At 40.4% G+C, this 135,446-nt stretch overlaps 1 protein-coding gene and 2 long non-coding RNA genes across 3 annotated transcripts; 1 reads left to right on the top strand and 2 right to left on the bottom strand.

The window, feature by feature from the left end:
- Positions 1-22,024: 22,024 nt before the first annotated feature.
- On the top strand, positions 22,025-129,790 carry ZCCHC24 (zinc finger CCHC-type containing 24). The gene is made up of 4 exons (XM_064717301.1): positions 22,025-22,549; positions 38,602-38,802; positions 114,416-114,580; positions 123,092-129,790. The coding sequence occupies exons 1-4, from the start codon at positions 22,310-22,312 to the stop codon at positions 123,203-123,205; spliced, it is 720 nt and encodes a 239-aa protein (XP_064573371.1). The 5' UTR covers positions 22,025-22,309; the 3' UTR covers positions 123,206-129,790.
- On the bottom strand, positions 31,460-34,994 carry LOC135449892 (uncharacterized). The gene is made up of 3 exons (XR_010440876.1): positions 34,895-34,994; positions 34,318-34,412; positions 31,460-33,306 (listed from the first exon to the last, which is right to left on the bottom strand). It is a non-coding gene; the product is annotated as an uncharacterized LOC135449892 (long non-coding RNA).
- LOC135449893 (uncharacterized) lies at positions 97,652-132,809 on the bottom strand. Its single transcript, XR_010440877.1, has 3 exons — positions 132,717-132,809; positions 131,910-132,031; positions 97,652-98,123 (listed from the first exon to the last, which is right to left on the bottom strand). It is a non-coding gene; the product is annotated as an uncharacterized LOC135449893 (long non-coding RNA).
- Positions 132,810-135,446: the final 2,637 nt, after the last annotated feature.

Genomic DNA, 135,446 nt, shown 5'->3' with positions numbered 1-135,446 from the left:
ATGTGTTTGAAGAAAGTTTACATTCAAAATACACTTGGATTTCTAGTCAGGAAAGGCCCACTGAAGTAGGGAAATTCTCCCCTCAAGATCACCCTTTAACAGGCTCTTGCTTAGAAACTGAATATGCAGAGGGATAAGAATAGAGTGGCAGAGAATGCCTTGCTTAGAACAAGAGAAAATAGCAGCTGCTACTATGAGTGCAATGCACTTGTGCTTGCAGGACAGCTTGAAAGTTGCAAGGGACTAGAAAGCACTACTAACTTAAGAAAAATAAAAATAAAACCTCTAATTCAGTGCCTAATTTTGTCTAATTTTAAGTTCTGCTGAATGATCAGCTGAACACAATGAAACAAGGACAGGCTAAAGAGAAGCATAGAAGATTTAGATGGGATTTTGAGCAAGGTTCTAATTCTACTCCCAAAGGCAAGTGAGCTCTTACTAATCCTGTCCTTAATAAATTATCATTTAAATTGACACAACTGACACAACTACTGATCCTATTACTGCTTAAGTACAAAACCCACTTTATATGTGTAATAATTCCACAAGCACTGAGATTTCCATTCAACAGGCCATCTAATGTCTGCAGTTCAAGACTAGGGCACAGCACTTCTGGCAGAAAAAAATAAAATTCAGTCCCCAGTGTAATTACACTAAACTGATAATTAACTGCTTAATGTGATGTGTAAGGAAAGGCCGAGGGTGAGGTGAAAGAGATGACTTTCACCTCTGTGCAGTTTGATAGCAGGAAGATTCCTTTAGAACCTAGAGATACAGTAGGTTGTTGGTTGAAAAGGAAACATTGTGAGGATTTCTATGAGGCTTCTGTGAGCGGCAACAAAAGTTGTCCTTTCTGAGAAATGTATCCAGAATGAGAAAATCTCCTGCTGGACAGCTTGGACAAAGAGCTGGGACTGCCAAAAGCTGTGGAAAGCTGCCAAAGGACAAGGAAGAAAATAAAGCAACAGAGAAGTGCTAACATTTTATCAAAAAAATCTTTAGGCTAGGGAAATGCAAACTTATAAATACCAACAGTCACCGTACATGAACACCCTGAAACAGGAAAGAGCAGAAATTCCAGCTGGGGAGCACAGTAAAAGATTTTGCACAGGAAATGGGGAGATCACATTACCATCAAAATGTTGATTTTCAGAGGGCCCAGATAGACAATAAAACAGTTACAGTCCTATAACTCCTTTTAATACTATGATTAGTAAAAAATGTAACATTTAACCTGCAAGAACCCTTATGGATCACCATCTGCAAACAGCAGGAAATAGTCACACACTTCACTTGCTGAAGTGGGATGCAGGCACATCAGTCTACAGACATTTTCAGGTAACATTTCCCTGATATTCAGCAACATCTGAACCTTTGTTCAATCATTTCCTGGCATGGAATAAAATTTGTATCAATTGTTGCATAAAAATGATAAGGAGAAACAATTAAAACTCCTATGAAGGACTACAAATTTGTAGCCACTTAATTGTCATGATTATCACTTCAAAAGTAAACCATTTTTTTTTTCCTCCATATCCAAAACAAATAGAAAGATCTCAGAAAACCTCCATATCCAAGATAAATAGAAAAACCTCAGAAAACCTCCACCAGCATATTTGCAGAAAATAAGATCAGTGGCATAGTGCTGGTGAAACAAGAGACTATTTAAGTCCTGTCCTCAAATAAACTTATTTTTCTTCATTCAAGCAAGCATTGTCACATACACTTCTACACGAGTTTGGGAAGGAATTTTAAAGGAATATCTTCAGAGTTGTTTCTGCTCTCATGTAGTCAGGCCTGACTTTAAGAAGAAGTTACACCTGACTGTGGAAACTGAGCTGCTGCATTGCTGCCACAGAGAGATTAGATAGTACTAAAATTAAGATCCTGGAGCCACATGTCATGCTTTGCAGCATAGTTCCTTCTCTCATTACAAACTTTAGCAGATACTTCTTCAGTACTATGCAATTCAGTGCAGCTACACAGTAAGTGCCTATGCATTTGTATATGCATATGCATTCTCTGTTCCAAACAAATGTGGCTGTTACCATATATACCTGCTATAATATTTGAGTTACTATTTTAGCATTACTGCACATGACTAATGCTATCCTGCTTTATTGTCTGGAAGCTGCATATAAAATAGTAAGAAAAAGTGGCACTGATTTATTTGCCTGATTAGTGAAAGCAGTCCTGTGTAAGGATCTCTTGATTACCATAGGCTGTATAAATTTCAATAAAAAGCATTCAGTAGCTGGCACTGAACTCTACGTGGCAGTAATGTACCAGCTCAGTCTGTACAGCCAAGGCTTAAAATAGGCAGGGGATTACATGTAGCAGGTGTAAATTAGGAAGATATTAGGACTTGACCCTGTGAAGCACGAGAAAAAGTAACAACCTGTGAAACAAATTTAAAGAATTCAAAATTTACCACAATTTTAGGAAGGCATGTCCCTCCATCTCCTGCACAATTAGCAAAAATTTCATCTTTCTGAAAACATATTCATGCTTGCTAGAGTCTTAAAAATCTACTTATATTTTTGTGGCCATCCTGTCTGGCTTTGTAGAATCTTTTGGAAGAGAGCTCTACAATTTTCCATCCTAAGACATCTGATAGCTACACTAAAAATAGCCCCATGGCAGTTCCTCTGTTGAAGATACACCTACTGGCATGTGTCATGTTGATCATAGTTCAGAATCCTCTTGGACACTCAGACTAGGGCTGATGTCCCAGGGGCTGTAACAGAATGAGTCTCACTGTGCTCTTTAAACAATCATTAATAACTTATGCCCATAATAAACCACATGAGAGTGTAGCTATTTTCTGCACCTCGAGCATCTCAAACTTGGTGTTCTCTGACCATGTGAGGGGAGGAAGGAGATGCAAATCAGCAAGTGAGGAGAGGGCATGAAGAACATCTTAGCATTGTTTGCACAGCTGTGGTGTCATGTTTTCCCCTTGCATTACATTTTTCAGTATTCCTGTCCCACACAGTTAAATACTCCACAAATATCAAAGAGTTTACCTCTCATAATTCATTAAGAACCAAGAGTTATAAGAGCTAGGCAAAGTCCCATTTGTATGGATATTTGCTCATCTTAGAGAAATGTGAGCTGGTCTCTCACTGGGGTTTTTCTGAAAATCACCTCAGCAAGGCTTCTAGGATGTACAGCAGTAACTCAGGTGCCTCAGGAGAGACCTCCAGAGCTTCCCTATGGCTGCAGGAAGCTGCAGTCAATGCTTTTGCAGCAGGAATGCTTCCTGACAAACTCTGCTTTGCAGTTTCTTTTCATATACATCAAATAATTGCATTCTGTGTGTAAGGGGTATCAAATATTACAACAAAAGAATTAAAAAGGCTTCCAAAAGTGCAACTTAAGCTTTAAATCTTAAGTTCTCCTTTAAGGAAGCTCTGTAGCATCTAGGTGTTACTCTGACTAAAACATCTCCTCTGCCAAATTCTGGAGAGTATAGGCCTCCATTTCTGCACTGCTCTATGAGCCAGCACTTTCTAGTTTATTGCTTGAAAAGACATTCCTGTCTTTTTTCAACTATTAAAATGGAATTTCTGGAGCATGTAAACTGAATTTTTAAAAAAAAAAATAAAAAATCAGTCTCCATTATTCTATATTTAAGCATTCAAATTAGTCACTAGAAATCTGCAGTCTTGCTTTTCTTTTCTTTTTTTTTGGCAGCATAATTATTGCATAGATGAACTTTCCAAATGGAAACCTACAGAACAAGGTCTGGAAAAGTCTAGCCCATTTACTTTTTCAAACAGAAGTTTGTAAAAATGTCCTATTGATGAAACAGGGAAACTGAGGCCACCTCAAACATGAGCAAGAACCAAGCTGCTAATGATACTGCTCATGAGCTAAATTGCCATGAAAAGTAATATGCACCAAAGGCAAAGAGAGGAATGGAGTAGGTAGGGTGAGGGGGAAGCATCTTGAAAAGTGAGAACATGTTTGATAGGATCTCCCCCTAAGGGGTAGAATATCACTCCTGTGCCCTGGGAGCCTTTCACTGCTCCTTTCCAACTGCTGGCTTCAGCCTCAGCTCAAGCCCTGTTACCCACATTTGCACAGTTCTGGGCCATTTATACTCCAAGAGTTACCTCGATCCAACTTTTATAAACATGACAATGTTATAAACCTAACAAGCATAACAGTGTCACAAGTTAACAACTGCATGCACTGCAGTACATCATCCACCTGCCTGGAGTTCCAGTCACTTCTTGCAGGTGCAGAATTCCACACTTTATTATCATTATTACCTGGCCTTAGACCAGTAACATGGAGAAGGTCTGTCCTCAGCTTTGGGAGTACAGGTACAGGGAAACAGGAAAGAGAATGAAGTCATTAAAGGATTCTGATTCTAGAGACTTAAACTTCAAGTTCTACTTTGAGGTTTTTTTGAGAAGGCAAATGATAAAAATCTCTCAATTAATTGTAGAAAAAAACCCCACATTCCTGCAAGTCCAAAAAGGTACACAAAATATGATATCCAAAAGCAAGTAATGCAGTTGCAGTTCATATTAGAGTTTGGAACAGCACGATCTTTCCATGCGCTCCAGGCAAAAAAAAAAGTTTCTTAGATATACAAACAAAAGCAGATGTGTTGATTTTTAGTGGCAGAGTGATTTATCTCTATATATGGTATCAGTACTAGAAAACTGTGTACAGATGACATCCACATTTTAATAAGACCAGATGTAGTTTGGAGAGCAGGGTAGCAGGAAGGAAACGCTTAAAAATTTTAAAAAGATATTCTAGAATTGATTTTTTACTTGGTAATAAAGGGCCTCAAACAATTGATTATAGTAAAATGAAAAGGCAATATGATTATGGAACAAAAGAACTTTCAGAGAAATGAAGCACCATGTAATTAGAAAAACGAAAACCTATTAGCCTGGAGAGTGTCAGCAGAAAAAAACTAAACCCCCCCAAAAATCTGATAACTAGCAGCTGAGGACAATTTTAATTTGGAGAGTGATTACCCACTGGAGCTGATGCCCTTTCTGCCGCAGGGCTGTTTTTCAGATCAAGAAGATGATCAAGAAGATATTTTTAGCCGACGATACTAGAAAGATTATCCAATTCTTGGCAAAATTTACTCTCTTGCTTACTGGGGTTGTTCAGAGCAAACATTTCCATAGCCTTTTCCAGCTTTAAACTCTGTGAAGAGTTAGACCTTCTTCAAAACATATTGAGGTGAAGGCTCTTATTCAGTTTTTCACACGAACTCCTGCTATCCACTAAGGTATCTTGTAACAACAACTGTATTTTTAACAAGGTTGCTACTTCACAGCAGTAGAAGAGAAGAAATATGAGCACACACAACAAAGCTGTTAAACCCAGTGCTGAAGTGCAAGCTCAAGCAAAGTGAGCCATGTTCCAGCCGTGTCTGTAGGGCTGAGTGGTCAACTAATTAGGTAAGTCTGTTTGTAAACAGCTGGCAGTGATGTAACAGGGATTCTTCGTCCTATTCCATTCCAAGAAAATGGAATACATTGAATGGGAATAAATCGCACACTGATAAAACACACCAGAAAACACTCATGAGGAAACTCATTATTGAAACCTTCAGCAGCAGGTTTGCTGTGCCTGCACAAAGCTATGTACAACTGCAGACACAGGGCAAAATAAAGGAAATCATTAAGAGTACGTATTTGAGATTGGAACTATGCAGACTTCCATCATGAAGCCTCCTTATAGGCTTAAAAGCTCTTTGCTAAGAAATTGAAGAGACAAATAAGAGGCAAGAAAGATCTATATTGCTGACAGCCACCTCCTGAACACCTACATTTGTCTACCAAAACTCATACATTTCTGTTTTCTTGGTATAACATATAGCATTCATTTTTTCTTTTGCTCACCATAATTTTATAGTAACTATTTCTGACCTCAATTCTTCTACTTTTTGGCTGGGGTATTGGTTTTTATTTGGTTTTGGATCTTTTTCCAAGGAGAAATTTTGACATTTTTGTGCTTTTCATCATACATTTTGTTTTTCAAACACTATGAAATTACTCAGCAACATCTGTCAAGCCAAGGAATTAGCCTGAAAATACTTAAAAGAACATATAATTTTGCCTCCTATTCCTCTACAATACAACCAATATAACAATATAAACCTATTAGGCTGCTTTTCCTACTGGAAAGGGCACATGGGACAGAGCTATGTAGATGTGACCACTCTATCCAGGCAGGCCTTGTGCTGAGCTTGGCAAAAGAGAACAGGGGATAAAATATACCTAGAAAAATGTCCACAAAAATCTAAAAAAATAATAAAAATAAACGAAGTTAACAGAAAGAAGTGAAAGAGTTTTTCTAATGCCATAGAGTAATTCAGTGGCTGAACAAGTAATAAACAAGTAATTGCAATACAGTTCTTCCCAAGTTCCCTCTATTGCCCTAACCACAAGATGTGCTGCTGCATACCAGTGATTATTCTATGAGATCAAGACTTGCCTGTGTCCTGATTCACTGTTTAGAAGCTGAAAACAGACAAACAGTTCAGAAGCGTAGTAAGAAATCAATGGATCACTGTTAATTTCCTTCCCAGCATCCATTGTTTGCCAGGAGATGCTTCCACACAGCATTTATGGGAGCTCTCTAACCAACAATGCAGCCCTTCTTAATCCCAGCAGTGACATACTTTTCCAAGTTCAATTTCCAAGAAGATACTTCAGCAGCTAAAGGTTTAAAATTTCTTAGCTCTTTGTCAAACTCTTTAAGGGGACTGGGGGAAAGAAAAGGTTGGTAGATTCAGCAGTGAAAATAAATTCCCCAAAGAAAAGGAGAAGTTTTAGCGATGAATAATAAGTGGGAAAAAGGTCAAAACATCAGTTGTGAAAACTCAGACTTCTAAAAAGGTTCCTACAAGGTCTCAAATTTATTTACAGACAATAACAAATCTATAATTATAAAAATGTTCTAAGATAGGTCAAGATAGCCTTTTCCCTGCAGATTAGTTATCTGAGGCACAAACAAGATAACAGTAACATTCCCAAAGTCTGACTTGCTGCAAAGCTGATAAAGCCACGTCACGTATTTTCTGGGCTTGATATGAAACTCATTCAAAACAGCAGGCTTTACTGACGCAAAATGCTTTAAACACCCTGCAGAGGAGCAAAGGGTTTGTGTCGGGTTTTTGGTTATTTTTTTATTGCAGTCATTTAGAAACACTGACAATCCTTTATCAGAAGCCCACTGTGGTAGTACTGATATCAAAATTTAGTTCTCAACATATAACTACTGATTTTTACTCACCCTGGTTTTGCTTATCAATGTAAGTAATTTGTTCTTCTATGGCAAAGTAAAAAGTAAGAAAATTTTCTTCTTAGATAAAGAGCACATCAGCAAGTCCTAATAGTAATTACAGAAAGGTTATACTGCATAAAGAAATATTTTACAGTGTGCTTAATAGGTGTACAGAGTAACATGCAGCCAAACTAATTTAATGTAGAAATTTCTTTACTATTGTCTACTGCAGCTAAGGTTAAAAACAGGTATTTTGAGGAAAGTGGTCAGAACTCCAAAAGACAAGAGCCTGTGCATTCAACTGGCTCAGTCATACTGTAGGCTGTACAGATGCTGTGTGACAAACCCTGTCAGAATTACATGATTTTCTCTTTAGACTGGAAACGTGTGGTCCTACATAGTAGGACTAAGGTTTGTGGTTTACTGATTGGAAAGATCTGCTGTGTCACTGTCTATATAAGCTGCACTGTGGCCAACCCTTGGCCAAAGGATAAATATATATGATTTCCTATTCTGCTAGGACATAGCCTCCTCTGACATGTACACTTGAAAGGCTAAACTAAACTAACTCACTTCATCTAAGCATCGATGCAATTTAGCAACATCTCAAATCTATAGCTGAAATTTCAGCTAAAATTTTTGTGTAGCACTGAGGAGCTTTAACCAGTGATTATTTTCAAGACAGTGGAGCAAGACCTGTAAAGAAAAAAAAAATTAGCTCATGCACCGTCATGTGAATAATGAATTCCCTTATGTATCCCTAGGCACCCCCAGGTTAACAGTTAATGCAAGGAGTTTTGAAGAAATTCTGCAAGAAAATCTAACTTAAGCTAAATCTCAAAATATAAGAGGTGTCAGATATTGGACAGGATAGTCAAAGAAGAAATATAATATTTTAGTAATTTGTCCTGAAAAGATAATATTTTTCTCTTAAAAATTTGTGCAGTCATATTTGTACATAATTTTCCCACAGAATCTGACGTAATCAGAACTTGCTGATAAGACTAAAAAGAAGCACAGCCCTTTACACTTATATCACATTTTCTTTTGGGTGAAACCTGAAAAGGAATAGCTGTGTTATCTGCTAGTCTTCAAAAGCCTTCCAGAAAATGAACTTACTGTCCACACAGAGCAAGGAACAGAATCACTGGGTCTTGATTAACCAGTGGTTAAAATAAACAAATGGGAAGCACCATTCCAACAGCCACTTTTAAAGCCTGAAAACAAATAAATTGATAATTATAATAACTGCTGCTGGAAAAAGTCTGAGTGGTTATTACTTCATTCTTAAGCCAGGTACAGCCTCAGCTGGGAGGCAGCAAATTCAGGTATTTCAAAATGTACTTCTTCAAAACAGAAGGTAGTCTGTAGCATTTCTAAAAAAGCAAACAAAAGTTTAAAAAAACCCAGAACTATGCTAACAATGCATGTTAAAATTTAGTAGCTACTTTAAATTTTTAATTTGTGAATTTTTTCATAAAGCTTCATGAGATAAATGCTGGCATCCTATATGTTTCATTTTGTTAAATTTAGAGTGACCAAAATAATTTTTTATCACTCGGTGATTGAAATATTTACCCCACATTAAACTCTTTTTTCTTCATGTTCCTTCTGTGTGAGAAAAAAAAAGGAAAAAAAAGCTAGAGGTGGGAAGTCTACATGGAGGAAGTTTGTCAGTGCTGCAGCTTCAGTCAACTCAAAGACTTACAGTGTACAATACTTGAGAAGTTCTAGCTAACCACACTCTATAATAAATAATTCCTTTTTAATAATCATAAAATTTTTGCTGGGAAACTAGTGAAAAAATTATTGGAGACAGCATAGTTGACCATTGAGATAAAAAGCAATAGCTGCTCAGTCAAAGCAGTGTGGTTCCTTTAAAGAAAATCTGTTCCCTCCTTCAACAATTTGACTACACTAATAAGTTAACAGAATAGCCAATAATATGGTTTTATGTGCTTTTTTCACAAGGCATTGTGAAGAGCTGTCTCACAAATATTAACAAGGGAAATAAAAAGTTGTGAGCACACATGCATGTAACCAGAGACATCCACCTCTCTTCCTGCTAGGGAAGAACAATAGTACTGGAACAACCAATCTCTGTTTATTAATTGTATTATTGATACATTTATTAGAGATTGGAAAGCAGAAGAGAGTCAGGAAATGACTAATAATATTAATGGGCAATAATAATAATAATAATAATAATAATAATAATAAATAGGCAAAAGGACTCTTTTTTTAAAAGAGAATTAGAGGAATATGGGGGATCAAGAGGAAAAGTATATGCTGTCTTGCCTTATATTGAAACACACTATCAATACTTAAAATTTTATTACAGAAAAAGGCAGAGCATAATAGTATTATATAAATAATTTTAAAATATGATTTTTAAGAAGAATGTTAATGGACATCAAATGTAAGTCAAGACCAAAGTCAAGACCAAATAACTTTGTTTGATATGCCAGTAAGAACTGTTAAGTCATGACCTTTTGTACAGGTATATTTGAGAAAGTAAATCTCTAAGAAAGTATTTCTAATATGCAAAACTATGCACTGTGGTTTGCAGAGCAGATGCTGGACTCCTCCCAGGATGTGGGAGCATTCCACACAGAGCCAGGGTGCTAGGAGTGATTATGGCAGAGCCAGAGCCTTCCTCCTGTTAGAAGAGGGTGGCTTTTTAGTTTGGGAAACTGTCACAACCAGCCAGTGGGAAACAAGGGAGCTGGAGATATTCCACTTAAGGTATAGCAAAAGTAGCTTTTTCACTGCAAGCTAGGGGGTTTTTGTTGGGTTTTGGTTTGCATTAATTCTAACAATGTCATCCAAAAACACCAATACTCAAGTTTAGCCTGTACCTATATTGCTGCATGAGCAGAAGTTGAACAGTAACAGAAGAACTTAACGTGAAAAAAAATGTTTCAAGTCCAAAGCTCATAATAAATTCTTAGCTTAGGCTTGAAGCTTCAGGGATCTGGGCAGGCACTTAAAAGCCACAAGCACACAGGTGGCCAAACAAACCCTGGCTGCTGCAGGGCTCCAAAGCCACCACTGAAGGTTTGGGGTTTCACTGCCTTCTCCTGGCGATCTGGAGCTTGAAGGGATATCAGAAGTAGCAGACATTGTGCAGTGAGGTGTGTGACAGACACAATCGATCATGGCAGGAACAAGAAGAACCCTGTATTTGCTCCCCACAAGTATCCCACAGGCAGAGGGTGGGGCTGACATTACAGCCTTTCCCAGCCTGAACACGGAGGAGCCAAAGGCAGACGGGCGCTTTAAATTCACGGCTCGGCGGTGAGGGTGCTTGCCTTAACAGTGCTGCGGCTTTACAGCACTGCCTGAGTGCTGTGAAAAGAAAGGAGAAAGTCAAATGGAGGCTTTTAGAGTTCCCCAGTAGCTTCTGTCAGTCAAAACACAGCCACTCTTAATCCAGTCCCAATAAACAGAGGAAACCATTCCCCTGAAATTCATGTGGCAAAGCAGCCTAAAGCAAAGGGCTCGGAGACCTCCTTGCTCCCGGGTCCTGGGGGATGCCAGCAGCTTTAGCAGTCAAGTCAGCTCATTAGAAAAGGCAGAAAACTAGTTCAAAGGTAAACAATGAAATAAAAGACAAATATTCTTCATGTGTCCAGATTCTAGTCAGCCCTTTAAAGAGGACTAGAATTCAGTGGGACAAAAGTTCTGGAAGCAGACTGGCTGACTAGGATTTTTTTCAACTGAAAGTTTTCCTGATTCCAGAGGTAAAGGCAGGATGAGACTTGGCATCCCAAGTGCAGACCATTTTTTCAAGGAAGGGGATGTATTTCAAGAATACCCACTGTTAAAGCACACTCATCAGGTCCCTGCTATGTGAGTTAGTGATTGAAGTTAGAAATTAGTGGTCAGAGCTTTGGCTGTCTCTTCCTGCTAGGGGTTCACATTTATTCACATTCAAATCAGGTCCTTGGTCCAAGTTTATATACCTACAGAGTTTGTTTTAATAACACCTAGCAAATGGATACACCAACCCTTATTTAATATTGATAAAGGATTTAGCAATTCAAGCTTCATTGAGTTGAAGGTCACTGAAGAAAAATATTTTAGAGCTTGAAAATAATTATACAAGGCCATTTTCTTTTTCCCTTGATGGCTGAAACTTGTCTCACACCACTGATAAAATCCTGACTTAATGGGTGTTTAGCATCCTGTGACAAATAATACATACTTTTGATTCTTTTCCAAGCAAATAAGTAAACATCAGTACTGCATTGGGCCACTAAGCCTCACAGAAAGCACAAATAGCCTCCATAATGAAAGAAACAAAAATAGTACAAGTAAAGACAAACTATTCAAGGTATCACAGCATGAAAACATTTTGTGATTCCAGAAATGCCAGTATGGCAAGCTGTCATGTAATATTCTGTGCTCTTCAAAAACACAGAGGGGAGTCATCTTACAATTTTGAAACCCTTGCTAACAAAAATGCTTGGTTGAGAGCTGTCTTTCATGCCTCCACAGAACAGAAAGCATAAAAAGCTGCATAACTGGGTGAGGAAATCAACAACAAAAAGACCCAAACAAACCCCTCAAAAACAAACAAACCCCCTCAAACAAAGAGCCAAAACAAAGAAACCCAGCAACAACAACAAAAACCCACACAAGGGGGAGAACTACCATAATACATCTTGAATGGATGGGAAGGGGAAAGGCAGGAATTTGCATTTAGCCCCAGGATCAGCACAGAAGTAACAGAAATACACTTCATCTCTCTTAAGGGCAAGGAGGAAAGCCAGAGGAGCAGTGGAGTTCATGTTCTGGTCTCAGGTAGGCTCACCTAGAGAACATTATGCCAATGCTTTAATCCAGACCAGGAGCAGTTCCTATCTTAAATATTGTTGGGACTGTTCTCACTTGTTTTTCTTCACATCTCAGAGCATCCATAGCATGTGCTAAATAAATCTGTGCTCTTACTGCTGGTCTAGATGGCAAGACTATCATTTGCCTTAGGGAGAAAGAACCACAAAAATGTGTAGGATGGGGATACCAGATCCATTGATCCTTTTATAAAGAACTAAATCACTAACACAGATATAATCCTATTTGCCATCCACCCCTTGGGCTGGGCTGTTACTTCTCCAAACAGACATCCAAAACAATAAGCACCCAAACTATTACAGACTCAGAAAAGGAACAGAGAATTCAGTGATAAAGAATAACTCAGTAAGAAGTGAATGATTAGAGAAGCAGATTGAAAAGAATAAGGCTTTACTCCCAAATTTTGAAAATTACCAGAAGCTAAAAGTTTAAGACACCTGGGCAGGATATATTACTCTTTAAATTTCTCTTGAGTTCTGAGTGATTTTCAAGCTTTCAATGGAATATGCAAGTACCACAGAGCCATAGTAGTCCAATTAAAAATGCATTCTAGAACCCAAGGAGACTAAGCTCTATCTCTGGTGACTCAGTGGAATTTATTGGTCCTTGCAGACTGGCTGCTATTATGAGGAAAGGCAATTATTCATGTTAAAGTGTGAGTGTTTAATTTAAAAATGTCTCAATGTAACCCAAGTCCTCTGCTACCATACAGCCATCAAGCCATCCAGAAAGCAGATCTTTATGGGGTATAGCATGAACTATTTATTTATTGATCTTCTAGAGCCATTCTTTATGAAAGAATTACAATCACTTTGCTATGATGGTGGAAGGAAAAAGAGAATATTTGAAGTGTACAAACAGTACAAGATAAAGGTATTTTAAAACAGAGAATAGAACCAAATCTGAACCCTGTTCAAACTGTCCAACTACAGCTGAAAATTAATTATGATTTTGGAAGTACTTCTGCAAATTGCTACTCCAGCTGACACCCCAGCCACAGTTAACCACAAATCAAAGCCAAACCACAACACTTTACTGGGGATATTAGTTGTCACTGTCAGTTCTTCTCAAAAGACGTTTTAAAGAGAATCATAATTTTGGCAATAATTGCAGCACAGTCATATTTTCAGTTCATCAAGGAGAAAATTTTAAAGTAAAGAAAGGATTTTATTTCTAATATATTGTTGAATTCTCTACTAAAATTAGGCAATCTTAAGACAAGTGAAACATTTTGGTAACACTCAGTTTGCCAAGGGATGCCTGATATTTTTCTGCTAACACAATAAAAACCACAATACAGATAAGTGGTTGTGGGGTTTTTTTTCCTAGCTGCATGAATCCTCTTATCTCACCTCAAAACATCTGGCAAAATAGGGAAACAGATGCAGGATACCAACGTCTTCATGCAAGTCATTCATGACCTAGAAAGAAACAGCTGAAAAGCATGATCCTTTCTTGTGCTGTGCCTCCTTGGGGATGTTACTATTTGCCATCCCCATTTTGCTGTATTTTGATATAGACACAGTCAAAACACACATGCTTACACCAGAGGCAAAATGACAAGCACACATAACATTGCACCAGTGGTAAAGCAGAACATGAGCTTTTTTCTGCAGAGCCTTCAGTTGTGCTCTGGACCCCTCTGGTTGTCATTAATGAGGGGCAATACCCTGCACCCCAACTTTCAGACCATAAAAACCAATTTGCATCTGTTCCTTTGGAAGTAATCTGTACATGACAGTGTTCTATTTCTTAAAATGGTAGACAATAACTCATTTCTAACATTTAAAGGGTTTTTAAAATGAATTCTCCTTTCCTCCGAACCCAAGACTGCAAAGATGAACACAGACTAGCAGCTGAACTCCTACTCACTGTCATGTCCTTGATTCAAAGTACATTAGCAACTAAGCAAAAACAAGCCAGACTGTCAGAAAAATGGTTCAACAATTTCATATGTTCAATAATTTCATCGGCACCACTAGAAGTGACAGCAAACAAACTGCATATTCCACATATGTAAAATAAATGCATAATTACTAGCTAAAATTTCAACCTTTTGAAACCTTGGAAAACATAGCTGGTTTGGGGACCCACAGACTCAACATGTATGATTTTAACTTAGGTTTTTCTGTGAAAATATTATCAAGTAACATCGGGTTTTTTTAGTACAAATGTCACTAACTCAGAAACAAAGTAACAAAACCAGCTCAGTTTGCTCAAGTAGCGTCCCATTTTGCTAGAGAACTGGATACATTCTTGTTGAATATAATTTTATTGTAGCATTTTTTAAATTAAAATCTTTAGAGTGAGAAAAAAAATTGTGAATGCAATACATAACTGTGCTATTGACAAAGCTGAAATTTAGCAATGGCAGGAACACAGAGTACCTTTGACAGCACTGGTGTTTGTGCAATTGAGATGGAGCACCTTTCCTGAAAGATGTTTCACCTGAAGGCATGAAAGGCAACCAGCGTTGGAGTAAACCATCAAGAAAAGATTTAAACTATGATTTTCTATACTTAGCTTTCATATTTCCCAGGGTAAAAAAGTGCAAGACCTTTTACTATGGTTTGTAAGGTGATAACTAAGATTCGACTGGGACATCCACCCATTCCTTCATGTCCTTATTCACCTAGCAATTCACTTCTGGCACTTGTAAGGAATGTCTCTGACAGTGCTGACTGGGATGAATGTTTTTGACTCAGGGACAGGGATGCTGTGGCAGAAACAGTGAGGTGGACACACACACATCAGCTGGAGAAGGTGTTTCTGTAGCTACACAGTCACATGCACACTCTGTAGCTGGCCCTGGCCTGCAGATTGGGCTGAGACAAGTGGGAGCAAACAAGGTGCAATCAATATTAAAGGTGGGAAAATATGCTTTTTTCAATTGTTCATCAATAAACATACTGTCTGTTCATTGGCTGTCTACATTTCTGAGCAAATATGACATTGCATAAGGTAGAAATATTGGAAAGTTAATTTTGGAGCAATTATACCCTTGCAGACTTCCTCAGCTTTCATTTTTATTTTTCATTCAACGAGTTATTAGTGTTAATGATACCGTTGGCTAATCCCATCCTCACAGGACCAGGTGGTACATGTTAACACTTCCAAATTAACAGCTGTGTTTCAGATGGAGACACTGGTAGGCTTGTTCAGCCCTTGTCTCACTGCATTGGGCAGCGTCAGGTCAGTACTCACGGGCTGGCACCAGTCTTAGCTTAAGAGGTTCATTGTAAGGGTCTGCAGTAGTGTTTAGGCCAACACAGAGAGTAAAAATAAAGTTTCAGGTTAGCAGGCAAGAAAAATTACCATAAGAATTCAAAATATTCCAGTTTTACACCCAGAAGAGTGGTATACTTTTCCCTAAGGCATGAGTGCCTTTACCCTTCTGGTTCACTTATTTACTGTAATCTTCAATATAACTGAATTTTTCTTATTCAGGATTGCATTGAAGAAGCAAAGAAAATGTCTCGCTAGAAATTCCTGTTTTGCCTTCAGTTGAATTAAACTGGGTAACATGAATAGGGACTTGAGTAGGGACAAGCAGTTTTATACCAAGAATTATTTTTACACAGGCTTTAAAAGAGCACTTTTTTTCCCTGTGAATATTTCCTATTTCTTGGTGAGTGACTGGAATGTAGTGCTTCTACTAAACAAGACATACATGTGAGAGAGAATGATGTCTGTCAATTGTATTAATTGAGGTGAAAAACAACCCTGGATTAAAAATGAAGAGGACAGATTTTAATGTTTTGAAGTAGTTCTAGGGTTCCATTAGCAGTGCTAATTTATGCAATATCACTGTGACTTTTATCTATGATTGACAGATGTATATATATATGGAAAGGGTTCTCTAACTAGAATTTAGTCCATATTTGTCTGCACCAATATCACTGTTCTCATGAAACCATATACCAGGACTGATGTAGCAAATCTAACCCAAAATCTGTATAGCACATTTGTGTTATAAAAGCTGATGGTTTTAGGCCCTTGGTGGGACGGTAGCAGGGAACAGCCTCTTCCTGCACAGAGCTGTGAAAGCATCAGTACTTACTGCCACTCCACTGCCTGCCCCAGCCAGCCCAAAAGCTGATGGCCCTGGCAAACTCTGTGGGTGTGCAAGGTGTGCTGAGGCAAGAACTGAGCCCTTGTGTGGGACAGAGGTCCAAGTTTCAGAAAAAAACCCCTTGTGTCTTCAGTCGTCTGCAGTTCATTCCTTTTATTTGAAGGATTGCCTGAAATCTGCTTGGAGAGTTTTCAAGTCTGATATAAACATTGTGCTGACTCAAAGTACCTAGGAAACAAACTTCCCTGCAACAGGGTTAGTGCCAATTAAGATTGGCAACTAATTCTAGCCTGCTCTAGAATTAACATGGCAGCTCAGCATGGATAAATATTTACACTCATGAACAAATAATTCATTCTGCTATCCAGACCAACAGAAAGTGGGGATAAAACAGAAAAAGCAAACCCACTGACAATACTGGGTATGTAAAGAAAGCATTAATAAGAAATTAGTGAGAGTGCAGCACTGACACAGGGAGTAGCAGTATGCTCTGTGATGGCTGGGGTGCCAGCAGATTGCCATACCATGAATAAAATACTGCTTCCAGACCCCATCTGACTTCAGGACAATCCCAAAAAGCAGTCAAACAATCCATTAATCAAAAGATAATTGTAGATACAATCCCAGCTTCCCATCCCAGCACAGCCACTCTGTTTGCAGGTCCCAACAGTTCCTTCTTGTCATTTTCATCTCCTATTTACCACTATGGCCTGTACCATACACTAATTACCATTACATGCACCTTTATCTCTGGCATTTTTTTTTGTCTCCTGCAGTTGCTCTAACCCAAAGCCTTGTCCTGCCTCAGCAAGCAGGGTGTAAGAAAAAGATCTGGTGGAGCTCCTAGGGAAAAGCAGACAAGTGGCAAACAATTAGGCACTATCTCTGTCTCCTGGAGCTTGCAGTGCCATGGAATTGGTGAGAGAAGTAGATGGGCAGAGATACCGTGTACAGTGAAGGGACACATAGAAAAATGCAAATCAAATCCTCCATGCATTGCCAAAAGGATCAAGTAAAGAATCCTCCTTTCCCTCCTTGGGTAGTTGCTTGAGGGTTTTTATTGCCCTCTTTAACACCAAGGTCTTTAAGGGGCTCCATAAACAGCACCTAACTTATTCTTCAGCTGGGAACCAGCTACAAAGCACTGAAGCCATTTAACCCTCAGTAAGGGGTCTCCTACAGCATAAAGCAGATTAGAGGGATTCCCAGGTGACACAAAATCCCTGGGCCTCCCCACTTGCCTGCAGAAGCAACCATCAGCAGCTGTTCCAATGCAGGCGCTTCCAGGTAAGGCAGATGGGCTCCCCTGCACCCACTTCTCCCTAACTGCTACTGGTCTTTTAATTTCCTCTGCTCTTTTCCTTGGAATCCCTCTCTTGGATTCCTGGGTCAAGCAAGTCAAAGGGGTTAGGCTGGGCTAAGGAGAAGGAACAAGATACCTCAGCTACTGTTTTGGACATGGATGCTGAACTTTTAGATCAGTACTTGAACAAAGGAGATACTGCCTTTCAAAACTGAAATAATGGAACAATTCAGATGACTGTGCTGCAGCTGAAGAAGGTACAGGAAGCTCTGTAAAACAATACAGAAAGATCAACCACTATTTCTCACACAGCTACTCAGATCCAGGGCTTATTTCATGCAATTACTCAGCAATGCACTGACATCTTAACAGAGAGCAAGCAAGGAGGCCCCAGGACTGGAAACCACAAACTGGCCAGGTGCAGGACCTGTGTGCTCCAAGAGGATCTGTTACACCAATTACCTACTTGGTGGCTTGAGACAGCCTTGCAAGAATTGTGCTTCACACACTACCCACAGCATTGTTACTGCATATGGTATATATTTACTAACATTCTACGTATGGATGAACTATACCTTATACCCATATATTTCCAGGATTTTCTATGTCAAAACTATAGGAGGAAGAAAACAGGAATTTTTACTTTTGTACTTAAGCACTGGGTTGCAGCTGATCCTTTAGATAGGTGCAAAAATCCATGGAGTTCCATACCCAAGCACAAGCATTTCCCAGACTCACTCTGACTGACTTTGGTTAATGCTACATTTCATTGCTGGCAGTGAAACGGTTGTACCTACCCAGCAAACACAAGTGGTTTTAACATCCATAACTCACAAATGCCACATGCAGATGTGCTTTCAGTTTACAACTCTGCTGAACTGCCTTCTCATAATTCGAGGAGGGCTCACACAGTTTCCACCACATAGCAAAATTATTTCATAATAAGATAAGAATCTCTGCTGCAGCAGATGAAAAACATTTGTTTGGAATATTTCAGCTACACTACAGATGAACAGCCTATTGCATTATGTATAGCCTGATTACAGAAACCAGAGAATACAGTGGGCTCAAGTTACCCATGTTCTCTAGTCTTACTGGCAGTTTTGGATATTTGCTCTATTTTCCTACTGGAGCCCCATCTAATCTGGGAGATGACTAAGACAGCAATTCAGACCCAGACAAATTTAAAAGCACAAGAATCCAGGATATCTGTAGTAGGGAACATGCATTTTTAAAATACTAAGGAGCATAAACATTTTCTTTAAAAGAAAATTAAATCACATATCGTTTAAAGGCTGACATCATCTAAAGGTATGAACGTTGCAAGCAAGAACATAAATACATTAGACTATGAAACAAGTCCTGACCAGAAGTGGAAAATCATGTTCCTCACTCTTGCAAAGATGTTGTGGGAAGGGTGCAGCCACAAGATGTCCAGATCACTAAGGGGACGGGCTGAGTGACCAGTTATAAGGAGATTTTAGATAAATTCATGATCACTTAATACGACTGAAGCAGCTGAATCCTGTCCCTGTGTTTGCCTTTGCCTTGTTTCAAGGCTTCTATTTTCCAAGTCACTTAAACTATTCCATTTATCCAAAGTTTGATGTTAAATTTCCAGTTGTTTTTTACTTCATTAGCAGTACTCAAATAAAACCAAGAGGATTCATAGATGTTTTGGCAACATAAGGCTGATGTAAAATCCATGTAGTTAATGTCACTTATACTCCATTCCAAAATAATCAATAGAAAGATATTGTGCATGTCTAGATGATATTTCAACGCCATCTCATTACCTTATTGGGCACTTAAGTATTTGAGAAGAATAGATGCAATTGACCTTAGCACTTTTTTCTGCACTGTCATGTCTTTGCTCAACAGACTATTTATACCCATCTTCTCCTCACTCATCTACAACTCCCAGAGGTGAAGAGTGGCCTTCCAATGAAAAAATTGCTATCTTGAACCTAAGTGGACTGTAACAAGTGTGGCAGCAGCATTTTGCTAAGCTAAGAGCAGTATTAAATACAGAAATGAGAAGGAACTGCCTGAAACTGTTCCAGAAGAAATGGCACGGGAGACCAGGATGACAACTGAACCTCAGAGCGGGTGCTTTTCAGCTAGGCTCCTCATAATGCGTGCACTTGCAGCCTTTCCCTTTCCTGATATGCCAAACAAAGGATCTATTCAATTTACTCATTGCTCTGCATGGTTACTAGAAGCCACCAGGGCTGCTGCCAAGGGGCAGGGACAGCCAAAAGCTCTGGGTGTTCAAATGCACCTGGTGGAGCACACGGTGCCCCTCACATCACAAGGGGCTGCTGCATTCATGAATGCAGCTGCTGCAATAAATGCACCCTAACTCCACCTTCTCCTGCCCCACAGCCATCTCTACTGTGTTGTCTAACTAAAGCAATCCAATCACCTACAATAAGAGCTATATTCAATTTAGGAGAAAAAGTATCAAAATAGAGCAAAAATTCTTCATCCAAAACATTGCATCACCTTGACCACTTTTTATTTTGACCTCTGCTTTTGACCTCTATTGCTACAAGAACCCTTTTTTGTTATCTTTTCTGCCTGTTCAGAATTCCTATTTCCTTCACAGCATCTTACTAAACAGAGTGCATAGTGGAGCTGCAAAATACAAATACATGTATTTAACTTAGCAAGTAAAAGAGGGAAGTGATAAGAATAGAAATTGTCTTTAAGGAAGGAATTAGCATGCTTACAAAAAAAAAAAATCCAAACAAATCCACATCAACAAAACAAGCAGCTTCAGCCTAGTTCCCCCTTCTGCACTTTCTACCATATCCTGACTTTTTAAATACCATCTGCCAGAAAGGCAAGTTCCTCAGATGTGATATCTGTTTCTTGGGGTTTTCCTTAATTTACCAGCAAATCATGGAAAATCCTCCTCCACAATTTAAGTCACTAAGCCTCATCCATATTTTCCTTCTTTAAAACACTATGGAACTGTTTGAGTATGGGATGCAATTTGACTGAATTCTTCTGTTATGATCGCCGTTGTGGACAGAGTATAAAGACCCTTTACACTGGTAGAAGTTTGTTCCTTGTCATGCTGATGCACACACATTTAAATGTGCCTCAAAGGGCTTCTAATAGAGCGTACAAAAGAGTGAACTCCATTTGTGCTGCAAGGACTTTGTCACTAAAAAAAATTAAGAAAGCCCAAAGAAAATAAAAGAAAAAAAAAGTAGCCTCTCAAAAGGAATTCAGCTCGATTCAGCTGTTCTAAGCTTGACCTTGCAGTTGTGGAAAGTAAGAATCTTCACCTGCATTTAAATGCCTGCAGACAGATAGCTCTGCTGCCCTATCTAGCAGCTCTCAAAAGTTGAATGCATCCATCTTTGGTGTTTGCAGCTGACAACTGAACAGCTTTTTCTACTGTGTGTACACTGACCCTCATTTTCTGTTGCTTGTAACCAGGCCTTTTCAGAAGGGTGACTTTTCTGCTATCTTGGCAGAGACACATGGCTTATTACAGCAAACCAAGATACCAACTTTTTGATGTTTCAAAGGTCAGATTTTTTTTTCTGTTATCTAAGTAAAGAAGGCTTTTTCCCTCCCCCCAAAACCATATTGGGAAGACACATTAATTTCTACCCTTTTGTCACTCGGCAAAGAGCACAAGGAGCTACGATCAAGTTTTTAAGTTACCTCCTGGGAGCTCCTTTGAAAACTCCTAGTTTGATTACTACGGTGTTTGCACCAAAGCAAGAAATAGCTGCCCTGCTCCACTCATTGCAGGGAGGGCAGCAGGGAAGAGTTTATGAACTGTAATTACCAGCTTACCCACTCAGGCTCCTTCCTAAAGCAGGAATCATTCATCACCCTCTTTTGTGCTACCGACTCCTTAAAAGGCCTAGTGAGCTTTAACTCCCGGGTATCCCACCAGAGCCAGGCTCCCCCGAGCCCACGCCAGGGCTACCTAGATGGATTTCAAAGGGAACATCGCGCCGCTCGCCTGCCTTATTTGGAAAACCCAGCTCTGCACGGCTTGGCACAACCTCAGCGGCCGCGCAGCGCCTCGCAAACCTGGAGCTCTGACAGAGATTTAACGAGAAGGAACCTCAGATTGCAATGAACTCCCAGCACCAGCAAGAAACAGAAATGAAAAGAGCGGGCGGGCTGACAAGAGCCGAGCGAAAGTTGTCGAGTTAAAAACAAGCCCAAAAGGGCCCAGCGAGAAGCCCTCGGGGAGGGCTTTGCGCGTGTTTGGCGTAAAATTCTTCAGGAAGGAGGAGAAGGAAGGCCGGGGAGCGAGCGAGGGAGCGGGTCGGACCGCGGCGGGCAGGGGCCGGTGGTGCGGGCACAGCCGCGGCCGCACACGCTCCTCCGGCCGCGCTCGGGCGGGCGGGCGGGGGCGGAGCGGCGCCGGGACGCCCCTGCACCCCCGCGGCGGCCGGGAGGCCTATGGGGGCGCGGCGCCGCCGCCGGAGCGCCGGCAGCCCCTCCCCGCCGCTGCCTGCGGGAGTGGGAATAAAGACAGATAGCGGGGCAGGCACCGGCCGGGCGGGCGGGACGGAGCGCGCACAAAGTTTCCTGCGGAGCCCGCGGGCGGCGGCAGCGATGCCCGTGCTGCGCGGAGCGCTGGGGCTGCGCGGGCGCCGCCGGCCTTAGGGGAGCTAGAGCGGCGCGGGGCGCGGCAGCGAGCCCCCGGCCCGTCCTCTCCTCCGGGCGGCCAGGAGGAAGCGCCCCGGGCAGGGACGGGAGAGCGGCACTGCCGGAGCGCGGGGAGGGGGACCGGCACCGCGGGGCCAGCCGCGCCGGCGGAGCCGCGGGGAAAGATGAGCTTGTTGTCAACCATCGACACCAGCGCCGCGCCCGTGTACCAGCCCGCCCAGCTCCTCAACTGGGTCTATCTCTCGCTGCAAGACACGCACCAGGCCAGCGCCTTCGATGCCTTCAGACCCGAGCCCTCCTCGTCCCAGCACCCCGACCTCGGCTACACCAAGAGCACGCCGGAGCTGGGCTCCTCACTCAGCTCCAGCTATCTCAACAGCTTCTTCCAGCTCCAGCGGAGCGAGGTGAGTCCGCCGCGCCGCCCGGCGCGGAGCCCCCGGCCCCCCCGGGCCACAACCGCCATGATGCCTCGGCAGCCTCCTGCCCCTTCCCCGGGCCGGCACCGAGCCGCCCCGAGCGGGGCAGCCCCGCTCCCCGCCGCGCTCGCCGGGGCGGCTCGGCCCCCGCGCACGCTCCCTGTCCTGCCGGCCCCTTCCCGCCCGGCGCTCCCTCGCTGCCCGTCCCGCTAACGGGCCGGGGCCGGGCGCCGCCGCGGCATTGGCGCGGCCGCCGCCTCCTCCCGCCGCCCGCCAGCGGCGCGGGGCGCCCGTGTTGACAGTCTGGTCAATGGTTACACGGATTTCCCGTGCGCAGCCGGAGGGACGGGGGGCAGGACACGCAAAAAGTGCTACATCCGTCATAACGTGCAAAAATACCACCGCTGCCGCCACCCCCCCTTTTAGTTTTTTTTTTTCCTAAAGCGCTACTTTAAAAACTTGATACATATGGCTTATGAGAGATCAAAGGCAGGCACTATTGGAAAGGAAGAAATATAAATAGGAACGTGACAAAAACAGCAAAAAAGTTTTGTGCACGTTTTGTAACGCAAAACAAGACTAAATGTAACCAAAGGGAAGGAAGCTAAAAAACTGGGATATGCAAAGACAATTCGCTGTGGAACTCCCTGTCACAGGAAGTTGTTGAGGTCAAGCACTTCTGCATTGGAGGGGTTTCACATGTGTGGAGACACTGCAAGGTGGCACCTCACACACCACAGCTCCAGCCTCTCCAGAAAAGACCCAACTACACTTTGGCACCCTGTTGTGGGAGTTTGCCAGAGGCATTCAACAGCATCTTTGTTTGATATGGTCAGATGGACTATACACCCAACCTGCTCTGGCACTTCCCACAGAACGACATTTCCAGCACCTTTTATGTTAAACATCGACTTAAAATGTATTCTCAATCAAAGTACACCCTTCTGTTCTGTCAGAAAAGTTATGGAGTTATTAATTAAAACTAAATCAAATTCCCCAAGTGCGCTCATAATAGAGCTGGTAACAGCTGAGAGCCAGAGTTATATAGACACGTTTTCCTTTAATTAGAAATTCTTTCTTCTTTAAGAATTTAACAAAGCACATCCAATCTCAGAATAGATACTATTTTTGAGAGTAAGTGGCTCGGAACCCATTCAACCTGATTAAGTCTTATTAAGCATGGCATGACATGGGCAGTTCAACAACATATATACCTAATAAGCACATTGATTTTACTAAAAGATTGGCAGGCAGTGCAATTTAAACTATTAGCTACCTACCTGTTGATGACAAATTGTAGATTTTACCCCTTCCTGCTTGGCTTTCAAGTTTTATGGTACCCAGGTAGCAGCAAGGCTCCAGGAGTTCAGCCAGAATGGATTCCAGATTGGGACTCTCTTCAGGCCTGTGTCTGTTGAAGTTGGGATACATTCTGCTCACAGCAGGTCCTTTATTTTTTGGGAGAAAAAGGAAGAAACAAGTAAATGGAGTCTGCATTCAGGAAGTCTTTGAAACAGTCTCTGAGAAACAGTTTTCTCTTCCTGACAGTTCCCCAAGTTCATTTTTGGCTTCTACTATACTCTGTGCGAGTAGGGGCTAATCCTTTTGTCACACTCCCTTTCCACTTGGCTCATAGTGTTTTCCATTTTCCCCCCTAACTTTCTTCTGGAAAATAATTTGCCTGCTATGCCAGTCCTTCCTCAGGCCCCTGTCTCTGCCCCAGCTCCAAGCAGTCAGTCCCTGTGCAGCCTCCCCCCAGCTGTGCTGTTTTCAGATCCCAGAAGTCACCTTCTGTGTGGATTCCTATCATCCACAAGCTGCAACTTTATTCTGCTCTTTTTAACCTCATTACAGTTTCCTGAGGCACATGAACAGTAGCAACTGAGAATTCCTGGCTCTGTAGAAAGCCAAGAGCATTCACCATTCAGAAAATAAGAAGCCATTTCATTCTATGCAGCTGTTTTATTATTTTTAAAAGATAAAGCGTGTTAGTTTGTTGCCATTCATGTTCCAGCCTGTGATGACAGCATTGACTATGTGGGTGATGGAGACACTTCTGTTTTTCCAGTATTCACCTGAACTTTGTCTTAATACATGGTAACCTTAAAAGAGGGAAAGGAGCAGAGCTATCTGCTATGGCATGGGAATGCATCTGCCCTGCTGGATATGCCCTGCTGGAAGTAGGGAACCCTCTAATTTCCCAGGCTAGCACTGCCTGCTTATACAGCAGCTTTCATTCAAGGCTTTAGAAGGTGCTAGAGATACTGTTGCTCAAAAGAAGTTCTGCCAATATGTTAGATGCTCTGTTCTTTCCAGAAACGGGAAACTAGGCTGCTTTTTGGCAGGAGTCACCCAAGAGTTTCCGACAATGTCATGCTCCTAATTCTTGAGATTCTAACATCTGTTTATTTGCAGATGCCATTGGGTATGCACTACACATTTCAACCACATAAAATTATTTTGGAGAGCATTAGTACTGTATGCTGTTTCTGCAGCAAGTGGGCTTATGCTATCTTTGGAACAACACATAGCTTTCCACAGTCAAACTGTTGACTGTTTTCTACACAGTGCTTGCTTTGGTTGGCATTTTTTTCTCCTCACGGTTTTGTCCTGGGTTGGCTTAGCCTGGAGCCGAGCTGTGACAATGATTGACACATAGCTGTACACAATATTTGGAAAGTGACCTAATGAGGGTCCAAAATAGCAACAGATTGAAAAATGATAGGATCATAGGGTGTAAAATAGTTGTGTGTCCTGTATGTTGCCTTGCAATTGAAACTTTCTGGAGAAGAACACTTGAAATAAGAGACAGCGCTTGTGAAAAGTTGCTATTATACAGGGTTTGCAAGTCTGCATGGCACTGCCTGTGTATGTGACTTGCATACTGACCAAAGGAACAGGACAGAAAAAAAATAAAAGTGCCAGCACCCACAGAGTAGTCTTGTACTTCAAGATTTTTGTCCTCCAGACTCTTTCCACTACAATGGATGCCTTCTAAATAAACATGATGAACACAGCTGTTTGGTGCATAAAAGCCCATTGTACCAAGAAAAAAAACAATAATAAAGGTTTAAACAGTAAAGAAACAATGAGTGTTTTGTTCTGTATGCAAGACTCGTTTTGCAAAACAGACCTGCTTTAAACCAAACTTTATGGCAGCATTTGTTGTCCTAGATATGAAATAAAAGCATGTTAGACCATTAAGATGCAATAAATTGGCCATTGAACTGAGCTCCACCCTCATTATAACACCATCCATCAGAGCCAAGTATTTGAAGTTTTGTTGTGAGGCTGGTTACAGAGAATTTAATGTCTGTGAGACACAGCCAGGTATCTGTGGCTTTGTCATTGAGGGTTATAATTGAACAACCTAGAGTGAGGGGGCAAGAGACCCATAAGGTATTTTTCTACACTAGCAGGAGGCATCCAGGTCAATGCTTTCTTTGGTCAAGAAGAGACAGCAAGCAATAACTAGAAATTATCATAATATAATAGTTAATTTCTTTTCTCTACTCTGTGTCTTTCAAGAGCAAAATTCCTTCTAGAAGCCTCTATGGCAGCCACTTTCTGGATCTAAACCAGATTTTATTTAAGCACAAATAACTGCACATACTAGATGAGAAAATAATCATCGTTTCCATGTTTCTGAATTGGAGAATCCAGATCCAGTCCTTATAGGCAAGAAGGGAACTAACTGGGAATGAGAGCACACCAGCTAGTTCAGTTTGCTGCTGTAAAGTATGGATCACTTGTTTGGAAAGAAAAATGCGTGGAGGTAAAAAAAGTTCACAGAGTGCTGTGGAAAATAACATTCAAATCCCTGTGAAACAAGCAAGTGTAAAGCACTGGGATAGATTAGGTAACTTCCCAAAGAAGATACTGACATTCACAAGCTAACAACAGAAACTGATGAAACACTGAAGAACAAAACCTTAGGGAAGGAAATTGGCAGTTCTACAGAAAATGTATTTTATCAAACTTGTTGTCCATCTGTCTTTCATAGAATTAGGGGGCTACATACTAGGCTGATACTTGATGAAGAAATATCTGTTATTTGGCCTAGATGAAGTAATTTGAAGGATAATGATAAGATTTCAAAAAAATCTCCATTCTGCTAGTATCAGAACAATACAGTGATTGCCATACCACATCAGGCCATTGGTTCCCTGAATTAAGTGCAGTATCTTCGAGAACAGCCATGATTAAAAGATTTTAAAGGGAAAACCAAATGCATTTTAAGAGGCTGCTCACAACCAGTATGGTGTGAAGGCAGACTCAACAGAGAGGCAGGTTAGCAGAAATTGCCATATGGTCCAAAACGTGTCCAATTTGTTTAATTTTGTGTAACACTGTTAGTAATTCAAACACACAGCATGCTTTTGATCCACAAGGTGCTTAATGTGTTAGGCATTCAAGTGAGGACTTCTTGCTTTCTCAGCTACAGACTGACAGTAGCAGTCTATGGTACCTGAATATGTCCTTTAATAATAATGATTACTATTTATTTCCTAATTTTAATTTTTTTCTCAATATTCTTTGTGTAAGTACATTGGAGTGCTCTTAACCTGCCCCAAATTTTATTGAAAGAGCCCTAGCATAACAATTCCTGTGTTGCAGGAACTGGTTCTCTTTGCCTCAGGATGATTGTACACTACCAATATTTTGTGGCTACTTAAAGTGCCAGACAAGTAATTCCAAAATGCTTTTCAGGAAGTTAAATGTCAATTCTCACATCAGACCTCCTAAGAGATTCCAGGGAGCTGAATCTCTTACATTAATCAGAGGACAACATGCATTTGGAGGTCTTGGCAGGACCAGCCTCTGTCCTCCTGACACAGCCAGCTCCAGAGCCCTTTTGATGGTGCTGCCTCAGCACACAAAGTGCAGCTTTCACAGCCCACTGTACACTGCTCTCAAAATCTTACATCCTATTGCAGGTATTTGAGCTAATAACTATTCTGATCCTAATTCCAGTTGGACATATGCTTTCAAATGCAAAAATTCAGGGGCTTATGTCTATGAGCATTCTCTTTTGCACCCTGTTCTTATCTCTGCAGCCGTGGCCTCCTGCTTTGCTACTTCTTTGGCCTTTGGAAAACACCCACGTTTGCCAGGGAAATAAAAACCCCACATGTGAATGTACTATAGGAAGTGGAGTCAGAAAATAAGATCTATATCTTGCATAAAAAGTGTGAAACTCAAATTATTATCCAAATTACACTCTTCCATTTGTATCACCTTGGTGTGGCTTTAGGCTTCTCTATTGTCCAGGATGAAGTGCTTTTTTTGTGTGTGTTTTTGGAAGTGGGCAGTCCTGCATGTAGCAGATACTCTCCTTACTCTTGACACTTAGTTAGGATGAATTACCTAATAGCAATTTGACTGCAGGAAGAAATGCACAAGAGCCAAATATGATTCACCAAAGAAAGTGTTCTAAATACAATTATGTTGCTTTTACTCTGGCTTCTTTACCTGACTAAGGACAGCAGAAGGTTGCTAGAAGTAAGAAGAAAATGTCTTGAATTTACTCCAACAGCCAGAGCCTCTTGTGTTGTGTCCTTGCCCGCAAACTGCCCCTGCCCCCAGCAAGTGCTGCTGTAGCTCTGCAGCACACCTGCCCTACCTCCAGCTTTAACTAATTCAAAGATGACTTACACCTGGGCTTTACTCTATTTGCAGTGAAAGTATTATCCACCATAGTAATCTGCAGCTACTTGCTTTCACATCACAATCAGAGCCCCACTTGGAAAGCTGGCAAGAACTAAAATATTAATTGCTGAAAGTAAATCAGGTCTTCAAGAAGAGGAATATGCACTTTCAACTTTACTATTGATTTCTTTTTGATAGCTTGAAAAGAACAATAAAATAAAGAAATATCAAATTATTATAGTGATATTTCTTTTTACAGTTACATTTTTTATCCCGGATTAGCTGAAAATGATTGCCAATTCTTTTAAATCACTTGGGATTTTGTATCTATGCAAATTCCTCATTGGGAGAAGCACTGGCATGCTTTTTCTGCCTCACAAATACATTCACATCTTGGAAAAAACCTGTCAGGCAGTTTATAGAAAAGAAAAACACACTAACCTATAATTGGAGGCAAAAGGATGTAGAATTCTTGTTACAATTATATTTTATACACAGAGCTTTCATTTACAGTTATTTTGTGCGTTTACAGTGTCTTCCATGCCAAAGCACCCTAACAAAGGGGTGATGTAACTGCGCGTTGGGTAATGATTTTTCATCCACTCCTCTTTTGCTCTGCAGACACAGACTCAGTTATTCAGAAGAGAAAGGGAAGATCCTTCTCCAGTGAACTGCACAAATAATCAGACAACCGAGTCTGACTTGAACCAATATATTAATTTATGAAGTGTATGGAATGAATTAGATAACCAAGAGGTGTAGCAAACTGCTTTTATCCCAAAGCCACTCTTCCCCCCCCAGCCAGGCCTTTTTGGTTACATTTGGGGGATTTTGTGTGCTTGTACAAGATAGAACTTGTAGAGATGGTCCTGCTACTTGGTAATTGACAACCAGAAGAAAAAGATTGCATTTTACTGACAGATGCTAGGTGAGTATTAACACCAAGGAGAGTTTTCTAGATCAGAGTTTAAGTGCACCATAAAAGGACTTTGGAACACAATTTAAGTGAAATTTAAATCTAAGACCAGAGAATCTTCTCATCTTTAAGAAGTATGAAAAATAATGACATAGTGCCCTTGCCAAAAAGTGCAGGCACAGATATTACAAAGCCAAATAGTACAATTCTGATAATATATATTTGCATAGGAACAAAAGCAGCTGTATCCTGTTACCCAAATTAGATGCATACATAAAAATGCTACCTAAAAAGTGGTACTGAGTATATAACCTTCCATTTTCTGAACAGATTAATGAAGTGTCACAATTATTACCCATACCTCTCCCCAGTTTGTCCTCCTCAGAAAAATTGCCAACAGCCTGATGCCCATTTTGCTAAATCTGGAATTGCTCTTCCTCTTTTAGAAAGCCACAATGAAATTACTAAATTAAATGGAGAGAATATAAGTCTTTTCTTCATGGTTTACTTAGGTTCTGTGTGGGTTCCAGAGTAATTATAATACATCAAAGCAACTAATTAAATGTTACAAAGCTATTCAAATCTTACAGTAATGCTGACATAATTCAGACAGACATTATTTCATAAGTGTAAAAGCCTGGATCACTTGGTTTTTCCTGCAGGTTGGTTTCTACTCTCAGAACCATAGCAAACCATTTGTGATCTGCTAAAAGTAGAATCTAAAATTATAGACAGATTCACTTGAGGAAGGCAGAATAAATGCAGGGTTACAAGTCCTTTCTCCCTGTCCCTCATTGTCTAGCCAGGCCAGCACAGATGTGGGGAGTTTTGGTGGCTTTTAAATTTTAACATATCACAAGCCTAACCCCTTAATTTCTGTCATATGTTTTGGTGTAAGCAACTAGTAACAAATCCAATACTTTGACTAAGAGGAGTTTTAAGGAGCCTCATGTAGACCCTTTTTCTTAGCTCTTTCAACTGCTGCTGATTGGAGAACTGCTGCCTGGTCTTCCAGACCTCTTCCTTAAAAAATACATTTTGTGTTTTGACAAATTTAGTTTGAAGATTAGCAAATGCTATTGTGATCCAGGACTTGAGCTCATATGCAAAGCAGAGATAAATTCCTACTGTATTAACTGACCACCCACACCTACTCCCTGCACGTGGCAGGATTTGGTGTCTCTTTTCAATGAACACAAGTGCAATACCTTACATAGAAGGATTGTGGGTACCTGGAAATCTGTATTTGCATCTCATCCAGCTAAATGCCAACCAAGCAAACACTTTGGGGCATCAGCTTGGTCTCAAGAGATTTCTCTTGCTTCTAGGAGTTCCAGATATCTCAGAGATCTTTGCAGGGGAGTTGCAGCCTATATTTCTTCACACTAAGGGAGCCTGCTAGGCAACTATTTTGTAAATAGTCATTAGGGCTGTGGATACTTGTGGTTGAAAGGAGAGCAAAGGATCTATTGTACAGTCACTGCACCCTGAAAATAGAGGACTAGCAAGAGTTTCTAAGAGAGTTTGGGTATCAGTGGTCCTTGAAATACAGAGGTGTTTTTCTATAACCATCTTCCTCTAACATACATTGCAATTGAAATTAGTAGAATAATAGATTCATTCCTCTAACAGTCACAGCATGGGAAGAAAAAACTCCCTCAAATCTACTTTGAAACCAGATTTCTCAGTTGTTATTTTATAATTTATCTGAAGCAGATTGTGATGTTTTAGGTTTGCTTGCTGAGATCACACTTCAAGCTGTGCTGTATCACAGTTGATTAAGAGGGTAACTTTAAATGTAGATAAAACTATCTAAAAGCTGGAGTCACCAAATGAAATTCCAGCCTGTCATCTAGTAATAGAAATAATTTATTTTCCTCCCTATATTCAATTTAATAAAGGTTTTTGTCTTCCCATGAGTGCGGGAGCTGGGGCCCTGGCCCTGAGAGGGGCCCGCTCTGGGCAGATGATGTATTGTTCCTACCTCTGACAGCGACCTCAGCTTCGCCTCTTCCAAACCTTGGCAGCCGTCGCCGAGCTTTCTGTGCCAAGAAGGCATTACTGGATGTAAATGATATAAACAAAACTGTCTCAGACTTAGAGTTCTGTTTAACCCAAAATGGACATTTCTTAGCAAAACCTTTCATCATGTGAGAGCTGCACAGGAGGTGAATGCTTCCCTAAGCGTGCCTTGAACAGGCACATATCTATTTCCGGGTGTTATTTTTCTTGCGTTTGGAGTGTCAAAAGACCTACCAAATGAGAGGAAACTCGACTCTTGTTTTTCAGACTGCAGGTCAGATTGAGACAAGATTTCCTGCAGGAAGCAGAGATGTTAACAGAAAGTGCAGGGATCAAAACATGTCCATCCGTTTCTGCCCTCACTTCATGCTGTACAGCCTTCATGACCTGCTCCTCACCAGAGACCCCTGTCTCGAGCAAAAGGACTTGGTTTTGGGCAGGGGGACAGAGGGGCCTGCGAGGGACCCTTCCCATGGCCACTCCCCAAAGGTCAGGGAGGTTGGTGGCCAGGGCAGACCTGGCTTGGTCAGGCAGGGGACAGCCTGGGAATCCAGGGCTCCTGGGGAGATGTGTTAAAGCAATTGCAATGTGAATGGTCTCTGGTGTCCCTGATGTAGTGCTCATGTGTTAGAGCTTCTCTTGAACATAAGTGGGCAGTTCTTGGGCATTCAGTAGATGAAAGGGAACCCTGCAGAACTTGATGCAAGATTTAGAAAGTTCCTTCAAGATTGCACACCTCTGACCAGAGCAAATCTCTGTCCTCTCCCTCATCTGCCTTTCAAGGCCTTTGGTGAGGTCCCTGTACATTGTGGAAAATGAGTGTCCTCACTGATATCCACAGCAAACCCATTCCTGAGGCTGAAATAAGGAGGATCACACTACTAGCAGAAAGCCAAAAGGCCTGCTTGAGCTCCAGCAAGCCTGGAGATGGTGACTGAGTAATTCCTGAACTGTCAGCATGACTTTACCACTGTACAGCACAGAGGGAGCAGGATTTTTTTAAGACCTGAGTAACTCATTGAAAGCTTTGGATCCAAGTGTTAAAGAGTAGCAGATGTAAAGCAAGGCGAGGTGGTGGCGTGTGTTGCTCCCCAGCCTTGCTGTGATTGAAGGGACACCCCAGTCCTGCTCAGAGGAGGGGGCTGCACCCCTTGCTGTTCTGCAGAGTCTCAGCAATTGCAGCCTGAGGAGCCACCGCCAGCTGAGCTGTCAGATTTGGAATAACTAAATTAGGGAGATCTATATGCTGGATTAAAGATTCATTGCCCTTCAATGAGCACTGAAGGGCACAACCACTGGCAGGTCACTCTGTGTTTGTAGCTGTCCCCTAAGTTACTGTTTCTGCAGAAGGAAAGGCCTAGTGCCATCTATCTGAAAATATTTAGAAGTAGACATTAGTGTTAGCAGTTTAACATAAACATGTATTTGTCTAAAACCCCCTGCAGAAGAAAGATGAATTAAGGTATACTTGGCTAGTCTAACTAACCAGGAATGCATTAAGGTTTCTTGGCTAATCTGCATTTATCTGTGGTTTTATATGAGAACTTGAGTAATTCAGATTTTACTAAAAGTCAGGCCAAAGACCAGATTTTTTTGACAGCTGACTTAAAAGTTGATTTCAGAAGAAAACAGAAACCTGAGTCTTTTTTTTCTTGCTCCAGGCAAACATTTTCTTTACTGAGTGATGAGCTTGGCTTTCAGTATTCCAATGATAAAATGTTACTGAACAAACTCTTAAGCTGTTTTTTTGTAAAAGTATCCAATTTATCAGATGAGCTAAAGCAGACACAAGCCATACAGGAGCAGTTTTTGAGGTTTTCCAGTTCAGCCTTGGTAATTAAACTTCTCTATTTCTTCTGGCTCAAATTAATACAACTAAATTTATTACAGTATTTTCATTTAATCCCTCTGTTTTCAGAAGGCTTTGAGGTTGGCCATAAACATTGATGATGATCTTAAAGGTCTTTTCCAGTCTAAACAATTCCATGATTCTATTCTGTGATTCTGCACTGGATGTTTTCTTTGGGGACAGAACCAGGGAACTGTTTTAACCACTTGTGAAGAGCTGAAGCACAGAGAAGTCAGATTTGAAATTCTCTTCTCCAAACATGGTTGTCTTCTGGTGCAACTGTTGTGCTTTCACACCTATTGCATGGCCCTGTGGATAAAGCCCACATCAGAAACAAGCCTCAGGGCACTAGGAAATAAACCTGCTATAGGCCCTTGGGTTAAGTTTTGTATATTACACATTCAAGCCACTGAATTACTGTTTGGGTAGCTCAGATTTCCCTCTCCTCTAACATGAAAGTAACAACTGAGGGCAATGACTTGTCTATCCCACTGTTTTATCCATGACACAGCACAGGGACCACTCAGTTCTTATCTTTGTGAAAATCCAAGCTGATAACTTTAGCACCTTTTGATATTTCAGTGCAGGGCTAATGAGGAGCATGGCTAGTCTGGTTACTGTCATAGAGGCTGGAAAATATTTACAGTTTATGGGGGATGAAAACCTTGCTTTTTCCATACTGATGACAGGGCAATCCAACTCCCTTTTCCTACAAACTTCAAACAGCCATGGCATCTGTTGATTTAAACTTAACTCTGTCCATTAAGACTGCTTTATTTGTGACCTTTATTAGGTCAGCAGCAAAAATAAGTAATGAAAAATTCTTTGCTCTTTGCTTTTCAATTATAGGCTATTTCATTCTGTGGAAGCATTGATGGCTGGACTAGACTGTAGGACCATTGGAGTGCTGCAGGACATCATTTCAGTATATGCAACTACTACAAATGTGGAGAGAACCATAAGCACAAATCACATTGACTTCTAGAGCATCAGACATGCACTGGCCAGATACAGCCCCCATCACCCAGCACAAGTCATTCTAGCTTTATGTAATTTGGATATGCTCATCTTTATCACTGCCTTAAGGGTCCAGCAACCACAAACTGAACTTGGGGCAGAAACTGGCTTTCCAGAGATACCTCTACTTTTCCAGTCTGTGCCTAATAAGAAGATACATTCCCACAGGAACAAGTTGCCATTGCTTATTACTACCAGCTGGTCTGGTAGATGCTCAGGCATATATGCCATAATTGAGAGGCTGTTGTGCTCTCTGTGCTTTTAAAAACATACCTTTATAAGTAAAGCAGTAGCTATACATACCAAAGGGAAATTTGGAATGTAAGACTTGCCTCTTATTTATCTTTCATTGCATATTCACATTCAAAGTTGTCTTTCTTCTCAACATTATACCATTGCTAAAAAAAAAACAAAAGAGATAAAGCCAGGGTTTCAGGGATTCTTTTTCTACCTCTTGACACATCAATCCTAAAAGATGTTTCTGAAAGGCAGGGACCCAGCCAAGGGAATCAGGAGCATTAGCCAATCATTCATGTAATGAGGAATAACTTAGAGGTGAATTAGCTACTGGAACTCCTGAGTCACTCACGTATGTTACCCAACTGGAAATCAGAGTGAGGAAGCTTAAAAGACAATAGCTGCCTTTCACAAAGGACCACACTGCAACCCTACAGGTTATGTGCCCTTTAACTGGAAACACTGAGCAAACAAATAAAAGGGAAATTCGCTTCCCAACACCATCAACAGATACAGTTTAAAGATCTGCCCAGCAGTGAGGTTACCTTTGGAAAATACAATACAAGATCTTCAGTTTGGTACATATTCAATAAAATCAACAAGTTTCATAGGAAGGAAAAAACAAACAAATAGACAAACTTACATTATCATCTTGAACCTCCCACCAAGACTGTTTCTAAGTTTTACCACCAGGTTCCCCATCCCCCCAGTATGGCAAGATAAGGAAATCCTGAATTCATTGCAGCTGGGCTGATGAGCCTTGTAATTAGGACATGCAGTGTGGTCTTTCAGGCGCCGTGAAAGCACTAACCCTTTCACTGCCAAAGCCTTTTTGCCTGTTCAAGCTCAAAATGAGACTCTATTTGAGAGGTATTATTGTCTACCATTTAAAGAAATAGGCTGGCTTTGCTAGTGTTGCATTGTGAACACAGAGTAAGTCATTGCTTTTGGTGGAATTCATGAGAGGAGCAATCTCCCTGCCACCTCCCAGATGAGTACTAATACACTTGAGACCAGAGTGAGTCAGAATGCATTTGTTTCTTCATCTCTGTTTTCTGTCTGAGGCCATCAACACTCTCCCTGGCACTCTAATCACCCCCCTGGACATCTCCTTTTGGTGTGAAGCTAATTCAAAATTTTTATTCAAAACCCATCATAAAAATGCTCTTTGCAGCAGTGCAAATACTTAGTAAGGGCTGAATTGCCTGTTCTGCTCAATTGAGTGCCCCAGAAAGAAAAAAAAAACCCAAACCAAAACTGTTTTATGTATCTCAGCAATATTCATTCACCCTTTGTCTTTTACAATGACAAAATGGAGTCAATCACCATTTCATCACATTTGTTACAAGCCCTAAGCTTTCACTATTTGATTCCAGGGGCCGGGATGAACTTTCCCATTACCACCCTTATTATATAACTTGGCTTATGGGAATGGTGTATTTCCTCATCTCTTTCTGAAGAACTAGAGGTTTTCAGAGCTAGAAACAGGATGTAGCACCATTTGTGCTGGTGCTCTTTATAGCAACTTTCAAGTGTCATATTGATGTGTTTTTCACATTGACTTGGAGTCAAACAGATTTAAGGCCATTTTCCAGGTCAGATTGGCAGGAACTGCTGAATCCTTTGCCTGAATATACCCAGAGGGATGGGCTGCATCTTGGGATCATCTAGGCATTTTCCAAAGGAATGCATTGTTCTTTAAAGTACCAGTGTCATCAGCAATGTCCATCTTCTCCTTTACTGTCATGTTCTGGGATGTTATATTTGTTTCTTCCTTTTTACCACTGGGCCTCAGGAGGATTTTAGGGAAGTGTTTCATGGTGCTGTGTGTGCACTGAATGTTTTGCTGTGTCCAGCTGTGGCATGCACTGCACAAGTGCCCTGCCAGCTGAACCAGGTGGCCACTTTTAGAGCAGTGTGCCACTCTTTGGCCACAGAACCCTTGGTGGCTGCTAAGTGTGTGATTTAGTGTCAGTGCAGCCCATGGTCTAATGGGATCCCAGCCTCTGGCACAGCTTCTGGCTGCCACAGTTGAAATAAAAGTTTGTGAAGGTTTGCTGCCAAGGTGCCAAACTGCACCTTGTTTTCAATATTGACCTGAAACTTGCCAGGAAGGGTTGGTGGAGGAGTGAGTAACAAAATACCCAGCTGTGGTTCCAAATTGCTCCCTTTCAATGAGGGCAGCAGCTCAGTGTAAAGGATGTGTAGGAAAGAAAACAGTCATCGCTGCATGCCATATGTCCAATTCAAAGCCCACTGGAGGCAGCTGACAGATATGTTTTGGTTTGTTACTGAGTTGGCCCTGGGGGGAAAAATAACAACCTCCTGATGGGCAGGAGTTATTCTGCATCCCCAGAAGATATTCCAGATTTCGGCAATAGGTAAAGAATTTGTGGCTTCATACATTCTGTGTTTATACTTTCACCCTTGTATAAAATCAGATAGTAAGGAATTTGCAAAGCTACTAATGGGTGTAATGCAGGTGAAGTACTTTAAGAACCTCTTGGCAAGAGGATCTCTTAAAAAGAAGGATTTTATATTTTTCCAAGAGTATATAAGAGAAAGTGGCTCCTAGGGAGACAAGAACTTCTTGAAGACCCTTAATTAATACTATTTTGGCATTCACAGCACTTCCTCTTCCTTTTCAAAATCTGATGCCAAGAATTTCTCATTCCAATAGCATCCAATAAATCCTAGAACTAAATTCCAGTGACCATTGGAGGTCTCTTAGGTTGCTTGATGGCTAAAGCAGCTAAAAGCTTTTTATTCATTTTTGAAATACCTTTTCCTTTTAAAATCTGTAGCTTTAACCCCTGAAACAAAGTGGCTGATTCTCCTCTCAGCCACATCATCTTGCACAGCACAGAACCATGCTACACAGGATGTTTTAGCCCCAGGGCATATGGGAAGTCCCAGGTGAGATCAGATTCTACTCTGGGAACTCTTGAACTGATCCTGATGCTGTGCACCAGCTTCAGCTTGGCAAGAGGAGTCAGTGGAGGTCAGCTTGTTGTGTTTGACTACAGTGCAAGTGGGTGAAGCAGATTACTAGGCTGAATTTTTCTGTACACCATCTGTGGAGGGATGGAATTCAGGGATAGCTGGGGCTCACCCAGGTATTTGTGCCTAGAGCTTTAATATTTTTTTTTTGTATGCAGCTGCCACCCAGAAAACACTCACTGTGCAGGCACCCTGAATGTTTGAGATCTCTGAAATTAATTTAATTTCAAGTTCAGATTAATTTCACAAACTCTAAATCAATTTCAGTGCATGTCTTCAAAATATATATAACATGTATAAACACATGAAAACACCTATAAAGACCCCATCGAAATATTAGAATTCAGTAAAATTACAGCACAGAGTCACAGATTGGACCTCTTCTTACCTACTTTCCCATAAGCCAGCAGTAATTCTCTGATGCAGGAGAATTACATGAGCTTAGCATTGCAGACTAGGGTGGAAACACCATGTGAAATGTGTCCCATCATCTGAGGATGGAAAGGACACTCAACAGCTGGTCCTATTTCTACAGTCATTCATTATGTTAATTTTTAAAAGAGTTAATTTTCCTTTTGAACTCCACTAAGGTTTCTTTTGGACCTTCAGTGGTTAAAGTGAATTAATCCTTCTTATCTCCATTAGGGAGAATACCTATTTAGGTGTTGATGGGTTTCCTGCTGTTCTAAAACTACTGAATAGCAAATTAGGAGCTATTGATTTGGATTTGCAGATTGAGAGAGTGAAGATCCTATTGAGGTGAAGTACAAAACCCAGGTATTTACTGTTTATCAGGAAATGTTTAAATCACAGCAGGTTCCCCCTGAGAAAATCCAAACCAGATGTAGCTCTCAATGCTTCTTGTTATTATTTGAACATGGGACTCTGTGTTGACTGTCTGATTAACCGGATTGGAAATTGGAAGTTACTTTGCATTTTTCTTGGTGTTCTTTCCTTTCTCTGACTTCAGTATTCTTTGCCAAAGTAGTTTTGGACACAAAAGGGTTCTGTTTTGTGAATTGTTCTTTCAGCTTTTTTCCTGCATAATCTAACTGTACTATGAATGCATTATGGCCAAACACAAGAAAGCAATCATTGCTTAATGGAAAGGTTGCGCTAAGAGAACCATGGCAAGCTCAAAATTTCCTCAACAGTGGGGTGACCAGCTCCATTGCTCTGCCATTGTGAAGCCTGTATATTGCTTCCCTCAAATGTGTAGCCATGTTCCTAAGAAAAAAATAATCACTTTGTTTTTCCTGCTATTTTTATCCATCCCCTATTCAAATCTCCCCCAGAACAATCCTTAATACAGTACTGTGTTGCATGTGACTTATTTGTTTTCTTTTGCAGGCTCTGAGCAGCAGTCTCTACAAGAGTGCATCCCCTTATGGCTCCCTTAACAACATTGTGGATGGGTTAAGCTCCCTCACCGAGCATTTCTCCGACCTATCCCTTTCTTCAGAAGCCAGAAAACCCAGCAAGAGGCCACCTCCTAACTACCTGTGCCACCTCTGCTTTAACAAGGGACACTACATCAAAGACTGCCCCCAGGTAAGTAATATACAATATCTTGAAAAAATATGCATCAAGATTTTCTTCAGTCCTTGATTTAGCAACACAGAATTTGACTGAAATACTTCAGAGTGAGTAACACTGAAGAAGTATCTTGACAAAGTGCCAAGCTAGCCACGTGTTCCTTTAATCTATTCTTTATCACTATGCTGATAGACAAAGTACACTATTTCATTTGCCTTGTAAGTATTACAGAAAACATTAATGTAGGCACACAGCTGAGCAGATTCTGGTAACTTTAAAAATGGCTACTCTGTAATTTTCTGTCGGGCTGCACTCTGTGTTATCAGTTTGGCAATGGCACTTACTACAACAAGTTACATATGCTAAAGGAGAAGAAATTGTTACATTCAGAGAGAACTTTGAATAAGTGTTGCAGTAACACAGGCTCCAGGTATTTTGGGTGCAAAGTCTTTTTTGCCCTACAGTAGAGGTTTGCTGTACTTCGCAAAATGTGAAGGTCTTGGACTCCTAGAACTTTTCTGTAGTGGCAGAGCTGGCAATATTTATTTCCTTCAAAAAGAGGTATAAACCAGTGTGCACTAAAAGCACTTGCCAATCTACAATTTTTTTTTTCCCCCTGAGGCTCCCAAGTGCAGTGAACCAGGTTTCTTAATTTTCTGGTTTCAGCTGGATGCAGTTGTGTTGCTGGCTTAAACTTTCACAATTTCAACAACATCCTATGTAAAGTCCCAAGGAAATTAAAATGCTGCCAATACTCTAAAAACACAGATGTGGACATTACCAGCATCCACTTCATTATGACTTTAACCTCCTAGCCTCTTATTGTGTGACTTTCAGCAGAATTAATCTGCATAAAAATTAACTACAGTTAGTTTGCTATTGAGGATGTCAGACATTTATAAACCAAATACAGGCAGAATAACATCTGCCAGCAGAGGAAGGAGAGCATGAAATCAAGACTAACATCAGATGAGCTTTGAGTGTATTCCTCTTGCTGTTATGCATAGACTAACTTTATCACTTTCACTGTATATATTTCATTAATTCTAATGAAATATGAATTAAAGTATATTTGCAGCCTTGGGTGTGGCACTTGAAAATATTTTTCTTCTTATTTTGATCTAGGTTGAGTAAGAATTTTCTTTAGGAAAAAACTATGACATTTTCTTTCCTTCTAGGAGATCAAAAGTATTCTGGTTTCTTTACTTAAATGTTTAATCTACTTAATTTAGCATGTTACAGAAGAATGTAAAGATAGAACCATGTAATAGCATACATTACTTAACAAGAGGATTGAAACTCCAACTACTAAATATGTGGCAGAGTGAGAAACTGCTGGACTGGGGGTGGATGTTTGTGCTTTGCCATGCTGTGTGAGAAAGCCAATGAATGCTGCAGGTCTCTTGACAATCAGTATTGCAAGCTGCAGCTCACACAGACCAAGTGAATGTGTCAGTGTTGGAGCAGTAATGCATTATTTATTTCATGGGTATTCTTAGGGTTTGAGGCACTAGGGATTAAACATGTTAGTGAAAATTGAAGACATGCACACAGAAATCCAGGAGATACGAACAATTTAGGATTGTGTAGTAACACTAATTCTCTTAAATTGCACATCCTGTATATATATTTTTTCAGACTTAATTTGTCAAGTCTTCAATTTCTCTGTGAACCAGGAAGTGGAAAGACTTCCTACTGGTATGCTCTGTGACTAGCCTGTGAGTTTGGGAGGAATGAGTAAAGGAACCCAGGACAGGGAAACATCTGCTTGCTCACCACAGGCAGTCTATGGTTACAGGCAGCCATATCATATAGCTCCTTTTGAAAACTGATCAGGTTTTACTTGGGAAGCATTTCAGTATTTTGCCTTTGCCACTGCTGGTGTGGGAAGCTGCTCCAGAACCTCAGTCCTCTCCTAACTAGAAATCTTCCAATTTCTAGGGTGAATGTAACTCATGGCCACTTTATAGTCATTTGTTCTCCTGCCAACATTGTCCTCCACTGAAATAGCTCTTATCCCTCCCTGGTGTTTATCTCAGGATGTATTAATAGACTGCAATCATATCCTCTCTCAGCATTCAATCACATCCTCTCTCAGCTTTCGTTCTGTAGGACTAACCAAGCCAGGTTTTCTCAGTGTCTTCACACAAAGGATACAGAGCCTCTATTCCCCTGGCCTTCTCAAGGCTGTTCTTTTGTGCTTTTCATCTCCTTGCTCGTGCATGGCCACACGTACCTGTGGCATCCCAGAGCAGAGCTTTCAGTGCCTTCTGCTCTGTGTGCACAGTTCTGTTTGTGCTAGTTAAGGAACAGGTGATATGAACTTGATTCTCTTTAACTGGAGATTTCTTCTACCACAGGCAAGTGCTTTCTGGTTTAATCAGCAAGTGCTTTCTTGAGGAAAAGCAGAGTTAAGCATTCACAGAAACATACCCACTTTCCTTACGTTATCTGAGATGAGGACAGTTCTAAAGAGGACGACCCTGTGTACACAAGCTATGTTCAAAACATTGGGCACAAAATGGGAGCAGCAATGGCAGGACCAGGCTTTTCTCATAAAGTCTCCATTTGTTACCACTGTTTTTGACAAGAACTGATTTCTTAATTTGAACATTATACACACGGCTTAATATCTTAGGTTCGATGCTTAGTTTTGCTAGTGCTGTCAAAAATAAGTTGTTCAGCAAATCCTACCACAAAAAGGGCTGTAGCTATGTGTTTTTAAAGTCCTTAAACCTGGATAAAGAAAAGAGATAAACCAATCTGATCTGGACAAAAAGTGTATCAGTAAATCATACAGTATTTTGTCTTTTGTTTTTATGAAACTGCCTAATAAGAAACACATTTTGAAATGGGGTGTTCTATGAAGTTTTTTCTGCATAGCAAAGAAATTGTGTAACAGCTTTAGGGCTTAATACCCTCTCTTAATTCTGCCTATTATCACCACTGAAAATATATGTTGTTTTTCTGTTGTTGTAAAAGTTGATGAAAATGCATGTATCAGTTCAGATTTATATCTTAAGTGATGATCGTATTCCAGGAGGTTAAATAATTACAAACAAAAACTGCCAGCTTTAAAGTACCTCTTGTATCTGCCATTTCTCTAATATTGTGTCCACAACTATCTGTTTCAAAATTGAAATGGGATTTAGCAGACTTCTATTATTTTACCATGTAGTTTATGTCATACATGGTGATAGAAAGTGTTCTTTTCTGTTTAGGAAACTACCAGAAATAAGAACAATGTTATGATTGCAATTCATCACTTCCAATTTGCCTACATTTTCAAAAAGCTGTTTGTTGCAATAATTATGTCCATAAAAATCCCAACACTAATCTTTAGTATCATCTTTATAGCATACCTACATTTCTTCTAAAACTAATTTGTGAGTTTCAGTGGCTTAGACAATAACATCTTACTCATATCTCTCTGATGTTCTTGCACATACAGAATTCTCATTGACTTGAATGAAGTGAAAAAACTGTAGAGAATAAAGGTTAAAAGCAGTGTTCTTAATATAGCCCTGCTCTTAAATTATCGTTGACAGTGCCGTAAAAAATAAACAAGATCTTTCTCTTTAAATAGCAAGGAAGGTAAGGAATGAAGTACTTTTCCTATCTGGTTTACAAGCCAATTGCATTATATATTTATATATATATATAGGTGTGTATGTATGTATATATATATATGTGTGTGTGTGTATAAACGTGTGTTTATATATATATATATATATATATATATATATATGTATATGTATATGTATATGTATATGTATATGTATGTATATAGATCTGTCAAAACTTTGTACACTTATTTGTGTACCCAAAGATACTGTACCTATGCCTCATGACCATAGGGGCTTTTTTCCCCTACCAGGAAAAGAAAAACCAATGAGTTCTGGACCAGTAATATTAAAGATATATGATTCTATGTGACCTTTTTTTGTATAGCAGGTATAGAAATTATTAGAAGATCTTGTAAAAAAAAGTTACATTGTCTTTTTTCACCCATTATCACTATATCTTTATTTTTAAATCCTATAAACAGTGAGTTCCTTTGTACCAAGTATGACCTATAAAAATGAATCTTGCTCCTTTAAATTGTTAAGAATGTTATTGACATGAATTCTCTTCCTTGATGTCATCAACCTAAATTCAGACCTATCATAGAGGTTTAATTTGCAAAAGTATAGAATAATGGGGTATGGTGTCTATGTCTAGATACAGTCTATGTAGACATTTGTAAATAAAGCACCTAGTTCACATTCTAAGATGTTGCTGAGTGAAGGAACCTTTGCCATTTTTCAGAAATCTGCTTAGGAAAGTAAACACACAAATCCTGGACCTCATTTTATGCTTATGTCATTCCAGCTGTTAATTTAATAAGGAGCAACAGAAGCCCAAGTTCAGAGCTCCAGCAAAGCATCTCTGTATTCAGAATTTTCAAACTGCTCTACCTGGTGTCTCTGCCCTAACTGTATTCAAATACTGTGCCAGTGCCAAGCTCATTGAAAAACCTTTCTGACAATTCCTGTGAATTTCTGCACAGGCAAGGAACCCTTACCTCATGGTGATGTGGTGGGGAAAGTAAATAGGCAAACATTATTGTTCTGTAGTCAAATTCCCATGCACTGGCACTATTTATCTCAGTTTCTGGGAGACAGAAGAATGTTGCACAGTGTGTTTCCCAATTTTACATTGTACTTACAGAGGAAAATACCATGTGCATGCTCACAGGAGTACAGACATACATGCAATGGGAAGCTCAGTCTCTTTCTGCACTGCATGTTTAAACCTGTGGCTGAACTGCATGGCATGGTCCATGCTAATGGGGCCAACAGTAGGAGTCTTTCCACTGCCAACAGGGATCTTTGAAGCAGATCCTGTAAAACTGAAGTGCCTTGAGAGCACAAATTCAAGTCAATAGGAGCAGTAGGTAATTGCTGTGGTTGCTTGAGTTTGCAGAGATTTGCTTTTGTGGTTTCATGCAGGATGTGGAAGAAATCAGTGTCAAGCTGAGTTCAGTCCTTTCTTCTTAGCCCCTAACTTGGGCTGCCAGATCACCCTGCCCTGAAGCTGTCCCTCCCTGGGCTCACATACACTGCAGCTCTGGCAGCTCTGACTGCACCACTGGAGCAACTCTCATGCCTCAAACATTCATCTGGTTTCACTTGTGCCTTATGGTTGTGCAAGGATCTCAGAGGGGCAGAACATTTAAGGAATTCACAGCTGTGATTTCTCCAGGTACCAAAAGCTGACTAAGATGGCAATGAGGAGCAAACTAGCATCTCTACAAAGTTGGAAAAAATGTAACTGTCTGGTTTTAGATCCAAAAATTTTTTTTTTTTTTTTAAGGCAAAACAAATGCAAACTTCTTGGAATTTATCTTCCCTTTAAAGTAAAGGTGAGATTTCAAAGAGCTCTGGAATTAAAGGAGATCTCAGACCTTAGAAAATCCTAACATTCACTCTGAAAATGGTTTTGACAGTTGCTACATTTTACATTTTGTAGTAGTAGGTTTTTAGATATTGTGAGACAGCATGCAAATAAATGTGTCATTTCTCTATTGAACTGAGTGAGATGTCATTATTATTACTCAGTTACAGGATGAGGGATTAATCTCCCCGTTCTTGGAGGAATCTGACACCCTGTATGGGCTCAATTTTTCAGGTTCCGCCATAGTTTGTGATCAGAGTATACTTGGTGGCATTTAATCTGGTGCTGTACAGGCCTCTCCTATTTATGCTCCTATTCTGTCTCCCTAGGGAGTTACTAAAGTATCCCTGATACAAATAAATCAGTATTTGAATCACCAGAATGAGTATTCTTCTTGCAGAGGTAAAGATGAAAATATGGGACACATAAGAAAAGCAAACAACAATTTTACATCTGGTAAGTTAGTGGTGTTAGTGAGGTCAGTGCTGAACAGAACCTGTGAGCCTGTGTTACAAGGAGGAAAAGGGTGTTAAATCTCTGCTATATGTAATTGCTTTCAAACCATGTGTGGCACTCCAGAAAAAAAGTCTGTATGTCTAGCCCCCTCATTCTCTAGCTTTGAAATACATTGAGGTATGCACATTTCTCACCTACACATTGTTCTAGAAGGAATTGTAGCTTTTGGTGTTCATTCTGCAAATACTTATGCACATACTAAAATTCCACATTACAAGATACTGGATAAATGAGAGGCTCTGAAGAGTCCTCTTTGTGCACAACATGCTAATTTCATTTATTCCTATTTTTTCATTGAGAATCTGCATTAAACTATTGTAGATAATTTGGACTTGGCTTAGATTTTTAATTTTTTTTTTTTTTGTCACATGGAGCCACTTTGACAACTCCATGATATTAAATGTACTACAAAATTTATTGCAGGCTGTTATTTTTTGTTCTCATATGCTTGAACCTAGCTGTGCCAAGTTTTCTCAGCATTTCTGAGATAAGCTGAATATATTTTTTCAGATAATTTCTACTTTTATTATGAGGACTTGCAGAAATCTTGCAACCAAAGTATAGTGGGCTATAAATTGGCCACATTCATCTTACCTCTGAAAATGTAAGCTATTTAAGTGTCTGAAAGATCAAAAAATACCCATTGTGTACTCTTTTGGAAATTCTCGGTAAGCTGTGCATGTCATGGATTCAAACCATTTATCAGAGGCAAATAACTCAGACAGTGGTAGATGTGTAGAGGGGATCCAAAGAGCCCTGTTTGGAGAGCATGTTCCAAAAGTTCTTGTTTTGTTCTGTGTCTAGAGAACATGGCATTTATGTCCAGTTTTTTGATAAACTGTGTGCTTGAAAAGAAGATACTGAACCCTAACATACCAAAGTAAGAACAGCTGGATAGTGAAAAAGAAAACAGAAAACACCTAGTGTGTCTGTGCCCCTTTCCTGTCTGGCACACTGCTTGACATTACATTCCCAAAAGTCTGCAAGTCCAGCCAAACCCAAGCTCCTCCTTCAGGACCATGACTAAGCTGTTATTACTGTGCTTCAGTCTTTATATACTAATACAAGTTCAAATGGGCTTTTTCATCCCTGTGGGATGTCTGCAATGCAGACAGAGGTGATAAAGGCAAATACTCTAAGAGAGCAATGCTTGCTTGGTCTCTGCAGGGGCCTTGGGGTCCCAGGTCCTGTGTGATAGTTACCAGTGGCCAGTGTGACAGTTGGATCACCCACCACAGAATGGGATTGCATTTCATGGAGGTTTTCCAGCTACTTTTTATTTGCCTTTGAATCTCATTTGCATATTCACTTTCTAGATAATTTCAAGCCAACTGGCAACTAGCAACAAGGTAGATATCAGGAAAAGAGTACGGTTTAAATGCAAAACCATAAGGATATCGAGCATTTAAACTGAACAAGGTTTTGGCGCTGATAAAGCCTCCTCTGGCTCCAGGTTGGGCACAGAAATTCAGGGTGAAGCAGAGAGGAGAAGAATCAGTTTGAGGTCTCTGAAACATGCCTTGTGTTGAAACCAGTGTTGTTTGTTCACACAAAAAGTCACATTAAAAACTTGCAAGTCTGTGGAAAGCCTCACATGAAGGGCACAGTTTGTTTCCCACAGCCACAGCTAATGAGTCCTTCAGCTAAGCTGCTCTAACTGCAAGGCCTTGAAGTAAACTGCTCTTGATCATTGGAGGGCTGTCAGAACAGTGTAGGTGAACATAAACCAAGATTTGCACTGGTGATCCTGCCCAGGGACAAGTGAGGAGAACATCCCAAAGCACCTCCCAGCCTTGTATTTCTGCTGTTACATATCTGCATGCTAATATTACAATTCACTGTCTTAAACATGCATAATTTATATTTAAAATACATGCACAGTAAACTGGGTCCAAATCCTGTGCAAGTCACTGAGAGACACTATAAACTGATTTGAAGGAGACTGAACATAGCTATTACACTGGTCTAAATATGAACTCTGTTTATGAACAATTTAGTATTTGCTTGGTTTGCAGTAAAACTCGTGATAAACCATAATTAGGTGATTAGCTTTGAAATTAGTACTGAGAGCATTCCTTTTGAGGAGGAAAGTAAGGTCTGGTTTCCAGCCCTCCACCAGCTGATTTATAGATAAGGTAAAGAGAGAGCTACCAGGTCAAACCACACTCGTTTATCAATTCCTCATTTGCACTGATAAGAAGTGAATAATGGAAAATTAAGTGAGCCATTTTTTCTCACTTCATAAAAGTATTTTGGTTTAGTGTGAAATATAGGTTGTGGAATTTCCATTCATGCTTGGAAGTGTTTGAGATCTGACTGGACAAAGTTGCAGTAAACCTGAGCTGAACTCACTGTTGGTCCTTCTTTGAGCAGGAGGTTGGAATTGGTGACTTTCCAATGTCCCCATCAAATTTAATCACTGGGTTATTCATGAAAATTACCTAAATTTTCATGCTCTGCAATAAAAGATCACTGTTCTTCAAGATCTCTGTCTCCCAGCTCTAATATCTACCATAATCCTTCCTCACAATGCTTTTAAATAAACACATAAAAGTAGAAGCAAACAGGCATTTATTACAACATCAAATACATAAAAAGCCCCTCTAAACTTACCACTTGTCAAAATGTCCCTGCACAAACACTTTCTGTAAAAAGGTAGCTTCATTTCATCTATAGTTAAAACAGGAATCAAATAACTTTTTTTTCCAAATGAATTTTCTCCAGGAAAATATGCTTCAAGTTGTTCAGCTGAAAAAGCAAAAGTTGAAGCAAACACCTGAAGTGCAAGCTTTCCACTTTGCAATGGCTTGAAATTGTTTTGCAAGAATTTGTTTAGAAATGTTTCAAAAGCCTAATTTACCCAAAATGAAAAATTATGTCTTGGTGTTTCTGGTTTGAAATTCCAAAAATTTTCACATCTGCAAAATGTATAAATATTTCAACTCCCTTTCCCAGTTTTAACAGAACCTTGTTTCTCTGTTTCTCAAAAATGAAAATGTGTTTTCTGATAAACTACATGCCCAATTAGAGAAGGCCTTCAAGCTCTGAGCAGAGGCGGGGATGGTGTCATGGAAATGGGAAACTCTCTGGCTGTTGAGGAGAAAGTGACTGTCAGGGGTGTCAACTGCTGTGTCCCTTTTCCTCTGAAGTTCCTGTCCAGAGGAGGAACCTGGCAAACAGCAAAAGCAGTGACCAAGAGCTGAAGGAGATGAGCAGTTTCTGCTGGCAGCAGCCAAGGGTGCAGCTCAGCCCCTCCTCGCTTTCCTGCTGTCCCAGGACAGTCAGTGGATTGTGGGGGCACAAATCCAGCCCAGGGGCCCCTCTCATTTTCCTGCTGTCAGCATGTCCCACACAGTCCTGCCTGGCCCTCCCATTGTATCACTTCCTGCAAGAAATCCCTTGAGATACTAAATGGAAGTTAATCCCTATTCCATTTCCCTGCTATAGCACAAATACTGGTGGTATTCTACTGTATCTGGCTTATATCAATAAATGTAGAAGGAGCCTTACATATTTGGATATGTCTCCTTTCATAGCTATAAAAAGGTCTAGTATGAGATATGAGCAGAGTTTCTCAGGTAAATATTGTCACCTGTGCCTGGTAGGATTGTAGATATCCTTCAGACTGCCTGAGAGAAAGAGAAGCAGGAGAGAAGGCAGCACTGCATGGATCAGGAACAGGACTCTGCTGTGCTGATACAGGGAATGGCAGCTCCATAGACATGAGGCTTGGGGTAAACTTAGTGTAGACTTCATTCCTTAACATTTTCTATTCTATACTGTAACCTATCAGTCATGTTTCTGATGGAACATTGTTATTTAAAGAGGCATTTCTCAGGTTTGTAGAAGCTTTTTTTTAAGACCAAAAAAAAGAGGAAAAAGGTTTGAAGATATTTTTTCCAAATGTCCTTCATTTGGCAGGAAAGCTAAAATGTTTGTATAGTAATTGGAGAAAACAATGAATAAGCCTTTTATTTCAGAGCCTGGTCACTGCCAAATTATTAGCTAAAGCAATAAAGCCTATATACAGGCACTTAAATGGAAACATTTGGGGATTTTAGCAGCAACAACAGACATTTTGGAAATGACATAATCTTGATAACTAGTTTATCCTTAGATTTCTGACTGATTTTCCATAAGAAACTTGCTACTCTGTTTCTAACTCATTCCCTGTGTAGAAATGTGCATAGGAGTACAGCAGCACCTTCTGAGATCTTCTCTATTATTGAAATTATTGAACCTTGTAAATAATTTTTCTTTTCATTCTGGAGAGAAATAACACATTTCAACTAGTTTTCAACACAGTCTCAAGCTATAATCTTGGAAATGAGTTCAGAGTAACCCTGAACATTTCCCAGGCTCAAAGGTTTCACATACAAAATACTGGTTTCAAGTCAATTTCTAATTCTAAACCACATTGCAGGTGTGCAACTACAGTTAAAACTGCAACAGCCCAGGCAAATGAACACTTGCACTGAGGCAGGCTGCCCACAGCACCTGCAGCCAGGAACACCCAGCCCCACAAACACTGCCCTGGCAGTCTCACAGTGTGAGCAAAGGAGACCCTCAGAGGGCTTCATGAGAGCAGAGACAGCTTCGGAGAGGATTTTATATAGAAGTCATATTTCTCTTATTCCTGATTGCACAGTTGAAAAAATTAGAAGAGCAAAAAGTGGGGAAGAGAAAGGCTTCTTCCAAACAAATGGCAAACAAGAAGGCTTTCCTAGAAGGTCAAAGAGGAGTAATCATTTAAGTAGAAATTGGCTTTGATTTAAATAGTTTTAAAAAAACAAAATGTAATACTAGTCATTCCAGACCTGCATTTTGTATTTCCTCTTTTTTTCTGTTTCTTCTATTGCAAGTTGGAGCTCTGCTACTTAAAACAGACTTCTGTAAACTCTAGCTAAGGAGAGTCAATAGGTTAGAATATAAAGACAAACCTCACTGCTGTCTTCATGAGTTTTCTCAAAATTCATGAAAATAATCCTCCTGTTATGTCAGCTGTCTCAAGGCCAGATTATCTGTACACTTTGTATGAGGACAAACCAGCACCAAAATGGTTGCAGTGGCTTTTGTGCTGCACTTGCCACTGGTCAAAGTGTTTGCACAAAACATGAGGAGGAAGAAAATCAAATCAAGTCCATGAATTGTCCAGTCTCCTTGAAAAGAATTTCTTGTATAAATAAAGGCCTCATCCCTATCCTGAGGTGTGTGATGGGAAGTGGATATTTACCAGCGTATCTCCTGCCACAGGCATGTATATTTCTCAGGAAAGTTGGTATCCATATCTCCTGAGGCAGCACAGAGTGCTGTTTCACATATGAAACTAACCATACTGCGGTTTTACAGCATGCTAGTCATTTCTGCACTAGTGACTCAAAATTTCTATCAATTTTAGCTCATTTAAGTACACTGTTGAATCCTGTGTGATGTCACATAGTCCTCAAATGTGTAGATGAAGCCCTCAAGAGGGGATGGAGATCTGTCTCAATGCCATATGAAGCTTTCTTGAGGTGACTTACAGGGGAGTGCCAGAGCCTGACTTCCATGTTTTTCTGCAGTTTTTTTCTTTCAGCTTCTCTCCAGTATCTACAATCACACTGCCCTCTCAGCATTTTACCATTTTGTAATTTTGCTAGATTCCTTATCCTAGACACATCTGACCTTCTGAAACATGACCAAAAGCTTGTTGTCAATCCCCCTTTCTCTGTGTGACCCAGACACAAATGATACTTAGACTCTGCTCATTTTCTTAGAGCCCATGGAAGACAGGGCTGTCTGACTAGATAGTGTGGCACTCGAGGTCTGGGTGCCAGATGTCCTGCACTGGGAGGGAGAAGAAAGATAAAGCAGGTTGTAAAGGTGGATATTTTATGCCAGCAACTATCAGCCTTAGCAAATATGATGAGCTCTTTCATCCAGAAGCTGTTGGCATAGCACTGTGCGCAGCACTGACAGAGTTACTGCTTCTATTGCTATTTCTGCTGTTCTGCAGTGAAAGCTATGCTTATTAATAACAGTCTGACTTTTCAGCCACTGCTAACACTCCTGTTAAACTTAAAAAATAGTGGTCTCTCTTGCTGCTGTTGTTTGCAGAAGTCTCCTAAACAGCAAGTCTTAACTGTAATTTTATGGTTGGTTTGTGATAAATTATTTCCTTTCATACTCTATTGAATTCCTTAAAATAGAAGATCGGAGACACTACAAAACTACAAAGTAGTGGTATTAACGTGAAATTACTGGAAAGGTTTGGTTGAGGTCTTGTTACATACTGATATATAGAAGTAAATAACACAATGTTCTCCTCTGTAGGTGCTTGAGGTAGAATAGACCCAATATTAGTGGGTGCAGCTAATGTGGCTGTGGTGCTTATGCTGAGCTCACAATGTGACTCACATGTTGTGTTTGTTTGCAAAGCTGGAGAAAAGAAGGGACTTTTTTTTTCAACATTAACGTAATTTTAACTCTCATCTGCTTTCTTCTGAGCTCCCATTCCTGATTCAGCACGCATGAGTCTGCTAATGAAATCCAGATGTCAGACGAAAAAACAATAAGCTCTCCCACCCTTCTGGTGGATCAGGTTTCTCAGAGAATGGAAAAAAAAAGAATCAGGAAAGATTCCTAGAATGTCTGAAACTTTAGATTTCAGTGTGTGTTCAGAGAGCAGAGGGCAGCAGGGGGATGGTTTGAAGGTAAAATTGATAGCAAGTCAAGATTCTTGGTGCAAACGTGAGAAGAAATTGAGTGATTATGTTATCAGTTAGTCTGAGCCCTAAACATCTAGTATATCCCAAAGTCAGTGCTACTACTGAAGAACTACTGAATAATGAAATAATTCATTAATACCAAATAATTAAAAGTGTTGTCTTCTGTACTTCCAATAACAGTAGGATGCATCAAGGTTCGTTTTGACTCTCAGAGGCATCTAACCCTAGGCACATGTGAGGCACTGCAAGCTTTGCTCATTTCAACTACATTTGACTTAAGCCAAGTCACAAAGTGCTGCTTTGCTGCAGGAAGTTTCTTCTGTGACTGAAAGCAGGGTGGTTGACAGCAGTGGCCTCCTCTCAGTGGCCTCACCTCTCTCAGATCTCTCTGACCATGGAGCTTGCAGACCTGGGCACGTTCTGCCTCTGCTGCAGGCCACTGGCCAGGCTACTTGTGATGCAAAAGTCCTGAAACCCTACTTGTTGGGATGTAAATCTGTAGATTTAGGATTTCTAAATGCCACAGCTTTACTTCTTTCAGTATTGCACTCTTTTCCTTGGAACACTGTGATTAAACCTGTAATGATAGAGGCAAATCTTGCAGTTACTCATGGATGCTGCTCAGTTGTAGTTCAGTATCTGCACAAGCTCCAGAGCTCTCTGCTGTCAGACTGAGCAGAGCTGTTGAAATTTGTGCCTCCTACAAAGGGAGCTGCTCTGTAGCTACAGGCCCTTCAAAGCACACATCCAGTACTATGGATTTTGGCCCAGGTTATCAAGCTGTTCATTATTCATGAGCTGCTCTTATCTGAACTGTGGTCACAGTGGTCATAACTTGTGATGATGGATGGTTAAGAGCTGGGTCCAGTGTGCAGACTTTGCATTACAGCCTGTGTTGTTTTAACCAGTTCCTCTGGTAGTTGTACACAGGGATTCAACAGGCTGACTGTGCACAGAAACCACAGTGGGGACCAGTGGCAGAGTCTCTGCTCCTGAGGGGGGCAGCCCAGATGATCCTTTCATGAGGGATACAAACCACCTCAGTGCAACCCCTTGGACTTGCCATTCTTTTACATGAGGAAGAGCAGTATCTTATGAAAGCATCACTCTTCATGAACATTTCTTATCACATCTTTTCTTTCTGCCTCATAGTCATCTCTCTTACAAGCCCCTGATACATGTGATGTCTGATAAGGGCCAAAAGCAGAAGCTATAGAGATAAGAGCCAGGGAAGTGAGAGAAGTGAGAAGACAGCTGTTGCCTAGAAGACTACCAGCTGTTGAAAAACAATCAGGGGGCACTATAGAGCATCACCCTAAGGTAAATTAAATAAAGACTTGAGCTCTGATCTCTGTTTGTGCAAAAAACCTTCTTGTTTCAGTAGGAACTGAAGATAGACAGAAGCAACTTTGGATGGTCAGCCTTCAGAAATAGGCTGTTGTCTCACTCCAGCAGAATTACTGGAGCACATTCAGAGGGTCTGACCCTGCTGACCCCACGTTCTGCATCATGTCATACCTTCTCTTTATCTCACCTCCATTCTTGACATTCTTTCCCAATCAATTAGTCTCCTTATCCAACTGCTAAAGGTAAATCCCTCATTTATTTTCCAGAGTATCTAAGATCAATATTTTGACCCATTCAGACTTCTTTCCAAGGTGCCTTCCATGGGTGTGAGAGAATTAAGGCTGAAGAATGTTTAGCACACCAAAACAGATGGGGAATGGAAAGCACAGCTCTCATATTCCTTGTATACAGTTCCCAGAAACACAAGCCTTATCTAGCTTTTCCAAATTCAACCTTTTTCCATAATTTTCTCTTTTAATCTCCAGTGTCTCTCATGTCATTCATATCTGCCATTTTATTAATCACTCTAGAAAAGATGTTGTTTATCTGCTTAGCACATCTTGCAAGTTAAGATACAGTGGTTTCTTCTCTGGATATTTTCACATAGTTTGGGTGGTTGTGTTACAGCAAGGAACACAGCCAAAGTGCAGTGAGCATAACTAGTTAAATGTATAGATTCAGATCTGTGAAAAAGCAACTTAAAGTTCTTGAAAAAGGCCAGATTACATTTTAGTAGGACTCCATGTCAGACTTAGCTAGCACTTGAATAACCAGCAGTAAATATTTGTTCCCTCTTGGTGAAGTTGATTTATTCCATACTGATTCTTAAAAAAAAAATCCTGATTCCTGCTTACTTAAGGTAGAGATAAATAACTGTATTTGGACACAGTAGAAAGTACCATACTGTACATGTCCATAAGACAGATCATCTGTCAGCTGATTTTTCTTTTAAGCCCTCCCTGGCTCCTTGATTTACTGCTGGAGAAAATTATGTGGACTGATCAGATAAACATCCAACAGAATACAGAACTGGAAGAACTGGTGTTCCACCACATATAAGCTGAGCCTTTTCTGCTCATGTAGTGTCACTTCATCCAGGTAGAACTAAACATCTAGCCTATAGAACAAAATACTCTATTTCCATTTCATTTATGATCAATTTGTGGGAAAGGAGTCCGGTTTTAGTTGGATCTGAGCAGTCTGGTACAGTTTTAACCTGCAGTTGGGTTACCAGTATTCTGATATTCCGGTTTTTTTGCTTAATTATGGCTGGTTACTAAATTCCTATAATACTGGTCTTTACAACAAAACCAGCATTTTTTGTTTTCCAGAAGCATGGGACCAGGAAGTATGTTTGCTAAAATTTTTGTAAAAAGGGAAGACAGCTGAAAACAATCCACTAAATGTCCACTAATATCCATAGATGTTTAAAGAAGAATTGTCATACACTCAGTCCCCTTCAAAATCTAGTCTAATGTACTTTTGCGTTCATATATAAATCAAGAAATGAGGTGCTCAGCACATCCGTAATAAACTTCTAAAGCTGAAAACCCCCTGGTGTTTGCAAGCCTCCCCACACTTTTCATACTAAATACCACTTTTATTCTCCCTGTTACTCTTCAAAACACAGGTGCTTTGCAGGAGACGTTCCACATGACTGCAGAATATTAAATCACAAAAACAACAAACCTGCTGAGGCTGGCAGAGATCTGGAGAGATCAGCTAATCCAACCCCCTGCCCAACACTCAGGTGTTCAGTCTCTCCAAGGATAAAGGCACCACAATCCCCTTGGACATCCCGTGTCAGTGCTCAGTCCCCCTCACCCTAAAGCAGCTCTTCTTATATTTAAAAGGAATTTCTGGTATTTCACTTTGTGCCCATTGCCTTTTGGATCAGATCTCCTCTACTACTGGATACCAGTGAAAAGTGTCTAATTCTGTCTTCTTTAATCTCCTCTGTGCTACATATCAGCTACACAACACAAAATCTGAGGAGCCTTTTGAATTAAATATTAGTCACACTGAACAGGTTTTCACCGTGAGGGAAGATGCTGTGGCCACCTTTTGCCATCTGAGATGCAAAGTCTAACAAGGTGGATGCTAAAATATGTGATTCATAGGATGTTAGAAGTGACTTGGACCTAAACTCTGGCTGTGCTTAAAACAGTTGCACTTTCCTTGCCACAGTGCACTGTCATGGAGAGAATTAGGGTTGCATGCATTGCAACATGCAATTTCCACTTCTGGAGGTAGCTTCTGCAGAACTACCATCCTGCCAGTCCCATAAAATAGCAACTAAGAGGTATAATCATGACAGATAATCATGTCTATGAAAAGCAGCTTTTTGTCCTTCAGATACACTCTGGGGAAAAAAAACAGTCAAGTCTATGAATTGAGAGACTTTTGCCCATCTGAGTAGTGACATGGAAACTTCTCTTGAGGCAGGCAGTGCATTTCAGATGCTGGGGGCAATGAATCTCTCAATGCATTGGATTAACACATACAGAATCAATTATATAGAGTACACATTTTGACTGCCTCAAATACCATATTTTCTGTTCCAATTTAATGAGAGAGAATGGAAAGAAAGAGAAATAAAAGCAGAACTTCATTTTAAATCAGAATATCTGCATTAGCTTTAGTATTTTCATCAACTTTTTGACAGAGAATATTCTGTGCACTGAAGATTTTGTGTTGCATTGAGATAGTTTGCTATTAGTTCTCTGTTTTAAACATAACTACAGGACCAGGATTTTCAAGACCTTTACTCTTTCTTTTCCATCTTTGCTGGGTTTTACCTCACCACCTCTCCTGAACTTGCATCAGTGCTTTGTGTGTTAGGCCTTAAAGGTCAAGGCAGGCAAGCCCTCAAAGAGAAATGAGCATGATTCTGTTCAAGTCTGCTAGGATGAATCTGTTTGTAATATTGGATTGTCTGGTCCACAGTACCAAACAGGAAAAGCCAGAGATGCTGTTAGCTGAGAGTTTCAGCTGGCATGGCACTCTGACTTAATATAGCTGGCATATTCATGTGATGGAAAGAACTGAAAATCACAATCAGTATGCCAATCTTATCAGGAGGGGCAAGGCAACTTCCTTGAACAATTACTAGACCTTTTATTTTTCCATGCATTTCCTTATAAACCTGACATTTCTCCTTTTGTCCAATGGCACTCCCTAGAAACCTGTCTGCTTCTTTCTCATCCAAGGCTGGTGATACAAGTTTTGAATACTTGCATCTCAGCTGGCTTCAAGACCCTTGGCTCAGACGTGGGGCAGTGCTGCAGAGCTGCCTGTGGCATATCCATACTCTGTTCCCAGCATTTTACTACCCACTCAGATCCTTGCAAGTAGTAAACTTTCTGCTTGTTTTTGCACAGCTGACCTAATTGCTCAGAGAACTAAATTAGAGTAGGCTTTGCTTTTTCTTTTTAATGACTAGCTTTGATTAGAAACAATGAAAAAAAACCTACAAAAAACCAAAATCCAAACCAAAACAAAACAAAAAAAACCCACAAAAAACCACAAAAAAATTCACAGTGCTGCAGTGCACAAGATCATCTGTGATGAAGAAAAAGGTTACTTTTTTCATAGTGTCATACTGGAAACTCAAATTTTGCTGATTCTGAATCATTCTCCTGAGAAAAAACTTCTACAAGTTGTAGCCCTTCAGTTTTACATTTGCCTATGGCAAAACATGGTGCTGTGCCACTTGTGCACTGATTGAGATCACTGCATTAGTTAGCTCATCTCTTCATTTTTTACCACATCCCAGGCACTCTACAGACTTTATTGTTCCTTACTACCTATGTTCCTCTTTCTGGCTACATCTTCATCTAATATCAAAGTGAAACAAAAGACAGGTTTGCTTCAGCATCCACATATTAAGAATAATGAATTTTTATTTTCAGATTCAACTCACTCCTAAACTGCTTTTGATACTGAAAAACACTCATTACAACCAATTCAACTATGGGGCTGGTTCAGGGAATGGTAAATTTGTGACACTGAATTCCTAAGTCATCACTATGAGTAAGAGTCAATGCTGTTCTAATATTTTTCCAAAATATAAAAGCAATTCTAATTTTGAATGTTTGGCTTTGACCTTATCCATATAATTGTTTGTATTGGTGTAATTATAATTCTACTTATGGTCCCTTGCCCTATAGGAATATTGCATCATTACAAGCAGGTAATATCACATCTTAAATGTTTACCTATAAAAAGTAATAGATAAAAATCCTAGAAAACCTCTGCAAAAAAGGTTTTAGAACAACAGCACTTTAAATTTATATTTCATGAAAAATTACAAATATTTTGTGCACTGATGAAAATCACAAAACATTAAAAAAACCCAGTAGAAACAGCCTAGCTTCTGTTTTATCAAACTGATAAAAGCTTAGAAATAAACTCAAATATTATTTTCTGAATTTTTTTTTTCATATAATTTTGGAGAAAAGTTATCTAACTGGTTTTCATGATTGCCTAATGATGCTTGAATTTTTGATGCTAGTCATTTTGCTATTCTGGTATGGAAGCTTCTCTAAAATATTTTTTCACCCTCCCCATTTGCTTCTTACACTTTTAATCATGCTTTATGGGCTTGCTCTAAGGCCAGTGACTAATTTTTAAGGCCTACAAATCAATCCTGAGCACCTTCTACATGCACAAATATACTTCATCACTCAAACTAATAGTTCCTAAATGCCAGCATAAGTTCTTGTCACTGTTCTAATTTCTGTCTCACTGTTAAATCAACCCAGCATTGATTTCCCTTTCAACTTTGTATTTTCAGAGCTCTGGCTTAAGCTAATCGAGATAGGAACTGAGGACTAGAAAAGAATAAGAACACTGTACATATCCATGCTTTTGGCTCATCATTTCAGTGAGAGAGCTGTATCATGGTGGTGATTCCTTCTACCATTTAGGAGAGTATTTATGTCTTTATCATTTTCTCACCTTTAACTAACACTGTTTCACTCTGGAGAAGGTTACTTAAGAAAGAGAAATTAAACATATAGCAAACAATAATTTGTTTCAGCAGTGATCATGTAGTTTTAGTTAATGGTGTAGTTCTGGAAGGAAAACCAGCACAGCTGGCAGATAACCATGATGGGTCTATGGAAAATATTCCTCAATCAAAACTCTGCTAGTTCAGAGAATGTGTGCTTAAAGCACTTGGGGATGGATAACCAACAGAGAAGAGAAATTCTGGGAGGCAATGGTTTGTTATTTTGCAATCAAAGTTTAAATCTTAAACTTTGGAAGAAAGTTGTAATTGTCAGGCCCAAGATAAAATGAAAAACATAGTGGTACCCTGAGGAATGCATTGGTCAGCTAACAGAATCTAATTTTTTTTAACAAGTTGCAGCCACTGTCCTCTTTTTCTACAAGTGGAGCAATACTATTAGTCATTTATAGTATGGTCACTTGTCTTGGATTCACTCTGCTAGGCATTGTTCTTCTACATAGCCACAAAGGGGCCTGGTCCCACAGGGATGGGAAAGCTAGAAAGTGAGTTTTCTCAACTACTGTTTAATAACTAATATTAATATGGGAGAGACAGCTACTTATACAAAATAAATACAGAAAATAAAGGTTAGAAACCTTCCTAAAATTTACCAGGTTTTCTATAACAGACTGTGGTCTTTCTTACAGCATCTTGCATACAGCATCCACTAGTAATGCTTTGTCTTTGTACTGTGTCAGTGTGAAGCTCTGCATCACAGCATCTTTGGGCCAAATAATGGACTACTTCTAAACAGCTTTGGTCCAGAAGCTGCTCTTTGATACTGCTTCATGTATTAAATCCTACACAGTTCAATTCTGCTAAATTATAAAAATATTATAAGTCAAAATATAATCCCATGCATTGTTCAGTGAGGACTGAACTGTCCCATCTGTTATTGTCTTCTCAGTACCACATACTCATGACAGAAATACAACAGAGAGATTGTGTGCAGACCTCCCCAGTTTAGCTGCAGTGTGCACTGTGCTCAGGAATTTCAATCACAAAGAAGATCCTTTTTTACAAGAAGGCGGTAATGTGCCCTTAGAATCCATTGGTATCATGGAAAACAGAACTGTGTTTGTTCTGCCTAATGGACTTTGCATGGGGCATCTTTCTAGCACAGTCAGAAATATATTCTTTGGCTGTACCAGTTTGCCCTGAGGCACTGCAGTACCCCACAGATTCTGCCCAGGGAATTCATGCTTTTCGAAATCCTAGCCAGGTCCTCTTTGGTAAATGTGTCTCCCTGGACGTTCAGTGCAGCATGTTGCTGTTGGCTACATGTCATAACTGTAAAACATAGGTTGAAAACAGCATGGGAGTTTTGTCTCATTTTGTTAATATAAAGAGAAACTGGACTGTGTGCCTGTAGTTCATTGAAATCAACCATATTGCTTATTTCATGGGGGAAGTGGATTGTTTAATGGGAACTATGTTCTTACTTCAATTACATTGTAGCAACTAAAACAGCATTCTCCAAAGTGAGCAAAAGTATATGGCTTTTAGCAGCTGACACTAAATTAATGGAAAAATTCCTAGAGGACTTGATTCCACAGAAGCTTGCTGAGTCAGCAAGCTCTCCAAACTTTCTTTCCTTTGTTTGGTGGTTATAGTATTCAACTTTACAGTAATGTATTCTCTAAATCATGTATTTTAAAAATATATCTTTTTCTTCTGTAGGTCATCATTAGTTTTACTAGTTTCAGAATGTGGGAGTTAGATTTTTTTTTTCTTTCAGTAAGCACAGATGCTGTGCATATTGACCTTAAATTCAGTTCTGCTTACTGTCTACAGGCACAGCAACAGAACATACAAGTTTACATGGTTATAGTCAGGCTGAACTCACTGAATCCAGTTTCCTGCACAACATGCTTTTCAGATATTTTTGTTTGCATTTAGACTTCTTGTAATGTGTAACACATTACTTTGGAAGTGAGAGAATGATTTGTGGTTTAAGACGTGGACTAAGATTGAAAAACATGTAGGTTTGATGCTGCCTAGTTATATACACTTGTATTAGTGATATTAGCAATACTATATGTCCATGTTTTATGGATAAGGAACAGTGCAAAATCCCATCTTACCCACTAGAGTCAGCTGTTTTGGCCAAAGTATTTTTTCTGTCATTTTGTTTAGCTCCTACTGCAATAGACTCAGGATCTCCACATAGTAGTAAATTAAAAATAATTTTTAGACAAGGTTGAAAAACAATCACTGCTGGTCTGCACTGGTCTGGGGATCAATGTGTCAAGTCAGCACAGCTGACATACCACAGGTTTACAGAGTACTATTTACAAAAGACATGAGAAACCAAAGAAGAATTCAAATATGGTTTAAAACCAAGGGGAACCTGGTTTAGCCTCCTGGACGTGCCAAGCAGGGCTGGAAGGCAAATGAGAACAGTGTTTCATGAGATTTTCCTACTTCTGGTCAGGCCAGAAATTTTGCAAGAGCAGCTTTTCTCATGATATTTTGGCACTTTTTCTTCTGGTCTCGCCTGAAGCCTGGAGGCAGAGCCATGTGAAAATACTGAGGGAAAAAACAACTTTTCTCAGTGTGTTTGATCTTCAGCTAAAGCCTGAAAGATTCATGTTCTCATACTTCGTCTATGTCCAGCTGTTACTTTCAGGTTTAAATGTTTTTTAACTCATACCTCCTTTTTTGCTGCTGTAAACTTGCAGCCTCACATACAGCTTAATTCTTCATCACCAGAAGAAACTGAAAGCATAAAATGAAGTCTCATTCTTAAAAGAGATGACTTTGAATTAAGGAGAAGAAGGTGCTGTCCTTGAAGCCAGCCTCCAAACTACCTTAACACCATTGTCTACTTTACCCCAAACTTCCCCACTTAATGTCAGAACATTTTGGCTCACTTGAGTGGAGACTTGATGTATTCACTGTAGTCATTGACAAGACTACAAAAGCTCACAGAATTTACTCCACCTATCCTCAACCTAAAAGTAATCCTCTGTCATTTTCCAGTCAGTTGATGTCATCATCAAAAGAACAAACTCATTGGGGCAGAGACTGAGCCTATCCATGAGTTTCTACCAGGTCTGTTGTGGCAGACAACTTCCCACAAATAGCAAATGATACCATTGGTACCAGCCTTTCCTTCTGTGGAGCATTTATCCTCCATGTAAAGTAGTGAATCACAGACTACACAAGGGTTAATAGGAAAGGATCTCTCTAGCCCTCTTGCTAGGAAGCTTTTCTTCTACTCAAATGAACAGAGGGTCTCTGCAGCCTCTCTTTTACAAAGGAGATGATTTTGACTATGGATAGCAATCAGAAAAGAACTTAAACTCACACTTGCCCCTCCCCTCAATTTTTCAGATGGCACTATTCCAATGAACTTCTTAGCTAACCTGTTCATGGCCATTTGCAGCATTGCTATAAACACGGGTCATCTGTGCCTGCATGCCTGCCTGCTTTCTCTCGCACCCTCTTTATCTGCAAACACTTTTTCAATGCAACCACCTGCCAAAACCAAAAGCTGAAATTTGGGGGATTTGTAGGAATACTCCCTGTGTTTTTTTCTAGAGTGGGGAATAGGAGGGAGTAGGAGGTGGATGACCTGAGCCTTTCATCTTTCTTCAGTGTGGCTCAGAGCATTGTCCTCACCAAATCAATCTCCCCCCAGACATGTATTAGGACCCATTGCATGTGTTCTGGGGACAGGTGATAACCATACTCTGGACCACTGAAATTTCACGTAGGCTGGAATTTATTTCTTGATTCATCTACAGCTGTTTCTCAGTTGATAAAAATAGGCTCCTGTGCTAGTGCTATCGCTGCCTATTTTGATTAAAACAAGATGTGCAACAAGATCCTGTTCTGATCCATATGATCCAGAATAAGGGAAGGGTGAAACAAAGTTTTCTTTCTAGCAACGTTTTGGGTAAAGGGAGAGGAAAATGAACAAGCAAGAGAACAAGCAAGAAACAGACAATTAATTCCCATTTAGGTCTTTTTAGAGCCTTTCCTAGAGTTTGCAAATTGCACTGGTAAGAGCTCAACACTGCAGCTTTCTCAGCACCGCAGTTTGTTGCACACATATTAGTAGAATAAAGGTACTTGCCATGATTAAACCATTACCCCAGGTGAAGCCAGCAGTTGATCCTTGCTTGTTCCTGTGACAAGCACAAAATAATACTGCATAGTTCTTATCTCTGTCAGCATGCCAAAGGAGGAATTGAGGACTGGAATCAGGTCTGGGCAGCAGTTACCAGAAAAGTGATCACTGGGTTGGGCTTCAGGTGGACTCACCAAAGCAATCCCTTTCACTGATGGTGGTGTTCTCAAAGTCTGTATTTGTCTCAAATTTTTGTACCAAGCAAGAGCAAAAGAACTTCCACACATTCAGAGCCAGGTTCATAATAGACAGAACTGGAAAGTGATAGGATGGAGAGGAATTCCATAGTTTGGTACTGCACTATAACAAGAGTGTTAAGTCTGGACAGATGGTGATGAACCCAGCCTGAAGGGCACATAGCATCATCTACCCTCAGAGCAGAGACAAATACTCTTCCATAGTGCCCTCTTAGTTCAGTACTGATGAATTTTCTTTACTCAAGAAGTATCCTCACAAAACTTCTTATACTGTTTTAGAAATCTTGCATTATAAATACCTTTAAAAGAAGATGTTGAAATTAAGATTTCAGATGACTTTTAGTTCCACTAGCAGTACTATACTTGATCTCAAGTATCTCTAGCTAGTACAGTTGTTACTCCTTTTAGAGGGCATTGGAGTGGTCTTCAATCTAGATATATTCAAGTCACTTTAGCAGGTCTAGAATATTTTTGATAGGAATCCAAACCTGGGAAAGTTGATCTGAAACTTTAAGAATTCTGCCTTTATCAACGAGGATTAGAAAAGAGAAATAATGTAGCCCAGATCAAAGTGAAGAATATCAAGTTAACTACTGGCCTTGAATGGGCTTAACCAAAGATTTCTTGTTTCCTTACTCTAGAAAAGAAAATGGCTTGGATTGTGTGGAAAGGAAAGATACTAAATACCCAGAGCCCCTTGATAGAGTACTACAGAAAAAAGAAAATCAGAAGAAAAAACCACACAAGTCCCACCACCCCAGAGTGTTTTTTCTCTGTCCTACACATCTTTGTAATTGGAGATCTTTGATCATGGAACACCTGTTGTCCTTTAGAACCAAACATGCAATATTGAAAAGAGCTGAACACTTTATCAAATTATTTACTTATGGTCTTTGGGAAAGCATTTCATACTTGAGCTGCCTGGATTGTTTTCTGCCATAATCTGGCACAGCTTTATCTCACAGCAAAAGGTGCTAAATCATCAAGTGTGTCCAGGCACATCTGTGATGTCATACCACATGCAGTAACAATGTATTTATTATGTGATGGGGTGTGCATCTGTCCTAGTAGGTCATTCCTACCCTTGTCTTCATCAGCAACACGCTTTTTTTTCTTTCTATGTGCAATGTTTTGTTTTACTTTGAGAGCACAGACAGCTTTGGCAAGCTTTAAAAGTTAGCAGTTGCATGGACCTAACTGGACAAGTGAGCAGATCAAAACCAGGAGATAACAGTGTATATTTATAGGGAGATATGTTTATGGAAACCTATGGGAAAGGCCAGCTTCCTTTCCAGAAAAGACAGAGGTTGTGCATACTCATTACAGCTTTGGAAAATTTTCCTTTTACCATTTTACCAGACTCTGAGTAAAATTAATTGCAAATAAATTCTTGCTACTCCTGTCAGCTTTAATGCTCTATTAAGCTTTGGTTTAATACTTTGTTGCTCCAAAATCTTTGGGACAAATTATCTCCTGGCTTAACTCCACCAACTGTGGTGAAGCTACATTAGAATGGATTTGGCCCTACAATTTTTTCCCCAGTGCTGCTTTTGCTTGATTCTGTACATGAGCAGAATATAAAGACAGCAAGCTTACATTAGAAACAAGTCACTACAGAAACCAAGAAATCTTTCTAAGCTATCAAATGTCTTTTCATGGGGTGTAAATGACTGCACAGTTCATTTCCTCCCTTTTCAATATCTTCTGGCAGGAGGACAGTGCTAACTGTCGTGTAAACATCAAGTTTTACAAAAGAATTCTCAAAAATAAGTGAAATACTGGTTTACATTGCTTAGTTCACTTTTCCCACTGTTTATTCACAAACCTGAAATTTTCATTACAGAATTATAAACAACTGCAACCCTCCCAAAAACATTCATTTCAGAGGACAATCTGTTTCAACATTTTCATGGTTCACCTGCTGCAACAGCCTCTTGGATTTGCTGCTGGTCTGCTGTGCAGCAGACCCCTAGAAATTCTGCCAGAGAACACCTCAGTCATCCAGATTAGCACAGTCTTTCCCTAAAGCAGTGTTTTCCCACTCCTGCTGTCCCATTTTACATGACTCAGCAATGGAGTTTCACACTGAAGACAATTCCACATTCTAATTGATGGTTTGCTTTTTTATTGCTATTTCTTTTCAGGGTTGAAAGAGAGCTGCTTTTGTAGCCTTAAGGCACGTGGCAGGAGGAGATGGAAACATTTCTTTCATAACATCTTTCTGATTACAGAGCCCTTTGATCCTAGAAGATTTACATTCAACTGAAACAAAAACTGAGACAAAACAACCATTTGCAATCACTGGTCACTGGTACAATTTGGAGTATCTTATCAGGCAAGCTAATAACAAATTGGCATAACCTCACAGACACATACAGGAATATCTGTCTACCACATTCTTTTAAAAGAACACAGTGGAGGAGAAAGAAACTTTCCAAGTTTTGGCTAAATCTATTTGAAAGAGTTTGTTATCCTGTTAGTACAGAAGAATCTAAAGATAGTGACATCAAAGCACCAGGAGAATAGTGCTCTTCCTCATGCAGTGCACTGTGCCAGCAAATTCTGTGCTGAAGATGCCACTGTGGCAAACTGGTGGCTTAAATTTAGACACTTGCTAAATTGAGAGCTGTTGGAAAACTGCATAGAGACCTAAGAATCTGTGAGTATACCTATCTGAAATGCTGTAGGTGGTGTTAATGGTCCCTTTTACATTGCCACAGACCTAAATCCCACCTAACCTGCACATCTGGGCCAACATGGTTTGCTCCTCTCTGATGCTGAACCTACTGATTTGGAAACTGAAGCACAGCTGTACAGCCTGTCCATCTTAGGACATGAGAGGAATTGCTGTGCCATCTTTGGCAATTCTTTGTCTATTCTGGATAGAAAATGAAGAAATTAGAAGGTAGAGACACACAAAATGACCCACTAGTTGACTGTAGTAGATATTTACACAGTTCTAGCTACAAGTGAAAATCTGAGCAGAATGGAGAGGAAGGGGATAGTGTTGGAAGCTTGGAGGAAGCAGCAATCACTGCCCAAAATGGAACAGTCTGTTGAGTTAGCCTTGCCATTTCCTCAGCTCCTGGTGCTGCCTTTCAGTCTGTATATTCTCAAGTGTTCTCTGCAGTTGGATTTCAAACAGCTGAAAGAGTGGCATGTCTGCAATTTCCTAACCTGCTAGGAATTTTCTATACCTTACTGCTAGGAATTGTCTTAGACATTTAAACTGAGGTCTCACATCTAATACTAGGAAGAAGATGAGTGGCAACACCTCCCACCGCTTATTTTGTAACAGCCTGACAATGTTCACTTAAAACTGCTCACAGTAATTCTTTACTCCCTTGGAATTGATGTATCTACAGAAGTGTCAGTCTGCTTCTGAAATCTATAGGACACTTACTTATTTAATAGCAACACATCATCTAGATTGGGATTTTGACACCAATTCTTACTGCAGTTTTATGAAGCTGAGTACTTCATACATTAAGGCTCCTTTAGAAAACCTGATACATTTGGTTTTTTCCTTATGGATTATTTTCCTAAGTTTTACTTGTTACTTTATAAAAATAACTTGCTGCTTACACCTTAATCTATGCTTACACAAACATAAGTCACCTCAGCAAACTAGAATTCCCACAATCTGAAAATCTCATCTCCAACATTCTGGAAACTTGGTCAGAATTTTAAAACCATCTCATCCAGTTCGGCACTGTGCTTTGATGACCTTAGGGAGGTATTGCTTCTTTTAAATGTCAGCTACTAAATTTCTAAATCAGTCACCAATAACTTCTATTTCTAGCTGCACAAGCACCTTTTTCTCTCAACACTTGATTGCCAAAGCACTTTGTAGCATTTGCTAGATTCTTAGCTCAAAGACAAGAACAAAACCTAATTTTTAGTGACACTTGTGGAGTTTTCCCACCCTGCCTGGGAAGCCTAAATACAAGCAGATTGGACCAGAAGAGGAACAAAGCAGCCATGCTGGAGGAACTTGCTTTAAAAGCACAGCTGAGCACGCTGAGTTCCCAATGCACCGGAGACACAAACAATAATGTAAAGTGAGGATGGAAGCTCTTGCTGTGAAATTGTTCTCCTGCATCTCTAAGAATATGTCCAGCCCAGAAGAATTTCCATGAAGATGGGAGTGAGGCTGCCCAGCTCAGAGGTACAGCCAGTGCATGCAACTCAGCATAAAGCCCTTTGTGTTTGCCAGGGGCCAGTCTCTTGCTCAGGGAGCCATGTCTTTTTGTCTACCCACTGGGGTGCTGCCTGCTGCTCCTTGTTAGGGCCCCTGCCTCTACAGGCATTTCTTGGTACAGTCAGTGCAAGCATTTTTTAACTATTACTTACAAAATGGCAGTGGCTTCCCCAAGGCCATATCTTTGTTTCTTTGTACAATGCTGTGATTGTGTAAATTGTCTTGCGTAAGCACATCAGCCCACTCTGGAATTAATTTTTTCCCCCCTTATGGCCTTTCATTGTTGTTCTTTTATGGTGGGATTTGTTCTTTTGCCATCTTGTCACAAATCCATTCCTGTGGCTATGCCACTTTTAAGAAACAGCATGGCTAAGTCTGGCCTTTCAATTTGCAGAGGTCTGGGGAGCAGCTACTTCTACTGAGAGCACTGCTGTCAGCAAACTGAACGGGCTCCCTAGCACTGTCACACAAAACTGCAGAGTCCCCAAAACCATGAAACCCAAAGCAGCCACTTGTGTTCTTATATCATAATCTTTTCCTGCATATAGCTCAACAGACTGTCTTCTAAAATCAGTGATGTGACTTGTGACATCAAAGCTGGGAGCGTGAGAGAGCTTCTTCTCTTAGGGATGATCAGGCAAACAAGTCCTTGGATCCTGAATGCAGACACTGCAAGCCTCAGCATCGTGTACAGATATTTCTTCTTTCAGTTGGATAAAGAGCAAACTACAAGTGAAAACCAGAGTCTGTAAGAAACCTGCAGTTTCAAGACGGCACAGCACTTTGGAGCATGTTTATCTCCATCCATCTCCACCTTAGCTGTAATCCTGCTTCAAGGTGTGTTTTAGTAGTGTACAAGATCCCTCCCCAGGTCATGGATCTCACCACTATTTCTTCGGCTGCTAATATTCAGCTGGCAAGTTATAAAAGGGTAACAGGAAAGCACATGTAGAGGTTTCCCCTTTTTCTTTTGCTACAAACAGAAGAGGTCTAGCTGGCTAGCAGGCTTTGCTGGCTCAGTGTGTAAAGAGCCCATCAGGAGATGCACATATGGGGGGACACTGCTACAGGACAGACCCTCAGGGTTTATTAGAGGCCATGTCTGCAGAAACCATCCCAGCTGACCCTGACAGCATTGCACAGGTTGTCAGCTATGCAGCAGCCCCATTTGGAGCTCAGGAATAGAATAGTCAATTTGAGATTAGACAGGAAAGAGTTAACTATCAGGCTTTCTTGTAAGAAAGGAAAATTGCACTTAATTAGCTTGTGCCACCTACAAGGACTGAGACCATGTTTTTAGCCAAAGACCCACTCAAAGGGAACACATAAATCAGGATCAGTATTGTTGATTTACCAGAAAGGATGTAATCCAAATCCCTGTTATCCGAAATGTGTTGGTTTGTCATTATAAAGCAGCACCCATGGAGTTCACTTCTTACCATGTGTACAAACACAGTCATATACTCCACCAAATGAGCAGTAATTCCAGTAATGAATAAGCCCAAGTCTAACTGAGGGCAATGGAAATTCCATTGTCTTCCACTAAGCTTTGAAATGAGCCTGAGTCAGACATACAGAATTCTTGCATGTGTGTTTGTTATAATACAGTCATACTTCAGTGAACAGTGTTGCAAGATGTAAAATACTATGTTTAAATACTCTAAGCTCAGTACATAAAATAAATCACTTCTATTCATCATGTTTGTCCTCACAAATCTATTGTTTTAGCCACATTCAAAACCAATCAAAATTCTTAAGGCTTGGATGCTACAAGGGTTCAGATCAGGTGTCATAGACAAGCCACTAAAAAAAAAAGTGAGAAATTACCTTCCTATAAATAAAGTGCACCATCTTCAACACAAAAATTTAGAAAGAGTTTACCTCCTAATGTTAAGTTATAGATTATTTAAAAGCTAGACTGTCTGAATGATGCTAGATAAATATAAGGTTGTGCTGCTGTTGTCAAGAGAACTTAAGGAGCTTGATGAGGGTTGGAAGTATTTTGTCTTTGAATGGCATGATTGTGATATCATCCCTGAGTCTAGAATTAGATTTTAGTCCAATAAAATCAATTAGCATAGAACAAAAATGCTGCAATAAAGTGGAAGCTGCCTTTGTAACAGTGATTTTCCAGATATGCCTCACTCCCTTTTCTCCCCCTAATTGCTCACTAAACTGCTTGTGCATTTCTGGTGAGCTGAAAGATCCACAGTCCACATTTCCTAGAACCAGAACCACTTCTGGAAGACTGTGAGTCTCAGTGATCCACAATTAAATACTCTTTTGGCAGCATACTGAAGAGCAACCTTACCAGCTCTTTCTCTTGACTTATGTTAGCTGCATGGCTCATATATACGTATCAGACCTAAATGCTTTCAATTCAGCATTGGATCTGAATGAAGAGCTGTTATATACAGGCTAAGCTATTATTACTGTTACCCTGGGCTGTGCTTCTGAGGCTGTGTTTGGCACATGTCCTCAACTGAAATGCTCTGTGTTTACTGCTATCAGTATTACTCATGTTCGTGCTGTTTGTGTCTCAGCACACCTGATCTCTGAATTTCAAAGGAAACTGTAAGTAGAACTCTGGTGCTGGTTGCCAGCTAAAGCTGATGAGCACCTGCCTTTAAACACTGCTGCTGTGCTCCTCTGCTAGCACTGGAGCACAGGCTGTTCATCAAGCCTGGACCTCTCTGCTAACACTAACAAGAGCTGGTTTAAGAACATTTAGATTAATCTGTACTTCTGCATTTTTTTGAAGCTTGGCCTAGGTAACAAGAGCAAGATTTCTGTTGTAAAGGAAGGAAAATTCTGAAAAGCGATAAAAATGGGAAATAGCTCATTTGGAAATGACCTGATTGGTCATATTGTTTATCCTATAATCTTAGGAACCTTGGAAATATTCATTCTGTTTATACTTTGGCTTCAGCTACAGCAAAAAGTATTGGTGGTGCTGTTCATCTTGGTCTAAGCAAGTAATGGTGAGAACAAGTTTATTGGCAGAACTAAAATACATGGAGGTAGCAGGAGATCAGACCTGCTTTTTGTGTTTTTCTTGAAGAAAATCCTGAAATACAGAGTTAGCACAATGAGGCCTCAAGAGAAGATGTGAAGATGATTGACTGCAGAGACCATATATATGTCAAGAGATAGCAAAATTCGCCAGAAAGGTACAAGATCACTGGCTATATGCAGAATACAGAAAGGGGGAGAATTAAACCATTATTAATCCTAGCTTTCAGTGTAATAAAAAGCAATTTATAAGAAGACATATAGCTTTGTCCTCCATCAATAGTGTCCTCCCTGCCTGCCCAGGTCAGTGCCATGCCAAGCTGACACCAACCAGAGCACCAGCTCTGGCCAGCAGGTGGATGGGCACTAAGGGAAAAGTAAGAATTAATCCAGGGAAAGATGCTTTGGAGATTAATCTAGCACTATTTTTATATTACTGATCAGAGGAGTTCAAATGGCTTATGTTCCATGGAAGGAGATGAGGAGTAATGGATTTTCTATAAAGGTGATGATAGACTTTTCTTCCTGGCGAACAGGCAAAACAGATCTGTGTGTTTCTTGCCAGGAAAATGAAAACAGAATTAAGCTGTAAAGCAAGCCCTGATTTTCTGGGGTGCTCAATGAAGATATTATCCTTAAATTCCCATGTAGTAAGATTTTTAAATTTTCAAATGGTGTTTCTGCCAGTGTATATACAGGAATGGCAATCAGACATAGCATGACAAAGGCTCAAGTATGTAAAATCTTTAGATAATCACCACTCTTTGCTATTTTCTTTCATCTGTTTTTGATGAAACTGTCCTTTAAACAGACATTTCTATCCTCTTCAAACAGACTGCTAAGGACTCCAAATTTAGTAGGAAAAATATAATCACCATACAGACCAGAATAACAAAAACTGCTGTTGAGGGTCATGGAACTGAGCTAAGAACAATTTCAGTTACCAGGCTCATACACTGCTCAGCCTGTTTAGAAATATCATCTCAAAACTGTTTACTTACACATGATGTGACTAAGTACTGAAAATTTAAGGTAGGTGCTTAGTTCATTGGAATAACTATTAATTGACTGTTGCTATATATTCCCTTCCCAAAATGCACAACCTAAAAATTAGCATTCTAGGAAGTCCAGATGCATGCAAAGAACTATTTAAACCCAATCACCTATCCCACAGAGATGCCTGCACTTCTATTTTTTGTGGAATTGCCTTATTTTGGCAGGATGACAAAGGGCAACAAGTCATGATGTGGACAGCATGCAAACACACAGTTAAGTTTCTAGAAGGTGTTTCTTGTATTGGAAAACAAAGCCCAGACACATCCCCTTCAGGTCTGCTTTGGCACTAGGTTCTTTGAGGTATTGTCAAGAAGAGACAGGAGTTTAGTTCACTTGTACAAAAAAGGAAGGGGAGATCCCATCCTTTAGGTTGCAGTGTTGAGAATAGCTATATAATATGATAATAACAGAGTAGACTTTTATTTTTCAAGAGCTGATGTGATGTGAATGTGGGCTCTTTGGAGGCAGAGATGTGTCCTCTATGTGCCAGTTTTTTCTGCATTTGAACAGAGAAATATGGGCATGGAGGTACATAGATTCCTGCAGACAGCTCAGGGCTGAGCACAGCTTTGCAGGCTCTGCTACAAACATATCCCTTGTGCTAGAGAGCAGCATGTCAGCAGGGAGTGACAAAAGAGAATAACATGTACACATGGTTTTCAAAACAGAGTTTTCAAAGCTCTGTTACAGCTCTTAAACACTGATAGAGACCAGTTACCAAGTATGCATCAGCCATGAGAAAAAAAGAATTTCAGTTCTTTGAAGTGGTTTAGAGCGAGAAACCAACCTGTACCTGTGCACACAGTTGAAGAAATAAATATATAAAACTGGCAGCTTTCTGTATGTCCTCAGTATAAAGTGCAGCTAAAGGAGCTACACCTTCTGTTCATGCACAGGTGAAGATTGCTCAGTGTCCCCTGCTCCTTTCACAAGGTTCATGCAGTGATTTCACACCAGCTTTTCTCCAGCATCTGCATCAGCTAAACAAACAGAGCAGAGGAGACTCCAACTGTCCCGAGAACTTTTCACAGACACAAATCTTGGCCTGGCAAGAGTGCAAAGAAGGCCATGGGAAAAACATATCCAAGCATGCAGGAGGCCAGGCAGGCCTGATGTGTAGTAGTGTCTTATGGTCTGTCACTGCCATGACTTGGAGAGCTGCTCACTTAGAAGGGCTAATGAGATCACTTTGAAAATGTGGTCTGAAACCTTTCCCCCTCCCCCTTTCTCCTCTTCTGAGTCATGACTTCCTTCCAATAACCTTTCTTCTTCCAAGAGAAACAGTCACAACCTCCATCTTTAAAGGAATATATCATACATAAAGGTTATAACCCAATTGAAAAATTAGTAATGACATATTTCTTCTAAAGAGGTTAAACTGATATCAAGAGATCTTTTTATAAGCCTGGAATATGTGTGAGGGTCCCACTAACCCCAGCCAAGCTGAGGCACAGGACTTTCCATCTGTGCTGACCTTCATCACAGCCCCTGCCTGAGGTGGGCAGCGCATCATCCCTGCCACAGACTATTGATGGCACACAGAGCAGTAAGGCATGAACTGAGAAAAGCTAGATTCAGTCCCAGGCAGCTCTTCCCAGGCCTGTCCTCAACCACACAGCTTTTTGCCCAACAATGATCTCCCTGTGTACACACTTCAGCGTAGAAAAACAGCATTTGAAATTAATATCTCAGAAGTTTCTGTTATTTGAAAATTACATCTGATGTCAGCCTACTGGCAGAACACATCAAGTGCAGGCAAGGTAGAAGGGGAATACAAAGCAGAGGATGTGAACTTCTACAGAGCTCAAAAGAAAAACTGTTGTTATCGTTGGCCTGGGTATTGTGGCTTTAAATTACAAATTACTTTAAGTTGTAAAAACATTCATAGCAAACCCTGGAGAAGAATCCCCAAAATGGCAGTAAATAAAGAGCATCCTGTCCCTCTTTATGCCACAGCTAATGTGGGAGGTAGTTTAAAATCCTAGCTTGGCAAGTGCTGCATGTCAGAGTTGATGAGTTGGAAGGATGTGCAAGTACACAGACCCAAACAAAGAACTTCTAACAGACAGAAAAATTACTGCACTTAGTGGCTGTTGATGTTGAGCAGTGCAGCAACATTTGCTCTTATACTTTGGACTAGTTGTCCTGAATTTTTACAGAGGCTCCTATTACCTTGGAAGTGGCAGGTGGCTTTTCAGGGATCCTTGGGGCTGCTGTCATAGGGGAAAGTTAAGTTCACAAAGTACTTCCTTGTCAGATCCCTCTCCACCCTGGGAAGATGACGGATTTTTCTTTCTGTTTTGTCCCGGGTCTGGAGTGGGGGAGTCCCACCTGCTGCTGCAGCTCACATCCCCTGAAACCAGACCCCATGCAGCAGCTGCATAAATCACTGGGAACGGGCTGCAGCGGGGTGCCCAGCACTCGGAGCACATGGGGGAGGGAGGGACTCCCTCCTCCCCTGCAGGCCTCCATCTTCCCCTAAAGTAAACAGCAGCAGGCCCCACTGTGAACCCAGTTGCGAAACCTCGTGGCTCTGAACTTTAACTCTGTGATGAGCAGCCAGCCCTTGCCTGGGCTGTGCAGCTGAGAGCTCCTCTGGCCCGTGTTCTGCTGCTGCCAGCCAGGGAATTCTTTCCATAGCTTGTACAGACACCCTAGGAAAGGCAGCCTGCTTGCAAATGTGCAGCTGAACGTGGTGTGGGCAGCTTAATGCCTCATTTTTCTGGGGCCGAGTCAAGACCAAAAGTGCACTTAAATAAATTGCTAATACCTGTTTACATACAGTCAGCTCTATCAATATTTATCCCATGTAAGGTAACTTTTAGCTCTCCTAGAAGCTCTTAGCATAAGAAAGCACCTTAAAAAAGCAGGCCAGTCAAGTTGTGAAGTTCAGTGACAGATCAAAGTAGTAACTCCCTTTACAGACTAAAATGTGAAGTTCAGTGACAGATCAGAGTAGTAACTCCCCTCTGACTAGATAATGCAAATGATTTTTGGTTCAGACATAATTATAACAACATGCTGTAGATGCTGATGTGTTTTTTTTTTCCAAGATGGAATTCCAAAACTAGCAAAAGCTACCACATCACAAATGAGGAAACCACTCCCTTGGTGAAGAGAAGATGGTACAATATTAAATGAGTGGAAAAGAAAACCCTCAAAAAGCCAATAGATGCATTGAAGCTATCCATATGCAGAAGTGGTGGTCCAGGGATCTGAGCAGTAATGCTCTGCAGATGCCTTGCAATCCAAGTCATGTTTAAAGGAATCCTTAAAGTCTCACCCACACAAGAGATTCTGGTTTAAAGCCAGCTCCAGGAAACAGCATTCTACAATGTTTCTTTCATATAATGAAGCCTTTCTGGGTTTTATTTTATCATTATGATTATAGCACTCAGATAAAGACTTGGAACCCAGAGCTCTGCATGTTGAGATGAAGTTTATACCTTCCCCTCTAAAGATTTCTCTCCTGTTGATATTTTAGTTAGAAAAACTTATCTTTTATACCATGCCATGAGGAAATATACTGTCCTGATTTTTTTAAAACTCTCTGTAAGCATGGAACCTCCACTCAAATTATTCATATGACTTCATATAAAAGAAGAACAATGGCTCTCACCTTGATGTAAATTTTCTAACTTAAGGATCTCATTATTAATGGCTAAACCACTAATTCGGTTGAAATTGAGCTTTCAACCAAAATCCAGACTCTATTTTTTGGATGTTTTCTTTCCTGTCTATCCAAAAATACAGATACCTTTGCATTCCCAGGCATTAAGAAGTAAAACCAATCTGTGTGTATTGAGGTGGAGAACATGACAGGAAGAAAAAGAGGGCTCTAATTGTAACTAGAACTGAAAATGTATTAAAACCAGGAGAGAGAGAGAGCTTCAGGAGAGCTGGTCCTTGTTCAGCACTCAGGCTGTAAATCTCACTGTAGCTCACCCAGGCTCAGGTTTCAGAGCCCTGGAAGATCAGCAGGCTGAGATGTGCTGTTCACAGCATGGTCCTTGGGCTCTTGGGAGAGGAATCTCAGTTTAGTCCTTTGTTTGTAGTAGCTTTGAGCCTTTTCCCATCACTTTGGATGTGGAAGTACATAAATTTATTACAAAGGTAAACTGAATTGGGCTCTCTTTTTGTGGCAGAGAGGAAGATGGGAGACAGCAAACCATGTGCCATGGGTACAGGACACCCAAAATGCCTGAGTGAAATTTGAGGTGTCACCCTCCTGTAACTGCAGTTGAGCTCTGTGCTGCTCACTGTTTGAAATGCTGTCACTGCCATTGTGCCATTGTTGTTTACCAGCACACAGCTTGTCTTAATCTTTTTATTTCTTCTTCTCTTGGGATGGGGAGCCATTAGGTGTACCTGAACTACACTTCACCACTCTCTTCCCTAAAATCCAGGGCCTTCTCAGGAACATCTGCTCCTGCCTGCTTTCCTACCAGCTCCACAGAGAATTGTTTCATCCTACACACATCATCCAGAGAGAGAAGGAAAGAGATTTCCTCTCTCTTCCTTTCTTTTCACAGCATGGAAAATACTAACTGGGATGGCTACGTTTTGAGGCCTCCCTTGTGCAAAGTCACCTAACCCAACCATCCTATGAGAAGCTGCGTAACTCTGACTTAGATCAGCAGGATTCTGGCAACTTCAGCTGAAACGCATCTTCACTGGAGTATTTTTTTAGCTGCCTTCATTATGTATCTTCTTTTAGTTAGCTATACTCCAAAGAAGTACAGATCTATTGGATATATTCCAACACAAGAACACTCCTTCTGCAGGCTATCTGAAACCCTGGTTAGCACAGGATTATGTACTTTCAATGCACACCTTTCTGTAGCGTGTAATATATCATTAAAAAAAATAAAAATCAAGCTCTCTCTGGAACATAAGCTGGTGCCAGAGGTTATAGTAAATTCTAGCAAGTGGACAGAAATTTTCCTCCCTTATTTTGTTTTCCTCAGGGAGTAGTGGTTTCCACGTAAACACTTCTGTGAGCAGGCCCTTGGAGACAAGCCTGGAAGAATATATGTTCTCCTAACACATATCCACCATATCTTAGCAGCTAAGAAAAATAATTCTGCGGTCTCACAACACTTCACCACTATCACCTCAGCCTGCCTAAGCTAAAAATTAAAAGAAAGACCAAAGAAATGTTGGTATGTTGAGAGAAAGCTATGGCTCATAATGGCTGATATGTTGTTTCTGGAATTTTTCCCATCTATTCTGCTAGGTTTCTAGCTCAGGAAATAGTGTTTGAAACCATGAATTATGGTACATAAGGACAGAGAAAACATAACACCATAGTCATTCATTTCTCATTGCTACATGGAGCAGTAAGCAGCACCAGCCTGTGACATCCAGAGAAATTGCTCTAAAGTTTAGATCATTGTAAAACATACAAACATTTCACTTTTTTCTTCTCTGTTTCTATGCAGGGTCTGATACACATTGTCTTAATATAGAAGATCCCCTTTGATGTCCATTCACATTTCATAAGCCAAGAGGAAAATAGTTAGGGCCTTGGAGGACAAGGGGAAAAAATGTAAATGTAAGTTATTCTTGGAAGTAACTTGGATCCCAGCTCCAGACCAGAGAATCTTTGAACCTGCCTGAGCAAACTGTTCAGTGTCTGAGCCCAGCCCAGCATTGGATTTGCAGCTATGAAAGGGGCAAATCCAAACCATGGACCTGGATGCTCATAAGCTCCTGAACATTCTGTATTCCTGGGTTATTTTTTGTGGGTTTTTTTTTCCATCCTGAACTCTCTCCTAGTTATTTATACAAGACACCTCTGAAACTTTTGGTTAGTTTGGTTGGGTTTTTTCCTCACATGCACTTACTTATAATGCCAAGATGCTATTAAATATTTGTAATGCTTACTAAGCAAAGCTCTGAGTAGTGAGCCTGGATTAAAGTACCCAGAGATTCCCTCCACAAATTCCAAGTGCAGGCTAAAAAAAACAAAACCAGTTCTGGGATTTATAATTATAGAATGCTTATATTTAAAGCATGCACCTCCAGTAAAGCAAGTTCTGAATTCATCTTGCACATAATCAATGACATTCTTCCCTCCCAGCAAAATAGCAGTTCTGTATCCCAGCAGAGCAAAGTGGGAGGCAAACAGAGCAGAAGAGTGTGAGTGTGTGTGGAAGAGCTTGGTCTCTGGTCACTTGGTGACTCAAGGACTGCAAAACAGAAACTGAAGCTTATTATGACAGGAACAGAAAAGCTTCATGTTCAAGGAATGAGATTCCTAGAGAGTTGTGGGGATTTTTTTCCCCTTTCAAACAAAGCATTTCTTTTCTAGTCAAGTCCAATTTCCCCATGGAAACCCAAGCCCCAAAGTAGCTAAAATAGCCTTTTCACTCTCTCCAGTCAGTCTCTGCTTCTTGGCTTCTTGAAAAGAAGGAATTTTGAGCAGGAAGTCATGTTGGTTAATGGCACAGGGCAGAGCTTCCAGAGGAAACTTCACCTACAGCCATTTATAATGTTGATAGTGATGTGGTTTGTGGCCCTTTCTTTTTCCGTAGACAAGACTGAAAACCAGATCCCGATCCAAATCTCATAGCTCTTGGTTTTTAGGCACCTGAGCACTCCCTATTCCCCACAAGTCTCCAAGGGATGCTGGGTCTCAGAAGGAGTGAGTGCAATAAACTTTCCATTCTTTGCTACAATTCAAAGGAGCCTTAGGAAACTGGACACTCAAGTCCCACTGTTTCTGACAAAGCTGTCTTGCTTTCAGCTTGCAGTTCTTTTGCTTTACAGGCACACCACATCTGTGTCTTATCCTCTGTGTTCACCAACACTTCTTAATTTTGCAGTACTGTCCCAGTCTTATTAGTAACCAAAACAGTACATGTAGTTTTGCAATTGCTTCTGATTTTGTATCAGAGCCTTGTAGTTCTAGATAGTATTGCAACAAACTGCAGGACTTTAAAGAAGTAGGGTAGAGTGGGATGTTTTCACACCAATTGGCCCCTTATCAGTAATCAGATTTTTTTCTCTAGATGCCAATCAGTAAACAGCCAGCTCAAGAACCATAAACTTCTGTTTTCAAGCAGCGATGTATCCTGCTGGGTAACAACTCTTTTGATACTAAAGATATCTCCTGCCACGCATTCTCCACTCCCAAGCAATGATTGTTGACATAGTGTTTCATTTAACAAATATTACCAGTGTGTATGAGCATGAGGGGATGATTCAGCAGCATCAGGGGCCCTAAGGCAGCATTCCTAACAGGAAGACAGAAGTGATTGCTTCACAGCAAATGAATCAGGCCCCAGACCTAGGACACTTGGAGAAACACCCTTTTTGCACTAAATTGTCATGCCTCAGGGTTGCGTTAATAATGACAACATAGGCAAAAGCTGCAACTTGTTTCTCATCTGTAAAGTGGGGATCATGACACTCACCACTAAAGCCTGGGTCTCTGTAAACTCATAACACCAATTGAAAAACCTCTTCCATGCACCCCCCTCTCAGCCATACCATTCTAAAGCTTTTCTTCAGAATCAAAATTACTGAAACTTGGTAACTGCTACTAACAGCTGACTTGCCTTGGCAGGCAGTTAAACAGATTAAGATTGTGACCAAAAACTCCTAGACAGTGTTGAGGAACTGACTCTGATCCTAGTATCTCTTTTAATTTTTGTGTAAAAAATTGGTAACAGACTTCCATGGTTAAATTCATAAAATCTGCTCATCTTTGAACTGCTATGCCAAAAGAAAAAAAAATAAATCAGTCTTTTATAGCAAGAATTCTACATGTGTAAATTGCAAGTTACACAAATAGAAGTTTACATTACTGTTCCTTTGGTAGCAAAGAATTTTAATTGATCTATTAGACTATCATAGCCTGTTATCTAACACACAAAACTTCTGTGATATATAAAAAAATAAAATGGAGAGATCAGTTTTCTCGGTGTTCACAGATGAAGATAAATGCTGAGACATTTATTCATTCAGGAGGACCACATGCTCAAAAAATAACTGCATTTGCATCTTTGTGGTTATTCATGAATGAAAATATTCAGTGAGAGGAATAAATGTCCACAAAACTTCCCTGAAGAAATCCAAATGTTCAAAATTTTGCTTGTCAGTAACAGATTGACTTGTGGAAACTCTCAAATTCATGAAAGGCAAGTTTGCCACATAACTACTGGATGAATTCCAGGGAACCTTAATTTGACACTGGTTGAAGAATTAAATGGTATTTAAATTATTAAATCTGTGTAAATCTAGTGCAAATTATAAATCCTGTCTGTTCCACATATTTTTTAATAAACTCAGGTTATGATTATCATACTGTGTGTTGAATAGGTGCTGCACTGTTTAGTGCTGTGGAAAGTGCCCTTTCTGTTACCTGACTCAGGCAGGACTGACCCCACTGCAGACCCCAAGTCTATGAAGATTGATTCTGTCCTGTCTGGGAATAAAGCATGAGCAGACAGCAAAACCAAGTTAGACCTGCAGTTATACTGTGTACCCTTGCTGGATGAAAATCCTTTTTTTTTTTTTTTCCCAATTGACTCTGAAATAAATATTTAGCTATATGCCTTTGAGAGTAATGGTTTGTTTGGGTTTATCTTCTACACCATCATGTCACAGTATTTGGTAATTCACATCCCTTGGGGTGGCTTCCTACTCAGAGCATTACACAAATAATGCATTTTCAGGCTAGATTTCCAGTAAATAACCCTGCAGTTCCAGGAGATTGACTAAAATAGCAGCACGCCTGCAGCACAATGCCACTTAAGTTCAGATCTCTCCCTTATTCTGGTTCCATCTTCTGTCTCTCCCCCAACACTAGCATAATTGTCAGTGTCCTCTTCCTGTGAGCATCTTGGTTTTCATCAAGCCCTTCTCTGGCTCATCTTTGCCTGCTACTATGCTCCCATGGAATCCTGCACTCATGATTCATGTTTCCAGCCCTCTCCATAGAGTCATCATCTGCCACATCACAGTAACACTGCCTGTGTAAGTCTGGAGACACCCAGCACCTTTTCTCAGACTATTACACAGAAACAGCCTCAAAAGAGTGATCACTCTCAGTAAAGAACAATGACTAAACAGATACTTCAAGAAATTTTTTAAAAAGTAAAATCTTGAAGAGTATCTTTGTCACATTGTTTTATGAGTTGCAGTTGCCACATGTCCTGCTGAAAACTGGTTTTTTATTAATTGCAGATGAGTTTTTACCATGCCTAACTCATTGTTCTCACTTTTTATAAATCCTTGATTCTAGTTTTGAATGCAGTTTGGTCCCCAGTCTCAGTGAGTGCCAAAGACTGGAATTATGCATTGTATAATACATATCTTTTCAATGTGTTATTTTCTAATTCAGTTTCATATCTTAATCTGTGTGAGAGCCAGGAGAACTTCCAGTTTACACACTCTGCACTTCTACCATGTGCTCATTCACTTACTGTGTAAAAACAGGGGAATTTTATTGAGAGAGGCTGACCAGCCTTTATTTTCACAGATCACCCTTTTGACCTTCTCAGAGCCCAAATCTAAACAGGTAGCAAAGTCTTTGCAGGATCTTATCTACACAAGCAATAACCAATGCAGCAAGAATAACCAAAGCTCTCACAATGAACTGGTCAGAAATACATTGTCAGATTAGAGGGAAATTTGTGCTGGACAACTTCAACAGTCATACATCTGAAGGAACATCAGTTACATTTGTTTAGCTTGTAGACTAAATGGGCTCTTGGAGGTGACCTTACAGTTTTGCATGCAGACACCATGCTTGGTTCAGCCATTCCTAAAATGCAGTGCTCTCCTCATTTTGTCAGCTAGCATACTGCAGGACAGGCTGCCAGCTGGCTGGCTGACATATCAGGGTGAGTTAGCAGTGTGTTGTGAGAAATGTAAGAAAAAACCTGAATGCTGACAAAACAAATTTTTTTCCAGTGTTTTTTGCAGTCCCTCACTTGCCACTTGATTTCCTTGTCTATCCTCCTTGTTTTCCTTTCTGCCCTGAGCATTTATTGTCCTTTGCTGTCTTTCCCTGGCCTGCCCTGGCAGGAGGGATCACTGAGCAGCAGAGAAGCCTCTCTCTCACATCTGTATGGCTTTACTACTACTCGCTTTTCCGGGCAGTACTTTCACTTACCCCATATTTCACTCTGCACTGACAGCTTGGCCAGAGCATAGCACATTTTCCAGGCACAGATGTTTCTATCAGATTCATGCTTGCTTCTTGGAGAAATGGCGGAAGGAGTCTTGAGTCTTTTTACTTGTACTTCAACTGATAAAAATGATCCCAAGCCAGTATACAGCAAATTTCTTTATCTTATTTTTGTCCTTTTGAACACATGTGTTTGCTTCAGTATTTACATGAGGAAAGGCTGATACTTAATTCTAAGTAAAAAAAAAATAGATATACCATTAAGGATAAATGACTGAATTTTTAATATACTCCTTTTCAAATAGCAAGACATTTGAGCACAGCTCTGGTCTTAGAGTAAGTGGCAAAACATATGAGGTCTGAAATTTTCAGTCAGATAGTTACTTGCATAAAGATCTTCCTTAAACTTTTGGGAATTTCCAACTGTGCCACAGGCCATCCTGCATGAATCCAGTTGTAAGACTGGAGCCTAAGATTATTATTTTTTCACACAAAATCTCTAGCTGACTGACATTAACTTCTGTAAGAGGGTACAGTTGAATCATAGAATCTAAGTAGTCTTTAACAAAAAATATGTGCAGCTCTATTGCCAAGAAAAGACCAAACTATGAAGATAAGCACAAGGTATTAATAAGGTGCTATTTAAAACACTGTTTTCTCAGAACTCATTACTGATCTGGTCCTAGTGATGGAGTATTCTCATGGAGACACTGGCAGCAGGTCACAGCAGAGTAACTCAGTTCACATCTATGCAGTCACAGAGAGTGTTTGTACGCCTACACTTTCAACATTTTTTTAATGCATGGATTTTAAATACAATGGGAATAATCAGTTTCTTAGTCTGATCATATCAACTTCCTTATCTTTTATTTTTATTCCTCTCTTTTACTTTCCTTCCTCTCTTTCACCATTGCCATAAAATGAAAGAGATGCAGGGGAAGGAAGAAAAGAGAAAGAAGGAGTGCATTCTAAGAGTTCTTCTGGCAAACCTTGCATATAAGGTTCCACCTCTAGCTGGGATCCAGAAAGCAATGTCCCAGTGCTCCCAGTAAAGGGTCAATGTCACTTGGTACAGCCTTTCTGTACTTGCTGTTATTACTTCTTCACAGCTGAAGAAATAAGATCAAGTGGCAAAGTAAATTGGTCAGTTTTTGCACAGGCAGTTCCAGAGCGCAATGCTCCCAAGGCAAAGCAGTGGCTGCACTAGAGGACAGCCCACAGCTGGCACCAGGGTGCTGTGCAGGACAAAAACGGGATGTCTGCCAGTTCTCAAACGGAATGGGAGCAAAGCCATAGGTATACAGTCCCTAACTTCCACAGCTGCCAGGAAAGTCTGTGTTGCATCAGTAATTCCATAGGTCTCCTACGACCATTCATCCCAGTCTGTATCACAGCTCTGGTTTTAATTGCATCTGAAGTTAACTCAGCAGAAAAATATCCTTGTCCCAAGTGAAAGACAACTGTTTTCTTGCAGTTTTATGTAACCTTATATCATCACCAGAAGAAAAAGACAACACCCCACCCTCACCAGTCAGTCTTTCCTCAGTCTTTCTGGTGCATGTGAGCAAGCATTATAAAGCACTACAGCAAAAACTGTCACAAGTTCTTTGTTTCAACGAAACAATCATAAAGCCTAGGAAATAGCCATTTGTATGTTTGTTTACTACATGTTTGTTTACATCTATCTGACTTTAATAGATATCCCAATGGGTTTTTTTTCAAATATATTTTTAATGTATAAATAAAAGACAGGATTATCCATTCCTAGCATAGTTTGACAAAAAAAAAAAAAAAATGCACTCTGTGGCACCTTGCAATCCTGCCAGCTGTACAGTTGTCTTACAGGGGAATATAGATGCATGTTTGTTGTGAGAGCTCCCAAATCCCTGCATTCTCCATAGGAAAGAATGGGACAGGAAATTTCTGGGTTACTGGGCTCTTTGGTGCAGATGTCTCTTTTGCTTTCACATGTATTTCCACAGCAAGAGGAGATCCATGCTAAGCAACAGACACAGAGTCTCATTCAGCAATGGTTCTTTTCTTTTTTTGTCTGCTCTAAAATAGTCTGAGTGTTAGGAAGAGTAACAAGCACTGAACTTTTCCCCACATACATTACTCACACAGAGGAATGAAAGTGGGTTGAGATAAGACTACTTTTTTTTTTTTTCTTTCTTCTCTAAGGAAAAACCCAAGTTCAGGTGCCTCCAAATTAGGTTTGTTTTTGGAATAATAAGTACCTGATTTCAGTATAGTTTTCATGTGCTTTTGAAGTTAAATATAAATTTAAGAATTTGCTTGCTTAGGTGATTGGGCTTGTGACAGAAGGTTTAGGCAAACACCTAAATTTGGGGATTCTATGTTCTCAGTTCTCATGCTGAGAGCTTTAGGTATGAAAAAGTGCCAAAGACACAGTCTTTACATTCTCAAATATTTTACCATATTCTGCAAAGTTCAAAGACAGCTTTTCATAATCAGTAATAAAACTTGATAAATTTTTTTCTTACACTCTTTTTATTCTGTTTGATCCACATTGCTATAATAAGAAGAGTCTTGTCACGTGCCTTGTCACGTTCCTTCTAAGGCAAGAATATCCAGTGATCCATGGGGAAGTGTGAGGAATAAGAAGGGCAATGACATGTCCTGGGTGGCATTTGGAAGTAAACCTTCTTCCCCTTGAGCTCCTGTTCTAGATCTGTAAATGTTTTTTTCCCCATAACACAGGTTCCCCTTCAGCCATATTTTGTGCTTTATATCCAAAATCCGCAGTAGGCAGAGGATTACTGTGGGAGCCAGAAAATTATGCCTACTCAGCATTTTGTGTAAATATTTTCTTACTAGAAGTTTGGTTTTGTGACATAACCTGAGGAATAGTGGCTTCCTATTCCTATGGAATATAAAACAAATGAAAGAAAGAGGCAACCAAAATGCTCAAGATATAACAAGACCATAGGCATAATTTTTCTGGAGGGTCTAAAAGGCTTGAACTCCTCTGTGGGGTTCTGCCCAAGCAACTGCAGTGCACCAGTTGTGTATTCTCCCTCCTGGCAGCAGCCAGCACCTTAAAAATGTAAAAGGTACCAACATTTCCCAGTGATTACTGCAAAATGACCTGCTGTATACAGATTTAAGGTGGCCTGGGGAAGGATGCTCAGTGGTTTTCAAAAAATAATCAGGTTTTTTGGAGGGGTGAGAACAGGGTGCCTGGGAGGGAAGGCAGTGGCATGCAGGCTTATTGCAGGGTGCACAGGAGAATTGGGAATTCAAAGTCATATCCATATAGTACTTCAAGGGAAGCACAATAACAACAAATGCAAAATATTACTGGTTGTCATAAATTCTGCATCAGTTTTGAGGCTCTCACTAAAAGAAATTTTAAAACCCATAGTCTTTTAGCACTTTATATTCAATTCTCAAATCAGACACCAATTGCAAGAAATAAAAAGTTACCACTCCTCTATTTACATTAATCCCACTGGTAGAGTCTTATTCCCAGTGACTTCTCCAGCACAATTTCTGCTGCCATTGGTTAAGCCTGATGGGCTTAAGACCATGGGTCTTTCAGTACTTAAGACCCCATGGGTCTTTCAGTACTCTGTTATCGGATTTCCCTGTGGATTATGAGCAGTAGGTTTGCCCTGTACCATAATCAGTTCACACACTCTGACAAGAGAATGCAAACTCAAAATGCCTAAAACAGAAAGCACTACTTTGGTCCCAAAGCTAAGAAAAACACCTAAACCAAACCAAAACAGCAAAACCCCCAAAATATTAAACAGTTGCAGCAGAAATAGCCAGTGTCTGTATTTTGTAGAGGAACAAGATAGTATCAATGTGGAATATTTTAGAGCACTATAACCAGCTCAAAACCGCTCAGCTTTTAACTGATGGCATTTTGACCACAGCATACAATTCCAGATATGCAATTTACTGAGTATAAACAAGCCAGAAGAAGAAGGGAGAAAACTCCTTGGCGCCTGCTACACGTAATACACACAAGTGCTGCAGAAATCTGCTGATAATCCCCTTTTCAGTTTGTGTTCACAGCTAAATCTACTTCACTTCCTCTGATACTGAACATTATGCAGTGCTCTGAGGTCCACCACTAGCCATAAATCCCAGGCAGGAAACAGTCTTCAAGTCTAAGGAGGAAAGACAGCATTTCATTTTCTAAAGCCAGCCCAGAGTAACCAGGTCAAACAAAGTTTGGAGCTGAAGCTCTTGAAACTCAGGGTATAATTGTGTATGTTTTTCTGCTTGTTTTGTTACCGGTTAACCGGATGCAACAAATAAAATATTTTTTTTTCTTATTTTCTCTCTCTGACTGCCTCGTTGGGAGCTCCTCTTTGGGAGCCAACCTCTCCATGAGCCAGTGCTTGAGGTCATAGCTCCCTAACTTCAAGACATCTGCTAGGTCAGACGTACTTGAAGAGAATCAGCTGTTTGCAGCCAGCACATTATTAGCACACTGAGTCCCAGACAAAAGCTGAGGGTCTCTCTCTCTTTTTCCATCTCTCTAACAAACACATATATCCACATATTGTATTTAAATTTTCTTGTCTTGATCATAGATCTATCTCCAATGCCAATACAGAGCATTAAATAAAGAGTTTGAGCTCTTAAATGTTTGAATAATCAGCTAGAATAATTACAGGAAAAAAATTACAAAACAAAATACTCTCTTCACTTCTGGTGCTAGGGATTGAGTTTGCCCTGTATGGTACTCCCAACTTTCTGAAAAATCACAGAAGATACAAAAAAAAGCCCCTAATTTGCTGTGTTGGATATCTAAAAAACAGACTGATGAACTATACTTTGTGAAAACAAAATTCCTCCTGATGACTGAAACTCAGCATTCAAATCCAGAAACCCTCTAAAGCCTTTTCTCCTTATGAAGCACTTGGTGCCTTTTCTTATATTCATTATTTAAAACATTTCAATTATTTCAGTAACAGATGTAACAAAAAGGCAGATAAATACCCAGGATTTGTGTTCATCTCTCCAATATCAACAATATACATACAGGAAAAATGTAGCTAGTAAGGAATTATTTCTTCTTTCAAAGTCAGCAAAGGCTTGTCTTAGAGATCCTTCAAGCCACCTTTTCTGCCCTAAATGAAGTGTTACTCGGAAATAGAACAGCCAGTTTACAGTAAGGAAAAAAATCTGCCTGGAAAAAAAATACACCAGGCTTGATTCAAAACTTGCACACTAGAGTGCCAGCTTGGCAGCAGTTGAAAGTGCAATGGAATTGAAAGGTTTCCATCTCACTGCTAAGCTTTAACACAGCATGTTGGATATTCACAGTGCTGTGGCACAGACCTGCAGCTCCAAGTGTACTAATTTCTACAAAGCTTTTGAAACTCTCATTCAGGTGCCTGGAAAAGCAGAAAGTACAAGGAAATTGGTAACATACCCCTCAGGGAGTACCTAAAAGCCAGTCAAAATTGCAGGACCTGTATCTAGGGAATTGCAGTAGAAATCCTTCATACAGCTCATCTCTTTAACAGACTTTAGAAGGGAATTGCTAGGAGCTGGATTCACAGCCACTATAAAGCCACCAAGCACATTTATCCATATATTAGTATCTGTTTAGCTAAGGTTCAGTCCCTGCTCATCTCCACCACATCTATTGTTATGGAAATAAGGAAAAATCAACATCTATTAAGGGCTCTTTAAAGCTCTGTCCATTTTACCCTCTTTCATGCAATGCATTTTATTCTATCCATGTATAGCAAGAACTAATTTCAGTTTTGCACCTATTCTTTTCAAGCCTGCTGACAGAAAACATCAGGGAGGCAATGAATACTCAGAGATTGATGCAGGCTCTCTACAGGACTCTCTGTGTCTTTTGCAGTAAACAAAGTCTTGCAAGAAAACTAAGAATACTGCAATGAACAAATGTAGTGCAATAATAGTTATATTTTCCATCTCAAAGTGTTTCCCCCGTATTTTATCTGTTTCCATCATAGTACAAAGATCAGAAATTGGTTGAGGTTTAAATTTTCGTTGGACAGCCCCTGGGGAAGCTCTTCTGCTGGCCTGCAGAGACCATGCAATCCCTGCTGAGTGCAGGTGCAGGGAAGACAGTGCAAACTGTCAGCCTTGTCTGCAGTCCTCTCTCTGCCCTTGCAAGATCAGCACGCAGGAAGAGCGTGGGGTAATGGCTTTGGTCTGCAGGAGTTTGTCTTTCAGAACTAGACTGAAAAACATGTCTTGGTAAGTCCAAAACAAGCACCACGTTTGAACCAAGACACTTCAACAGGGAAAACAGAGCTTTTTATAAAAACATTCTTGCTAATCTACTTGATACCATTTGAGCCTCCAAAAAGTACCAGTCAGAAAGAAAACATATCTTTCATATGCGGACTGTAAGTAATTTTGATTCTGTGTCTTTCAACTTAGAAGCAAAGTGTGAGGAACATAGAGCATTTGACACTATCATTGTTCATCATCTGCTCTCAAAAAAGGAATATGGAACGTTTAGTCTCTTGTGATTTCTTCAGTGGAAGTGAGTTATGATCCAGAACTGCCACTTGCTTAGCACATTTGTGATAGGGTTATTAACTCATTCTTTAATCAGCTGTGCTCTATCAGATACAGTACTCCTGGATTCAACTTCTGAGCAGCAAGATCAGAACAGAGTTTGGGTAAAGATACCATCACTGGCTCAGGGCATCCCTCAGTTGCAAATTGGTGGGGTCTGGAGGAGCTTACTGGGGTAAAACTATTTTATACTTAGCTTGGTTTTGTAGTCTCTCTGACATCCATGGCTGCACCTACCAAGGGCTGGGCTAGCACTTTGTCTGGCCCAGTTCAGCCATTCTGGCATGCATGTGCCTATATGAAATGATAGTGCTCAGCGAAGGAAATAGCTTTTATTGTAACCTTTAGTTACGATAAAAATGAAAAAGGCCCAACTTCAGAGACAGCAATGCAGTTACTATAGCTACTATTAGATCTTCATTTACAAAAAATTAAAGTATTAGGCATGCTATACAGTAAAACCAAATCTTGACATAGAACCACCTGACTGCTGATGTCAGGCACCATTCACGATGTGATTCAAGTACCAGGTAGTAATAACCTTAGGAATTCTTTTCAGTTTGTGGAGAGGGAAACAGGATTGCAACTCATTTATTACATATTCTTTGGGAACAAGGAAAAAGGTGAATTAGAAAAATCACAGGGAATCTTATTTTCAAACACAGATTAGATTTTATAGGTTTTTTTAAAGAGGCAAAAAAATAAGGTTGAGTCTGTGCTTCATCACTTCAAGAGTGATAAAAATGTTGCATTGTTTTAGCATTCAGCATAGTCTGATCTGGTTTTGGAGTTGGAAAGAAGCACCATTCTGTGTCAAAATAACATCTTTAGCATGTCACCAAACAGATACATAAATTTAAACATCAAGTGCCTCATTTTGTTTCTGACTGGATTTACCAGGTATGTGCTTCGAGCTGCGTGTCAGCACCATCCAACACAGAAAGTCTGGGCATGTACAGGTCAATGTACAAATACACCCTGCACCCACTTTCTGAAGTATAGGCTCATGCTGAAAGTCCTGTTTGCAGCATCTGATAAGCCATTCTTAAGCTCTTTTTAATTTCAGTTCTGTCTAAATTCAGCTCTTCTGTGTTAATGTTAATACATACAGTAAGAAAAAGATAGGAGTAATTTAGCATTAAAAATCTGTTAAATGTACAGTACAAACAAACCAATGCTCCTCTCTGAATGGTGCATTTTTATCAGTCCTACACACACAGACTACTAAATCACAAAGGGAAGAGACATGAGGGCTCTTTGAGCCTGTCCAGGAGACAGGAAGGAGAAAAAGCAAAGCACTTCTGCCCTTTTATCATTCCTTAGAACACCAGGTTTCAGCATCACTGAGTTTGGTAAGAGTCTCCTTCAAAGACAATGAATAAGCAGAAGAAGGCCATATCAGACGGTATGAAATTTGGTCAGCAGATTACCTAAGGTTCTGAGTATAGATGAATTTTGAACTATGATATGAGTAGGTTTTACACTTTGTAGTCAATCTAGAATCAAACTTGTTGTTTGCTTTTTCTTGAACAGCAGATTTTGCTAAAGTTTTATTGTAGCAGATTAAACTCAACCAAGACTACTTTAGAGAAGGATTTTTGTCTGCAAAGCACCCACTCGCCCCTCTCAGGAGACATGAAGACTATAGCAAAGAAATTACTTTAGCAGATACTCCTCTAAAAGAAAAGGCAAGGTACAACGTGGCATTTCTCCTTTTGATTTCTCCATACCACCTTTTGATGGCAACAACAGGAACTCTTTACTCTTTTATAGATTCCCCCAGTCTCTGCCTAACACCAAGTACATGCATACACGTAGGTGCAATGTAGAAACTCACTCTAACTCAGAGTGCTGGCAGCCAAACTCCACTAAAATACAGGCCTCCAAACACTGCTGTTGGACCTCATCCTTCTGGAAGAATTAATTTCTAGGAGGGGGTTGGGACTTTTTCCCCTTATTTTACATTTTCTTGCTCTTCTCTGCTTTCTGGTGAAATTGCGCACTGCTCTCCCAGTCTTGCTCCCCTTCTCTGATTTCCATGGTTCAGATGTTCGAAAACACTTTGTAGAATTCTGCAAGCTCCTTCCAGCTATGCCAAAGCAAACTTGAACTCACAGCCTTCTGAGGCTTTCCCATCATTGCTGACACTCGCTTGGTGATCTGCCTGCTATGAAGTTTTTGCTGGGGTTTTCTGACCATTTCTGCACATCCACCATGGAACAGCTAAATGAGATATGGATGCCAAGGGAAAAAAAACAACCAAAACCCTTCATTGCTTTCCCTTGGTTAGTCACAGAGCTGGTTAAATGCAAAAAAATTAAAAAAAAAGAAAAAGAAAAAGAAAAAGAAAAAGAAAAAGAAAAAGAAAAAGAAAAAGAAAAAAGAGAAAGAGAAAAAGAAAGAGAAAAAGAAAAAGAAAGAGAGAGAAAAAGAAAAAGAAAAAGAAAAAGAAAAAGAAAAAGAAAAAGAAAAAGAAAAAGAAAAAGAAAAAGAAAAAGAAAAAGAAAAAGAAAAGAAAAGAAAAAGAAAAGAAAAGACAAGACGAGGAGAAGGGGCAGAGGGGCAGAAAAAGAGAGAAGCAGTGTGGGCATGTGTATTTGAGGGAGCAAGGAACTGTAAAAGAAGGTGGTCTTTTCACTAAGTACTGTCTCTTTAAAAATAAAATTTGAAAAAATACCCTCAGTGTTTTCTTTAGTCTTTTTCATTCTTTGGCAGCATCCCAAAGATTTCACTGTCCTTGTCTCCAGCATCTGGAAACCATCAGGGTAAACAATAGAGTGCTAGGAACTGGAACCCCTGCCTCAGCTCCCGTGGGACTTCGCTCTGGAGAACATGAGAACACAAACCATTGGACACCATGTGGTCAATTACTTCAAACTAACAAATCTGTGTGCCTTCCTATTTTCTGTTTTCCTTGGCACCACATGACCCTTTCACAATGGAACCCAGCTGTTGAAAAAGCCAGACGTTTTCTTTTTTAACCTCTTGCTTACTTTTGTGCTTGCTTTCTGCAGCAAGCCTAGGGCTGGCACGTACCCTAGGTAGAAGTGTCCTGCTTATTAAAATCCTGGCTGGCTCTAATGTTTGCCTGTATTAGTCAGCAGAGAGGCTCGAGAGTATTAACTTAACAGGATCATACCGCAGTGAGGACTCCACAGGTGGTCCTGTGTTTTCTGGGTTTCCTGACATTGCATGCCAGGACTTAAAGCAGATACACCAGGACACTTTTATAGCCTGCCTGTTTTGTGCAATCAGTAATTGCATGTGCAGTTGTGACCTACTTTTTAAAATTTGTTCCTTGTGCAGGTGCTGTATTGGCAATTGCAAAGAGCTAAAGTCATCTCAAAGCCAAAGGCTGTTGAGGGGGCCACCCCCTTCTAGTGCTGGGAAATAAACTTTGCTCTGGATTAGCCACACTTGCTCCAGCACTAACGCTGGTGGTCACAAAGCAGAGGCTGATGGGTTCTTGTTCTTCCCAGCCTTCTGTTTCAAAATACAATCTTTGAATTGTGGGGAACAGTGCAGTGTTACTGACTACACACAAGCCAAAACTCCTATACTGTATTTAGGTGCATCAACTTATATGTGTGGTTTACTTTCATTAACTTTCTTCAATGAATGCAATGGACTTGTGCAAGAGATTTAGGACTTCACCTTTAAGGTTGCTGAACATTCCTAGCACACACTGAAGAAAAGCAGCTTTATTTCACGTATAAATAATCAATCACACTGTGCTCCTAAACTGACAGTTTGATTTCTGGGAGAAAGATAGGTACATGTTCAGTGCTATGCCTAAAAGACAGGAAAAAACAAGGATGTGCCATGCACTTGGATCCTCACAGCTGGAAACCCACTCAGAGATGTGGCTTTACCTGCATTCTGGGACTCAGCTTCAGCACCTCTGACCTCAAGCAGGTGATTGCTTATCTGCTGTGCAAAGGCAGCTGTGTTAGTTGTAAAGGTCAGGGAGTTGGCACCAGTGGAGTCAGGAGCCCTGTGCAGGGTAACCAGACTCACAGTGGCAGCTATTTCCAGCAGGTCTGCATCCCAGAGGGACAGGGCTGTCACACTGATTGTGTCCAGCCTTTCTGCACAGGCTGCTTGGTGAGGCTGGCCTTGCCTCTGGATACAGGAGGGCTTTGCTAGCCCTTCACTGGTCAGTCCTGACATCCTGCTTATACACTGAGCTCTACTCACTCATTTCTAGGTTGCTGTGTGGAACTGTACTGCCTAATTTTCATTAAGGTCACAGAAATCTGTAGAAACTTTGGACCCTGTCATTTATTTCCATTTAGAGCAAGCAATGAAGTTCCTTTACAATTTTTTTCCAGCCTTTTTGGATTTATGTATAAAAAACTTTCACTCTAATGGCCTCACATCAAAACACAACCCAACTAACAGAAACAAAATTAATACCAATATACATCTATCTGCTGTGAGCTGCAGAGACCAACAATAATCATGAAAGCTGACAATTTTAAACTTGAAAGACAGACAAACTTGGAGATGGTTTGGATAGGCTGAATAAGCAAAGAATGCTTTAAAACCTTACCTGCAAGTTTGTTAAAGATATGCTGCTGAGCCTAAAACTAAGATGTATGCCTGGAATTGGTAGAATCTTGTTCCCCTCCTCTCCATAAAGTACAATATATATTTTGTGTACACTTTCAAGTTATATTTCTTTTAAAAGAGATGAAGATGAATCCTTAAATGGATTTGCTGAAGGAATTTCTGCTGCAGGATCTAAGAATTTAGCCATTTTGTAGCCAGTAGTATTAATATGTGATTTTTTTTTTTTTTTTAATCCCAGGTCCAGCCTCTAGTTCAGCAGTAATAATAGGAAAACTTTTTTTTCCCTTTTCCGCCAGTCCTTTTGATCCCAGATGTCTGCAGAATTGATTAATGTGATACTGGAAGGGCAGAAGTGGTAGGGGGAAAGGAAAGTTAGGACTATGCAGTAGCAACTTAAAGAGCACAGTCCATGCTTAATCTTTTAATATTTATGGAAGAGTTGGTTAAATGTATGGCAAAAGTTCAAATCAATTTACTGCTTCCCTATGTGAGCATCTTGGACAGCTTCTTGTCTGGCTGAAGCATAGACACAGTTCATTCACAGGAGTACAGATACAGTTCTTTAAGGAAGGTTCTGCCTGTAGCAAGCAATCTATGTCATACAAGAGTTAAGGGAGCCTACCTTAACTAACTGAAGGAGTCCCAGTACAGCTTGGGTGCAAGCCAGGACACAAATGAAACCACTAGAATGGCCCTGATGGATGACCCCATTCCAGTAATGAGGAAACAACACATCCATTCTCTTCATCCTGCACCTCTTTAGCATTTGACATAGCTGTCCATGAGATAGAGCTGTTCCACCGGGAAGAGGTGCCAGACAGCCAGAGTGATGTGTTAGGATGGTTTCAGTCTTTTTCAACAAGAACAGCACTTCCAATATTTGTTCCCCTTTCCCAGCTCAGTGCTGTGACATTCCATAAGAATCAGTTTCCCTTTGGTCTCTTACAGAATTTGTGTGTTTGCACTTACTAGGTAGAAAAGCTGCATTTAAATGCCAGCTATATGTCTATGTGTGACACACAGAGCACAAGCTGGTTTCCACTGCCTCTAACTCTGTCACTCCTATGCAGTGAGCCTGTGCTCAGTGGGGTGAATTGAATTCAGGGATGAAAACCAGCTGCTTGAAGGTGAGCAAGAGCTGACACTGACAGCCAGAGGACAGAGCTTTTGGCAATGTTTTAGGACTAGTGCCATGTGAAGATTGATCAAATTTCATCACTCTTTTGTGGCTGTTGTGGTATTACTCCCCAAATCTAGCTCGTCCCAATTCTCAAGGAACATTTTTCTGTCTCTCTGAAATGCTGCAGTTATCCCTTCTTTGCTGAGGCTGCCTTACTGCTGGAGTGCAGTCCTGTGTACCTGACTGTGATGCCTGCACCTCCTAGGAAGCTGAAGGCATTCAAGTATAGTGCAGCATGCATCTCCAGCAATTCAGGAGTCAGCTTGTGTTCTGTGGCTTTCCACAGAACAGAAGTACAGGCTGAATCACATGCTGTAATCCTACAGAACAAGCAGTACCAAGTTCATGAGATATTCTAAACAGCTCTGATGATCTGGTCCACAAAATCCTCATCTTCAAGTTGTTTCATGAACTGGGCCATGTTATCTGAGGGTACCCACCTATTAGTATCACCAAGAACTTGATGAGCACTTGTCACCACAGGGCAAAAACCTTTTCAATGGAAAGTTTCCTTTATATTTAGGAACAAGGGCAACACAGAAACTGAGGATTCCCACAAGCCTCAAGTACACTGTGTGCACATTTTAAGCTTATGTTCAAGTAAACATGTACTGCAATATATATGTTTACAATATATTTAAAAACTAGAAGTCCTGTTTAGAACAAGATTTCCCCTGCATTAAAGGAAAGGGAGAGAGATGAAGTGCTTTGATCTTTAAGCTGATTATAGTGGAAAAACATACTTTATGGGATACTTTCTTCCATCTTTCTGTGAATCTAAAGGATGCATATCTTATTGCCAGCTTTGAATCTGCACAGCATGCAGAACACTTCAGCTCTTGTGATCTCTTTCAATGTATTAAGCAGCATGTTTAAAATCAGTTAATGTTTGTCTGTGGTTGCTCTCTACTTAAAGGAACCTCTTTTTCCACCAGTCAAGAGCATTTTTATTTCCAGTCAAGTGTGGAAAAGCAAATGCAATTCTGATGTTGTACAAGAGATAAAATGGCAAATTTCATGTTCCCAGAAAGCTGTTAGAAGTAAAACTAAAAACATCATCTATGCTATTTTTTTGGTTTGAAATACAGAAAATCCCAAGCCAACCTGCAATATTGTTCCATCTCTTGCAGTTTCTACTCTGTTGTGATCTCCTGCTCATTTTTAAATTGAACTGGTAAATCATTAATTGAAAACAGTTTACTAGTGCAATTTTGTGTTTAAAAATAATTTGGAAGTTGTATACAGTCAGATTTCTGTGACTTTTTTCAATAATTGCTACAGCTTGTGCATCTGTTTCTACAATGGATTTTAATAAATAGGTCCATAAGCCGCATTTCCTGCAACTCCTTACAGTACAATCCTACATATCAACACTTCTGACAGATCACAGACTATAAAGTTATATTTCTGCCTCATGGAGCTGAGTTATTACTAACCACTGAGCTCCACAGAGATGAGTCTGTTTATCATAATGTGACTAAAAAGAGCAAGTAGTCAGGGTGGAGAAGAGTGCTGAGGAGGGAGAGGTGTAACTGGAAAGAAAGCTTCATTTGTAGATGACAGAGCACTGCTTTTCTACAGAGATGAATAACTTGGAGGAGATTTTACACATCCTGTTTTTCCTCCACTGTTGATGTTTTTAAACATTAACACTGATCCTAAAAGAAATAAAGAAGAAAAGAAGAAAATAATACAGAAGAGCATGAAAGTTGCAGCTGAAAATAAAAAGCCATGAAAATAGAGAATTCTGTTAATTAACTACCAGTGAATTCAGACTCTATGATGGTCATTTCATCTTACTTAGTCTCCTGGGTTCAGAAGGAGAACTGACTTTAGGCTGCTGATCATCAAGAAGGATGTGCATGTAGACAAGGCCAGAAGAACTGATTGTATTGCTCACACCATTTCTGCTGAGGGGAAACGGCACCAAAGTCATACCTGCCTTCAGCATTACTCAGCATTTCAGAAGCTGATTCACATTCAGATGTAATACACAAACTTTTTACTTCCATTTAACTCACCAAATTTCCAACCATCTAAAAGTGTGGTGTCTATTTTGTGACATCAGCTCTGCAACACAAGTTTTCAGAGTATCCCTTTCAAAATCCGCTGCTGCACACTGAAATTCCTATTAGGAAGGGACCAAAACCACATTTTATGTAATATGGGAGGAAATGGCATTCAGTTTGCTGCTTCTGTAGTCACGTACCACAACATACTGGGATTTTGGCTCCAGGTTTAGACAGTGCCACCTGGTAACTCTGGTTCAGCTAACACCTGGGCTTGTTTGTTTTCTAGTACCTGTTTACATGACTGAGCACTTGGCTTAGGGAAAGCAAACATGCAGACAGTACAGATGCTGCAAAGGGAAGTTCATTTTCACACTGGTCAGCATGGTCACAGGCCCTTTCCTCCTACTCTAAATCTTTCTGTGGTAGTACACTTTAGTCCAGGAATGTCAAGCCAACCACAGGACATCAGTATGCCTTGGGTTCTTACTTTGTTCTGCAAACTCTACCTTGTTTTCAGTCTGAGGAGCTGTTTGGCTCTGTCCATTAAAGGGAATGAAAATATCCTTTGCTTGTGGGGCTGTTAGTCTCTATCTGAATAGTCTGAAGAGAATTGCCATATTCAAATTAGTGCAAAACTCAGTGCTCTAAGGCTTTTATTTGTTTATTGCAGCAAACAGGTTTGTGAATAGTCTCTATCTCTTCGACAAAAAAAAAGTTCTCCATTATTTATATGCCCTTTTACTGGCAAGATTCAACTTTTTCCTTTTGTCCTTCCTATTTACTAGTGCAAATACTAAAACAACCTGCTCCCAGCTGTTGGAAGCCCCACACTGTCCCCTTCCCCCTGCCAGGACAGAACAGCTGTTATTGTGCACAACACAGGCACTGCAGGATCAAATCCAGGCTATCTTGATCACTGCTTTTCTAGGGAGAAGCTTTGAACTGTAGTTTGAAAAATTCACTGCTGAGCAGGAGCCTCATGTGCAATTCCACTTCTGTTCTTTGTTCATCCATAATGCTGGTTAACAGAAGAGGCATTACGTGTTTTCTCTTGTAGTATAATCTACTTTTAGCTGAATTAATTGCTTGAAAGAGGGAAATGAAAATCCTAAACTGGCCCCACACACTTCAGCAGACTATTGCTAAGTTGTGGTTGAAAGCAATTTCTTCTGCAAGTTTACAAACCTGACTTTGCTGTAACAGTGCTGCCTTACATTTTCAGCATAGCTCTCCACATGCAGTGTTAAATGTATGCTTGAACAGAGTCCCAAAACAGCTTCCAGTGAATACAGACAGCGAGAATGTTTTCCAAAGCAACATCCTAAGCAAAAATCTGCAAGTTATGGTTGTGTTAGCCGGGGCAGACCACCCAGCTTTTATGAGATCACTTGGGGACTGCCATGGCCCGCAGCAGTCACCTGAGCAGAAGCTGCAGCGTGAGCTCCTGCCTGGCTGCCCGCAGGACAGCAGCACCCACCAAGCAGGGCCTCTCTCTGCTCCCCAGGGCACATGGGGGCACATCCAGGAACAGGTCCAGACCGGCAGTCTCGGCAGACAGATACCTGCAGTTACCCCAGTGACAGATGTGTGCAGACAGATGTGTACCTAACAGCAGCACCCCTAACCTTGTGTCCTCCACACTACCCTTCTGCACCAAGCCAGCCCTGGGGAGCCCTTCTGCCTGCACAGCAGTGCTGCCCACTGCCAGTGCAGCCTGCAGAAATCACACTTGTAAAATCTGAACTAATAACTTTAAATAGCTCTCCTCCCTGGTTAAAAAGTGCTGTTAAATGCAGATCCACCTACACCCCGAGATGGCTGCAAATAGCTGCAACTTTTCTACTAACAGGTATGAATACTGACATTGAAAATGCTTCAGTTGTTTGCAGGCACTGTGAAACAAAGCAGCTCAGTTTAAAAGCAGAGTTCAAAGGCAGAAAAGATTTTTGCAGCTGTTGTTCTGCCCTGGAATTTGTTGTGCATATGTCCTTTTTGGGAACATTTCTTTGTTTCACGGTGCCTTCAAAAATATACTGTCATCACAACCTTCTTGCCAAGTACCACTCAAGCTGGTTATTCACTGCTGCCCTTTTCCCAAGTCAAACCATGCATTTCTAGAACATTTCTCACACTGACAGGGAGCAACATGCTCCATCTCAGGCCAACCTGTGAGGTAAATCAGCTGACCTTCATTTCCTCTAAGTGAAGCAATGAAACAGCAGTCTCATAAGAGAACTGAAAGATAGTCTCTGTGTGGTTACAGTTTTTTGATATCAGGAGCTTTTTTTAACACCTCTGGTTTGACAAATTTACTCATAACAGATCATTTAACTGGCACAAACTGCAAGATGTCATAGAGAGAAATTATTTGGGAGGTAATCTCAATTTAGAGACTCAATTTTTTAAAATAAAAAGTTCGGGTAAGTTCTTTTGTATTTCCCTACCTACCCCTGCTTACAGGAAATAGCTACATGTTTAAAGCTTTAATATAAAATAGCACTATGATGAATATTTTGATAAAGCCTGAGGAAAACAACATAAGGACAGGATAGGCATAGTAAAAAATGAGCTCCATTCCAGTTCACAAGCACTACCCTGATATTTTCAACCAGCTACTAGGTCATGAACCTAAACTGAATAACACTGTATGATCAGTCATGGCAAATAAATAAATAAATTCTGGAGGCTGTTCTTAAAGTTTTTCTCAGAAGTATTAGTATGTTTAAGTTTAATAATGTCACAGGATACAACACAATGAATTTTTTGCCATTTTACAAATCAAAAAAAAAATAGCATTGAAACAACATCTCAACTACCATTTTAACTTTAAAACCATATGGTCCCACACACCTTCTAGAGAAGATTACTATTTTGATATGTAATACTTTAAGAATATTTTTAAAAAATAGTGAAAGAGCAGGAAACAATGTTGACTGTTGGAGAAGCTGCTGAGATAGCACAGATATGAATTTCTGACTGCTGGGCACATCTGTGTCTGCAGGTTTATTTGGTATTAACACTAAACTTCCTTGCTACTCTGCAAATTACAGTGAATGTGTAATTCCATGCTGTTTTCTTATAGCCCTCTCCTTCATAGCTTCTCCTGTTATGTTTCTATTTTAGTTCACTGTGTCTGTTCACTGCAGGTTATGTTTAATAAAGATTAATTTTATAGTCTTTAAATTGTCTGTCCACACACTCTGAGGAGTTCTCTTTACCCATTCTTGACATATTTCTAAGCAGACATGTGTCTGTTCCACTGTTTTACACCTGCTGGGGAATAAAGAACAGGCAAGGTAAGGGATTTTTAAATACTCCTTAACTGATGTTAAAAGCATGACTTTAACTTTATACTCTTTAAACTCAAGTCCCAAGAGATGATTTAGGAATAAGGCACTTAACCATAGATAATTCAGAGAAATTCCTTTTATACTGCTTATTCAGATAAGAAGAAGAATGAGGAGGCTTTTCCTGTTTATATCCCAATTTCATGTGCAGAACCACATGCTTAAAAAGAAGTGGGTGGTGGGCAGTCTTTAAAGTGATTTCTTGCACATATTTCACTGATTGTATCCTGGCAGCACAGAATGTGCTGCCCACAGCCCTGTCCAACAGCTGTAGCATCTTCTTGTACAACCTAAGCACCCCTACAACCATCAGAAGGGATTAACAGTGACATGCTTGACATCTATTTCTTCCTTTTATTTTCAAGGAGTAATTGGAATGCCTTAGAACACAATTCCTCCTCCAAGCTGGCTTGTCTACTCCAACATTTAGGAAAGGATCACCTGAGGCACTATTCTACTGTCCCAATCGCTCTGTCCATTTCCATTAGCTCTCAATATTTAGTATGGAGCTTTACAGATGAGTCCTCTAGCAACATTATATCAAAGTGAACTGTAACTTTCACCATTATAAAGGAAATTACCTATATTTGCTGAGTGAATTGTATGCCTCATGCTAAATATACATAACACATACTCTTGTTTCTGTTTACCCATGGAAGTTAAATGCCTAATAATTATTCTTCTCTTTCTGTGTCCTTTTCCTATTGCTGCTGTCATTAACTCCACATTTAAAGTAATTATGTATTATGATGAAATTGTTTCAGTCTCTCAAAACTCATTCAAACCTCATTGTCTTTCCCAATACCTCACATATTGGAAGCTATTTGGTAGCTTTTCTTCCTGAAGACTGACTGAGTGTACCCCAGAGCTTTCTCACAGATTTATTACTGTGAAGAGGTAGCAAAAGGCAAAGCACAGGCTGGAAGTGGTCTCCACCCCAAAGGTGCATTTCCATACCAGCAGGTGTACCGTATAATTTTAGAGTGCTCTGTAACGGGAACAAGTGGGAAATAGCCCAGGACATGTTTTTAATGGCCAACAAAATTAGTTTAACTTTTCACTAAAACACAGCAACTTCTTCAGTGAGGTATGTTTTAACAGTCTCATTAGAGGGCAATTTAAAATAGAAAACTAAGATTGCCTGAAATCAAGCCTTCCAAGACCTGCACTGCAGCTGTCTGCATAACAAAAATACTCCAGGGTTAATAACCTCTGTTCATTGCCCCCAAGTACAGAGAGTTTTAAGTGAGCTCAGTTCTTGTGTTCAGATAGTGGGTAATATGATATTTACAAAACCAGTGGATCTGTTTTCAATAAAGTGGAATATTCTTGGTTACATCATGCTGTCCTGAGCCATGTACTTTAACTCAACAGCAAGGGCAAGAGGAACCAATGCTGTTTGTGAGGAGTCTGCTGTCTCATTGAGCAAACTGTCTAAAGGGCTCTATCTCTGACCTTGGTTGTTGTTGATGTATTTGTCACCAGTGGAAATGTCTACTGTCCCTCAGAAACTTCAGGGTTTACTAGGATGTCTAAGGAAGAGCAGGCTTCCCCTTCTTTGTATTGCTGCCTCTCACTGGCATCTTTTGGAGAGCTCAAGCTGTCCCCTAGGGCTGGCAAGAACCTTTTAATTCTTAGTGTTGCACAGGAGACAAAAGAGTCTGATATGAAAATAGCTGCATCTATGTGTAAAGTGTGAAGAGAAATCCATTTCTTGTAGGTTTAATTTTGTCCAAGAGTGAACAGAGCTGAGCAGAGTAGATTGTAAAATTGCTAAAGATGGCAATGCCCCAGAAGAAAGGCCATTTGTTGCTAGTCAGCTGTCCTAAAAACTAAACCTGAACTCGCCCCACAACCCCAGCTGAAGATGTGGTCAACACAAGCCAGGCCTTTCTCCAGTTCTGCCAGACCTGAAGACAAACAGCAGCTCCTGTAGAGTTCAAAGTTTGACAGAAGCCCATTTTCTGTCCCCTCCAAGGGCTTTTCCTGGGGCCCTGTGCCTGTCTCCTGTTCCATGAATGCTGTCTTTGTACCCACCAAGTTGACAAATGCCAGCACTGCAGAATAAGGATGACATTTCTGCTGTGGCATTAGGGCTGAGAAAGGGGATTATTCCGGGCAGTTGGGGCCAGGATGCAGCGCACGAGGGAGGCTGGGCAACGCCGCTGTTTGTGCCGCGACAAGGAGGCCCTTGAAGGCCGCGCCGAGGCCGAACACAGGAGCTGTGTGTGGGGAGACGTGCGCGCACAGCCGCGCCACTGTCCCCGCCGAGTCCCGGCCTGGTGGCACACCTGGGGCAGCTTCCTCCTCCCCAGCCCTCCTCATTATGCCCCAGTGAGCGAGGGCACAAAGAGCCAGCTGCGCCAGGGCCGCCGGAAACCAGGAGCAGCCACCTCTTTTGTTGCCTTTCCAAAATCGAGGGTTTGTTTTGAGCCTGAGGAGGATAATGAGCCTCTCACCAGGCACAAACTGAACTGCACATCCCCCCAAAATGCAGAGCGGATAAAATTAACTGGTCCTTGGAAAGACTGAAAAGAAAAATAATCAAGGGGCTAGAAGACTTTTGCTGTTGTGCCAATCTCCTCACAAGAGTCTGAATCCAGAGCTTAGGAGCAGAGCACCCCCTTAAACAATACTCCTTGGTTCAGAAAAATAACATTCAGAGACCTTATTATATATCAGGTGTTGCTGACTTGTTTTTGTTCATGTTCTAGTTTATCACTCCTTGTTGATTTTTTTTTTCTTAAATCAGTAATACTCTTGAAGCTGTCCAGTGTGACATTATCCAACATAACAGAGAGGAGTACCTTAATATGAAAAACAACATCAAGGACTCCTGATAAGGTTTTCTCAATGGTTTAAATTTCCCCCCCCCCCTTCAAGATCAAGGCAAATGCACTTGTAGTACATCCCTGGAAGCAGAGCAGGCATGAATCTATCCTTAGACTAGCATCTGTCAGTTGAAAGAGTATCAGGATGAAACAGAAAAGTGAAGCAGTAGCAAAAGGCATAAAGAACTGCACATCTCCCTTCCCCAAATCTTCATCCAACCTCTCCAATCATCCTCTGCAGCAAACAGCATGACAAGCATTTAACACCAGATGCTTCTTGCACAATACCTTTTTAAAAATGAATAGTTTCTTAGCAAACAACAGTGAGACAGCACTGTAAAGATATTTTCCTGTGGGCTATTCACTGTGTCAAGACTGCCTTAGATTTAAGAAACACTGAAGATGGCCTTGGTCACAAATGTGCTCCCATGAGAAGAACTGAATACAGCACAAAACCTTGCCATGCCTTCTGTGCCCTACAGCCCTTTGGTGGATCCTCTGGTCCCATGAGATTTCAATTAGAACTTGTGTTCTTCCTTTCTATTGTTTAATAATGAGCTTTTCACTTCACTGGCCTGTCGATATTGAAACTATCTGCTATAAAAGTACAAAAGTGGGATCAGATATTTTGAACAGGCTGATGAATTTCTAAAATAGAGCTAGAACCTCAGAAAAAAACTGTTCCTAGTGATGTAGAGTAGGTGAACAGTTGTCCTTCCCATGTGCTTTGTGGTGCACTGTGTTATTTACTAGTAAAAGAGATACCTAACTTGGTAGTGGGATCTGATGCTGGCTTGTTTTTTCCTGAAAAAAATTCTTCCTTTGGGTAGAAAGATTTATGTGTAAGGCATGTTCATAAGCCAGTCCATGTTGAAGAACATGGAACTGCCAGTTGGCCTCAGGCCACTCTCCTGTTTTGGTTCAGCTGCTAGCAACAGGTCTGGGGTACTGCCAACATAATATGCTCCAAGCTGTCCAGTTTGAGATTATGGTGAGGTGTGTCCTATGGTGACAGCTACTGCTGTGTACACAGGCAAGAAAGTGTTGCCTTTCAGGAAGTGAGACTTTAGGTATCCATGATAAGGAAATGCTGTGAGTGTCTTCAACAATAAATTCTAAAACGTAGGAAATGCCATTGGTGCCACTGGACAAACATATTGTGAAGATTGCAAATGTTTGATTAATTTTGCTTTTTGAAGAAGGACCAGGCAAAGCAGTAATAAAAAAAATCTGGAATAGAAATGTCACCTACTTGCATGAAAGGAAATGGTGCTTACAGCTCACTTGTTTAGATAGTTCCCGTTCTGTTTCAGCTTTCTTACTATATTCTGGTCAAAACCAAAATGTTTAACAGCAATGACTGTCTTATACAGAATGGGCCTAAAACATCACTGTTCAAAAGACAGACTTACAGTACAGGCAGGCAGCCTGATGAGTCAGATATGAAGTTTCTATTTCAACACAGAAAAGATTTTATTTCTCTCAAAAACTCACACAACATCCATGGCCTGAGCTAACCTATGACCTTTTTGTTTCCCAGGAAGTTTCAGATAAACATCCTTCTGGCTTATTTTTTGACTGAATAGAACAACAAAATCATTAGTTATGAAAAGACAAAGTGTCAGTTAAATAAAAGAAGGCAAAATATGAACAGTTGAAAAGGCTATAAATTTTATTCCTTATTGTTGTGCAACAGTCACGTCCTAGACGCCACTTTCCCTGTTCATTCTAGCAAGAACTGTGATGTGAGAAGTGCTTTTTACCCAACACTACCAATGTTGTCCTCTTACCCTTCACATGCCTGTTAGTATTCTCACTCTGCTTACTGGTTTCACTCCATCCTTCCTCACCTTCAAGGTACAACATACTTCTTCATATGATTAAGAAAGGCATTACAGAGGTAACCGGTTTGCTTCAGCTTGTTTTCATGAGAATTTCAGTAAAATCGTCAAAGTTCTTATAACACTACATGGTTGCCTTTGGGTCATCTAGAAGTACGGTGGTGTATGCCTATGAGCTTTCACTGCAATCCCATGGCTATATTTAAAACACTGAGACTTTTTGATGCACTTCAGTTAAGATGTTAAAAGCTCACTCTTCCACAGCAGGGAGAACAAGCCTACAGTAGAAGAAAGCTGTCTGGGGGTTCCTCCCAGGCACCTGTGCATGCTTGCCAGAACAAGCACGGAGCACTCAAGCAGTGTCATGCACATGAACCAAATCAGGTAGCTGGGATTGGGTGGCTCTTGAAGTAGATGAACAAACACATGGCTGCTCTGGGCAGAAAGGGTGGGTTTCTGAGACTTTCTTCTATTCAATATGCTCATGTATGGCCTGGCACAGTATTTCCAGAGGAAAGAATACTAGGACAAAAAAAAAGTCCCCTTCACATTTATGCCATTTACATATCAGCATCTGAAATCATGTTTCATTTTTGGGCTATGCATAGCATGTCTTTTTCCAGGCTCAGAAAGAATGCTGTAATTTAAAGCAGGCTGACTCAACTGGTGTTTTTGTATGTCATCTCGTAGGCAGCATGGCAGGGGGGAAGGAAGGTGGAGGGAAGGAGGCTGAGGTGGAGAAAAGGAGGGTGGTTGCTCATCTGGTCTTTATTTCCTTTCCCTGTTTCTTAATAGTTCAAGCAAAGGGTTCACTCCAGCCAGAAGCAATGACACTCCTGCTGTGGTATTTCATCTTGGAGGAGAACAGGCCACAGCTTGCCCTGTGAGCCGGTGTCCTGGGGGCCTTCACCACTGTGCTGCTGTGGGGTGGAGCAGGTTGCAGGGGCAGGTGGTCCTTATGCTGCATTTGTAACGGGGGAGAAGCTTTCTGAGAGGGCCCAAACTTCATCTTTTGCATAAACAATTTCCTAGGAAACCCTTACAACTCTGTAGGTACTTGTCTTACCTTATGTTGCTTGTTTTTTTAAAATAATGTATCAATCGAGATACCACAAGCAGATAATGGAAAATTACAGTTCTCACTGCTTTAACCAATCAGGTTGTAGAGAAAACAAAGTGAACAAAAACATCCAAAAGCAGAGACTTTATAAAAAATGGCTCAAAGGGGTGAGGCCAGTGTTACCAATGACAGGCCTGTAGTAGTCCTTGTTCAAAACTCCTGCCTGAGAATTGTATAACGAGAGTCATGCATACTGCTCACTTTTGTAGTAACAAACACTGATTAAATTCTCAGAATATGAGGTACACTAGCACTGCCCATACTCCAGATGAAAATTCAGACATGAAGAGATCAAGTAACTTGGGCACAAACCAACAGAAAGATCCTGTAGTCAAGCCAGGAATGAAACCCTGGGCTTGCAGAGGCCCAGTCCTGTGCCTTAACCACAAGATCACATTACTGTCATGATTCTGCACTCTCCTGCTGGAATTACTTACTCTAGTTGTACCTATTCTCATGCAGTGTGTGGGATATGCCATGCGCCAGGCCTTGAAGCCTTAAGGATTTAGTGGGTAGTTGAAAGAGATCCTGTCCCTTTCAGAACAGAAGGAAGGAAGAAGGCTGAGTTCTCCTAGAAACATCCTTTCCCCTGAAACTTGCCCTTATCATCTTGACAATATTTCCTTTCCTTTCCAAGAGTTGTTTTGAAGAGATAAAACCTTTACATGAGCAAAAGCATTTATAATTCAGGCTAAAAGAAATCCAGCAGTATAATAATTCATACACACATGAATGGAACAAAAAAAAGTGTGCCGATCCAGAGGGTGCAACATAAAAAAAAATCAGAGCAAAATAAGCCATTTCCTCGGTAGTAAGTTCTGAGGCTGCATTTCATATTGCATTGAATTAAAATATTCTCTGCTTTGCCACCTCCTTCTCCTCCCCACCTCCCAGTGCAATGCTTTCCCCTGCACACCCTTTGCCCAGCCTGTAGAGTACAAGGCACTCATCCTTTGGTCACTGTCAGCTGAGGACAATGACTATGCAGGAAACTGCATACAAACTGGATATAGTTCTTAATTTTTAAAAAATTAATTAAGTAATAAAATTTCTTAAGTAATAATATTAAGGCACCTCTTGTATGAGTTTAAACTTGTGGGCTATAAACTGTGAGTACGGGAATAACAATATTTTGGGGTGATGCAGTCTCATTTAAAAACTAAGCAAGAAATTAATGTTATTTTTAGATACATGAACATCAAAGGTACTAATTGGAATAAAATTCTTATTCATTGTAATATCCTTGTTAGCGTCATCCAAGTCCTAAAACTACTACACCTCCAATGAAGAAATACTTTAACATAAAGCAGTTATCTCCCCTGACATCCTAGGACATCAACACACTGTGTTTCTAAAGAACAAGTGAAAGCAGCGGATTCCCAAGTTGACATTTCTTCTTAGCATCACTGATACATTCAAGTCCCTCCCCAAGTACTTTCAGCAAGCCTAGCACAGCAGATATTTGGCTTGGAGGAAAGCCACAACAGGTCTAGATTTACAAAAGGATAAAGGCACCAAAAGCTATGGCTTGTCATACAGCAGGATTTTACAGTGCCACTCAAGCAGCAGAGAAACTTCTCAGCTCTCAACATCTACAGAGCTCTTGAATACAGGTGTTTTTTCTACTCCCCTCTGTAAATTGACACCAAAGTTATATCAAGCTGCACCCAGTATAAGATTAAGGTACAGGAGTTCATGAAGAGCAAGTACTAAATGTTTTGGAAATTGCCATGTGTGCAATTTAATTTCCAGTGTATCTTTCAAACAGTTCAAATAGTAAGGACAACACTATTATTTTGCATATACTTGGAGGAGAGAAAAGCCTCAGATTCTCAGCTGTAGCACACAAAAAAACCAACAAACTCTATGGTCACCCCATGAATTGGAAAATTAATTCTCTGATCCAAATACACTTGAAAATATGCTTTGACCAAATAGGAGTGTACCCAGTCTAGCCTGGACATTTCTATGTCCTCCCATGAAGCTTCTTTACCTGGACACTTAATAAGGACAGAAAAACCATCATAGAATCAACTGGAGATCTGCAGCTTTATCTCATTATCATAATTTAAACCACATCTTTTCTTCAGGTAGAAACTTTGCATAAACATATCTCAGAACAGCCATGAAGCAGAAAGCAACATCCCAGTTGTTGAATTTGGCTCCAAAAGCAGCTGCTACTCACTTAGATTTGGAATAGAATTGCCTACAGTGACATCTATCTGCCATCCTACCTGTTCTGAAAAGTCTCATGACCTGTGGGGAGGCAAGGGGTCTATCAGAACTACTCCACTGCTTTGTAAAGGACAGATCACAATCCTTAGACCTGTCAGTTTCTCACTAAATCAGTGCCCCAGCTGTGCCACATTAGCCCTAGGAGAATTGTGAAATCCACATGAAGGCATCTGAGGTGAACCAGTTAAACAAGTCCAAAAATATGAGTCTTGACCTCAGCCTGGAAGAGGTAACGCTTGATTATAGCAAGGGTTTGACTTTCCCTTCTCCAAAACCCTGATTCCAACTACCAAATAAATATGAACATATTAAATATAGTGTGCCACCAGAGGGGGAGGGAGAGGAGGAGAGTATTGCTATTGTATGTTCTAAGCAACGGATGAAGAGGAACAAAAGAGTCCAAACATCAGGAAACTATTAAAATGAATACATTCCTAGTTTCTTCATAATTAATTCAGCATGTCCAATTTTGTATCAGAGAAGGGAAAGGAAAGATTTCGACCACTTCCTTTTATCTCAAGCTGTTTGGAAGAATATGATCTCGTAATGCTGAAAAGAAGTGCCTGACTGCATCCCAGCAGGCGAGTGTAATTTTAACTCTTCCATATGCCTAATTTGATATGCAAATCCCTATTTTCTGTAAGTCATACAGTTCTTAAATTACACAGCAAAGACCCAGGTTTGCTTAGGCACACTCCATCCCCACTTTTTCTAGCCCCATCCCCTTTTTTACTTTGTACTGCATTAACCATTACCTTGAAAACAGTTTTCACTATGCAATTTCCTAAGCAAATTTTTTTCAGTTTGCTTGCTTTGTTGCCCAATTTAATACTTAGTTCAGATTTTAATGGTTACCTTCACATGCATAAGGACCTATTCTTGAAACTTTAGGTTTTGGGTTTGACAGAGTTAGGCAATACTTTCAAAAGAAGATTCACTGGGCAGCTATTTATATGCCCAAGTAATTTCACTGTTTGCAGGGTCCTACAGGAACAAGCATATTAAAGCTGTGTTTTGCCACAAGGATAGATAGCCCGTGTGGGAGCTCTTTCATGGTCATTCAACAAACAAAGTAGCATGTGCAGGTAAAATAAATCCTGGAAATACAGTCAACCAAGATAATTATTTGCAGTTTTCCTTAACAGAAGATTTGGGTACAGTTGACAGAGTTCTGTGGCTCTGAAAATCTACCAAACACATTGAATGTTTGATGCCTGCCAGTTGCCCTGTATATGACACATGATATACTAAATATATAAGCATACCTGGAAAATTCATGTGAACCTTTAGGAAATGCAGAAGTATATCTGAGATTATGTAGACTTGTAAATGCAAGGGGAGTTTACCCTTCTTTAAAGGCTCCACTATAGGGACAACAGGTATCTATGCAATACAGTGTGCACTCAAATGTTCTTCTATGAAAAGGATTGACTGAAAAAATTTGAGTGCTATTTGCTTGTTTTTTTCATAATAGCACTTATGTAAGAGAGATGAAGGTCAAGGTTCCATTATGCTACACAAGCTACATTACCATAGGTAGCCCAAAGAGATTTATTCAATGCCACAAGAACTGCAGAAGTAGCAGGAAACAGCAAAAGGATCTTTCCCCAGTGCAGATGAAGAGCTGAGATACAATCTGAACACAGAGAGAAAATCTCTTAAGGCTCTATACTCAATCCAGGTGCTGGAAGTCCAACACCTGTCCCATCACCATGTTACCATTCTACCAAATACTTTTGTCTTTTACTGTTTGCTTGCATCAATATGTCCTTTTTAATCTGGACAGAGGCCTGTGAAAGCAGCAGGCTATTCATGAACAGATTTGTTTTCTCAAATCTCTGGATGGTACTGAGTGTTTACATCTTTCCTATATCTATATTAGCTGTGGAATGATGAGTAGGACTGGCAAAGAAAACCCATACTATCAACCTCTCAGACCATTCAGTGATGGGCAATTGACACATCAGATAATTGCAGAATTGCCAATTAGCAACTGTTCATCTTCAAACTAACTTAGCACAGTAATGATATCATATCTTTCCTCCTGACAGCATGGCTAGGACTCTGAAAAATCTGTGAAACCAGATATTGATTTAACTGATGGAATATTTGCCAAGCCAGATTCTTGGATTTCTAGACTATGATCAACATGTCCATGACAACTATGCCTATTGATTTAATCATCATCAGAAACTATATGTGTGTTCTTAGTAACAAACTGCTAAACCTTTCTCTTGGTTTACCTTTGTGGAAACTAGATCAAAACCACAGTTAACACACACAACACTGTTGAGAACACTGGTTTTTCAAAGTAACCAAGAAGTACATACTCAAGTCATACATTGGCTTCTATCATATAAAAATTAACCTGTAAAATTTCATTGACACAGCTTAATCAATATGCTTTTAAATCCTCCCAAAAATTAGGACTTGGGGAGTGAAAATGTTTGGAACAGCAGAAATAGGGTATTTCTTCAAGAAAAATAAAAAACAATGCTGGTTTGTACTGCACACTGCACAAACTTGCATTTCTTTTACATTCTGATCCTGGGAAATTGAGTAAAGTACACTTTACCTGACTGCAACAGCTTCATTATTTGGGACCTCAGTGGCACATGTGTGACAAAAGGTTTCAGATCAGCAACAACCAACGAGCTTCAACTCAACTCAATTAAATGTCAGTTTCTATGGATGCAGAGGTAGGAAAACTGTACAGAAGACTCCCCAGTCAGAGGCTGAAGTAGCCCTAAGCCATGCCACAGACAAGTCACCTAAGAAAATACCAGTCCAATAAAACACATACTGGCCTCCTCTTTTGAGCTACACAAACAAGCTTAAGTTTTCTTTACTTTTCAGCCATGTCTTGCTCAGATATAATTTTATCTATCATAAATCTTTAATCTGAAATATCCAATACAACTAGAAGTTCATAATTCCTATTGTTCAGCAAAACACATAGAATTTTCTATTTAAATAGTAATGCTGTAGTGAAGAGCCTTTCTGACCATTATGCATTTTTTCCCTTAACAGACCTGTATCAAGACTTCCCATTATATCACTAACACACAAACTAAACTAGAGACAAAGCCAAAAAAGCATTAGTTTGGTTTCTGTATCCCCTAGATGCTCTTTCTATATTGCACATACAAATTAAAGATGTAGTGCCTCTCGGTTTAAATCAATACCTCAGAAGTCTTTGGTGTCAGACATCAGCAGTGTCATTCCTAAACACATCACCTATCTGCCTCTGTATTCTGCTGACACTCAAGATTTAGATGAGCACAAAAGTGAGGCAGGAAAAAGGAAAAAAAAAAGTTGACCAATCCAAAGATTCCCTTTTATGTGCCATTTCAGCATAAGTGTGCAAGTGTGACCTCATTCTTTACACAGTATGCACAGAGCTGAGACAGGTCAGAGCACTTCTGTGAATTTCCCAACACTCTGCAACTTGCTGCAGCCTCAGGACTAGAATGCCACAACACCCAGTACACTGAATCAGTCCTTATACTTTTAATTTTCTAATTGAACCTCTTAGGGATGCATTATCATCTCTTTATTAAAAGATAGGATAGGCACCTACAGCAGTACACAATAACAGTAACAGGGCATTTTTAATGCCATCTCCCTTGTGCTGACTTTCAGTTGAGAGTGTTGGACTGTTCACATTTCAAAACAGATCTCTGACCCTCCCACTCCCACAAACCACTCAGGAGCCAATCAGTGCATCAAGCTGTTGTTTGCTGTTACCCTTTTCTGTTCATTTGATGAAGCATGCTTACAAGCAGACCCTCAGAGTTGTCCTGTGAAGGGGATCCACCTACCAATGTTAGGCTGATTTCATCTTTTCCTGTGCTGTACAGAGCCCTTTCAGCTGTGTAAAACAAACTTGGGGGGAGATGAGGGGAAGAAAAACATTCAGTTGTGTCTCTGCATTTTGCTTTGAGGAAACTCAGCCTCATGTTGTTTATAATGAATCTAGTTTTAAGCAGGGCATGTTGGGGGAGGGGGGCATGTTTTGTTTTTGCTGACTCTGCAAACTGATACTTTGAGGGAATTGTTTAGGGAAAGCAGAGAGTCCTTTATTATGTACGTCATTGCAGAGTGATTTGGCAGATCCCTCAAGAGATGCACTCTCTGATAGGTTGACAGAGCACTGGACTGGCCAGTTACCAGCAGAAAAGCTCAACTTAAACACTTTTAAAATCTTATGATGGCAAATTTGTGGTTTTGGCTCAAGAAAGAAAGAAGATGAAAAGTAGAGACAGCTGGGTGTCAGTGAGGGATGGAATATTGAGGTAATTTTTGTTACTGTGCCACACAAAATTCACTGGCTTTGTACACTGGTTATTTCCAGCCAAGGCAAACACACACACTGACTAGGTACACCTGCAAAGGTGATGGCAGTTGTGTCAGTGCTTGTCCAAATCAAAACATCACAAAACTCCCTAATACCTGCATCTTGACATTGAGACATACTTCATGCAATGTCTAGTTTCTGGTCTTCATAGCAATATCTGTTTGGATTTGATCCTGTCCAGGATGCAGTAAATCCTTGAAACATCTGAATGCAGACATACCAAGTTTTTGCAGTCAAGGATTGAAACCAGGTCAAAGATTTACCTGGGCCTACAAGCAATGGGACAGTGTATTTTAATATGGTAACAACAAAATATTGTACCATTATGAAAAGGAGCATAACTTTCCAGATTAACTTTGCACATAAATAAATCCCTGTCTGCAAACAGAGTAAGAAGAGAATGCTCAGTACAGGAATTGCAGGATCTAAACGTCAACCAAAGCCTATTATTAACCACCATTCAAATGGAGCTGGGCTGGAAAGAGAATAGGAGAGTACTTTTACTGTAAAGTAAAGATTTTTAGGTTAATAAAAAACGACACAAAGTGTCTTCTTGCTCTCTTTTGGCATTTAGTTAGGAAAAAACCTCTGGTGAAAATAGTTCTTGCCCTCCAGCTGAATGAGCACTGATACCTCAGCTGCAGAGTGACCGGGTGCTCGAGCACCCTGTGGGCAGGGCTGGCTGCTTCTGTGCCAAGGAGCAGGCTGTTTCTTGGAAATGTTTATGCAATTCAGCTGTGCTCCTGCTGGAGCCAGACACTTTGAATTAAAAAAAAAAAAAAAAAAAATCAAGAAAAAAACCAACCCAACAGCTACAAAAAAAACCCCAACAACAAACTTACCAGAATACCCAGCCTCAGATCTCCCAGGCCATTAGAGTATCGCACTCAGACTTTGCCTTCTACTAAATGCTGTCAAATACCTGTTTTGCTTGGTTCTGCAGGGTGGAGGGAGTTGGAGACTTGCCTTCACTGCTGTCAGTGGTTCCTAATGATGTTTCCCACTAGAGAAAATGAGCTTGCTTGTTTGTAAGTCTAAATTCCCTGTGGGGCACAGCTTGGGAAACTGAAGATATGGGAAGGAAAATAATATCTATTAGGGAAATGTGTAAACATCCATAAAGCAGAATGACAAAACACCTACAGAGAGTGTTGTAACTTTGCCAACAAACTAATTAGAGTCACTGACTGAGGAGGGAGCTGTGACAGTCAAAAAGTTACAATAAAAATGAACCAAAAGTTTAGTCTAGTAATTACAACAGGAAATAACCAACAGAGTCAGGCCTCCTACATTCTTTTCCTGGTTCTGCTTCCCATTTACCAAGAAAATTGGAGAAATCAGATTTTAGAAGTAGCTTTTAATCTGGATTAAAAGCCTCCATTTCTGATGCCTAGCTGTATGCACAGAGGACTCCACAGATCAGTATCTTCAGTGCTCCCTGTGCATTTGTGAGGGCAGAGTTTCAGGGCACTGGTGTCTCTGAAGTCACGCATGTGACCTGGACAAAGCCACAGTCACTGGCCCGCCCAAGTGGCTGTCTCTGAAAGTTTCCCATCTGGGAAATGTGGCTGGCACAGCATATTGCTGTGGGAGTCTGATGTTTAAATGCTCCTTAGGACTGACATAACATATTACTGTGGGAGTGTTATGTTCAAATACTCTTTGTAAACATTTACAAGACTTCCAAGATGTACTCTGTCTCCAAAGTCAGTGCTATTTCTTTTGGAAATAATGAACCCTATGAACTGCACATTTTCTGAAAGGACCACTGCTTGGTAGGGGCACTGAGCTGCATTTTCAAGTCTGGCTGCAGGAGGAGTTCACGCAAAGGGTGACTTAATCAGAGAATCAAAAATAATGTGTCTTCCATTCAATAACAACCCCCCCCCCTCTTCCCTAGAAACTGCAAATAAAACAATCTGTGATGCCTCAGGAGGAGAGGGCAGGTCTCTAAAACACAGGAGCTCTCTGGACACATTTTCTGTTCAATTCCATAAGAATTTCTAAATGAAGAGAGCAAGTGGCTGCTTCTTACACTGAGTTGTGCTATGAGCTCCTCAGAGGCAGAACCAAATTAAGTATCCACAATAAGGCTGTCTCCATAAATTGACATTTTCCTGCACTACATTCAGTTGCAATCTCTCATTCTTATCAAGGGACACCACGGGTCGGAGAGCTACACTCTGAGTGCCTGCCAGCACTCAGTCTGAATGTTTCTCACTATATCAATGCATTATTTTTTCCTCTGTGCTATACCACTGTAAATATGTGTGTCCTGGTCAGCTTTATCTTTGTTGTCAGCCAGAATATTTAGAGTGGCTTGTCAGAAGCAAATTACTATATAAGTTTGCCTTTTTGTAATGGAGGTTGCTACTGATACAATCTTCTAAAGAATATTGCTATGCTGAGGAATAAGCAGAAAAAACCCCAGAGAATGTTGTTTACTGACACTACAGGAAGAAAAAAAGGGCTGGAGTAGGTTTGGTGTCCCCGGCTCTTCCACCCACAGCATGCGGGGGAGAGCGCACTCAATGTTCCTTTCCCTTCTCGCTCCCACATGCGACCCAGGAGGTAACACAGTGTTCACCATCTCCATCAGCCACTGGAGCCCGAGTCTCAGAGCTCCTGCCAAGCTCAGGTCTTCTGCCAACCACCTGCTTGTGCAACCCGTGTTTTCTCATAGAAAGCAATTTGGACCTACACACTGAGAAATCGTACAAACTCCCAAAACAAAAACAAATGCCTTCCCAGCATGATGGCTCACTTCACTTTTGTAAACTTAATCTGGAAGCCTTAAAAAAGAAAAGCTGCTTACGCCTGACATGGAAGTAAGTGACAAAGAACCCTTTGCTTGGTGATCATAGTGCACTGCCACTATCCAGGCAAAGTATCTCCCTCTAGGCAGCAACAAACTGAACACAGTGACATGGACAGTGTTTCCACACCTGCTAGGGACTCTGGGAAAACAGCTTCATCTTTACAGCTATCCTAGCACAGCTGGATGTAGCACCCTCATCTTCACATACCTCACCATATTTTGTTAAGCACAACACACAGTTTTAGTGAGTGAATGCATGTACAAAAAATAAACCTGGTATTTGCGTACGGTCATTGTCAACTCGACTGGCTTCCCTAGATCAAAAGGCTTTCTTCAAGGGACATTTACCATTCAGACATCACAGCACACCATTTGAGAATCCTTTCCTGTTTCCTTCAAAAGGCAGAAATAGTGAAACCATTTACCAAGAGCCAGAAACCAGATAAAGCTAATAAAAGTTATTATTTCCACTAATCAGAGTGTCTTTCCTTCTTACTCAATCCTAGTTTGTGCACTCCCATATGATAACATATAGTCTGTGAAAAGCAGAAGTATTAAAAGTCTTCTTAACTACAGGTTTTTAGTGGAAAATAGACTAGATTTCTACACTGGAATTTCTAGTAAAAAAGTAGTACTTTATTACTAATGAGCTACTCCCCCTGATGACATATATATTGCTAGTGATAGATACTCAATAGAGATGATTTTATCATAATGAAACTAATATAAAAAAATTTTATTCAAAAAGTGAAAGGGTATATTTCCAAACACTCAGTGTCACTAACAAGTATTATGTTTTGTTGAACTTTTGCATACTTCTTAGAGGAACCACTCTCAGAACTGTTAAACTCTAGCTTCAACATATGAACTCTTCATTAAATGGACATGTCCTTCATACTTGCCTCCAGTATCTTCTATCCAAAGTTTCCTAGTTTTAAAAATGTTTATTTCTCTACTACACACACCCACACCCACCCATTTTCAGTCATTCATTGCTATTTCCCTTTGTTTTGTAGGCTCGTCCAAAAGGAGAAGGCCTGACACCATACCAGGGCAAGAAACGCTGCTTTGGTGAATATAAGTGCCCCAAATGCAAGAGAAAATGGATGAGTGGAAACTCCTGGGCTAACATGGGACAAGAATGTATCAAGTGCCACATTAATGTCTATCCTCACAAACAGGTAGGAGAAATGCAGACCTGATGGCAACAGGCTCGGAGCTAGGAATGCTGTTGACTTTGTAAAGAGTGGGTAAGACACAAAGAATTTGACATGGGCTGCAACACACCACAGAGAATGTTTCCCAGATGAGTTGTCTCAGTCCTGGAAATCTGGACAGGTGTCATCAGAGTTGCAAAATTTGAATGTTCTTTCTTTCAGTACAAATACCTCAAACCCAAAATCTTTACCTGTCTTTCTTAAAGAAAGAGACTGTGGGGCTTTTTAATCTTAAGAGTAAAAAAAGTTCAGCAATAGCAATTGGCCTTCTAGTTCTGATTCTGTTCATATTTAGACCAATTTATTGTTTCATTGCACTGGTTTCAGCATGTGTACTGCTTTTTTCCCTTGTTGGATTTTCTCAAGGGGCTATATCCACTTACAAACAGTAGTGATAAAAGAGAACAATATTAAGATGACTCTTGCCTACAAAACTCACTGGTTAACAACACTAATTTAACATAAGAATCTCAGAGTTTCCAACGCCTCTTGTTCTAACCTCTGTTTAGACATCTTATCTAAAAAATCCAAAATCTGAGTCACTTATCACATGCATGGAAGTAAGGTCTTGAGGGTGAGAGAAATTACAGGACCATTGATAGCACAAGACCATTTATAGCACAAGTTTATAAATATTTACCTTGTTCTTCAAAATTCTTTTCATCATTTATGTTGATGTTCAAAGGGTCAAGAAATCATTCAAGAGGTATCCCATCCACACTGCACAGAGGCATTATAGACTTAGAAGTGTACATTTTTGTAGTAAAGTTTTGCAAGCAGGCCACAGTGCAGAGCCGCCCCTCATGGTGTGGCTGGAGGAGTCCAGTGTGCACTAAAGCAGTACTAAATCAGACACACACTGTGGGAGGGTTGCAATCTGCAGTGCTTCCATAAGCTGTGCCTGCCACCAAGCCACATACAGTGCACTTTCCTGGGGAACCATCCCAGCACATGCAGTGCAGCTCTCCACAGTTAACCCCATCACTGTTTCCATGCTATTCCCTAAGCACACCATAACTCATGGATGTGGAGGAGCACGTGTCTATCCATGTGTTCCTGTCCCAGCAGCAGGTATTGCAGTTATCTGAGATTTTCAAGACAAGAGTGCATTTCAGCTAGGCTTCCCAATATAAATAACTTGTAACCAGTCACTAGTGCTCTTCACCAAAATGTCAACTTTGACCCTCAAGCTGAAAGATTCTACATCCTTTTGTCACTGCCTCACCTCCATCTGCTTCTATTTCTCAGTGTTACCATTGTCATCCTTTCTAGTCCTTTTCATTCTTCCAGAGGGGTCCTGTGCTGCTTCTGATGAACCACAACAGCAGCAGGCAGGCAGTGAAGGGAGCAGCATCAATTCATGCACAGAGGCAGCAGCAGCAGAGAGCTGCCAGGCTGTAGGAGGTCTGTGCTGCTGCTTGGCACAGCTGCCTGTCTGCTATCCCATACATGGAACTTGGACATGCATCCAGTGCCACACCAGGCTCTCTAAACATTTATCAACATTTATCAGTGGGGAGCTGTTCTGCCCCATTTTGAAAAATGTATCTAGTCACTGGTGCTCTTATACCAAAAACTGTATTTTGTAAAAACACAGTGAACAATTTCATTAGATTTCAATATATCTAGTTTGAGAATTAAAGCGCAACAAAGTCTTGCTCACTTAATATGGTTTGTTTGTTTTGTTTTTTTAAATAGCACTGCTACACCACCTTAACATTTTCCAGATATGTTTCCTATTTATTCTTTAGATTTTCGTTATCTTGTTGGTATCTACCATGGCAGAGGCCTCATTCATGTTTGATTTCCTATGCATTTCTAGAGGTTTTTAAGCCCTCACTTCCCTCTCAGTGGATGTCCTCAGTTAATTATGTGTGCCTTCTGCATTTACTATATCGGATCAGAGTATTTGCATTCTCATCTGAATCTTCCACTGAACAGGTTTTCCAACTTAATTCAGCTGCGAAAATATCTTGCCTCCCCCTACACACCGATTCTCTTGTGTCATTTTAACTCCATTTGAAAAAATCGAGTGTTGCAGTTAAAGAAAACAGCAGACAGAAACAAAACAGCAGTGTCCACAATATGTGATGTGATTGATCATATAGAAATAATCAATAAATCGAATTTTTTCTTCAGTTTAACAAAAACCAGATGAACTGTAGCAGTCTGACCTCCTTTCAAGATCAGACAGTATTTACTTCTAGTGAAATAAATTATTTCTCCTTTCAAGCAATCATGTCAATATTTCTCTTCAGCAATGTGCTGGAATTCATCATCTCCTATTCGTACTCTTTGCCCTACCATTTTGTAAACATTTTTTGTGACCTAACAAAAAAAAAATTATGTTGGAACATAATTTTAAAAAGTAATGGTCATTTTATCAGCAGATGAAAATGACTGCTGGTCCCTCAACATGAAGTAACCTTTTGTCAAGTTACAAGAGCTTCCAAAACTGTAAAAACTATAAACATCTCAGCCCATATCTAAAACAGTCAAGGAGCACAGTTCCCTGGTGAGGGCATATGATAGAAAGTTTCCATTCAGTACATTCATCAGGAAAGCTCACACAGGTCAAACCAACCCCCCCATTCCACACCTGGTTCCAGGCAGTGGCAGACACAGGAAGGGGTGTGTGCATAGACAAGACAAAACAGTCACCTCTGAGGATTCTTCCCCAGCCTCTTGTATGGCTTAGTGAATATCTCTGCATTGTCCCAGTTTCTCACTGAAGAGATCAAACCTTTCAGAGCCTATTAAATAGCTGAAATCCAATCTCAGGCCACCAAGCCTGGCTGCATCACTGTCACTGTAGGAAAGTAGGATGCATGTGCCCAATTTAGGACAAAAATTTGAAAATCTTATTTCAGGATTGCTCAATATTCATTATAGTGAATTAGGAGTTTCTTCTCAATTGCCAGGCCTGCCCTTTCCTCCCATCCTCATTTCTGTAGCTGTATTTCATTTTCCCCAGCCACTTTCCCAAACCCATGGACTTCGCAGTACTGGAAGGTTTGTCCATGTCTCACAAAGAATGGTTTGGTGCTGAAGTACTCCCCATGTAACTGCCTCAGGCAATAATATCAGAGTACTGAAGATCCTAATCTCCACTCTGGATAGCTCTGGGGTAGCCATTCAAGCACATATGTTGGCTCTGTGAATGGCTCATGCAGCTATGCTCAAATCTTGATTTCCTATGCATACCTTTCATTAGTGAGTCCCTGGAGAGGAGAGCAGCCACACTTTCCTGCCACCTGCTCATTGTTCTCAGAGGCTCATTCACTCCAGGAAACTATCCTGGGCAAGTTCCCCACAAGGAATGCCTCAATTCAGCCCTATGCTCTTAGTCCACATGGCCTAGCTGTGAGAATGAGTTTTTAATCTCTCTAGGGCAGGAAAAGTCTTCTCAGCACTTGTACAGCTGTATATACTTTAGAGTGCTCTATAAATACAGCTCTAAATCTCTGTATTTAAAAGAGATGGTGGAGCATGTATTCCAAGAGGTAACACAGGGGCCTGACAGGAGGGCTGCTGCCATTCATTCCCCAGCTCATCCACCAGGTAGGGAATCAGGTGATTGTCACACCTGAGCTGCAAAACTGCTCCTCAACCAAGCTTTGCTAAATTATTCCACTCTGTTCCTATTTCTGCATTTTCACCTCACTCCCTCAAGTGACAAACCTTCCCATGGGAGTGCTTACTGGAATGCACAGAACATGGAGCAAAAACCATAGGCCCACTGAGCTCAAGCCTTACTGGAACTTAAAGAGCTATCCAGACAAATTTGCTCTATAGCAATTTCAGAAGTTGTTTCCCAGGTAGTTACTTTAGCTACTCTAAACATAAACAGGAATCTCAGACTTAAACCTCTCCTGTTCTTCCAAGGAATTTGGATTTTGTGGTTGTTTATGCTCCTTCTTACCCTGCTTCAGCAACAGAGCCAGTCCTTATAGTCATTCATCAGCATGCTTGGCAGTGTAACAGCCCAGATGCCAAGCTCTGAATTCTCATTTTCTTCCCCTGCCTACTATAGCAGCAACATCTGCGCCCGTGGTTATTTCCTGGCTGGCCTCTTATCAAGGCTTCTTCTCCGACTCTGTGGCTAAGGCCAGTGCTGTTTGTGATGACAGCTGTTGCACTGGTGCAGAACCAGCCATCTGGTGACTGACTTGTCCTCTTGGACACTATTTTCTTCCAGCTGTCAGGAATTTACTGTTGGACTGGAAATAATTTGGTATGTAAATACATACCTCATGATACTCAAGTTATTACTTTCATGGGCAATTCAGTGGTCTCATCATAATTCCCATATCTGAGTGCAACCACAGCCACCTTGCTTCCCTCAGTATGGGGAGGGGTGGGTATGATCACTCAAGCCCAATAAACTTTTCAGCAGTTTGAAGCCTACAAGTATGATCTTTTGACTCTTTAGATTTAATAAACCCTCCCCAGCATGCCCACGCTTGTGTACTCCAGCTATGGGAATACACTTCACCTCAGACTGCTGCTTTTCTGAATTCTTAAAAAAGAGATTTTCACCATTTCCCTCATGCTGTTATCATTCATTCCTAGCTGGCCTGTCCCAGAGGCATGCTGCTGACAGAGCCTGCTTGCTCTCTTTAAGCATCCTGCCTCTGATCTGCTGCCTTCTTATCACTGTCTCTTGGATTCACGGCGACAGCCCAGGGCCTTGGTCATGTCTCTCTTCCCCCAGGCAGATAGAAAAGCAGAGGGGCTGCTGCTTAAGAATGGACATTGCACTTAATCTTTTCTTCCCCAGGGCCCAGTTTTTTTATTGGACTAAAAAGTTACAAATTCACAATATCATATGTTTCTTGAGAGAAGCATGGCTCCTTAAGACTGTTAACCTAACAATTATCCTGCCAGCAATAGCTGCAGAATCTTTCTATTCACATTCCTAATCTGACATTTAATCATCACATTTGCTGCATTAAGATTTGATGTAAATGAGTCCAGAAAATTATTTTTAAGTGTTTTCTCTCATTTGAATTCTGATGTGATCCTCTATCCATCAGTGGTGCAATTAAATTGTTCCATTCCACAGCAGAAAATACAAACAGAAACAGGCACATTATTCCATTCTACACCTTAGTGGAAGCAATTTCCCTCAGGATGTCCTAGTGATGCTTTCTTTAACACCTAACACTTCATAAGGGTGAGTTTTTTGTTTGAGATCTTTGGGGTTTCAGCTGACTGTTGGGGAATGCACAGGTCATGCAGTACATCTAGACTGGAACAGCATTAACTCATAGTCAAAAGTTAATTTGCAGGTCAGGAATTGATATATAAATATGAATTTCTGTCAGCTTCATTCCCCTGCGGCAATATCTTTATTCACCACCACCAAATGCTTTCCTGGTGGAGCTGCTCAAGATTATTTCCACCCTGCAACTACCAGGAGAAAATTAAACAAAGATGCACAAAAGTGAAGTCCGGAAGAACACAACTGCGGATGCTTTTACAGTTAAAGTCTCCATTTAATGGAAAAAAGGATACCTTTCCCCCAAGGAACATAGCAGGATTTACTGCTGTTCTACAAGCCCCATTTCACTGCTTTCTAAGAAAAAGAGCTAACTTTTCAGCCAAATAGCCTGTCCCCTTCTCCACACCCTGTCCAAGTGCATGGCTGAGTGCTCGGAGGCAGTGCAGGGCTCTTGCAGCCTCCTCAGTTCCTGGTGCCTCCTGCAGAGCTCGGGCAGCCCCAGAGCTGACACAGCATGCAACAGCCAGGCCCTGCTGCACACTCCTGTGCCAGTACCCTCTCCTTCCACCACACCAGAGCTGGGGATGAGCCCAGCCCTGATGGACACACAGCTCCGTGACTAACATCCTACACTTTTGGCATGGTGTAAGAAAAGGCCCAGGAGTATAAGGTTATTACTTTTAGGTTCTCCTCAATTAGTAACCGACAGCAGCAGGACAAGAACACTTGCTACTCAGGGTGCAAGAAACCCATGAAGAGAAAACGGCAAATGGAGATGAAGTGGGATTTCATTTTATGCAAAAGTTGTGTTGAAATGGTTTTGAGACACAAACCACACAAGTACACTACCAATTTCAAAGCCTCAGCCCTCCACCACCTCACCAGAAGTGCAGCCTGGGCTCTGCACAGCTTCGTGCCTTCCAGCTGGCCCTTGGCAACCTGCTTTCCTGCATTTGTAACCCCTCTCTCCCCAGCCTGTGTCGTAACATACTGGTAACAATAACAGTTCTGAAATCAAAATGCTTTGCAGGCCAAAAAGCTGAGCTCAATCAACGCTGGGGGAAAGCAAACTACGGAGAGCTATTGTTTCTGAAAACCATCCAAAAACTCTTGGCGCTTCAAGGCATTCCCAATGTCCTTTGCACTATTTCCAGGAAAAATGATTCCCAAGGCCTTGCATATTAAAAAAAAAAAATCTGGCTTATATCAATAAACATGATAACTGCTGTATTTTTCTCTTTAATCAGAGCACAGCTAGCATGTAGAAGCAATCAGAGCTGAGTCAAATAGCCTGTTTCGAGTGTAGCATTTCAAAACTCTCATTCGCTGTTCAAGAGTGTAAATTAACCCCTGGGACTCCAGAACCTGCGCTTCATCTTTGTATATTTATGTAATGCAAATTCTTGAAGAATATTTGTGGGCAGATGTTGGTGGAATAAGTGGTAGATGAGGTAGAAAGGCAGTTTTCTGACCAAGCACACTTATTCAACTTACCTGTCTTGTGGAATAAGCAGCATCTGGACCAGTGCTTGGACTGCAAACTTAGGAACAGAATTGCTGGTTCTGATCTCAAATCTCAACATAGTGACATGAAATGTTTAAAGCTCAGTAGGGTTGCAGGGCATTCAGAGATAAAGAGTGCATCTACTTTCCTCATCTGACACAGGAAATCCACTTTGCAGTTGAAATGTAAATAAAGTTAGACTCAAAGACCTACACGGTGCAGGACAATATCATGGTTCAAAACACTGAATCAGAAACAAACTATTGCCAATCACTACTCAATCACTCCTATATATTGTTCTGCCTAGATGTGCAACATAAGAGTGTTGCATCTAAAATCCAGTACAAGCAAGCAAGAATTCACTGACATCCCTTGTTCAAAAAAATACAATATGTTTTGCGTCATTTTAGCTATTCAGAGAGAGAAACCCTTCTACTCCCCGATTTATGAGCAGTTCTTGCAGTATTACATAGCCAAAAAAAGAGCTTTAAATATCTCTGTTCCTGTCCACAGAGTTTCAGGTAGGTGGCTTGACAAAGAACTTACAAATGAAATCTTAAATGATCAGGTGTACTTTAAGACCTTACAGGTAAAGAAAAGTCTTTAAGATTAAGAGAGGTGTTAAGACATAAATGGCCAAGATGGTGTAATTTTTATTTACTCACCCACCGCTCCAAGAATCACATTTTGAAGATATAAGCAAGGGTCTAATATCCCTGTAAAAACAGTGAGAAGCTTGTGGCTAGTTTTCAGATTTCACACCACATGCTGTGTCTACCACAGTCCCATGAAGAACTGCTGCCTTCGTGGCACTGTGCAATGAAACAGCCTTTCAGATACATTTCATGAAAACAGATCAATTATGGGTTAGGGAATTTGGGAGTGTTTTCCAAGCAAATGGTACACTTTATTAACTTCTACCTCACATCTCTATCACTTCCTTACCTATCAGACTTCCCAAACCTTTGACTTTGTCACAATATTTAACTTGGGTATTTTATTTTCAGAATGACTGTGAGGCCTTTTACATGCCATGAAAAGTGAAAGCACAAATACCTAATAACTATGAATCAGCTTCATTTCCTCCAACATGCTGATTTCATGAATATTATTAAAAGTACATAATTTATTACTCAGATTCAGTGCAAAGGATTGTGTCATGATGTTGGATTTTGCTTTGTTTTTGTTTAAGTTTGGAATTTTTTAAAATTTTATTAAAAGCTTTGCAGCTGCTCTGCTTCAAAACTTTCAGCCTCAAAACCATGGGACTACCTATTGGGAAAGCACCATTTAGCTATGTAATATCTGTGCATAGTATGACAGTTTTCTTCATGTAGCAGCTAGTCCTAGCATTGATAATCCCTGCTCTGCATTGCTGGGTAATGGGATTCCCAGGCTTTAGGTGTTAGTGCCTTTGGGACATCTAAGTTACTGGAGCTAAGCAAATGAACTCTTTTGTTACTGCTTTTTAGAAATGAAGTCCTCAATTCAGTATTTTTGTGATTTGTCTGCAACAAAGTTAACAGCACCTTTATGAAGAATGACATTGAATTGTGAGGTCACTCTGAACCAACGTAGAGCTGAAGGGCTGAAAAAATCACTCCAGACCTTCAGGAAAGGAACATGGCACCTTTTTAATTACCAGTAGAAAGCTCAGTTAGGGCCTAACAGTAGACTTCACATGCTGCATAAAGAGTACCAAGGAAAAAACCTTGGATATAACCTGATTTCCTTCCCACCACTGCAGAGACCCCTGGAAAAGCCGGATGGCCTGGATGTGTCAGACCAGAGCAAAGAACACCCCCAGCACCTGTGTGAGAAGTGCAAAGTCTTGGGCTACTACTGCCGCCGTGTGCAATAAACCTTCACCATGGCCTCTTCCCATCCCCATCATCCTGAGAGATTCTCTGGCAGCATGCCATCAACAGCAGCACAACAGATCAAGATAAAAGCTAAAATAATTGCCAATATTGCCTATCTAATAATATGCCTTACCATTAATAGAATGTAACATTTCTCCTGTGCATGTGCATGCATGCAATAGGTATTTACAGGACTATGATTTGTATACATATATATGTAAATGTATATATGTACACACATAAGGTGTTACTGATGATGTTCACAACAGAACTACAGTTACAGGTTCTGCTGATTGTTTACACAGACCCTATATCACAGCCAGGTGAAATGAAGTACTTTTCAAAAGGCAAGGAATAATATTCACAAGGAATATTTGTTACATGTATGGCTTTTGCAGAGGTTCAGTAACTGTGGGGCCACTAATCGTAAGCACTCACCCACAATATGAACACTGTTCTTATTATATGACAAGACAAAGGGAGATGAAACAAGCCACAGCATAAAAGGGGAATTACTGCTTTCCCAGTTTTAGAAAGTCTTAAGAGTTTGTGCTGCTGATTTCTTGGACTTTTTTCTATTTGTTACCATCTCTTGGGCAGGGCTTAGGCAAAACAATTTTTGCAGGACATGAAAAAAACGTGAATAATTGTTTGAGGGGTGTGGGTTGGGTAGGAAGGGAATGCCATAAGATTCCAAGAGGTTTTTGTAGGAGACAAAATTGGCTTGCAAATGCAACTACCAGATCCTTCTCTTGTCATATAATCCCACTAACATGGCCCCTTCTACGTGCATGACATGTTCATTAGGCTACAAGCACACTAAATTTACTATGAATAAGGGGATAAGAATACTTCAAACTGACCCCAATATCCTTAACTAAAAGATTAGCCAAACTTACTATTTATAGTATTTTAAAAGCCACTTGCTGGAAATATTTTTATGTCCTGTTTTCTACTATAGAAATTTGTAATTATATGAAACATGTTAGCCATAGGGGTGTTTTAAGGCATGGAGAACATTCTATATAACCCCCTTTCTTTATGTCTTCCTGAAGAAGACCTACATACCTGGGGAGAAATTTAGGAATTATATTTCATTGCCCCATTTCAGGTAGAACTTTGCACAGGGACAGCCTGCTGCAAAGAACATCTTGTCAGGGATTGGCAAACTGAAAGTACCTCGAGACAGTATCCTGATTGTACGTCTACATGAGAGTACATTGGCAAAAGGACTCAACAAGCAATTAATTTGTAGCATTCATTAAAAATTTAGAGGAATAATGTTTGAGGTTGGGGGGGGAGGGGGGTTTACATCAGCAATTTACATTTTTATGAAGTTTCCTTTAGGGAGATTGATTTGTGTGAATGATACTTAGAGAAAATACTTTAAATCCTAAATAACTTGATGTGAACTAAATGTGTTCTGAGGACTGGCTCTGTAATGCAAAGAAAGTGGGGGGTTTATGCCAAGTGATAGCAGGATGTTACCAGTATGTCAAGACAAGCTCTTATAAAGAAAGTAGAGAACTTATCATGAGTATTCACCTAGGGAACATGAAGCTCCTGACAAATCTGCTGCAGGGTCCAGCTCTTGTCATTTCCCTGCTTTGCTATAAGCAGGGCAAAATTGCATCTGCTTGTTTGGTGGGAGTGGCAGGTACATGTCTTGAAAACTCTATTATTTATGGGCAGCCTGAGTGACCCAGCCTGCTGCTCACAGCAATGGATAAGCATCCTGACTCCTGGCTTCTGACCACAACTCTCCCATAGCTCCCTGATTTTGGGCAAGTCACAAGATCCTTCTGGACCTCAGTTTCCCCAGCTGCAAAAAGGGGGTAATAATACTTTAGCATACCTACCTCACAGGAGAGTTGTGAGGTTTACTTAATATCTCTGAAATGTTTTGGCATCACTGGATGAAAAGTGCTGTGTAATGCTAAAATAGAATTAACTAAATTAATCACGTGGAAACTACTTTTGCCCAGCTAGCAACTCCAACTAAAATAGCTGAAAATAATATTATTGAGAGTAACACTAATAAACAGTTCAGTTGCCTCAGTGAAGATATGCAGTTTTAGCATTTTCAAATGCAAACACATTCTTCTGCAGAGATTCACAAATTAACTTAGAGAAAAATTCTCTCAACAAAGATACTAATCTGTCTATACAAATAAGAAAATACACAAGCAAATCTAGGGGTGGATTTTCTAAGCTTGACCTCTAGGATTAATCTCAATAGTTTGTTTCAAGCATGAGTAATTTTGAAAGAGGAGCATTTTAGACCAGATCTATTTTTTGCTCTTGAGCACTTAATAGTACAGGAACAAAAAAAATCACCTAGATGGTTCACATCTAGCTAAAGAACATGTAGAAAAACCCTCTTAGATGAAGATAAGAGAAAACGTTATTTTATTTTCTCCCTGAAACTAAGATGTTGCTATCAAACATTTTGTTCAGTACTGAAATTATCTCCCTGTTATGATAACCACTAAAACCAGTAAAATACCACAACTCTTGATATAGCTGTATCACTAGATCACACACCAGCAGGTTCTGACAAAAAGCTGACTAAAAGATGCCATTATAAGCATTGGTATTTTCATGACAGTGCCCTATTAAGAATTGTTTATCCATATTCAACACTGCAAGGCAATGCCTTTAGCTTATGGATTTTTAGATTATACTAAAAATACACGTTATCTACTTTAACACAACGTCTATAGGTGTAGCATAATAACTTTTGAGAGCATACATATGAGAGTTCAGTATTTATATTATTGATGTGTTCCTAGGCAGGAGACATATAATTTAAGGGATACTTAGCATATCTGTAACAAAGAGGAGAGCAGATCTCCCCCTGCCCTGGCGCTGGGGGGAAGCAGATGAAGAACACAAGGTGTGGGGAAGCACGGAGTGACACTGCCGTGGTTTTACTGCCTAAGGCGAGGCACAGATCCGGCGGTGCCGGGGGCAGCGGGAACCGCGTCCCTGCGCAAGCTGAGCCCGGCCCGGGCAGGAGCGCCGAGCTCGGATCCCGTCCGGGCATCTCCTCCGTGCGCAGGGTGAGCCCGGCCTGGGCAGGAGCGCCGAGCTCGGAGCCCCCGTCCCTCCCTGCACAGGCTGAGCCCGGCCCGAGCAGGGCAGGAGAGCCGAGCTCGGAGCCCCCGTCCCTCCCTGCACAGGCTGAGCCCGGCCCGGGCAGGGCAGGAGAGCCGAGCTCGGAGCCCCCGTCCCTCCCTGCACAGGCTGAGCCCGGCCCGGGCAGGGCAGGAGAGCCGAGCTCGGAGCCCCCGTCCCTCCCTGCACGGCCGGGCCGCCGGCACTGCAGCTCGAGGCCCGAGCACTCGCTCCACACTGAGCCTGTGCAGTGGGAGCGGCTGGAAAAACACATCCACATAATTGTGTGTAACAGCTTATGATCATTGGGTTTTAGTTAGTGGCACAGAAGGGACATGTCTGAATTTTTACTTCAAAGGAAAGAAAGGATGATGGATTACAAAATATAGATTACTTCTACCCCCTCCCTCCCCACACAAAGGGAAATCACCTAATCTAACCAGCTCTTTCCAAATTAGAAAAAAAAAAAATGGTAAAGGTGCAGATTTTTGATGGGAAAAATGAGGAATTGATTTATCTTTTAAATTTTAGTGACTGCTTTCTGATGTTCTCTAGCTCTGCACAGAGAGCATCATCTAGCAATTGTTGAAGGCATTAGTAGACAGTATTGGCAGGAGTGAAGCAAGCATCAACAAAAAGAGTTTTAAATCAATACAGGTCTCCCTAAACTTTGTATTCTTTAGGGGTGTACCTGAGAGCAGTTTGGCTCTGTGCATTTATTTGGCAAACTGGATTTTCAGCCTCAGATGCTTGCTGTTGACAGCCCACCAATATATTCTGTCCTATTCTATTTTTTTTTAAATTTTCACCTTTTTTTAAATCTTTTTTTTTTAAACTTGCATTTATTTCTTTAAAACCAGCAACAAAAGCCAATCAAACAAATAAACACCCTGCAATTTGTTTAATGAGTTGGTCATAACATTTCATGTCAAATTTGGCACACCTCTGGAAAAATGTTTAAGAAATTTGAAATGTGTGTCATAGGTTTTTAGCTGCTTTAACCTAATGAGGCTACAAATGAAGTTATTACAAATTCTTCATTTAAAGGCAATGAAGAAATATCCTAGTTGTTTAAAGGATGGCCCCATTTTAGCCAGTTCCTACTGCTGCTACAACAGATGCAAAATTATGCCACACAAGCAATGTTTGAGGCATTTTTGTCTCAAAGTTGCTATTTAATTTCAGATAAATACACAAGAGTATATATTCTTTCTGAAAATAGGTGTATTTTGAAGTTCCCCATTATATGGGACTTAGTTTTTAAACTAAAAATGTGAAGTTACATATGTCTGAGAGAAGCCTTATACCTAAAAGTGTTATGTACATTTTACCTTTTTATATAACAAGAAATTTAGATTATACATGGATTGCATACCTGTGACACTCTAGCGTTTTTTAAAAAAACCCAAAACCTACTTAAAACATTAAAAGTTTAGAGCTTTTGGAAATGTCAGACTCCATGGACTGGTGGTCTTTGTCCTGCAGTCACACAGAAGATTTTTTTTTTTTTGTCCTATTCTGGATCCTAAGAGTTGTCCACTGAACAGTAAGCAATAAATCACCAACACGTGTTTTTCAAGTTAAGTAGATAGACATATATTTTCCACTTGCCTTTGCCAACATATTTTAAAATGTGATTGAACTATCCCCATAGAAAAATCATTCTTTCAGATATGACTCCACTCCCAAGTGGGTTTCCACCCATATCTCTTTCTTATCTGCAAAACCAGTGCTGTCCATTGAGGTTGCTATATCGCTCAAGTGCTCAGAGGGCTGTTTGAGATCTTAGATATAGGGATGATGGATTGTGTTTCTAGGATGAATTTCAAAGGGACAATCGTGTGCAGTTACTAGCTATAGATGATTGATATAAATGTTTACCCCTGTATGAAGTATTTTACAGTTTTACTTGCAGATGTGTATTTATCTTGAGTTATACTTGACATAGAGTTTCTTTCAATTTTTTTTTTTTAATACTATGTGTGTATTTTGGAAACCTTTTTAGATGTTAAAATTTTTGAATGGTTACAAATATTTCTTATAATACTGAATTGTTATCTGGAAACTCTTTGCAGTAACTTTTTGTATATATTTGAGGGCCTTTTTAAAAAAGTATTGTTTGTTTTTTGGGCAAAGTTTTTACAATTGGGAAGCTTTCAGAAGGGCCTTCCTCTCAACTAGGATACTAACGGAGGTAAGAGTTTTCTTAAGTATTTTGCAGTATTTTGCAGAACTAAGGATGTATCCTCAAGAAAATATTTATGGAAATAATTTACTTTTTTTTACAATGCTTTTGTCTGTATAAAGTATGCAACAGAACTACATTAAGAAGGAAATATTGTCTACATAAAATATTATATGAAAGTTGGTACATAATTCTGACAAAAAACCTTGCAATTCTTTAAGCCATATTGTTTTTGTTATCCTTGGATGAAAATATCAGTATTAAGTAACCAGTGTATTATTCAAGTGCTTAGACTTATATGAAAATGCTTATACGGTTTATTTATGTGTATTTGGGGAACGAGTGCTAGAAAAGCTATCACTAGACATGTAGCAAGTGAGGAGCAAATATCAGAATACTGTCACTTTATGGCCTTGTGAGGGACACAGCGGTGTTGGAAGCACCGTGGAGACTCCGCTCTCAGGAGCTCCGAAGCACAAGTGGTGGGTTTCAAATGGTGGCTCTTCCCTTCCCCGTGACTAGAGGGGAAGGAAGTTGGTTGGGACACTGTTTAACTTGACTTTCACAACTCTTTGCAGACTGTGAGCTCAGCTATGCAGTATCATCTATAGCAATAATATCAATCAAAGGATGTAAGAGAAAAGGATTGAAGTAGATTATTGTAGGGGTTTACGTTTATTTTAATTAGAACTGATAGCAATATAGAATATGCATGTGCACGTATTCGAAGCATTTTACACTTTACATTTCATGTAGTTTGATTATATTATGAAGGATTGAGTTTTTAGTTTGATATTTTACCATGTTAAAATGGGAGGTCAGCCCAGCCCTATACTGGATTCTTGTTTCCTTTAAAAGGTTATTTAGTACAGCACTCACTGCATTGTGTAATAGTGCTAAAACTAACACTATTTTATGAATTTCTTCAGCTTTAAAAAAAATTAACCTAATGATTATTACATTTGTTTAACTGTACCCACTGACCTTGTCAGATTCAGTTGGCAAATTGTGTAATTTCTTTTTCTGTAACTGTTAATAAACTTGTACAGCTAAAACAAACAAAACCTATGGACAAAGGCCTCAGAGGTACCAGTTCTGTTTCAGCAATCAAGATGACAGCTTGCTCATCTGGTGACTGTGTTGCTACTGAGACTGTAAAACCTCTGTTGTGGATTGTCCATAAAATGGCATTCCGACATGTGCCTTATTTGCTGGATAGTATACAGCTTTCCTCTAGTATTCTAGCATTTTAATGCTGTATTAAAGTATTGCAAAAAAACCAGCAAGAGTGTGGCATGGTTTTCTTGAACATTCCTTCCTGTGACAATTTACTCCCAGCTGCAGTGTGTTCCTGGTTATGGCCTGGCCAGCCACAGTCTGGTGCCTGAGGAGCAAAGCTGCCCTACCCCAGCCATGACCCAAACCATGGGAAGATGATTTCTCCACTGCAGTGAGTTCCTGTGCTGCAAGGAGCCTGGTCACATCAGGGTGACAGCTCTGCACTGCTAGAGGGACACCTTGGGTTAGTGGTGCCTGCTCCTGTTCTTAACAGCCTACTCCTTCTCAAGGAAAACCTTCTATAATCAAAGCGCACTTGTAGCCTTTGGTTGGATAGGAAAGTTTACGTGCCAGAAAGTTGCTGTAGTGAAAAATAGCATTCATCATTCTTTGCAAACACAAGCTAGCAAGAACTAGACCTACTAAATGCTTTTTGTGTATTAGCAATGCTCTTCTCACACTCCCAGCCAAAGTTCAGTGGCAAGTACTTTTATCCTGAGACTGACAATACTGTAGTGACTGGAAGTTAAAATAAGGGTGTCAAGAAATTAACTTTGGACTTTACGTATCCTGCCTCTAACACAAAAGATCGCCTTCATTTAAAACAAGCAGAAAAATTTTATTAGACACACCAGCACGCATTTTTTTTATGCCTGATCATCCATAGAAAACACACTGTGTATTTGCCACTTGGAGATCTTCACCACATTGACACCATTTCTATCACATAGCAAATCTGATTTCTGGGTTTGAGTCCTCATTCAGTCCACATGAGAGAGAGCAAAAACAGATCCACATTTGTGCATTGTTAGGCAATGCTGGGAGAAGAGGTTGAGAAGGAATTGTACAGTTCTGAAGCCTCAAAAACAGTAACTATTTCATCAAATGGTGAAGTACATCCCCAGCTGAGCCCCAAGGAAAGGGAAAGCACATATTCAGAACTTGTCGGTAATTTTTTTTTTTAAATAAAACATACTTCACTTCTTCACTTAAAATTTGGCTACAGCACTTTCCCATAACAAACACAAGCCACAAAGCCAAGCTCAGAACTGAAATTCTCTCTTTTTACAGAAGACCTGGGGCTTCCCAAAAAACCCACAAACACCTCAGATTTTGCACTTAACTGAGACAAGAAAACATGCTGAGGAGAACCAAAAGTCTTAGCTCCCTATTACCACATTTTCTATGATTCCTCAAAGAAATAACCTTTTCATATTTAAAACAAAAGTAGATGAAAACAAATGATATTGCATCAACAAAAACAAACAACTCTTCCATCATTTTCATTGCCAAAGCATTTCCACTTCCTGTTCTGTGTGAACGAGGTCAAGAGACAATGCACCAACCTGCTTGCAAGGGAAGGGCCAAATGATTCCCACTACAGGAAAATAATAGTGCTTTCATTAACAGGGATTTGATATAAAACTGATACTTCAAAATAAAAAGCTGTTTCATTATTCTTAAATGAAAACCCATTTAAACAGCATACCAAGGCTTCTGCTCCTCATGTTAGTCACATCACACCAAAAGCTTCTCCTCAGATCCTCCCACTGTATAGCAGGCATGCAAACTAGACCCAAAATCCCAACTAGGAAGGGTAATATTCACTGCCATATAACACAGTCAAATGTTTTAAAGGCTGCTCCTGTCTCCATACCCCTCTGCAAAAGTCTGCACCCAAGAGATGTTGGCAAGGAAAAAGGAACCCAAAACACCAAGGGCTGAATGCTGACAGCCAGGTCTTTCCACTAAGAACTAAAGAAACCTCTTAACTGGATCATATAAAATTCTTACTCTTGATCAGCATATGTAGTTTGTGACTGTAGGTTTGCTTTTCTCTACGGTTCACCTTCTGGACTCAGAGAAACAGAGAATTTGTCAACTCCTGTGTGGGGACAACCAGCACTCCTACACATCAAGCACCTTTGTTTTACTGAAAGTAATGCAATTGCTCTTCCTCAACATCTGTATCTCAAACACATTTCAGATAACCAAACTCAGAAAACTGGTCATTATACCAAAACTGCAAAAGCTCATTCAAACAACTTGGATTAATACCTCTCACAATCCTTTTGCAAGCTTTGTAAGACATTTTGCAAATGAACATGCTGAGAAACACCTACCTCAGTCAGCCATTATGGGGTCTTTATCCAAAGGGCCAAGGCTGAAGCAGAGGCAATGGCAGTTGTGAGGTGTTGGAGCATCCCTGACGTGCAGCCCAGGGTGGCAGAGGCAGCCAGCACTGCTGTGGAAGAGAGCAGACCCTGTGAGACAGCCCTGGGTACAGCATTGCCCAGGCACACAGCTCCAGGGCCAAAGAGACCAGGAGCAGCAGTAACCATGGGCATGCTTTGAAAGCTTTATTTCTATGCCATGAGCTTAGCTAAATAAAAATAGAGTCATCATTAAGGTTTTCCCTTTTTTTTTTTTTTTTTGATAAGAGGTAAAAAGGGACCTTATGTGCCCAGCTTATCCAACCAAACTCCATGCCTGCAGAGAAAGCAAATCACAGCCAAATGCTTTATGTACATTTTAAGGGGAGTAGGGTGTAAACCAAAGATTTTCTTCTAATCACCACTCTAGTTTCCTGTTCACCAGTTGAGGCCAGAGAAGAGAATGGCAGAACACCATAAAAAAGCTTTCTCTTAGACAATTTCTGAACACATCAAAGCAGCAGGTATGGGAAATCTAACACTAGCCAGCTTTCCATTAAGTTTCTTTTGAGTTCAGCAACATAATGAGGATGTAAAACGCAAAGGATTTCCAAGGAGCCAGACACACCCCGCTTGATTCACCCAGCAAAACTTGAAGGAATAATACAGGAATACACTGCAGAAACAATAGGAAGCAAGACCTCAAAATTCCCTGCTTACAAATAAAGCAATAATAAATAGACAAATAACACTAGCACAGGAAAAAAAAAACAAAACCTCTGCTGAGTGCCCTCAGGTCAAAATTCAGAGAGCTGAAACACACAGCCCCTGGAAAGGGCCTCCTTTGTCTGTGCCTCACTGATATTGGCCACTAGCCCTGATTGCTGAGGGCTCCATCTGTGCTGGCCAGCTGTGTGGGGGGGTGGGAAAGGGGTGCAGGGGAACGGGGGTGGGCAGCGGCTCCTCCACAGGTGCAAGCGCTTCCTGCCCGGCTGTGCCTGCTGCAGCACAAACCCAGAGCCCTCCCCAGCAGCGCCACAGACATCCCTGCCACCAACAGGAATCTTCACAGCCTGCTGGGAGGCGAAGGACAGCTCCGTTCACATCTAGGAGAGACAACTCTCCTTTCAATGTTCACAGGAACTGAAAGATAACACAGTTAAAGCTTCTGCAGCTGTAGAAATTTCACTGAGATATGCGCAAGTAAACTCCACTGCACAGAATCTTGAATAGAGCACCTTGAAATCAATCAATTAAAATTGATTCCAACACGCCCTGCTGATGCCTCTGAATGCCTTATACAATTTGTGAAAACAAAGCAATTACACATAGCAACTAATATCTTGTCCCGTTACTGAGGTGTGCTTACTTCTTGGGATACTTGGCTGTAAATTTTTGCATTTCTTTAATTAAACTGAAGCAAAAGTGTCTGAGTTAAATAAAAACAACCACTCACACCAACGTGTTGCAGGACTTGAAGGAATGAAACTAGATTTATTAAGTTGGGAGGTGAACAGTAATACACTGATTCAGAGTAGCAGAAGCAAAACCAGACACAAGGAGCAGCTGAGTCCCTGATGCTCAGTGAAAGACACCCCAAATGGTGCATACTGAATAACAGATTTTAAATTATTCTAATTTAAATCTAATTATTCTAATTCCTGACTATTCTAATAGTCAGGAATAAGTGTGCTGTGTTATATCAGATTGTTCAATTCAAAGTCATAATAGTTTAAAAAAAGAGACAGAGGATTTGGAAGTAAGAACAAGAAAAGAAAGAGAAAACATCATTATATAATCCTTATCACTTCAGAAGGACAAAACAGAACTCAAAAAATTCAGGAATGATGAAATTAAAAAAATTATTTCCTTGTGAAAGGAAAAAATTATTTCCTTGTGCACTGGGCCTCCATCTTCTGGAAAAGAGATCATTAAAGGCAGATGTGTTAGTATCCCACAATATAATAAATGACACAAATAAGGGAAGAAATATTAATTGCTTCTACAACTCTCCTAGAAAAGAGGAATTTTGGATACAAACATCTGAGGTAATATAATTAAAACAAAAATTTCACACAGCAGACTGAAATGCATAGTCATAGGATATTCTAGCTGTCAAAAGAATAAATGAGATCAAAACCAACTACTAAACCACATTTAAAAAAACCAAAAAATTCTGCAAGGGTTGTTAACCACGAAGCTGTGACCCTGCTCAGGAAGTCCCAAAGCACAGAAGCCTCCAGCAGCAAGAGATGACGCCAGCAGAAGGTTGACTGTCTGTGGTTCGTATCTTTTCCCTCAGTAAACTGCTGTAGGAAAGAGGATATACTCAGGATATCTGAGTAGGTGCTAGTCTGATTGTTGTCTGGCCCAAGGATTATTTTTTTGTGGGACACTGGGAGCTGCAATACGTGAATGTAAACATACTTCAGCCCCATATGTAAGGAAATACGTGGCACCCAGCAGGCACCTGTCAGCTGCTGGGGAAGCCTCAAACAGACGTGCCCCGGGAAATACCCTTCAGTTCTCCAGCATTCATGCTCTCAAAGACCTTACAACTCACCTATGCTCACACTTAGTTGGGCTAATTGGCAGGAAACTAATTGAAAACTACCATAATTTGTAGTCTCCAACAGAACATTGCACTACTATAACAAATTTTTTTTGTTTGGATTTAATTTTTTTGAAATTCTTTGCATACAGTATTTTTAAAAAAGCTATTCATAATTAGCTGTGTTTAAAGCTATTTTAAATGTATCTATACACTGTACTCCTGTTTGCTGGGCCACACCACCCCTGCTGCTCTCCAAGTGGCAAAGACAGGGTCTAGCCCTTGCTTGGCCTTACCATATGGTTTTCTGGGGTCACAAAAGAATTTACTGTGCCAAGGAAAATTTCTAAGAGGTGTTTAATCACCTCTTAGCATCCAAAAGGTCCAGTAAATGGAGCTCATAACAATGAGGCTAGGGGCTCTGGCTGAGCCAGGCACAGTGTCACCACGGGAGGCAGCCAGGCTGCGCTGGGCTCCCACAGCAGTTCCAGCTGTGCCGTGCTGTGCTCAGCCCTCCTGGCCAGCACCCAGCCACAGCCAAGGACACCCTGAATTGACAGGGACGCTGGTCAGCCTGCACCCATGGTTCCCCATCCACTGATTTTAAGCCTTTTACTGCAAGGGTGCAGCTTCACACCCAGGAGCTGCAGGAAATGCATGAGATGTGCATGTCTGGATTGAGAAAATCTTTATCTTTTCTGCCACAACTGCCTCTGCCCATCTCTCTATGCATGGAGGAAATGTCAGTCTAAGGCAGACAGAAATATTCAGACCAAAGAAGATACATCAGGAGGCTTTTGTAAAATAAATGTAGCCAAGAGAAGAAAGTGACCTTTTTCTCCCCTGATTTCCTTCCTGCACTGAACCCTGTGCACCTCTTTGCAAGAATTCAGCACAAAAGAAGAAACAATAGTGTGTCAAATAAGGCTTCACAGTCCCAGCAAAGGGGAAATTCA

This window comes from Zonotrichia leucophrys, chromosome 6 (assembly GCF_028769735.1).
Source record: "Zonotrichia leucophrys gambelii isolate GWCS_2022_RI chromosome 6, RI_Zleu_2.0, whole genome shotgun sequence".
Lineage (NCBI taxonomy): Eukaryota > Metazoa > Chordata > Aves > Passeriformes > Passerellidae > Zonotrichia > Zonotrichia leucophrys.
This window is presented reverse-complemented; position numbering and strand designations above follow the sequence as displayed.

Bases quoted from the DNA above. Each gene is read 5' to 3' on its own strand.
- ZCCHC24 (XM_064717301.1), top strand. From the start codon at position 22,310: ATGAGCTTGTTGTCAACCATCGACACCAGCGCCGCGCCCGTGTACCAG. The intron at 22,550-38,601 runs GTGAGTCCGCCG...TTTCTTTTGCAG, and splicing joins TCCAGCTCCAGCGGAGCGAG to GCTCTGAGCAGCAGTCTCTA. The intron at 38,803-114,415 runs GTAAGTAATATA...TTTGTTTTGTAG, and splicing joins ACATCAAAGACTGCCCCCAG to GCTCGTCCAAAAGGAGAAGG.